The sequence below is a fragment of the Erythrolamprus reginae genome, chromosome Z (assembly GCF_031021105.1).
Source record: "Erythrolamprus reginae isolate rEryReg1 chromosome Z, rEryReg1.hap1, whole genome shotgun sequence".
Classification (NCBI taxonomy): Eukaryota; Metazoa; Chordata; class Lepidosauria; order Squamata; family Dipsadidae; genus Erythrolamprus; species Erythrolamprus reginae.
Window position 1 is genome coordinate 128,205,386 of NC_091963.1, and position 134,206 is coordinate 128,339,591.

Below are 134,206 nucleotides of genomic sequence, written 5' to 3' on the forward strand. Positions count from 1 at the left end.
TAAATTAAATTAAATTAAATTAAATTAAATTAAATTAAATTAAATTAAATTAAATTAAATTAAATTAAATTAAATTAAATTAAATTAAATTAAATTAAATTAAATTAAATTAAATTAAATTAAATTAAATTAAATTAAATTAAATTAAATTAAATTAAATTAAATTAAATTAAATTAAATTAAATTAAATTAAATTAAATTAAATTAAATTAAATTAAATTAAATTGCAAGAGGGATCTTGGAGTCTTGGTGGACAACCAACTAAATATGAGCCAGCAATGTGCAGCGGCAGTCAAAAAAGGCCAATACAATCCTAAATTGCATTAATAAAGGGATACAATCTAGGACTGGGAAGGTACTAATTCCACTCTATAAAGCCTTAATTAGACCACACCTACAGTGCTGCATCCAGTTTTGATCACCACAATACAAAAGAGACATGGAAACTCTAGAGAAAGTGCAGAGGAGAGCAACCAGGATGATAAGGGGACTGGAAACTAAAACATACAAAGAGAGCTTGCCGGAACTGAACATGGCCAATCTGGCAAAGGGAAGGACCAAGGGTGACATGATAACAGTGAGGGGGCTGCCACAAAGAGGAGGGAGTCAGGCTATTTTCAAAGTCACCAGAAAATCAGACAAGGAATAATGGATGAAAACTGGCTAAGAAGAGATTCGACCTGGAAATAAGCAGAAACTTTCTGACAGTGAAAGCAATCAAACAGTGGGACAGTTTGTCTGCAGAGATTGTATACAGTGTTCCCTTGATTTAATTTCCAATGGATTCCAAAGAGAGGCAATCAACAACTTAATCCAAAAATAGACACCCCCCCCAAGAACCAAGACACAGAACAGGACAATGGCATCGCCCTCCTCCCTTACATCAAAGGCACCACGGATAAAATCAGTAAAATTTTCCGCAAACACAACATCAAGACAGCCTTTGGTACAGATAAGAAAATAGTCAACATCCTAAGAAACCCGAAAGACAATATCCAGCTAGAAAACCAGGGAGTTTATCAAATACTGTGTAAAATCTGCCCAGCCACATATATTGGACAAACTAGCAGGAGAGTAAATGCATGTGTTGCAGAACATAAGAATGCATTAAGGAAAAAAGAAAAAACCTCCTCCCTTTTCCAACACTTTAAAACTACAGGACATGAAATTGATTTTGACAGTACCAAATTAATTTCCAAAACAGAACAATACAGCAAAAGAATAATCATGGAAGCCATCGAGATAGAAAAACATCCCCAAAATATGAACAAGCGGGATGATACCTCCCGCTTACCAGACATCTGGAAACCAGCCCTCAAACGTATCCCAGCCATAGAAACCAGACTCAGAACACACATTGAAAAACAATCAAGTAGCCTGCAAACTCCAACTAGTCAGGATATCACACCTAATCTACAACCATTAACTAATCAGCATACCTCAGCTACATCAACAACCCCAGATGTTACCCCACTGACTCACCAGGAAGTTTCTACACAGCAGGCAATTGCTGAGCCATCAAACCACACCCAGCCACCAGTATTTATAGAAGGAAGGCAGCTCAGGTCTCGCAGTGTTCTAGAGAGTACTCGCTCTAGAACAAGGACAGAAACACCAGCCTGAAGATGACGAGTGGGACCTCGTCGAAACGTCGCCAGAAATTTCCAAATCCTACACGGGAAGAAACCCGAATATGCCAAGACCGTCATACCTGTACCCATGAAAATCTACAAAAACATATATATAAATGCCTTCACACTTTAAATATTTTTAAGGTTATCATATGACCCTCATCCCGTTTCCCTTGGTTTCCTTTACCTTCCACTCTCAACTCTATTGACTTCTGTTCATTGTCAGGGCTGTGGATAACAAAGCAAGTGTAAGTACTGCTATCTGCGTCTTGAACACTTGGAAGCAGAAGGCTGGCATTGCCCCGTAGCAAAGCTTCAGGAGACATCTTTGCCCCTGGGCGAGAGACTTTTAAGTCATCTTCAAATGCAGCAATAACTCTTGAACCCACTCGCCATTTCACAGCCAGGCGTTTGGGATCTATGGACCCAGAAGAGTCCTCAAAGTAACAAGGCAGCAGGACATCGGAATTTGGTTTGGCTTGGATTGGGCCTTCGGGGACTGTAACGGTCAAAGCTGCCTCTGAAAAAGCAAGGAAACAGGAAGAATTTCTGTTAGAAAATCACATAAAACATTATGTAGCCTGGTAACTAGTGGTAGGTTAAGTTCAAGATTGATTTACTTACTCACTCACTCACTCACTCACTCACTCACTCACTCACTCATTCTAACTGACTCCTACCCTCAAAACGTCGCTATAGAGCACTGCATACCAAGGCAAGTAGACACAAGAACAGTTTCCCCCCCCTCAACGCCATCACTCTGCTAAACAAATAATTCCCTCGACACTGTCAAACTATTTACTAACTCTGCACTACTATTTCTATTATTTTTTTCTCATCATCCCTATCATCCATTTCCTTCCACTTAGGACTGTATGACTGTAACTTGTTGCTTGCCTTCTTAAGATTTTTATTAATATTGTTTCCTGATTGCTTATTTGACTCCTATGACAATCATTAAGTGTTGTACCTCATGATTTTGACAAATGTATCTTTTCTTTTATGTACACTGAGATCATATGCACCAAAGACAAATTCCTTGTGTGTCCAATCACACTTCGCCAATAAAGAATTCTATTCTATTCTATTCTATTCTATTCTATTCTACTGTACTCTACTGTACTCTACTCTGCTCTATTCCTTATTTACTTACCTTTACTTACTTACTTACTTATTTACTTACTTACTTACTTACTTACTTACTTACTTACTTACTTACTTACTTATCTATTTTTTTTCTATGCCGGCCTTCTCTGCAGACTCAGGGCGACTTATAGCAGAGTAAATACAAAAATACAATGAATAAGAAATCTATACTTAAAAATATAATCTAAAACTGGGTTCATTCACATTCATCCCATATACATTCTAACCATCGGACGGAACTAGGGGTAAAACTCAATGGCCCCAAGCCTGCCAGCAGAGATAGGTTTTTAGAGTCTTGCCAAAGACCAGGAGGGGATGGGCAGTATGAATCTGTGGAGGGAGTTGGTTCCAAAAGGCTGCAGCCATCACAGAGAAGACTGTTCCCCTAGGCCATGGATCCTCAAACTTGGCAACTTTAAGACTTGTGAACTTCAACTCCCAGAATTCTCCAGCCAGTTATCCTGGCTAGAGAATTCTGGGAGTTGAAGTCCACAAGTCTTAAAGTTGCCAAGTTTGAAGACCTCTGCCTTAGGCCCTACCAGGCGCCATTATTTGACAGGACCTGGAGAAGGCCAACTTGGGACCTAACCAGTCCCTGGCTTACATGAGGCAGAAGGCGGTCCCGTAAGTAATCTGGTCCTAAGCCATAAAGGGCTTTTTTGTAAACTTACTTTACTTGGGAGCAGAGATCTTTTCAGTTGGGATCAACTCATGTACTGATCTTTAACTGTAACAAACATTTCACTGACTAACTGAGATCAACCCACCTGAAGAGATCAGAGGTGGAACTATGGCCCTTTTATGGGGCCATGAATTGATATCTATCATGGCCAAATTATGTGAACGGTATGCATGTATGTTGATGGGTTTGTTAAACTGTGGGTTTTAATTTGGGTTTTATACTGCAGTTTTTAATAGTTTGGTAGTTACAGTTTTAGATTTTTATATTTGACTTCTTTCATTGTATTGTATTTATATTTTATGTCATTGTAAACAAACAAACAAACAAATAAATAAATAAATTTGTGGACTTCAACTCCCAGAATTCCTGAGCCACCTCAAGAATTCTGGGAGTTGAAGTCCATAAGCCATAAAGTCCATAAAGAGGCCATATTGAAAGAGATCTTCCCATGAGAAGCTGATTAAGATACTGGGCACCACCCATAGCGTTTCACAACCCAAGTCTCCCACCCTGTTGTTGATTGGTGTCCTTCAGTTTTCTGGTTACTTACGCGTAAATGGCAGATACAGCAACAGGCAGGTGACGCATCCGAAGGAGAGCAACATTTTTAAAAGCCAATGTTAAAGTTTCCTTTTATTCAGGGGCTGAAATCCACCCAAAGTTTTGGTTTTTTCCCCCCAGGTTACTGAAAGAAATATTTGCTTGATTAACTGAGAAACTGAGAGAAAAACGTGCACGCAACTGGGAATAAATTTCAGGTATAAAGGGGTGGGAGGGGGGAAGAAGCAATTAAAAATAAAGCTAATTAAGAAAATTTTGGGATGGATAGTATTTAAGTCTACAGTCTGGAGAGAACTCTGTTCAATCTTTGAGCCTGACCATTGGGTTACTATGCAATTGTTACTAAGGTAGCATTGGTCTACGTTCATGAGAATGTTCGTGAGAATGTATTCAATTCCATTGAGCTATGACTGTGCATTCAAGAATTTCCAAGAAACGCACCTTCTTTCATAGGTGGTGGCTATGTCCCAAAGCGAGAAAATATTGGTCCCAAATACACAATTGGCTACAAGAAAAACAAAACAAAACAAAAATAATAGAGTTCGCCCCAGAGCTCTTACTACTGGGAATATTCAAAAACCAATATAACAAGAACATTAAATATCTGTTCCTACACATTACTACTGCAGCAAGACTCGCATATGCACAGAATCCAAATCATCTATGGAAAGCTTAATAATTGTTTTAAAATTATGACTGTGCTGAAATGGATAAACTTGTTATAGAGCTAAGCGGGCAAAAAGATTCAAATTACAGTATTGTAACACATGGGAAATTTTAATTTAATTTAATTTATTGTATTTATTTATTTACTGTATGTATAGCATGGAATAAGGCTGCATTGGGGGCTCTGGACCAGATTGCGCCTTTGCGGCTTGGAGATCTCCTTGGTTTACTAAGGAACTCCAAGGGATGAAACGCTAGAAGAGACGCCTAGAGCAAGCATGGAGGAACAGTAACACTGAGTCTGACCGAACATGGACTTACCTTGTGGTCATAGAAGCAACAAATTCAGTGTATGTTACCGCCCTTATTGCGTCTGCAGATTCTCGCCCAGTCGCCCTGTTTAGGGTAACCTGCTCTCTCCTGAATAGGGAGGCAACGGTGGTGGGCTGAGGGATTTGTTCAGTTTCTTGCAGATTAAGTAGCTCAGATTCAGAACAATCTGGACTCCAATTGGGCAAGTCAAACCGAGGTGACAGGGTCAGGTCTTAGTTCCATCATATGGGAAGAGTTTGGCCTGAGAAAGTGGACAAGGCCACGGGAGCTGTGAGTTCCTCCACCTGCTTACTGGACCTGTCCCTTCCTGGCTGGTTTTTGCAAGTCGGGAGATGACACGTGGCTGGATCTAGGCATTGATTGAGAGGTCATTCCTGTAGCCTTTGAAGGAGGTGGTTGTGCGACCCCTCCTCAAGAAACCTTCCCTAGATCCATCCAAAGCGAAGAACTATAGGCCAGTCTCTAACCTGCCCTTTTTGGGTAAGGTTATTGAGAAGATGGTGGCAACTCCAGCTCTGACGGTCCTTGGATGAAGCGGATTATCCAGATTCCTTTCAAACTGGTTTCAGAACCGGTCATAGCATGGAAACCGCTTTGGTCACACTGGTGGATGATCTCTGGTAGGCCCGGGATAGGAGACATTCCTCTATCCTGGTGCTCCTCGACCTCTCAGCAGTCTTTGATACCAATGACTATGGTATCCTTCTGTGACGACTGGAGGGATTGGGAGTGGGAGGCACCGTTTTATGGTGGTTCTCCTCCTATCGCTTGGGTCATTCACAGTCAGTGTTAGTGTTAGTGTTAGTGGTTGGGCAGAGGTCTACCCCTCGGCCTCTCTGTGGGGTGTCCTCTCTCCCCTACTATTTAATATCTACATGAAGCCGCCGGGCAAGATCATCCAACAGCATGGGGTGAGGTATCATCAGTACGCTGATGATATCCAGTTATACATCTCCACCCCATGCCGATTCAGTGAAGTGGTGAATGTGATGTGCCAGTGCCTGGAAGCTGTAAGGGTCTGGATGGAGGCCAACAGGCTCAAGCTCAACGCAGACAAGACCAAGTGGCTGTAGGCATTTCCTCCCAAGGACTCCTCGATCTCTCCATCCATTGTTTGGGGTGGGGGGACATTGTCTCCCTCAGATAGGGTCCGCAACTTGAGTGTCCTGGACCCACAGCTGAGTCGTGACTGAAATGAATGAAACTCAGACAAGGAGTACAAGATGGTTCCGTTTATTCAGCTCTCTCTAAGTGACTTCAGCAAGGAACGCATCTGAGCTGTCAGTGTCAGAACAGCCCTTTTTATACGTTTAAGGCTCGCGCCTAAAAGAAACGGCCGTGCGTCTTAGCCAATCAGACGCGGCCAAGGTTTATTCATAGTTTAAACAGTATTTACAAGGTTTTTTCTTTTACAGAGTTTTACATTGGTTATATACAGACTTAACACCCCTCCCTCATTAGTTCAGTCAAACTGTCAATCAGTGAGCCAAGTGACGTAGTCCTCCAATCGATTGGGCCGGCGTGACGTGCGCTCAGACCTGCGCAGATCATTACCGGCTGGTATGTCTATGGTGGAGGTCGGCTCGTCGTTGTCTCCTGTCCGCGGCTGGGCCCAAGTTGGGGCTCTGGCCTGCGGAGACAAGTATGCTGATGGCGCACCGTGCCCAGAAGAGGAGGAAGGCTCGGCGTCGCTGGAGGAAGCATCAGGCCGTGGTAAGTCATTTTGTAATTCCAAAAGTTCGAGTTGCGAATTAAAGTCTGCTTGGGGGGAAGAATTTCCGTTAGCGGCCGGCTCTTCATTTGGTGCTATGCGCCCCCTTAAATGATCGATGTGCCGCCTCCATGTGCGGCCATCTTCCAATTGAACCACATAAGATTTTGGGGCTGTTTGTTGCATTATTTTTCCTTTCAGCCAACTCAACCCCCCGTCAAAATTTCTAGCAAAAACAAGTTGCCCTAGATACATATTTCTTTCAGGTGCTGTACATGTTTCATTATTTACATTTTGAGTACAATAACGAGGGTGCAACCTGTCCAGGGGGGACCTTATTTTTCGACCCATTAGAATCTCTGCTGGGCTTTTGTTTGTGATGGAATTTGGGGTGATATGCTGCATTAGTAAAAATTGATCTAATTTGTGTTGTATTTCCCCTGGGCCTGCCCTGCGCAAGGCTTCTTTGGCCACACGTACATAACGTTCTGCAAGGCCATTAACCCATGGCGAGTAAGGGGATGTGAGTGCGTGTCTGACCCCTAAATTGCTTAAAAAGCACTCAAATTGTCTGGCAGTCAATTGTGGCCCGTTATCTGAAACTAAGATGTCTGGGCACCCATGTGTGGCAAACAAATGGTATAATGCTTTAATGGTGGCGCATGTAGTAATGTTTTGCATAGCAATGATTTCCACCCATCTGGAGAACGCGTCTACCACAATTAAAAAGTTTTGAGTTCCAATAGGCCCTGCGAAGTCAATATGAATGCGGGACCATGGCCCAGTGGGTCTTTCCCATTCCAGAGGTGTTGTTTTCGGGGGATTGGGTCGTGACTCCTGGCAAGGGTCACAGTTTGCTACCCATTGCTCAATGTCCCTATCTAACCCTGGCCACCACAAATAGCCCCTGGCCAAACCTTTCATTCTGACAATGCCTGGGTGGCCTGCATGCAACATACTTAGTACCTTCTGTTTTAAGGTATTGGGAATGACCACCCTGTCACCCCATAACACGCATCCCTTCAAGTAGGATAATTCCAACCTTTTAGATTTGAATTCTGACAACCCAGTTTCCTCAGAGTCTCCCAACCATCCTTTTTGAATACAATTGATTACTTTTAACAATAGTGAATCCTTCTTAGTGTGCTCAGCCACCTCTTTGGCAGTGGTCAGGCAGTTTTCCTCAAGGTCAATTAGTAAAACATCCTCTGTGGGGGTTGGATCTGAGACTAACTCGGGCATGGGGCATCTGCTTAACCCGTCAGCATGGTTTATTGATTTTCCCCCCTTATGTGTTAGATGGTATTGGTATCCTGACAGGAATAGAGCCCATCTTATTAATCTAGGGGACATGAAGGGAGGAGTTGGTTTATTGGCAGCTAGAAGACCAAGCAGGGGTTTGTGATCTGTTATTAGTTCAAAACTCCTCCCACAGAGATAGTAATGGAATTTCTTAACGCTAGAGACTAGGGCCAATGCCTCTTTGTCTAATTGGCTGTAATTTCTCTCTGCCATGGACAATGTTTTAGAAAAGAAGGCGATGGGGGCCTCTGTGTTGTTTGGCAGTATGTGAGCTAATACCCCGCCAACCCCATACGCCGAAGCATCGCACGTGAGCCTTATTGGCAAAGTTGAGCTATATTGAACCACTACGCTTTCAGAGGTCAATAACTGTTTTATTTTATGAAAAGCTTCGCGCTCCATTGTGCCCCAGGTCCAGGGAACTCCCTTCTGCAGCAGTCGGTGTAGCGGTTCTGCTGCCGTTGCCTTCTGTTTCAGGAAGACAGAATAAAAATTAAGGAGGCCCAGAAATGCTTGGAGTTCTGTCTTATTATTTGGCTCGGGTGCTTTGGTTATGGCCTCTAATTTGTCTGCTGTGGGGTGTATTCCCTCACTGTCTATTCTATAGCCCAGAAATTCTATGCTACTGGCTCCCCACACACATTTGTCTGGTTTTACTCTTAACCCCTTAGCTTGCAGTCTAGTCAATACTTCTCTGATGCGCATGTTTAATTCTGCTTGGTTTTTTCCTGATATAAATATATCGTCAAAATATGGGGAGGTTCCTTTTATACCTGCCAATAATCGTTCCATGAAACTTTGGAAAATACCTGGGGCAGTGCTGACCCCGAATTGCAGGCGGGTGCACCTGAAAGCACCCCTATGGGTTACTATGGTCTGGGCCAGGGATGTGGCCTCATCGACCGGAAGCTGTTGGTATGCCTGGGCCAGGTCGATTTTCGAAAATACTCTCCCTTCCCCCAAGGAATGTAGCAATTGTTGGACTACTGGGATCGGGTATGGATGGTGTTGAAGGGCCTTATTGATAGTGGCTTTGTAGTCTGCACAGACTCTTAAGGAGCCATCAGGTTTAACTGGGGTGACTATGGGGGTTTCCCATGGCGCTTGTTCTACAGGGACTAAGATGCCCTGGGCAATCAATTTGTCCAATTGAATGTCTAGTTTAGGCAATAGTGGTAGGGGTACCCTGCGAGGCTTAAGTCTTACTGGGGGTACCTTGGGATCTAGAGAGAAGGAAATAGGGGCGCCATTATAGGTGCCTAAAGTAGGGCTGAAAACCTCAGGAAATTCTTGGATAAAGTTAGGAATATCAGGTTCAGCATTTACATGACAAAGACCCAGTATTTCAATACCCAAAGGAGACATCCATGTTAACCCCAGGAGGGAGTGTTTGGCTCCCTCAACCACAATCAGAGGAAGAAAATATTCACAATTTTTAAATTTTACAGGCACATCTACTTTCCCCAAAACAGGTATGATATTACCTTGAAAATCCCTTATTATTAAAGTTGAGTTAACAAAGTCAGTTTTAAGAAAATTTGGCATATACATTTTGAATTTGTCCCAAGGCATAATAGAATGCTTAGAGCCTGTGTCTAATTCTAGGTTACATGGTTTGTTATTTAAAAGTAGCGAGATGATAATCTTGTTCCCTCCTTTAGCAGTTGCGCAATTTACGTAAGTTTGTGCTTTACCTCGTGTGTAGTCACGGTTAGCGGTAGAGTCGTTTCTGCGATTGAAGCCTCTGGAAAATTTGTTGTCTCGCGGTTGTTGAGCCTGGTTGTTGAAACGTTGTTGGCGGGGTGTAGAGAAGGACTCCTCTGGAAGGGGCGCTCTGCAAGCCTCGGCGATGTGCCCGCGACGATTGCAGCGGCGGCAAATGGCGTCCCTGAAGGGGCAGCGCTGTCGTGGGTGATTTCCTCGGCAACCGGGGCATGGGTTGGAGGGGCGTTGGTATCTGGGTTGTCTGGCTTGCTCGGATGGCAGCAGGAGACAGGTGTCGTCGTCCGTGGCAGCTGGGCTGAGGTCATCTGCGGTTTCGGCGCGGGAAACAGCAACGGAGATTTTGGAGACGGTCTCCTTTTTTTCGTGTTCCTTGAGTTCTTGGGCGGCCGCGTCAGCTACTTCGGCCGTTTGAGCCAGCTTGATGACTGACTGAAGCGTTGGGTCGTCCTCAGTTAGGATTTTGTTTCGGACCGTCGCATTCTTCATCCCAAAAATCAGAGCGTCTGTGAGGCGAGCTTCTGGGCTGTCAAATTTGCACTTTGACAGTACCGTGCGAAGTCTCGTGGCGAATTGATTGATTGTCTCAGACTCACGCTGGGTCATCCTGGAAAATTGATGTCTGTAGACTACGGCAGGCTTCGTTGGTTTGAAGTGGTTCGCCAGTCTTGCTTGGAGGTCGTCCCACGGAACGGATTTAGCTGGAAGCGGGTCGGTGAGCGTTTGGACGAGGTCAAAAATCTCAGTCCCGCAATAGTTCAAGAAGATCGCCCGCTTCCTGTCGTCTTCAGCTTCTCCCATTCCTGCCGCTTCCAGGAAGATTTCAAATTTCGCCATGTAGGCGTCCCAAGACGACTTCTCGGGGTCGAAGTAGTCGGGAGCCCGGCCGATCTGGAGGTGATTCATGCTTGACTCGTGGATTCTTCGTTCTCTCGTCGCCAGTGAAATGAATGAAACTCAGACAAGGAGTACAAGATGGTTCCGTTTATTCAGCTCTCTCTAAGTGACTTCAGCAAGGAACGCATCTGAGCTGTCAGTGTCAGAACAGCCCTTTTTATACGTTTAAGGCTCGCGCCTAAAAGAAACGGCCGTGCGTCTTAGCCAATCAGACGCGGCCAAGGTTTATTCATAGTTTAAACAGTATTTACAAGGTTTTTTCTTTTACAGAGTTTTACATTGGTTATATACAGACTTAACAGTGACCATCATCTTTCATCTGTGGCCAGGGGGACCTTTGCCCAGGTTCGCCTAGTTCACCAGTTGCAGCCCTATTTGGACCAGGAGGCTCTCCGCACAGTCACTCAGACTCTAATCACCTCCTGTCTTGATTATTGCAACGCGCTGTATAGGGGGCTATCCTTGAAAAATGTTCGGAGACTGCAAATAGTCCAGAATGCAGCTGCGAGAGCTGTCATGGGTATCCCTCAATACACCCATATAACACCTATGCTCCGTGAGCTGCATTGAATTCCTATTTGTCTCTGGGCACAATTCAAGGTGTTGGTTATTACCTATAAAGCCCTATATGGCTCAGGGCCAAACTATCTACTGGACCATCTCTTGCCACATACCTCCCAGAGACCAATAAGATCATACAGAGTCAGCTTCCTCCAGGTCCCATCGACTAAGCAATGCAGGTTGGCGGGACCGTGGGGGAGGGCCTCCTCTGTGGCTGCCCCAGCTCTATGGAACCAACTACCTCCTGATGTCCATACTGCTCCCACCCTACTGACGGAGCAAATCGCGGCTCATGGAGTAAGGCCATGAAAACCTAGCTTTGCTGGCAGGCCTGCGGGCCATGAATTGTACACCTTTTATGGCCAAATTCTATGAATAGTGTTTATGCATATGTCTGTCTTTTATATAAATGGGTTTTATTACAGGGTTTAATTTTAGATATTATATTCGACTTCTTCTTATTGCTTGTATCTTTTTGTATTGTATTATATTATTTTGTAAGCCGCCCTGAGTCCTTCAGGATTGGGCAGCATAGAGGTCAAACAAATAAATATAATATATAATATATAATATATAATATATAATATATAATATATAATATATAATATATAATATATAATATATAATATATAATATATAATATATAATATATAATATATAATATATAATATATAATATATAATATATAATATATAATATATAATATATAATATATAATATATAATATATAATATATAATATATAATATATAATATATAATATATAATATATAATAATATATAATATATAATATATAATAATATATAAAATATAATTAATATAATATAATATAATATAATATAATATAATATAATTAATATATAATTATAATTTATAGTTATAATATAATTAACTCAGTTCTACCCAATAAAATACAGTATTGGGTAGAACTGAGTTAATTACTGTATATTAATCCGGCCCTCTAAAACCATCCCAATTTCTCATGCGGCCCTATGGCAAAATTAATTGCCCACCCCTGCCCTAGAACCAAGGATGGACAGTTTATACGAGTGATAGCGAACCTATGGCACGGGTGCCACAGGTGGCATGCGGAGCCATATCTGCTGGCACACGAGCTGTTGCCCTAGCTCAGGTCCAATGTGCATGTGTGTGCCAGCCAGATGATTTTTGGCTCACACAGAGGCTCTGGGGGACATTTTTGGCTTCCTGAGAGCCTCTGGTTGAGGGGGAGCCACAGGGAAGCCTTTGGAGCCTAAGGAGGGCAAAGCATGAGCCTACTGGGCCCACCAGAAGATGGGAAACTGTCCATTTCCAGCCTTCAGGGGGGCAGGGGAAGCTGTTTTCGCCCTTCCCAGGCATTGAATTATCGGTGTGGGCACTCTCGCTTGAGCAATAGCTTGCACGCATGCTCTTTCAGCACCCGATGAAAAAAAGGTTCACCATCACTGGTCCAGGAGGACTCCCAAATTGTGGACCTATTCAGAGGATGACCATTTCCCTCTCCTCCTTGAACCAAGGATGGACAGTCTATACAGTCTTTAGGAGGCATAGTACCCACAACCACTCAGTCTTGTCTGGATTAAGTCTGAGCTTGTTGTCATCCATCCAGACCCTCACAGCTTCCAGGCATCGACACATCACGTCCACTGCTTCACTGTACTGATGTGAAGTGAAGATATACAACTGGGTATCATCAGCATATTACTGATACCTCACCCTAGGGGTGAGCCCAAATGAAACCTTGCTCCCCAGGTTTCTGGCTACTAAATAAACAGATATTTCCCTTCCAAAATGCAGCCTGCCTCCATTCTATTTTCAGTTCGCAGCTTGGAACTGGACCAGATTTTCCTTCTGTCAATTAGATTTGGCGTTTTTATCCACTTCCCAAGAATCTGAAAGGGCATATATTGATGATTCATAGTTTTAAACGTATCCTCACAGGATGAAAACTCTCCCAAGTACTGAACTTTGTCCCAAACTGTACTTTGGCAATTTTGCCAGTGTTGATGTGTTTAAATGGTGCTCCAGATGTTTGGGGATTATTCTGCCAATTGATTGATTTTAATTAATTTTTTCTTTGTAATTGCTAAGGAAAACTGGAACTCTTGTGTTGTACCTATTATTATTTCCACTCTTTTTGCTGTCTTTTGACACAGTTGTTCTGTTTCTATTTGCAAATCTTCGTATTTTTGGATATGCACCACTACTGCTCCTTTTTCAAGCTGTTTCTTTTAACCAGTCTGGGCAATCTTTTTGCAACAACTAACCAGGTGACCACTGTTTCTTCAACTTTTTTATTTTATTTAAATTTTATTTATTTATTTTGTCCAATACACAATGAGGGCTTTAGTGGGTATATATCTATATACACATAGTAAAATACATGATGAAGGTTATAGAGGAGATACTCATAGTAAAATATATCTAAGAAATAATAGAAAAGAAGATATAGTAATAGAACATATCAATGAAAGAATAGAAGAATAGATATAGGAATAGAAGAAAGGAATAGGAGATATAGGAGAGCAATAGAACAGGGGACGGAAGGCACTCTAGTGCACTTGTACTCGCCCCTTACTGACCTCTTAGGAATCTGGATAGGTCAACCGTAGATAATCTAAGGGTAAAGTGTTGGGAGTTTGGGGATGACACTATGGAGTCCGGTAATGAGTTCCACGCTTCGACAACTCGGTTACTGAAGTCATATGTTTTACAGTCAAGTTTGGAGCGGTTAATATTAAGTTTAAATCTGTTGTGTGCTCTTGTGTTGTTGTGGTTGAAGCTGAATTAGTCGCCGACAGGCAGAACGTTGCAGCAAATGATCTTGTGGGCAATACTTAGATCTTGTTTAAGGCGTCTTAGTTCTAAACTTTCTAGGCCCAGGATTGAAAGTCTAGTCTCGTCGGGTCTTCTATTTCGAGTGGAGGAGTGAAGGGCTCTTCTGCTGAAGTATCTTTGGACATTTTCAAGGGTGTTCAGCTTCTTTATCTTTTGTTCAGCTTCTTTATCTTTTATCCAAGCTCCATCTTCGACTTCTTAGTTTTTTCAATTTTCCTGCTCTCAGCCATTGCTGTGTCTTGTTATTTGCTTTGTTTGCTTTTTTTTTTTTTTATGTACTGGTCATATATCACGTACTTTATCTTCCCATGTCTCTTTTTCTGTTCTATATTTAGTCTTTCTTGTAGGCCAGCTTGCTCTCTTCAGTGCTTAGTAACCCTTCCTGGTACATTAGCTTTTGTGCATCTTCTTCACTGCCTTTCAAATATTCTTTCAATGCCCCTTTTTTCATATTCAACATTCTAAAGTACTTGCAACATTCCACATCCACCTATTTTCCTTGGTAAATAGAATCTGATGACACTGTTGCTAAGATGAAGGGCATGATTCAATAGAGTTGGCCTTCTCCGGGTCCCGTCGACCAAACAATGTCGTTAGGCGGGCCCCAGGGGAAGAGCCTTCTCTGTGGCGGCCCCGGCCCTCTGGAACCAACTTCCCCCAGGGATTAGAATGGCCCCCACCTTGTCTTTTGCAAATTACTTAAGACCCACCTTTGTCGCCAGGCATGGGGGAGTTAAGTTATCCTTTCCCCCTAGGCTATTACAAGTTATGCATGGTATGTTTGTGTGTATGTTAGGTTTTTTATAATAAGGGTTTTTTAGTTGTTTTTATTAATTGGATTGTTCATGTTGTTTTACCACTGTTGTTAGCCGCCCCGAATCTGTGGAGAGGGGCGGCATACAAATCCAATTAATAATAATAATAATAATAATAATAATAATAATAATAATAATAACTACTTTTCTAATCATCTTATTCAAGGCTTTTAGTTTTGATTCTACTATTCCAGTTGTGTATCTAATAACTGGAATTGCCCAGATATTAATTGCCTTCATGGCATTTCCTCCATTGAGTTTTGAACTTTGAGATCTTCACATCTTCAATGGGCTTTGTGTCATCCCCTTGAAGGATGCCCGGATATCTGTAGTGATCATCTTAATTCAGACTCTTGATATTGTTTTCATAGGGAATTTTAAATTTTCACTTTCCCCCCCTGTTTGATGGTGGCCATGGCACAATTTCTGTGGTCCAAATTCTATTGCAGTATCTTGGCTGTATATACAGACAGTTCAATCAGAATAGAATTGGAAGGGACCTTGGAGGTCTTCTAGTCCAGCCCTTTGCTCAAGCAGGAGACTCTGGCCTGTATCATTCCAGACAAGTGGCTGTCCAGTCTCTTCTTAAAAACCTCCAGTGATGAAGCACCCACAACTTCTGAAGGCAAGCTGGTTTATTTATTGTTCTCACTGTTAGGAAGTTTCTCCCAGTAATGGGCAGCCAATTTTTTTACTGCCACACTGTGGGTGTGGCTTATTTTGTGGGTATGGCTTAATGGTCATGTGACTGGGTAGGAGTGATCAGGTGGGAGTGGCTTGACCAATCATCATCGTTCAAGTGAACTGTTAAATCCTTGAATTACAACCTTACCAGTGTCGTTTCCTGGGGTGACAATTTGCTTTGTGTTTCTCACGCTCTCCTTCCTGGGTCCCGTCCCCCCACCTCAAGCTGGGTAGCTAGGCGAATGGATGCTGCCAGAAGCATAAATGCTGCCAGCGCCACTTCCACCCATGCCTTCTGCTTGCACCTCAAGCGGGAGGTGGCCACGGAAGGCTGGAGGGGAACCGGGCAGGAGAGAGGGAAGCTCGTCCCAAGTCAGGAAGGAGGAAAGAGGAAAAAAGTAAGAAGCGCAGACGCAGCAGCAGCAGCAGGGAGAAAAAGGAGAAACGAGACGAGCTGAGACCAGTAATCCAGGAACTGACAGCTGTTGAGCAGCTGGAGCTGTGCACACATCTTCATTTCCGCCAGTGGAACTGCGTTCCACCCCTGTCCTGCCTGCTGCCCACCCCTGGTTTCTCCTTAATTCCAGCATGCGCAGAAGCAAAAAAAGGCAAAAATCGCCGGTATCTCACTGGTTGTGCATGTGCACAGCCGACGACCTACCGGAGCTGCACACCCTGGGCATAGCCAACCTACCGGAGCCATGCACCTGAGCGTACCAGATGCTTCCCTCATATATGTATATGTATGTATATGTACTGTATATGTATATGCAGGGGTGGCCTACTAGCCAGAACACCTAATTGGGCTCACCTCCATGATTCTGGAAGTCCTGTGAGTTCGAATGGAGTTATGCTGCTGCGCCCATGCAGGTAGCGCAGGTGCATCCATATTCCAGTGAGGTTTTGTGCTTCTGCGCATGCCAGAACATGGGCCCACCTGTGTCTCTGTATACGATTTTGCTACCTGCATGGGCGCAGGAGCATAACTCCGCTTGAACTCACAGTACCTCCTGAGCTGTGGAGGCAAGCCAAATTAGGTGTTCCGTCTAGTAGCCCACCCCTGTATATGAGTATTTGTATATGTATATGTACCTTCCGAAGAGAGACTGAGGGAACTGGGCATGGATAGCCTAGAGAAAAGGAGGGCCAGAGCGGACATGATAGCAGTCTACAAGTATACGAGGGGAAGTCACAGAGAGGAGGGGATCACTTTATTCTTCAGGGCACCAGCGGGCTGGATGAGGAACAACGGCTGGAAGCTGACCAAGGAGAAATTCAACATGGAGATAAGGAAGAACTTCCTGACAGTCAGAGCGATCAACCAATGGAACAACCTACTACGGACGTTGTGAACTCCAACACTCTGGACATTTTTAAGAGAAGATTGAACTGCCACTTGACTGGTATACTATAGGGTTCCTGCTTGGGCAGAGGGATGAACTCGATGGCCTTCATGGTGCCTTTCAATTCAATCAATCACTCACTCAATCAATCAATCAATCAATATGTATATGATGAGGTATATATGCCTGTGCTTTCATCTTTATGCAAATAAGAGAGAAAGAAGCCCTCCCTGGGTTAAAAAAAGATGGAGAAGAGGAAGAGACATGGTTTCCCCCTCACATCCCCTGTCTTCTTCATGTTCATGTTCTACATATTCTCCACTGGCTTATCTTCCAAACACATGATAGCTTTGCTTGTCATATCTGCTCTCTCATTTCCTGGTGTAATTTACAATCTAACATTCGGCTTCTGAAAGTTTTATGCAGCACAGTCACAATATTTCCCACTGGTTCTCCTACGTGCTCCTTTCTAAGTTACTTGCCAAATTTTTGTCTCGGGACTTCCTTTTCTATTTGCAGTTCCTGGCCTTCTGTGTTTTCCTGAAATCAGACCAAAATTCCTGCATTGGGGCTTCGTTGTTTCAGAGGTTGTAATGTACCGTGCAATTTAGATCAGGGCCCCCCAACCTGTGAGCTGCTGCCTACTACCAGGCCGTGTCCTATTCTCAACTAGGTCATATGAATGTTGGGCCAGTGTGCATGTCTGCAGCCCCACTCCCGCAAGCAGCGAGCACCAGTGCTCACAGCCCCACTTGCGTGAGTGGCAGATGTGCAAGCTCGCTCCTCACACAAATGAAACTTTGTGCGCATACACATGCATGGACCTGCCCCCCCCCAAAAAACCCCATCCCCTCTTCACCCCATCTTCTCTTGTGCCGGGCCGCCAACATTGGTGAATGCTGATTCAGATGACACGAAATGTAAAATGAGACCACTGAGTAATTTTTAAAATTACTTTTTTTTGAGTCTTGTCCTATTTCCCAAAATTTATTTCTGATAGGATTGAAGTTGGAGCAAAATCCAGGATTTATAGAAACATCATACTGCTCAGTGACTTGCAGCCATCCATTTAATGACTGTTCGAAATTACAATGGCATGGAAAAAGGAGCATATGACTGATTTTTGCATTATTATTATTATTATTATTATTATTAATAATAATAATAATAATAATAGTAATGATAATAATAATAATAATAATAATAATAATAATAATAATAATAATAATAAATTTATTGTCATTGTCAAAAACAAGGAATTGTCATTGGCAACGAAAGTCGTGTGACACCCAGAGACCAATCCCACCATACATAAAATCAGAATAGGTAAATTTAAAAATAGAATAAAAAATAGAATAAAAAATAGAATAAATGTCCCACCCACCCCTATGATAATTGCAGCATCTCCAGCATCAAAATTTGAGCACTTGGCAAAAGACCTGTATTTACAATGGTTTTCCCAAGGTCATATGATCACTATTTAAAAATTTGCTCAGCTGGCTTCTGACAAACAAAGTCAGTGGGTGCTTCACTTAATAACTACCGTGATTCATTCAGGAGCCATGGAAAAAAGGTCATCAGATTATGCTTGACTCACTTAATTACCCATCACTTAGCAATAGAAATCCTAATTCCAGGTATAGATTTACGTCAAGGACAAGCTGTATTTTAGCAGTGTTCCAATATCTCAGGGTTTGCCACAAAGAAGAGGGAATCAGGCCATTCTCCAAAGGACCTGAAGGTAGAATATGAATCAATGGGTGGAAACTAAACAAGGAGAGAAGCAACCTAGAACTAAGGAGAAATATTCTGACAATTAGAACAATTAATCAGTGGAACAGCTTGCCTCCAGAAGTTGTGAATGCTCCAACACTGGAAGTTTTTAAGAAGATGTTGGATAACCATTTGTCTGAAGTAGTGTAGGGTCTTCTGCCTAAGCAGGGGGTTGGACTAGAAGACCTCCAAGGTCCCTTCCAACAATTATTGTTGTTGTTGTTGTTGTTATTGTTTTGATAATCTAGAGGCCGGGAGTTGTATCAGGACTATAAACCTCAAATATATCAGAAAATGTGTGGATGTGCAGCAGTATTTTCCTCATTCGAGATCACTGCTCTTTCCATTTAATTTTAATTGTACAAGACTAGAAACAGGTACAGGTAGTCCTTTACTTATGACCACCACATTCAGCCCATTTCTTTTGCTTAACAAGACAACTGTTAAGTGAGTTATGCCCCATTTTACAACCTTTCTTGCTGCCATTGTTAAGTGAATGACTATGATTGTTAAGAGAATTTGGCTTCTCTGTTGACTTTGCTTGTCAGAGGTTCACAAGAAATAATTGTATGATCCCCAGGAACTGCAACCCTCATCAATACATGCCAGTTGCCAAGTGTCCAAATGTTGTTTACATGTCCATAGGGATACTACAATGGTCGCAAATGTGAAAAATTGTCATAGATCACTTTTTTCAGTGCTTCTGTAACAAATTGTAAGTTGAGGACTGCCTTTATGCACCAGCAACAGCTGTTGAAATGTTTTCAAAAAAGATGTCTTCACTCTATCTTATGAAACAGTGAAACAGTTTAAAAATAACATAAACATAGAATTTTTGTTTGTTTGTTTTTATTCATAGTATGATAAAGTTAGATGTGTTATTTACTATATTCTATTTTTTGAATAAGTATTTTATAGATAAAGAAATTTAATTAACATAAGAATATAGAGTTAAATTTAACAAGTATGTAATGTATACGTGTGATATTTCTGTATTGATCTGACCACAGTTAGGTTTTTGGTTTTTGTATTAGTTAGACTTCTATGACAAGCGGAGCAATGGTAGCTCCTTGAGTGTTTAATGTTGTTTGTTTTTTGTTTGTCTTTTTAAAAAAACAATAAAAAATATATTAAAAAGAAAAAAGAAAGGTGACTTCATTTCTGCATAAGTTTACAACTACCTGACCTGGATTCAAATAAAAAATTAAAAGCGAGCTCGTTGAAATCACAAGATGATGAGAAGCAGAAAACAGTCTAATACAAAATATTTTATTTTATGGGATATAGGACCAGATAAAACATATGATAGCAAGAGAAACAAAAACAATAATTTGCTGGGACAAGTTTTCCCAGTTTATTAACAGTGCAATGAAATCCTTTTTATATAGCCAGGAGATAAATAAACCACAGGCCTTTACACTGTACTAAATTATAATGGAATAAGTCAGGGGTGGCTTCCACTTACCTTCCCTACTGGTTCTCATTGCAAGAGAAGTGCATGTTTTGTGCATCCCTTCCCAGAAATGACCCTCTGCGCATGTGCAGAAGCCTTTTTGCATGCCCAGAGGGGTTTTTGGCAATCCGTGGCAACCAAAGGAGTGGTTTGGGAACATGAACTTCCGGTCATTGCTGCCGATTCAGCGAATGGTGGGAAATTTCCACTACCAGTTCTAAAGAAGCGGTCCAAATTGGCAACAATCCACCACTGGAATAAGTTTTATATTGATATATTGTAACACACTATATGGACCTAGACATCATTTATAGTTTAGCATTATTATTATTATTATTATTATTATTATTATTATTATTATTATTATTATTGTAGATCTTCATTAAATTATGGCCGAATAGGATGTCTGAGCCAGACAAATGTGTCCTTTTTTGATAGATGTGCAGAAATAAAATCTATTTATAGAACCCATTTTTTTCCCTACTGGGTTTAACAAAGTTCTTGTTTTTCTTGACATAAGCATGTCTAATGACTGTAGCTTCTTATGCCCTTACCAAAATCCCTCACAGTTTTTGCCCTTTAAAAATTGATTTGATCATGTGTCATCAAGTTGGTTCCACTTAACACCCACATAGACCGATTTTCTGTATCAAGATCTACAGAAGTGATCCAGTCCTTCAAACTTCCATTGATGATCCTATCACCACTTTCAGTCCATCCACCTTACTCCTGGTCATTCCCTTCTTCTGTTTTTTCCCACCTTTCCCAAAATTACACCCATCTTCAAGAGAGTCAGATGTTCACATGGTGTGTCCAAAGAAGAAAAAAGTAGAGTCTGGTCATTTGTGGGTTAAGTGAGTGTTGTGATTCAGCCTGAGGCTCCTCAGGGACCGGCTGGAGCTCTGCCGGATCCATGCCCAGAGGAGGAGGACAGTGAACAGGAGGGGGAGGACCAGGCAGACGGGGGAGAGGAACGTCAGGAAGAGGAGGAGGGAGAGCAGCCTGAGACCCCCGGGGGGGGGGGCTCTCCCCAGCTAGTAGCCTGGATTCATTGGATGAAGACGCACAGGCTATAATAGACATGAGGCAGCGACGAGCAGCTCAAAGACGGGGCCAATTAGAAAGGTATTTCCATCCCTGAATTGGCAACAGCTGGGTTTGGGTGTGGTTCTTCTCAGCAGGGTTGAAAAGGCAGGCCCGCCCTTACAGTCTTGTGGAGAGTTATCAACTGGGAGTCCTGTGACCTTGCTTCGATTCTCGGCGTCTCTGATCTTGGCCTGTGGCCTAGAAGTCTGGAAGACTTGGGGGAGGCGTGGGTTTTATTATCTCCAGCGTTGTTTTTGCCAGCAAGAATCCTGTTTTATTGCCTGGCCTTCGTGAAACCTCTGTGAAGCTTCATAGTGTTCCTGTCTGTAAGAACAGTTTTTGTTACCTGTGTTTGCTTTGAATTATATAAACTGCCTTTGCTTTTTACCAGTGTGTCTGGATACTCTTTTTGGTTGGTGTTGGCGTCTGGGGGGACCCAGACAGAACAGTGAGACTTCTGGACTCATTTATTTATTTTCTTGGCTAGTCCCAGTATTTTCAGGAGGCTTCTTCAACACAAGGATCCCCAAAACATCACTCCTCTTCCTGCCTTGTTTTTTTTTTTAACTCAAACTTTCGCTTTCCTAGAATATCTGGAGGATATTAAGCTTTGCACAATTCTGATCTTTGCAAGTATAAGCACATCACTGCAGTTTAATATCTTTTCCAGTTAAAACAATTAAACAAGTAAAACAATTACCTGTTGAAAGAGCATTTATAATCATATGCTTCTTCCTTAAAATGCTGTTTCAAAAGCATTTTGACTTTGTGGATTTGTGATTGTCATGTGCGCCAATCAACACAGTCTTTAATGAAGAAGGGATATTTTCATACTTATCATAAGAATTAATAAATCACCAAGCAAATTCTTTGTTCCAGAGCTGGGTTCTCTGAGGAATATTATACGTTTGCTAATTGTTAATTCATCAGATCCATAAACTGCTTCTTATTTATTTTTCTTAAAATGTCCAAGTTTGCTTGGAAGTAATTGTGAAACAAAAGAGACATTTTTCAGAGTCTCTCAGCAATTGAAAAATGCAAGTTTCTACCCACCACAACTCCTTCAGAAATCCCTGTGCCATTCTTCACTGCTCCAATGGCTAGACATCAGACACAAGTCTAATCTACCAGGGGTTTCTTCTCTTGTAAAAGAACTGACATCTAACACATTAACCTTTCTCCTTCCTTGGGGCAACAGAGTAGAATTCTGGGTAGAAATATCTTTAATTTGGAGAAGAAAGGAGTTGACCCCAGCTTGTTCTCAGGCTGTGGCAATACTAGTCTGAGCATAGCAGCCCACTTCTAAGATCACCTCCAAAAGGAACAGAAATGTGTTGCCATCTGGACCCAGAGGGAGAATCTGTGGAAGAAATGAAGATTGGGTAAGTAGTGCTGGAGAAAGTAAGAAAACCCATGACCTACATCCTGTAGAAGCAACATTTCATGCATACTATGGGATCTGCAGCAATTTTAACCAGTGGTGGGTTACTCCTGGTTTGGCCCAGTTTTGTGAATTGGTAGAAGTGGCGGCGGGATGCTTCTGGTCATGTGCAGAAGTGTCACATGTGTGCTAACCAGTGGTGGCTGGAGGCTTCACCCACCCACCCCGGATGCTTCTGTGCATGCACAAAAATGTCACGTAGCAATGGGTTTTAGAACCCACTACTGATTTAAAGATAATATAGAACTCTGAATTCATTAAATAGAATGTTTTCTTTAGTTAGCAAAAAAAAAATAACAACAACTAGACCCAAATGATTTATTTCCCCGGTAAAAGATTAATTTCTAACTCTGGGGATGCCACAACAAGTTTGATCAGGCAGCATTCCTATGGGAATGTTTCCAACTCCATAACTTCCTTCTCCTCTCAACTTGCCTCCTCCTTGTGGATCCAAGATCCCGTCTCTCCGTGAATTGAGGCTCGTGGGGCTTTCCATATTTTCATAGGAGTCGGCATCTGCAGTAAGAAACTTGTTACAGATTATCTGAATTCCCAATCCCAGTTTATGACAATAAGATTTCTGGAACTTGGGAGAGTTGGAGATATCCAAATGGTTCAGAGTTAGCCATTCACACCACCACCCATCCTGTCTTTAATACTATGCTGGGCTTTCCAAGTATAATGACTGGTTTAAAATTTGTCGAATTTGGTTCTCGACCCATTTTGATGCAGAATTTGATGCACATTTGTGTGACTGAAGTGATAATGTCACTGGAAAAAATATGTCATGACTGTTTTTCACACTTACAACCATGGCAGCAAACCCTTAGTTGTGCAATCAAAATTTGGATCTTGGCAACTGTCATCAGTGATGTGCTGCCAAAATCTTTACTGCCACTGTGGGCATAGCTTATTTTGTGGGTGTGGTTTGATGGTCATATGACTTGGTAGGAGTGGCTTGCCAACCATGTGACCAGGTGGGAGTGGCTTGACAATCATTTGACCAAGGTGGCTTAAAAGTCATGTGATTGTGTAGGAATGGCTTACCAACCAAGGTAAGTTTTTAAATAGGTGTTTGGACTCTTTTTCAATTGATTAAGTCACATTATTTGAATTGCACAACAAGGACAAATGATAGACAGCATTATTTGTTAAGGAGCACAGTAATATTTTAAGGTTTTCTACTGAACCCACAGGGCTCATATGATAATAGATTAGGCAGGTAGCTCAATTTTCTTTAATTGCTATAAAAGTTCAGTTCTAGATAATAATTAAAATGATTAAAGCATTTATAGGTTAAAAACATACTATTTAATTATTTCCTATTTTAAAAGTAATTAAGGATCATACTAAGGTAATAGAGAAGGAAGAACAATAAAAAAACCTATTAAGTATTCAATAAATAGTGCATAAATATACTACCCCCACTCAGCCCCCCTCCCCGTGGGGGCAGCAGCCCATTACTGATTGGCATGTACTTATGATGGACATTTATGCAATGTCCTGGGGTTATGGGCAGTGTTCCCTCTAATTTTTTGGGGGGGTGGGCGGAAAAGTATAGTGTCTGAGCGGCAGTCCCTTCGGGACTGGGCGGCATAGAAATAATAAATAAATAAACAAATAAATAAACAAACAAATAAAAAACCCACCCTGTTTTGCCTCAGAGAATTTCAAAATAAAATACTGTACTGTGTGTCTATAACAGTGAGCTCATAATAGGGCAACTCTATCAATATCAAAATGCCACTTAAATAGTTGAGCTAGTTTCAAACTAGATTTTGATTTTCTTTCTCTCTTCCTTACTCCCATTCTTTTTCTTTCTCTTTTCCTTCCTCTGTTCCTCTCTCTCTCCTTCCCTCTCACTCTTTCGGCTTCTGGGCAGGTTTGGAAAACTCTGAGTTGATGATGATTTTTAAGTGAGCGATTGCTCACTGCTCAGCTTAGAGGGAACTATGGTTATGGGATCATCTTTTGTGACTTCCTGAGAAGCAGAGTCAATGGGGGAACCAGATTCACTTAATAACCACATTGCTAACAATTGCAATGTTTCATTTAACAACTGTGGCAAGAAAGTTTGTAAAATGGGGCAAAACTCATTCAGCAGCTGTCTTGCTTAGCCACAGAAATTCTGGGCCTCAATAGTGTTTGTAAGTCAAGGATTAGCTGTAAGATAGAAACTACAGTGATACCTCATCAACTTAATTGGTTCCGGGACGAGGTTTGTAAGGTGAAAAGTTTGTAAGACGAAACAATGTTTCTCATAGGAATCAATGGAAAAGCGATTAATGCGTGCAAGCCCAAAACTCACCCCTTTTGCCAGCCAAAGTGCCCGTTTTTGCGCTGCTGGGATTCCCCTGAGGCTCCCCTCCATGGGAAACCCCACCTCCGGACTTCCCTGTTTTTGTGATGCTGCGATTTCGCTGAGACTCCCCTCGCTGGGAAACCCCACCTCCAGACTTCCGTTGCCAGCGAAGCGCCCGTTTTTGTGCTGCTGGGATTCCCCTGCAGCATCGCAAAAACACGGAAGTCCAGAGGTGGTGTTTCCCATGGAGGGGAGCCTCAGGGGAATCCCAGCAGTGCAAAAACGGGTGCTTCGCTGGCAACAGAAGTCTGGAGGCGGGGTATCCCAGTGGCGGCGGCTTGGGTTTGTAAAGTGAAAATAGTTTGGAAGAAGAGGCAAAAAAATCTTAAACCCCAGATTTGTATCTCGAAAAGTTTGCATGACCAGGGGTTTGTAAGACGAGATATCACTGTATTGTGGAACAGAAGTTCTATCAGAGAAAAGAGAATCAGCGATAGCAAGCATAGACTATATAGAACAGGGGTCCCCAAACTTGGCAACTTTAAGACTTGTGGACTTCAACTCCCAGAATTCTCCAGCCAGCTATGCTATCCTGACTGGAGAATTCTGGGAGTTGAAGTCCACATGTCTTAAAGTTGCCAAGTTTGAAGACCTCTGATAAAGCAATTGGAAAAAAAAATCTCTTTGTTCCATATTTGGTGTCTTGGCCAAGTTTCTATGGAAAGGAGCAAGTTAAAAATAAATATGCTTAATCAAGGACAAGATTGTTCCCCCGCCCAAATCTGCTACTATTCCTTTAGTAAGAAAGCCAGAAAAATGACATACACCATGTAATTAATTTGATAAATGTGCTTGTTTGCATTCAAATGTTTTCTGCTCTTTAAGTAAAATATCCTAAGTTCGTAGATCAAAAAACCCGCAATACACACTACAGCAGCTGTTTATTGCATTTGCCAAGCACAAGATTTTTCTCCATCTGCCACACAATTTTAAATGCAAGAGTGTCTTTGGGTCCCGCCCATTTCTTTCCCCTTGTTGGGGTTAGACGGCGAGACCTCCCACATGCAGGTGCATGGCAAAGATCCAGGTGAGGGCGGGGCCCTTCACCTGGATCAGCATGGAGCTACGCCCATAAGTTGCCCCGGAATTTTTTCTGATGTCATTTTCCGCCCCGGAAGCAATTGTTTGACCCTGCAGGTCCTTGTTAGGGTTATAGTTAAATTTATGCTAATTTAATGAATAAATTATGCAAATTTAATTAATAAAAATGACCCATTTTAAATCCAGCTCTTTGTGTCCGTGTCGTTACTCCGTCTCTGCTGCAATACTATGGCTTTGAAAAACATCCCTCCCTTTCTACTGCTTGTCCTTAAAATGCAGAAGAACAGTTCCTGAGTTTTGTTCCAGCGTCTACTGGAAGTAGCTGTAAAGATGAAAAATATCTATTTTATTTATTGGATTTTTATCTTGCCTCTTATTCAAGGGTTCAAGAAGGCAAGCACAGCAAGCACTTCCTCTCCAGAAAAAAAACAAAAGTTGGTGGGATAGGTTGGGTTGAGAGTGAATGATTTGCTTAAAGTCATCTAAGTGATCTTTCACCGCTGGCATCCAACTTGTACCTTGGTTTCCTTGATCCTAGCCTCAACCATTATCACAAATTGGACATTGGCTTGTTTGTTAGCAATCCATTCTCAGATTCTATGAAAGCAGTCCTTGAAGTTTCCTGCTACCAACTTACTTCCTATAGAATCCAGGAGTTTTGATACTCACCTTCTTCGTTGCTTGTGTTGGCATGGAGGTAAAACAGCTTGCTTGCAGTGGGACACAAGGATCCATTCATTTCTTCATAGGATTGAGACCCTGATGAACAAAGCAAGAACTTGTCAAAATAGGGCTATGTTAATTAATTTCAACTCCTACCCTCAAAACGTCGCTACAGAGCACTACACACCAAGACAACTAGACACAAGAACAATTTTTTTTCCGAACGCCATCACTCTACTAAACAAATAATTCCCTCAACACTGTCAGACTTTCTACTAAATCTGCACTTCTATTCTACTAGTTTTTCTCATCATTCCTTTCACCCATTTCCTCCCATGTTGACTATATGACTGTAACTTGTTGCTTATATCCTAAGATTTTTATTAATATTGCTTCTTCATTGCTTATTTGACCCCTATGACAATCATTAAGTGTTGTACCACAAGATTCTTGACAAATGTATATTTTATTTTATGTACGCTGGGAGCATATGCACCAAGACAAATTCCTTGTGTGTCCAATCACACTTGGCCAATAAAAATTCTATTCTATTCTATTCTACTCCTGATATTATTTATCTGGCAAATACTACAAGCCTTTCAGCCATTTCTTCTTCATGTCTTGAAGAGAGGTTTTGCAAGCTTCCTATTTATTTTGTTTTTTAATTATTTATTAAATTTGTATGCCCCCCAACTCCCGAAGGACTCTGTTGAACAGTATCTTGGCCTCTTGGTCCAAGGAGGACATCATTTACTATGTTCTCCAGTGCCCCATATGCAATGGGATTGGGGCCAAATTATTGATGGTAGATCAATTCAAGTGTGTATTCAAAGGCTGGGAACTTTGAATCGTTGAATTATATTCTTGCAAAATGTTTCTAACTCTTAGCCGTTAGTTTGCTGCTGTTTGCTGTCATTTAATCTCAAATATATATATATTTAAAAGTAATAAATCTGGTCTACCTTGTTTTGAGTTGTTTGTAACTCTTTTAATTGCTCTATTTTGATTCGGCTTATTGCATTTTATGCTATGGCATTGTTATGACCTATTTTTAGAGCAATAAACGTATTTATTGATGTTATCAACAATTCTGCATGGCAACCTGATCTGTTTGTTTTCCAGCCTGAGAATGGTATCCAAGCAGCCCAATGATGTCATGGTCGTACAGGGCAACAATCAGCTCTTGGAGGGGATGGGCCAAGCCAGCTGTCGTAGCCATTTGGAGTTGGAAATAGAATGAGATTAGAATAAACCAGAGTACAGGTAGTCCTCGACTTATGACCACAATTGAGCCCCAAATTTCTGTTGCAAAGTGAGACATTTGTTAAATGAATTTTGCTCCATTTTACAACCTTTCCTATCACAGTTGTTAAGTGAATCATTTTGCTTGTTAAGTTACTAACATGGTTGTTAAGTGAATCAGATCTCCCCATTGGCTTCATTGGTTGCAAAGGCAATGACATGACCCTGGGACACTGCAGTCGTCATAAATATGAGTCAGTTGCCAAACACCTGAATTTTGATGACACAGGGATGCTGCAAAGTATGAAAGACGATCCTAAGTCACTTTTTCAGTAACTTTTGGGTAACTTTGAAAAATTATAAATTGAGGACGACCTGTAAAGTGTCCGCTCCCAAGAATTAAGGCAGCCTTGGATAGAGGCAGGATGGATGCAAAGTTTCAAAACATGGAAGGTGAGGGCAATTGAAGTCAACATTTAGAACTGGCTGAAAGTCTCTGTTCCTGTGGCTCAGGAAATGTGGAGACTGTGGTTCACACCTACTCCTTCAATGTTCTGCCAATACATATTCTGCCAATAATGACAAACTTTTTCTTTTATGTACACTGAGAGTATATGCAGCAAGACTGCTTTGTGTGTCCAATCACACTTGGCCAAAAAATTCAATTCTAATTTCTAGGTATCCTGGCCGTTCTGACACTGCTTACCTCCAGTGGCTGCTGAAACAGTCCATAACTCCAGCACAGATGGGTAGGTTCTGCATAGCAGCACTGGGGGTTTCTTCGGAAACAAATGTCTAATCCATCATAGTTATGTTATACAACAAATGTGGCAAACACTTTGCACTGCTTATTCTTTTCTCTTTTAGCACTGAACTGGACTGTAATTGTATTATAGTTAGACCATGTGTAATTGACACACTGGATTTTATCATAGATTTTAGTTGTTATTTATTATTTTATACTATAATTTTTAATTGTACATTTACTGAGGGTTTTTGTTTGTTCTGATCTCTGGTCTATGTCTGTAATAAATTTAATTGATTAATTGATTGACCAATCCTCAGACTTACAACTATTTCAAACTTACAATCATCCTTCCACAAGCAAAGCCAATGGGGAATTTGGCAGAGAAGGTTGTAAGTCATAGTCACGTGATGTCTCACTTAGTGACTATGGCAAAAAAGCCTGTAAAATCAGATGCAGTCACATGATGCCTCACTTAAAACTCACTCAATAAATTTCCTGGTGCCTACTGTGGTCTTAAATTGAGGACTATCTGCATGCGTAATCGATAGTGGGAACAGGTCAAGATTTGAGGACTTCAGGTAAGGTAAATAAAATACATTATGCTCCATTTTCTTTCTGTAAAAGCTTTAAAAATACAAATGCATTTCAAATTATATATGTAGCTGGGTTATTATTATTATTATTATTATTATTATTATTATTATTATTATTATTAATTAGATTTGTATGCCGCCCCTCTCCGAAGACTCGGAGCGGCTGGGTTGGGTTCTAACCTACCTTGCCACTGGTTCACTTCCTTCCACATCACATGGGTGTGCACATGCTTTGTATGCTCACATGCACAGTGCCAAAAATCCAGCTTCTGCACATGTGCAGTACCAAAAACCCAGTGCCTAAAACAAAATGGCGGCGCCTATGGCACCGCTGATAGAGCCAGTTCAGGGGCGTGGCCAGCAGGCCAGGGCTCTCAGTTGGGCAAAAGGGGAAATTCCTACTACCAGTTCTATAGAACCAGTCCAAACCGGGAGCAGCCCACCTCTGATATGTATGGGGTAGTTTTAAAAATAAAAAGATGGTAGACATCATGCTATGCATCAGTCTGGTAGCTAGGAGAACAGACCCAGGAGAAGTTTGAAGATTTTATGGTTCACTAAAGTTCTACTTTTTACTTACCTGTAGAAGGTTCACTGCCTCCATCCTGCCTGTCCTTGTGGATTTCCAGAGCCAGCTGGAAGCGTAAACCTGGAAGCAGAGATGGATACCAGTAGCTAAATGGCATTTTATACTGCGATTACAGAAATATTCATTTAAATCTTAAAAACAGAGGCTTCTTCTCTAGAAATCTTTATTCTGAGCATCCCAACTCATCCACAAACAAAGATTTCCACAAATGAAGTACTATATAAAAAGAATGTCACTTAACTAATTGTGTTTCCCAGAAGTGATATAAATAGACAAGACTTAATACTTAACTAGCAGCCAGTTTCTAATTATATTTTGAGTATTTAATATTGATAAAATCCATTTGGAATCACTGTGACATGGTGATTTCAGCTTGCCAATTATATATATATAAAGTGTTCCCTCGGTTTTTGCGGTGGATGCGTTCCGAGACCGCCCGCAAAAGTCAAATTTCCGCGAAGTAGAGATGCGGAAGTAAATACACTATTTTTGGCTATGAACAGTATCCCAAGCCTTCCCTTAACACTTTAAACCCCTAAATTACCATTTCCCATTCCCTTAGCAACCATTTAGATTATTACTCACCATGTTTATTTATTAAAGTTTATTTAAAAAAATGTTTTTTAAAGGCAGACGAAAGTTTGGTAATGACATATGACATCGTCGGGCGGGAAAAACCGTGGTATAGGGGGGAAAACCGCAAAGTTTTTTTTAATTAATATTTTTTTTTAAACCGTGGTATAGACGTTTCGCGAAGTTCGAACCCGCGAAAATCGAGAGAACACTGTATATATATATCAGAGGTATAACTCATTTTACCAGTCAAAAGAAATCTCAACTTCCAACTGCACTGATTTGATGTTATGAATTTCCTTAACTAGATATGACATAAAAATACAGGTGACTTACAGCCACAATTGAGGCCAAAATTTCTGTTGCTAAGTGAGATATTTGTTAAGTGAATTTTGCCCCATTTTATTATCTTTCTTGCCTCTGTTGTTAAATGAACCAGTGCAGTGGATAAGTTAGAACCTGATTGTTAAGTGAATCTGCTTTTTTATTTTTATTTCCCATTGACTTTGCTTGTCAGAAGATCCCAAAAGGGGATCAGATCTGTTCCATTCCGTTCGATTCCATTCCACCCTACCCTACCCTACCCTATCCACTGCAGTGATTTGCTTAACTTCAGAAAAGATAATGAATTGGGCGTGACTCATTCAGGAAGTGCCTCACTTAGCAATAGAAATTTTGGTCCCTTTGTCATTGTAAATTGAAGATTATGTATAATAGCAATAATAAATATGCCTTCTAGAAATAGGTTGGCTTTCGCTGATGAAGAAAGATGGAGAAATGTCATACATTTGGAGATAACAAATTCTGGACTTGGGTTTTTTATTATTGTTGTTGTTTAATTTCTATTTTATACCTGCTATGAGTCGTGCTGTACCAGAGCTCATAGGACACTCTTCTTCCAAGTTTATATAGTTTTCATTGTCTGTTAAATAAATACAGGAGTAGATCATCACCAGCAGCCCCATGATTTATTAACTTTGTCAGCATCTTACAAAGACAATTTTTGTTATGAGAAATACCCTGAAAGTTCTCATAAGACATCCAAAGCTGCTTAATAGTGAGAGGAGCGGCAGATAAATTCAATAAATAAATAATAACTAAAGCCAGAAGAAGGAAAAGAAGGGAAAATAGTTTTCCTGTAGTAAAATGCAACTGCCACAATGAAGTGATATGAAGATTGTAGGTCCCTGGTCCCATTGTAGGCCCCCATATGAAGGCTCTTGGGCACAAGGTTTTGCCACCAGTACTAGTATAAAAATCAATACAGTCAATATATTTGTTAACTTAAAAATTCTATAGACAACTTTCTTTCAATTACTTTTGTTTCAAATTAGTCTGGATTAGAATAAAGAACACGAATGAGCATGTTAGACCAGGGGGGGAAATATATCCACAATATAATACTTAGAATACTGTACTGTACTTCTAGCTGTCTATGAAGATTCTCATTCTTCCAGGTCATAGTTGTATCAAAAGTGGTTTTTACTTTTGAAATGCCAACCAGACTGATTATTTCTGAGAAAAAACAAAATGTTTTGCTTTCTATCCTGGAAGCTTCATAAGTTGTTTTGGATGGCGTTGGAAACTGGAATTGGTTATTGATAGTTGAGATTAGTTGTGGGGGAATGATAAGTTCTGACAGGTTGGTGGTAATGGGAGAATGGAAAGATTGTGTGTTTTGTCAAAAAATTAGTCGAGTTCTCTTTTCAAAAATAAAAATAACTTTTGATGTACTTCTAACTGTTCTTAACTAACAGAGCATTGCAGTACAGTACACATCACATTATCTCTAGCTAAAACACCTGGATATGTGTAAAGATATGTTTCAACACATGAAGAACACCAGTTTTGGAAACCCAGTTGGCTGGGAATTGAATTCTCCACATCTTAAAATTGACAAGTTTTAGAAACCCTGGTCTATATAGGTGTTATGCTTGTCCATTCAACTTCTATATCAAAACCAGACACTACCTTCAGCAATGGGGTCTGGGTCTTGGGTCAAATTCTCAAGGACCTGCTCGGTTTTGTTGCAGTACCAAGAGTCAGCTATGGGACATAAAAAAACAATAATTAAGAATATTCCACCAATTATTTACTTACTTACTTACTTACTTACTTACTTACTTACTTACTTACTTACTTACTTACTTACTTACTTACTTACTTACTTACTTATTTACTTATTTATTAAATTTGTATGCCGCCCCCTCCGTAGACTCGGGGCGGCTAACAACAATAAAGAAACAACTACTATAGAGTGTGGGGGAAACTGTATAATTGGATAGAAAAAAAATAAGAAACTGAACTAATATTAAAGGGAAAGAAATGAACTAACAAAACAGAATTGTAAGGTATCAATCATTAATTAAATTAATATGCATATACATAGGTATGTATATATGTTTTATGTTGTTCCCTTGTTTGTTTGTATTATAATCAAAATAAAAAAATTATTTAAAAAAGAAACAACATACTGTATAACAAATCTAATATTTAAAATAATTAAAAGACCCTTATTAAAAACCGAACATACACACAAACATACCATGCATAAATAGTATAGGCCTAGGGGGAAAGAATATCTCAATTCCCCCATGCCTGACGGCAGAGGTGGGTTTTAAGGAGCTTACGAAAGGCGAGGAGGGTGGGGGCAATTCTGATCTCTGGGGGGAGCTGGTTCCAGAGGTTCGGGGCCGCCACAGAGGAGGCTCTTCCCCTGGGTCCCGCCAAACAACATTGTTTAGTTGATGGGACCCGGAGAAGGCCAACTCTGTAGGACCTAACTGGTCGCTGGGATTCGTGCGGCAGAAGGCGGTCCCGGAGATATTCTGGTCCGATGCCATGATGGGTTTTTTATCATGGCACCTTCATTTCTCATTCTGTCAAGACCACTCATGTATTTGTCAATACCTGAGTTCCCATTGTGAAGGTCAAACTTCACCTTGTCCTTGTTATTTTCGTAAATGAGCACATCTAGGGTAGAAGAAAGAACAGCTGTCATTTAAAAAAAGAGGAAGTAAAGGATGGCTGTCATTGTTAATCCACATGTTTTGCATACTGTAGGTGAAACATTTCTGGAGAAGAAGGGTGGGTCCTCTTTTTAAAATCTGTGGAGGAACTGTGGAGCACTCTTGTAGCAATGATTTGAAGGACTGGTCTCAACTTCTACCTCACTTAAGCACAAACCTGCTCTGGCAACATGTGTTTTCTGTTGGGTCTGTGATGAGGCCTCCATCTTATTCTGATGTTAAAATATTATTTATTTTTATTTTTATTTTTATTTTTATCTTTTTGTTTATTTATTTATTAGATTTGTATGCCGCCCCTCTCCGCAGACTCGGGGCGGCTCACAACAATAATAAAAAAACAATGTATCACAAATCTAATATTAAAAAGTCTCTTAAAACCCCTTATTTAAAAGAAAGACACACACACAAACATACCATGCATAAATTATATAGGCCAGGGGGAGATGTCTCAATTCCCCCATGCCTGACGGCAGAGGTGGGTTTTAAAAAGTTTACGAAAGGCAAGGAGTAATAATCTAAATGGTTGCTAAGGGAATGGGAAATTGCAATTTAGGGGCTTAAAGTGTTAAGGGAAGGCTTGTGATACTGTTCATAGCCAAAAATAGTGTATTTATTTCCGCATCTCTACTTTGCAGAAATTCAACTTTTGCGGGTGGTCTCGGAATGCATCCCCTGCGAAAATCGAGGGAACACTGTACATACTGGTTGTCAAGCGCACAATTTTGATCGTTTGACTGTGGAGATGCTGCAATAGTCATATGTGTGAGGACCAGTCGTAAGTCACTTTTTTCAGTGCCATTGCAACCTTGAGTGGTCAGTAACAAATGATTGTACATTGAGGATTATCTGTACAAAATTCAGAATCCCCTCTTTCATACATACACAACTGAATGTTTAATATTCTCAAATATTTGTTTTTCAGCTACCCTTAACAATTATAATTCTCTGCCCATAAATCCAATAGGGTTTTATTTCTCATGCAGGCAACATTACTCATTCAATGAACTGCTGAAGAATGAGGGTCCAGAGGAGATCAGTACAAGATGGTCAAACAAACCAAAAAGGACATTTGCACTCTACGGTCATGGCTTGCATCTTAACTTTTTCAAAACTTTCTGCAGTTACCCTCAGATGTCCACCGGTTCACTTCACAAAATGTAAGAAACCAATGAAGTAATATGATGATAACTTACATTACAAAAGAAAAGCTTGTAAGAGAAATTAGTTTACCATTCAAAACTACATCTCCCGGTTTCACTTCTTCTTGAGTGTTTTCATAGTTTTCATCATCTGTGAGCAAAACAAGATTTAAAAGGTTACAAGTAGTCCTTGAGATATGATAGGCCGCTTACATGCAGTTTGAACTGAGGACAAATCCCCTCTGGGGAAAAAACTACATGATGACCCCATTTCAAAGTTATGACCATGGCACCACCCTGTGGTCATTCGCCCTTATGACTGACCACAGGAATGCTGCAACACCTCACTGCATTTCTCCTGAGGGGCACATGAGATGGATTTGGGGGGCACATAACATGGATTTTGTAACTTGCCAAGTAACATTTATTTATTTACTTACTTATTTATTTTATTTATTAATTAGACCTTTATGCCACCCCTCTCTGAGGACTCAGGGCAGCTTACAATATATAATAGAAGAATATATAACATCCTCAATCCAATTAATTAAATTTAAAATCTAAAAAAAAAACCCAAACCATTAAAAAAACCAGTCATCCCCATTCGATCAACTTTTCTCTCAACACATTTATTGGCCCGAGGGCAAGAATCGGGTGGCCCCAAGCCTGGCGGCATAAATGAGTCTTAAGATTCTTGCGGAAGGCGAGGAGGGTGGGGGCAGTAAAAATTTCCGTGGGGAGCTGATTTCAGAGGGCTGGAAGGCTCTTTCCCTAGGTCCCACCAAATGACATTGTCTAGTTGACGGGACCTGGAGAAGGCCGACTCTGTGGGGCCTGAACGGTCACAGGGATTCATGCGGCAGAATGTGGTCATAGATGCTTTGTATTTTAATTTGACTTATTTTCTCTTTTTAAATGATATTTGAGCTCATGACAGACTGGAGTGTAGTAAAACTTTTATCCTATGGTTGTACAGATTGATTAGATAGCTTTTAACATTCCTAAACTGAAAAGATGATTTACAGAAGGATGTCTGGAGATTATCTCCTGATAAGAAAAAGGTTCCTAGTGTTAACTGGGATCTGGTTATCAAACAAACTTTATAATTAATTTACTGTGCGAGGAAGGGTTACTCTTATCCTGTCCAACCAAATTTCCTCTTTCATTTTTCTTTGTTGTGGGAAAGAATGCAAAATGGATCTCCAGCTTCTCCCTTTTCATAGTGAGATCCAGGGGTGGGCAGGAGGTTGAATGGCGCACTGGTGGAAATGGACCTGCGCGCACAGGTCCATCACAGCCGGCCATGCACGTGAGATTCGACTTCTGTGCATGTGCAGAAGCCAAATCTTGCTGCCCCAGCTAGCAGCAACAGCGACTCCCACGGGCCCAGAGACCGCGGCACTCGTCCGGCAAGCATGAGGTGCCTCTACCGCTGCTGAGTCCTGCGACTCGTGGAGGTGGCTGTCAGTGCTAGCTGGGAGCTACCAGCAGGAAAAAATGCTCCAGGGTGGGACTGGAGGGCGGGCGTGGAGGGTGGCAGCCATCTCTTTGAGCTACTTCTCATGCTGGCTCAGCCATGAGATGCATCCAGCGCCTGCCTGCTCAAACCGCCATGCTCCTAGGACGCGCCTGCCACCCCACTTCAGCCAGAGTGGGAGCGGAGTGGCTCCAGCAGCCAGAGCGCCGGGCACGTCTCCTGGCCATCTGTTACATTGGCCACCTCTCCGAACTGTTTCTCACGCTGGCTCAGCCAGGTGATGTGCCTGCCGCCCCGGTGCAGCCACAGTGGGAGCGGGGGTGGGGGCTCCAGAGCATTCCGGCAACAAATGGCTGCCCTTTACTTGTGAGATCCCACTTTATCAGGATACCTTAGTAAACATAGAAACATAGAAGATTGATGGCAGAAAAAGACCTCATGATCCATCTAGTCTGCCCTTATACTATTTTTTGTATTTTATCTTAGGATGGATATATGTTTATCCCAGGCATGTTGAAATTCAGTTACTGTGGATTTACCAACCACGTCTGCTGGAGGTTTGTTCCAAGGATCTACTACTCTTTCAGTCAAATAATATTTTCTCATGTTGCTTTTGATCTTTCCCCCAACTAACTTCAGATTGTGTCCCCTTGTTCTTGTGTTCACTTTCCTATTAAAAACACTTCCCTCCTGAACCTTATTTAACCCTTTGACATATTTAAATGTTTCGATCATGTCCCCCCTTTTCCTTCTGTCCTCCAGACTATACAGATTGAGTTCATTAAGTCTTTCCTGATACGTTTTATGCTTAAGACCTTCCACCATTCTTGTAGCCCATCTTTGGACCCCTTCAATTTTGTCAATATCTTTTTGTAGGTGAGGTCTCTAGAACTGAACACAGTATTATTCCAAATGTGGTCTCACCAGCGCTCTATATAGCGGGATCACAATCTCCCTCTTCCTGCTTGTTATACCTCTAGCTATGCAGCCAAGCATCCTACTTGCTTTTCCTACCACCCAACCACACTGCTCACCCATTTTGATCACTGTTTTTAAGTGATCTTCTGGCTTGATTGTTTATGGGGAAGATAAACCAAGGCAGAATCTAGGACCAGATTCATCCTGCCCTGCCTGGGCCCTTCAGTGCTTGGGCTTTATCCTGACAGGCCCATACGTATTCTATGTTTACCTTTTGACAATTCCTGGATCTCAGCTTGGGGCAGTAAGTCAAGATGGCAGCCGTGGAGCAGATTGATTCATTTGGCTACCTTAATGCAGTCTGCAGCTCTCAGAAGTTTTCTGTAGTTTTCAAAGGCTTTCCACATCACCGTGCAGGCTTTGCAAAGGCAGCAAAATAGAGCAATTTGTCGCTGGGCCGCACAGTAGCGACCCAGAAGCAGCTGCCATTTTGCCCCGCCCACTTTTTTCCCCTCACTTTCACTATTATTTTCCTCTTCCACATTCTACTATGAGGTTAAAGTTGGTTAAGAGCTGTGGTTTTCTTTGTTTTTCTGTTTTTACCTCTAGCTGCATATATTATATATTAACAATGAGATGTTCAGTTTCGCAGAACACTGCCCCAGCAGTGTGCTGCTCCCAGTTCAGACCAGTTCTTAGAACTGGTAGCGCTGGTGATGGAAAGCTCCGCCCACCTGCCTGGGATGTTTTTGCACATGCCCAGATGCGTTGTGCATGCAAATATGTGGCAAAATACTTTATAACCCACTACAGCACTGTACCACTTGAGTAAGGTTTACCAGGTAAATTGATGTCAACCGTAACTACAATTAATAATTTACAGCATGGTAAGATTTCATGGAATTTCCTAATATAAAGTAAATAATGGCTTATTTTTTGAAACATTTGTGCATTTCCCCAAAGAAAAATATATTATGATTCCAACCAATCCAAAATTTCCACACATCCAGCCCTATATATCTCAAGAGGGTAATTTTTCCATCTAAGAGATTAAGCGCTCAGTTGACTGTAGTACATTTGATGGTCACTCTGTGTATAGGGCTTCAGACTTAACCATTGTTCTATATAGTGGTACCTCTACTTAAGAACTTAATTCATTCCATGACCAGGTTCTTAAGTAGAAACTTAATTCATTCCATGACCAGGTTCTTAAGTAGAAACTTAATTCATTCCATGACCAGGTTCTTAAGTAGAAACGTTTTTAAGTAGAAGCAATTTTTCCCATAGGAATCAATGAAAAAGCAAATCAAACCCATTAGGAAAAAAAATAAAAGCTTGGAATTTGGGTGGGAGGAGGAAGAAGAGGAAGAGGAGAGTGATTGCTGAAGAAAGAAGGTAAGGTTAGGGGAATTTTAAAAAAATCCAAAACTTTAAGGCTTAAAAAAAAAAGGACTCTGAGGCGGTGAGGAGGAGCACGCACCTCCAATACACCCATTGCGAGGTTGCCTCCCATAAACTGCCTCCCATACACTGGCTACTGCTACCTGCTTCCTCTTCCTTCCCATGCTGAAGGGCTCCCCTCTCCTCTCACTTGCTCACTTTGTAGCCAGCGCCTTTTCTTCGCTGTGGTGACTCCTCGGCTGCCCAGAGCAAAGGGAGCGTTTCTTTTATCTGGGCGCTGTCAGAGGTTTATTCGCTGTCCAAGCGCCCAGAGAAAGGAAAATGCTTCGTTTGCTCTGCACTGCCAAAGCCTCCTTAAGCGCCACCAAAAAGGCTCCTCTGGCAGCTGGCCGAGATTAAAGGGGGGATGGCAGGAAACTGCCAAATTTCCTGGGAAATTTTTCCAGACTCGGGTTCTTAAGTAGAAAATGGTTCTTAAGTAGAGGCAAAAAAATCTTGAACACCGGGTTCTTATCTAGAAAAGTTCTTAAGTAGAGGCGTTCTTAAGTAGAGGTACCACTGTAAATTCCTTTCCCATCTCATGCTGCCCCTCCCCCACCCCTTGACCCATTTTACCATCTGACTTCAGCTCAGTTTCACTATCAGGACATTCATATTCTTCTTCATCTGATGGAAAGAAAAGGAAGACATGGTTACGTGCAATTCTCAGACTAGCTTTATTCTGATTGAAAAAGAAAATCATCAGAAAAATCATCAGAAAATTGTTTGATTGACATCAGGCAATCCAAATCACGTGAAGTATTAGTACCATTTATAAAGCCTTAGTAAGGCCATACCCAGGGGCGGATTGCTGCTGCCACCACCATTACCAGTGCGCTACGCATGCAGCTTCAGTTGTCTTGTGTGCATGCCTGCGCTATGCTTGCATGTCCCCAACATCTTTTTGCTTCTGTGCATGTGCAGAAGCAAAAACACACCGAAATCTTGTGAGGGGACGCAAGCACATGCAAGAGATTTTGCTGGGGTTTTGTTTCTGTGCACACACGGAAGCAAAAAAAAAATCACTGAAATCTCACACCTCCATGCATCCCCTCGCAAAATTTGGTTCTGCATATGCACACAAAGCTAAAAATACGAAAAAAGGTGGCAGAGCCCATAGGACTAACACCGGAGGGGTTGCACGCAAATTGCACAAACTGGCAGCCGCTATTAGTCAGCTAACATGGTTCTGTTAATAAATCAAGCTCTGATTGAGAGAATTGGACTGGGACTTGGTTTGTTTCTCAGATGCTATTTAGAACGCTGACAAGAGGTTTCGTAGAATTACCTAATATAAGGCATCTCCCAAAAGTAAGACATATGAGACATTTAGTTTGACAGCATTCCCGAACAGAACATATATAACACTACTGTCCATACATTGCATCCCAAAACGATGCATCAATCAGATTTAAAAAACATCCAACACACATCCAACATGCGGCTGCGTGTTTGGATGCGTTTTTGCTGCAGCAGGATTGCACCCTACTCTATACCGTAGTTTTAAATACAGTACAGGGTCTGCTGCGTCTTTTGGATCAGGAATTGACATGTCAGTTCTTGGAACGGATTAGAAAGATGCATACGGTATAAAACACTGCGACCCTGTTCCCTCTAAACTGCATTTTTTCTTCATTGAAAAAAAATAAGCAAAAATTTGGAAGCAAAAATTAATATAAGATGGGAAACAGGGTAGCAGTATTTGAAAGGTTGCCTCAAAGAGGAGGGGGTCAACTTATTTTCCAAAGCCCCAGATGGCAGGACAGTAAACAATGGGTGGAAATTAATCAAGAAAAGAAGCAACCTGGAATTAAGGAGAAACTTCCTGATAGTGAGGACACTTAACCAGTGGAACAGCTTGCCTTCAGAAGTTGTGGGTGCTTCATCACTGGAGGCTTTTAAGAAGAGACTGGTCAGTCACTTGTCTGAAGTGGCATAGGGTCCCCTGCTTGAGACCAGAAGACCTCAAAGGTCCCCTCCAACTCTATTCTGATTGATTGACATAAGGCATGGCTTCTAAGACTTCAAGTCATGTCTCTGTGGATAGTCTCAAGCAACTTGCAAGGGAAGAGGCATGGACATAGCAGGGAGCAAAGGCACAAGTAGGAGAGCTGTCTGGAATATCTGTCAATCACAAATATTTTTATTATTTCTATATTTATGGTAGTATTTGGTTCTCTTCATGGGACATAGGCAAAGTAATTGTTTAACTAAATATTATAGTGGATTATGATTGCTAAAGTTGAAAGTGCTCTTTTTAAGGCACTGGCTTCCTATATTAAGAATGGATTGCATCATGATAATATATGACATGACTGCAATAGGGCTGGAAAGTTCATTGTTAAATGTGCGGTTGGCATTCAATTCTGGGAGTGGAAGTCCACACACCTTAATGTTGCCAAGGTTGAGAAACACAGTTCTATATGATTTTTAAAGACAGTTTATCTGATACTAGGCAGGCAGGCAGCCAGGCATGGAATCTCCTGAAAACTTGTATTTTAAGAATGCTATTTTGGCACAATGATTGGTCACCTATGCAAGATGTTGTAAATCGCTCATAATGAAATAACTCTTTGTCTAATCATGCCAAAAGAGGAAGAGTTAACGTTATTTACTTCCTCATCTGACTTGCTTGTGTCAAAAAGTTGCCTAGTTGATCAGCTTGTTTCATAAATTAAGCTGAAACTGCCCAAGGAGCTACTGATACAATTCTACAGAGGAATTATTGGGTCTGTCATCTGCAACTCTATAACTGTCTGGTTTGGTTCTGCAACCCAACAAGACTGACACAGTCTTCAAAGGATAATCAGAACTGCAGAAAAAAACAATTGCTGCCAACCTGCCTTCCACTGAGGAACTGTATACTGCATGAGTCAAAAAGAGGCCGGTGAAAATATTTACAGACACCTCACATCCTGGACATAAATTGTTTCAAGGTGGAACTATGGCCCTTTTATGGGGCCATGAATTGACATCTATCAATTTACAGACACCTCACATCCTGGACATAAACTGTTTCAACTCCTATCCTCAAAAGGACGCTACAGAGCACTGCACACCAAGACAAATAGACACAAGAACAGTTTTTCCCCAAAATGCCATCACTCTGCTAAACAAATAATTCCCTCAATACTGTCAAGCTATTTACTAAGTCTGCAATACTAGTTTTTTCTCATCATTCCTATCACCCATTTCCTCCCACTTATGACTGTATGATTGTAAGTTGTTGCTTGTATCATTAAGATTTTTATTAATATTGATTGTTTCTTCATTGCTTATTTGACCCCTATGACAATCATTGTGTTGTACTTCATGATTCCTGACAAATCTATATTTTCTTTTATGTACACTGAGAGCACATATACCAAAGACAAATTCCTTGTGTGTCCAATCCTACTTGGCCAATAAAATTCTATTCTGTTCCATTCCATTCCATTCATTCCATTCTATTCTATTCTACTGGTGGCACAAGGCATGAACATATTCTGGTTACTACCACATTAGTTATTGTTGCTAATGATTAAAACTTGTAAAGCTGTAGAACATGAAAGAAGAGATAAAAATGGAGGTGGAGAAGGATCTATCTACAAAATAGCCAGCTTAGTTGGTTTTTCTTAATGGGTCATTATGAGAACAATGTGGTCTGTAAATTTTTTTTTGCCATTAGTCTCTTATAAAACTTCGTCCAGTTCTTGAAGAACCCTATGATTCTGAGGAATACAGTGTCAAACATTCTATGAGAAATTCACACCAATATTTCTGGTGTTTTCAGAGTGTAACAAGTCTTGTTTGTTGTTATGAATGACAAAGGCAGGTGCCCCACGTTGGAAGATGGAGGGCCTCTTTTGTTCAATTTTTAAACAGCTTTACACATTTCCTGTGCTGATTATTACTATTTTTTGCATCCTGCCTTCATTTAAGGAAGCCTTACTAGTCACAGGTGACTGTAATGTTGCTTTACAATAACAGGAAAAGTTATAAATAAATACCTAGGTACATTTAAGACTATCTACAATTGACCTCTTCCCCCTTTCTAAGTGGTCTGTAAGGGGCGTGCATAAGCGCACCACTGTGCCTACCGTCCCTGTCCTATTGTCTTCTTTTGTTACTTTTTATCATTACTTATCTAATGTTTTATTTGTACAAATTACCACCCTATAATTGTTTGACAAAATGAATAAATGAAAATAAATAAATTTAGAACATATTTAAACATCATAATTTACAGTCTTGTTCTTACAACCCTTGTTCATGCAGTTATGAAGCTATCTTGATGGATTGAGCTGTGTTAAAAAACTGCATTAACCTCACCTCTGAAAACATTTACTTTTTCAGAACTCTTGAGATGCAGATTCCCCTTCTGTGCTTTGTAGCGTTGGCTTCACACCCTCAGAAATTAAACCACAATCAAGCCACTAGCAACTCAAAGCCAGATCTTTAAAAGCAATTCATAGGATGTAGATAAAGCGTGATATCTCTCACGAGGCAAAAAGAAAACATCTACTGCAAACTCTGCATTGGTGTCAGGCACTGCCGCTGGCTGGTAAATGCTCAGCTCCACCCAGTGGCCCCAACCAGGTAGGGGTTCCTACTTACCGCCGCTACTAGTGCGGTGTGCGTGCAGCTCCGCATCGCCAGCATGCATGCACACGCGTCCCAGCGAGATATTACTTATGCACATGCACAGAAGCAAAATCTTGTGAGGACACACGCGCGAGAGTAATTTCAGCAATTTTATTTGCTTCTGCGCAAAAAAATGTTTGTTTGTTTGTTTGTTTATTTATTTGATTAATTAATTAATTAATTTGTATGCCGCCCCTCTTCGAAGACTCTGGGCGGCTCACAACAATAAAAACAGTACATGTGCACAAGCAAAATCTTGCTGGGATATGCGCACATGCGCACGCTGGCAACACAGAACTGCAAACCCAGCTCCATTTTTGCTACCAGCGCGCAGTGTGGTGCGTGCTGGGTAGCAACCTGATACTGGCCCGAACCCTATTGCAAATTAAGGGATTACAGGGCCATAAAAAGAAAAAAAGGAAGAGAAGGTGCAATGTTTTATTGGTATCTTACTTGATCATATAATACAGTATTACTGACCCCTCACATCCTGGACACAAACTGTTTCAACTCCTACCCTCAAACCGTCGCTACAGAGCACTGCACACCAAGACAACTAGACACAAGAATAGTTTTTATCCCGAATGCCATCACTCTACTAAACAAATAATTCCCTCAAACTTTTTACTAAGTCTGCACTTCTATTTCTACTAGTTTTTTCTCATCATTCTCATCATCCTTTTCCTCCCACTTAGGACTGTGTAACTAACTTGTTGCTGGTATCCTAAGATTTTTATTAATATTGATGGTTTCTTCATTGCTTATTTGTCCCCTATGACAATCATTAAGTGTTGTACCACATGATTCTTGACAAATGTATCTTTTTATTTTATGTACACTGAGAACATATGCACCAAGACAAATTCCTTGTGTGTCCAATCACACTTGGCCAATAAAGAATTCTATTCTATTCTATGCTATTCTATGCTACGCTACGCTATGCTATGCTATGCTATGCTATATTATTTGCTATTACTGTAACATTTCCCCATTTGTAATCAGTCTTTGCTCTTTATATCATTTGTATTATTGGCACTTCCTGTTAGATAGGTGAGTCTTTGCACTGACAGAACTTAGCAGAGGCGTGGCTTTTTAAGTCAAGAACTTTTATTCTGGCTTTTTATGCACCACTCCAGCTCAGCTTAAATAGAAGAGCGAACAGACTTCCAAAAGCCCCTTTTATAGTGTGGCTGCCAGACAGCCAAATAATCACAATGTTTTAATTTCCCGCTCTAAAGGCCTCTTGCGCTTAGCCAATCAGGCTTCAGCATCAGTTTTCCTGGCCAGTTGTAAGTCAAGGACTTTGTGGTTCTGGTGGGGTTGTAAGTCGAGGACTGAACACTTCCCATGTTACCAATTGCACACACAGTACCTAATTCTATGCCCTGCCTATCTGTACCTACCTTCCATCTTGAGGGTGTTGGGTAATATTTTTCCTTTCTGCAGTAACCTCTGGCCACATTGTGCACCCATATCTGGAGGCATGTTTTCATAGGCATCAACTTGTTCTATGACTAGAGAGAAGAAGCACATTGCATCAAAATATCTCTTCCAAAGGAGAATGTTTCAAAGCCAAATTAAGATACATGGTGCATAATCATTTGAAGATGCAACTTCTTGTACCATTAAGAAAAAAGTATTTTTTCAAAATGCTGCAAGACTTGGTATTTTCATCATATTTTATTAATCCCACCTGCCACTGCAGCAGCTGAAGAATCTAACCAAATATTCATAGAAAATAAATTCTGCTCATGAGAAAAATGTTCTGGTTCTGTCTATGAGAATGTTCCAGAACTTAGACATAAGCAGTGTCCTTATTATATTACCCACACAAAGAAGAGGGGGTCGACTTATGTTCCAAAGCACCTAGGAGCAGGACAAGCATGGAACTCACTACCATACTCTGTATTGTCATCTCCAAACCCCCAAAATTTTACCCTTAGACTGTCCACTGTTGACCTCTCCAGATTCCTAAGAGGTCAGTAAGGGGTGTTCATAAGTGCACCAGAGTGCCTTCTGTCCCCTGTCCTATAGTCTCTTTATGTTTTACTAGCATCGTGTGTATGAATACTATCATTTCTAATGTTTTTCTAATCTTTTATTCATGTATATTAATATGATTATATCTTTACATTCCTACATTATGTACTAGACAAAATAAATAAATAGGTAGGTAGGTAGGTAGGTAGGTAGGTAGGTAGGTAGGTAGATAGATAGATAGATAGATAGATAGATAGATAGATAGATAGATAGATAGATAGATAGATAGATAGATAGATAGATACATAGTAATGGGCGGAAGATCATTAAAGAGAGATCCAACCTACAACTGAGGAGAAATTTCATGATAGTGAGATCGATTAATCAATGGAACAGTTTGCCTCTAGAAGTTGTGGATGCTCCCTTATTGGAGATTTTAAAGAAGAGATTGGACAATCATTTGTCTGGAATGGTATTATGGTCTCCTGCTTGAGCAGAGGATTGGATTAGAACACCTCCAAGGTCCTTTCCGACCCTATTAGTCTATGTCCATGATGGCGAACCCATGGCATACATACCACAGATGACATGTGGAGCCGGCATGAGAGCCATCGCCCTAGCTCAGTTCCAGCATGCATGTGGGCACAGGCCGGCTGATTTTTGATTCACACAGAGGCTCTGGGAGATGTTTTCGGCCTCCAGGGGGCCTCCAAGGGTGGGGGTGGGCATTCATAACCTCCCCAGGCTCCAAGAAACCCTCTGGAGTCTGGAGAGGGTGAAAAATTGGCCTACTTGACCTACTGGAAGTTGGGAAATGAGCTGATTCCAGCCTCCAGTGGTCCTCCGGGGGCAGGGGTGGCCATTTTCGCCCTCCCTAGGCACCAGGAAAGCCTCTGAAGCAAGGGAAGGGTGAAAAACAGGCTTACCAGACTCACCAGAAGTCGGATAATGGGAGAGGGGCTCATGCACGCATGGAGGGGTAGGGCAACATGGGAGCGTAACATGTGCATGCGCAGGGGGGAGGGGTGCGAGGGGGCATTAAATTATGAGTGTGGGCATGCACTTTTGGCACTGAAGGGGAAAACGGTTTGCCATCACTGGTCTATGTCCCCATTTCCTGAAGAATAAATGCTCCTGTTGCAAGGTTGCTTCATTCATGATGTAACTGTTGGTGCAGGGTGCTTTCAAACCCAGCAATAGTCAACTACTGTGTTGTTGTTGTCATTGTTATGTTGCTTTTTTTGTTCACTGAGAGCTTCTGTACTGGAGACAAATTCCACCCTTGGCCAAATAAAATGTTCTGTTCTGTTCTACACTGCCTATGGCGGCAGAAAAGTATACTCGATTAAATAATTTTTGGCTGCACATCCAGTCTCTATTCTAACTCAGCAGGAAGAATATGGTTTCTGTCTGAACATAAAGCAAAGAGAGAGGAAAGAGGCTGGGGAGGGGCACCAACTTTGGGACCAACATTTAGCAGTTGAAAACACACAGGTTGCTGCTGTCATTCTCTGACTGCCTGCAGTGATTGCTTCATGGGATTAGATAACAGGGGAACTCGGGAGAACAGAATAATTCTCCCAGCCCCAGCAATATTGGGTTGCTAGCCAGTACAGACCACACTGTGTACCGGTAGTGAAAATGGAGCTTCGTATTGCCAGCATGCATGCATCCCAGCAAGATTTTGCTCCAGCTGTTTTTTGTTCTCCTCAGGCTTCAGGAAAGCTTCCTGAATCCTGGGAGAGTGAAAAATGGCTCAATGGGTCAACCAGAAGTTTGGAAATGAACTGCCAGTTTGCCCATTGGCCTGTTTTTGCTCTTCCCAAGGTTGAGGAAAGCCTCCTAAAGCCTGGGGACAGTGTAAAAAGGCCCAATCGGCCAACCAGAAGTTTGTTTCCAAACTTTTGGTTGGCCCATTGGCCCATTTTTCACTCTCCTCAGGCTTCAAAATGCTTTCCTGAACCCTGAGGAGAGTGAAAAACAGCCCAATGGTCCTATCAGAAATCTGGAGTTTTCAGTGAAGCCTGTACAAATGCACAGGGGCGGGGGACAACGTGGGGGGTTGTGTGCCTGTGGGGAGGCAGCATGGGGATTGTGCGCATGTGTGAGGGAAGGTCATTGCATTATGCGCACTATTGCACATGGTCAATACACAAGAAAACATCTCACAGGTGTGTGTATCTGTGTGTGTAAACATATTTTTGCTGATAAGTGAAAAGGAAGAATTTCAATAGAAAATCTATTATTATTATTATTATTATTATTATTATTATTATTATTATTATTATTATTAAAGCCAGAATAGAAAAATCAACAGACGATCCAAAGTGCAGACTCTGTAAAGAAACGGATGAAGCAATCAATCACATACTCAGCTGCTGCAAAAAGATTGCACAGACTGACTACAAGCATAGACATGATGCTGTGGCACAGATGATCCCCTGGAACTTGTGCCGGAACTACCATTTACCAGTGGCAAAGAACTGGTGGGATCATAAGCCCGAAAAAGTGGTCAAAAATGAGCAAGCAAAACTACTGTGGGACTTCCAACTTCAGACTGACCGAATTTTGAAGCATAACACACCAGACATCCTGATTGTGGAGAAAAAGAAAGTATGGATCATCGACATCGCAATCCCAGGGGACAGCAGAATTGAGGAGAAGCAGCTAGAGAAATTAGTGAAATACGAAGATCTAAAAATCAAACTGCAACGACTCTGGCATAAGCCAGTAAAAGTGGTCCCAGTGGTACTTGGCACGCTGGGCGCAGTGCCAAAGGATCTCAGCGGACATTTGAAAACCATCGGAATTGACAAAATCTCCATCTGTCAATTTCAAAAGGCTGCTTTACTGGGATCGGCACACATAATTCGCTGCTACATCACGCAGTCCTAGGTGCTTGGGAAGCTCCCGACTAGTGATGAAATACGAAATCCAGCATAGTGATCTCGTTTGCTGTGTTGTATTGACGTAATAATAATAATAATAATAATAATAATAATAATAATAATAATAATAATAAGAAGAAGAAGAAGAAGAAGAAGAAGAAGAAGAATGTATGTACCTAAGTATGTATATGTAAGTATGTTTTTTCCCCTTTTCCCATCCAAGTCAAAAAACTTCTGAAAGCAAGCTGTTCCACTGATTAATTGTCCCCACTGTAACATGTTTCTCCTTCGTTCCATGTTGGTTCTCTCCATATATTGTTTCTTGTCCTGCCTTCTGGTGTTTTGGTAAATAAGTTGACCCCCTCCTCTTTGTGGCTTCTCAAATACTGGAGTACTGCTATCGTGCCGTCACCCCCACCCACTCATCCTGTCCTTTTCTCTTCTCTAGCCAAACTTAAATCCAGCAACGGTTCTTCACATGTTTTAATTTTCAGGTCTTTAATCATTTTGCAACACTAATTCAGAATAATGCTAAATGTATGCGCCAAAGCGTTTTGTGTACCACACAACATAGTTATGTGAAACTAGAACCCCATTTACTACATGTCAATATAGGGGGTGGCATATACGGTATGTCAAATTAAATATATAAATAAATAACTGTTAGGGAGATAATTTTCCTACTGTAGATCATGCTTGGTTGGAGCCAGAGGATCTGCCAATTACTTCCCTTAATTTTTCCTGCATTAAATCTGTAGTGTGCTGTATTCCTAAAGCAACTTTCATTAGTATACTTTTCCACAAATTCCAGTAGCAAAAAATGCACAAAATGCACATTATCATGTTATTTTTTTGTATTTTTTGTTCTGTATTTTTTTATGCTGTTTGTTTTGAATTTATACTTACATCTGTAAATACAATATTTATGTTTGATTTTAATCAATAAATATTATATTTTTTTAAAAAGAAAAAGCACATTAGCATAATCTTGAGGAAGAATTTTATGAATGGAGGAAAGTCCTAATTAACTCACCATCATCATTTCCTGCAGATACCATAATCCTATTGGAGGCTGATCTTTTGTTCCGTCTGGCATAAAAACATCTTCTGGAAATGAGAGACACATAAAATATAAATGACATTAAGATCTGATAAGTTGTTTTTTCAGAGCACAAATGTGAAGGACATCAGATGCTCAACAGGTTGAGCCTCTTTGGGAGGGCAAATTGTGGTTATCACTCATAAGCTTCAAACAGTCCTCTGGAATAATGGTCACCAACTGGTGATCTGTGGATTACTGGCAGTGGTGGGCTTCCAAAATTTTTACTACTACACTGTGGGCATGGCTTATGCAAATTGGGTGCTCTGGGGTGGACCTCCTAATTTTGCTACCGGAACTGCGTTCCTGGCCGTTCCCGTAGGAGCCCATCACTGATTACTGGTGATCCGTGAGAAAATTTTGGTGGTCACCAGAAAAATTATTTGCATTTTTTATATTGCACTAAATCCAGGGTCCTCAAACGATGACCCCTGGGCCAAATACGTGCAGTGAACATTTGTGTTGCTGCAGAAAGTCTCCACCCTTGGGGTGTTTTCGTGGGGGCTGGAGGGAGGGGGAGAAATTCCAATTTGGGCTCTGCCTCAGCCTCCTAGTGCAGGGCTTTGGACGAAGGCTGGAGGAAAGTGCAGCAGATGGCAAAGAGATGGAGGATCTTGTTCCAACGGGACCGCATCATGGCATGGAACTGGTTGAGCATCTCAGCCGCTGAGGCCCAGGGTGCTGGTACCTGGCCTTGCACTACTGCAAGTCTTCCCTCTGCTTGGAAAGCCTATGCTCCTAGTCCTCAATGAGGTGCTTCTGCTGACCTTCCTTCTTGGTCAAATCCAATTTGAATTGAGGCAGCAGTTTTGCCAACTCTTTCTCATGGTGGCCGCTTAGCTCCAACAACTGCTTCCTGTTGGGACCCTAAGGAGCTCTGGCGGGCAGGCAAAGAATGGCTGGGAGAGGAGAGGTGAGTAGAGGCTAGAGAGGCATCCTTTGATGTGAATGGCATTGAGTTGGCCGTGCCCACTAAGTCACATGGCCACCTAACCACGCCCACCTATTTGGTCATTTGGCAGATCATATTAGCGGTCTGCGGGATTTAAAATTATGAATTTAGTGGTCCCTGAGGTCTGAAATGATTGGGGACCTCTGCTCTGGAATACTATATATCATGACAATTATCACTTGGGCCATTAGGGGAGAAGGCCAGAGAAAATATCTGGGATCCTTATTGGGCCCCATATGAAGCAGGGAATTGAGATACATGCAGTATCAACCTTGAAATGTCTGTCCTCTTCTCAGGCTCATTAAAACCATTTAATTCAGAACCTAAAATTATATTACTGTATCAATGTGATTTATAAAATTAAAGAATCTCCATTAATAGTTATAGACTATTTTTTGTAAATGGGCTGTAATCGAAGAAGTACTATTTCTGGCAACTGTTACCTCAGAAAATTGGAGGCAAGCAGCTTTGGGGAAGACTGTGGCAGAGACCCATAGGGTCATTCAGGGTCGAGGATCAGATTTGAACTTGAGTACCATGCTTAGACAGCATAATCTAGACAGCACACTAAAAACCAGGGGCATCACCCTGCCAACAAAAGTGCATATAATCAAGGCCATAGTTTTCCCAGTTGCAATGTATGGCTGTGAAACTGGACTGTCAGAAAGGCTGAGCACCAAAGAATTGAGGCCTTTGAACTATGGTGCTGGAAAAGACTCCTGTTAATTTATTTTATTTATGTATTTATTTTATTTATTCTTTGTCCAATATACAATACATATGGAAGAGAATAGACATTAAGTAATATATATATAACGATAGAAGGTAAAAAGAAGAGAAGTAGATAGGAGGGAGAGAATATATATGATAAATGAGATAAGGAAAGACAATTGGACAGGGGACGAAAGGCACATCAGTGCACTTATATACGCCCCTTACTGGCCTCTTAGGAACCTGGAGAGGTCAATCATGGAGAGTCTAAGGGAAAAGTGTTGGGGGTTGGGAGTTGACACTATTGAGTCCGGTAATGAGTTCCACGCTTCGACAACTCGATTGTTAAAGTCATATTTTTTACAGTCAAGTTTGGAGCGGTTAATATTAAGTTTGAATCTGTTGTGTGCTCTTGTGTTGTTGCGGTTGAAGCTGAAGTAGTCGTTGACCAGAAGGACGTTGCAGCATATGATCTTTTGGGCAATACTTAAATCTTGTTTTAGGCACCGCAGTTCTAAGCTTTCATGACCCAGGATAGATAGTCTATTTTTGTAGGGTATTCTGTTTCGAGTGGAGGAGTGAAGGGCTCTTCTGATGAAATACCTTTGGACGTTTTCGAGAGTGTTGATGTCTGAGATGTGGTATGGGTTCCAGACAGATGAGCTGTATTCGAGAATGGGTCTGGCATAGGTTTTGTAGGCTCTAGTCAGTAGTGTGAGATTGCCAGAGCAGAAGCTACGTAGGATCAGGTTAACAACTCCTTGGACTGCAAGGCGAACAAAGCAGCCAGTTTTGGAGAAGATCAACCCTGACTGATCTCAAGAAGTCCAGACCCTGAAGATGAAACTCAAATACTTTGGCCACCTAATGAGAAGGAAAAACTCACTGGCGAAGAGCCTAATGGTGGGAACGATTGAGGGCAAAAGAAGAAGGGGACGACAGGGAATGAACCGACTGGATAGAGTCACTGAAGCAGTAGGCGTGAGCATAAATGGATAGTAGAGGACAGGAAGGCCTGGAGGAACATTGTCCATGGGGTCGCGATGCGTCAGACACAACTTTACAACTAAAAACAATAACAATCATGCTAAGACCTGGCTTTTCCGACAGGCTGGGGCCATTGATCTTATGGCGGTAACCAGCAAGATCTGACCATGAATGGTATGCAGGGGTTTAACTGTTTGTATTGTAAATTGTTTTAAATCTGTTTTAGAGGTTTTTGTACTATTATTGATGTTTTGTATTTTTGCTGTGAGCTGCTTAGAGTCCCTGGGAAGTTGGGCAGCATAGAAATTGATTGATTGATTGATTGATTGATTGAGTGAGTGAGTGAGTGAGTGAGTGAGTGAGTGAATGAGAGGATGGCATTCCAAGAAAGAGGGGACGAACATGCCAAGGACCGAATTTAATCTAATTTAAATCAATGACCTTAATTTAATTGACACAACAGCATGCCCAAGGAGTTGCTGATACAGTTCTAAAGAGGAATCATTGAGTCTGTCATCTGCACCTCTATAACTGTCTGGTTTGGTTCTGCAACCTAAAAACACAGACACAGACTTCAGAGGATAATCAGAACTGCAGAAAAAACTATTGCTGCCATCCTGCCTTCCATTGAGGACCTGTGTACTGCACGAGTCAAAAAGAGGGCTGTGAAAATATTTACTGACCTTTCAATCCTGGATACAAAACTATTTCAACTCCTACCCTCAAAATGACGCTACAGAGCACTGCACACTAAGACAACTAGACACAAAAACATTTTCCGCCCAAACCCCATCACTCTGCTAAACAAATAATTCCCTTAATAGTGTCAAACTATTTACTAAGTCTGCAACACTATTACTACTCGTTTTTCTCATCATTCCTATCACCCATTCCCTCCCACTTATGACTGTATGATTGTAACTTGTTGCTTGTATCCTTAAGATTTTTATTAAAATTGATTGTTTCTTCATTACTTATTTGACCCCTATGACAATAATTAAGTGTTGTAATTCACGATTCTTGACAAATCTGTATTTTCTTTTATGTACACTGAGAGCATATGCACCAAAGACAAATTCCTTGTGTGTCCAATCACACTTGGCCAATAAAATTATACTATTTTATTCAATTCTATTCTATCTATATCTGGGCACTGTTTAATAATTTCCTTCTTCTGCCAGGCTAAAAAATTTAATCTGCTAAAGACTTTTGACTTTTTTTCCTGCATGCCAAATTTTCAAGAATACTGTACAGCTTAAGCACGTATGCCTTAGTCTAAGTTCAAGTCTATAAAACATCTGGAATTTTACCATTAGAGCTCACTGTCTGCCTCTAAAGTTAATATAAAGCCATTCCTTCATATTTTTTTTCTCTCCTGTTACCCTTTGTCTCTCTTGTACAATTTTCTAAATTAAGAGCACAATTCCCACTATTACATTCTGAATACTTACCTCCCGCTATGACTCATCAACTTCTTTTGTTTCCTGCGAGTTCGGTTGACTGAAACAAGAAAGGTTGACAGAGAACATTTCAAATACAGGCAGTCCTCAACTTCCAACAGATCATTTAGTGTAAGCTTTCGTAAGCTTCTTAAAAACCACCTCTGCTGCCAGGCATGGGGGAACTGAGATACTCTTTCCCCCTAGGCCTTTACAATTTTATGCACGGTATGTCTGTCTGTATGTTTGGTTTTATAATAAGGGTTTTTAACTGTTTTAATATTGGATTGTTATATGCTGTTTTTATTACTGTTGTTAGCCGCCCCGAGTCTACGGAGAGGGGCGGCATACAAATCCAATAAATGAATGAATGAATGAATGAATGAATAAATGAATGAATGAATGAATGAATAAATAAATAAATAAATAAATAGCCTCTCATAATTGTAATGAAAAATGTGATTTATGACTACTTTTCACACTTCTGGCTGTTGCAGTCCCCATGATCACGTGATCACAGTTCTGATGCTTTGCAACTGGTTCATACTTATGATGGTTGCTGTGTCCCAAGGTCATGTGATCACCTTTTGTAACCTGACAGGCAAAGTCAATGGGGAAGCCATTTTCTTTTAACATCCCTGTTAATAACTTAACAACTGCATTGATTCACTTAACAACTGTGGCAAGAAAGGTTGCAAAATGGGCCAAAACTCACTTAACACATGTCTCACTTAACAACGGAAATTTTGGGCTCAATTGTGATTGTACGTCGAGGACTACCTATAAAGAATTTTCTTCCCTGTAGCAATTTTGACTCACTAGTGTGGTGTTTCTCAACCACAGTAACCATAAGATGTGTGCACTTCAACTATAGAATTCCCCAATCAGCAACGTGTTAAAGTTGCTGAGGTTGAAAGACAATTCAGTAATGCCACGGTGGTGAACCTATGGCATGCGTGCCATAAGTGGCAGAGGAGCCATATTGGAGGGCATGTGAGTAGTGATGGGCGAACCCAACAATGTTCGGGTTCGGCAAGTTTGGACGAACTTTATGCAAAATTCGGCCAAGCCCGAACTCGAACCCGAACAGGGAATCCCTCCCACAAAGAGATTCCGGGGATGGAGCTTTGACATCACCGGCAGGTTGCTAAGGACGCCAAGGTGATCACTTCCTGGATTCCATGGAATCCAGGAAGTGATCACCTTGGCATCCTTAGCAACCTGCCAGTGACGTCAAAGCTCCGAACACCAAACACGACCCTGAACTTTGAAAAAAATTCGCGTTCATGTTCGGCAGACTGAACACCACAAAATTCGGTATGGACCCGAATTGTGCGGGTCCGGTTCGTCCATCACTACATGTGAGGCGTTGTCCTATGTCAGTGCACATATGTGTGCTGACCAGCTGATTTTCAGCCATGGGAGGGCCGTTTCACTCCGTAGAGTGTAAAAAACTGCCAATGGGCAAACCAGAAGTTTGGAAAAACAGACTTCTGGTTTGCCTGGTGGACTGTTTTTTGCCCTCCGGAGGCTTTAGGGAAGCTTCCCTGAAGGCTCTGAAGTGTGAAAAACAGCAAACAGGCAAGCAGAAGTCCATTTTTCCAAATTTCCGGTTTACCTCTTTGACTGTTTTTTCACTATCCCGGGCTTTAGTAAGGCCTGTGTGCATGCGCGGGGACAGAGGGATTGTGCACATGTCCACGAGCAAGCATGGGTGTATGCATTTGTGTGGGGAGGGAATGGATGTGGACCCATGCAAGCATGCTAGCACACACCACCTTTTGGCACATGAACTGAAAACCATTTGCCATCACTGATCTAGTGTGTCAAAGAGGGAAAAATTTATCTGAAGGTTTCATATCCCAGGAAAAATAGATAAGCAAAGTCAGTAGGGAATACAGATTCACTGAACAACTATGTTACTAATTTAACAATTGCATTGATTCCCATAACAACTGTGGAAAGAAAAGTCATAAAATGGGTCAAAACTCAACTAACAAAGGTCTCACATAGAAACAGAACATTTGGACTCAATTGTCTACCTGTATTAATTTATTAGATTTAACTTATCGGACATAGCAGAATAAATTATAGGAAATATTTAACCATTCATTTCATTTATTAAGCTTCTGAATGTAAAGATACATACCTTGCCGGAACTTTACAAAGCAAAAAACAGAGCCAAGGCAAATAATCATGTATCCCATTGCTACAGACCAAATCATCCAATGCCAAACAACTTTGACTGGGATGGAGGGGAAAGAAGAAAAAGATGTGATTAGGCCTTATTAAAACTCAATTCAATGATATTATTATTATTATTATTATTATTATTGTTGTTGTTGTTGTTGTTGTTGTTATTATTATTATTATTATTATTATTATTATTATTATTATTATGTCAACACAACACAGCAAATGAGATCACTATGCTGGATTTCATATTTCATCACTGGTCGGGCGCTTCCCAAGCACTTAGGACTGCGTGATGTAGCGGCGAATTATGTTTGCCGATCCCAGTAAAGCGGTCTTTTGCAATTGACAGATGGAGATTTTGACAATTCCGATGGTTTTCAAATGTCCACTGAGATCCTTTGGTACTGCGCCCAGCGTGCCAAGTACCACTGGGACCACTTTCACTGGCTTATGCCAGAGTCGTTGCAGCTCGATTTTTAGATCTTCGTATTTCACTAATTTCTCTAGCTGCTTCTCTTCAATTCTGCTGTCTCCTGGGATTGCGATGTCGATGATCCATACTTTCTTTTTCTCCATGATCACAATGTCTGGTGTGTTATGCTTCAGAATTCGGTCAGTCTGAAGTCGGAAGTCCCACAGTAGTTTTGCTTGCATTATTATTATTATTATTATTATTATTATTATTATTATTATTATTATTATTATTTAGATTTGCATGCCGCCCTTCTCCAAAGACTTTTATTACAAAAGCAAGAAGCAGGTTTTAGATAATGCACAGTAGATAAATCAATAATGCTATTAATGATTAAATAAAAACTGCAACCAATAAATACAAGTATATACGCTTGACAATAAATCTGTTTGCATTCCTTCTATTTGAAAGAAGAAAAGATATGTCTTCTAAGAAAGTGCCTGTTATGCCATTTCTTGTATTAAACATAGCGATACTTTTAAAAAATCAAATACTGGTGGAATCCATTGGCCATAAATTTTTTAAAGCATGTTTTCACTTTGCACGGTATAAATAAACATTAGGCACTGAGCATTTCAGATTTTAATTTTTTAAATAAAGTCTCCTGTTTTGGGGGCTGGATGTTAGGCTTATAGGCTGTTACCACTCTTTTAGCACCTGATGAATTTTTAGATGCTAATGAAAAATCCGAGCACAAAATACCAATTTCAGCTTCAGTGTCATTCATAGCTTGTTACCTGCCTGCATGACAAGGCAACAAATGTAAAGGAATAGTTCTAGGTTGAGGACTAACTGTTTTGTGTTTTTTTGGGCAGATTTTAAACCTCTGTGATACGTAGCTCTTACTTAGAACTCCTTATAACGATATATTTACATAATTTAAAATTGGCTTGTCAAAAAATTATTGTTTTATCTAGATTTCTAATATGCTGTAAGCCGCCCTGAGTCTCAGGAGAAGAGCAGCATATCAATCAATCAATCAATCAATCAATCAATCAATCAAATAAATAAATAGTGTATGATATAATATTGAATGAATCAATGAATGAATCAATGAATAAATCAATGAATGTATCAATGAATAAAATGTATATACGGTGTTAATTAAATAATGTAAGTTACTGTATAGAGAGCAGTGTTTCTCAAGCTTGACAACTTTAAGATGTGTGGACTTCAATTCCCAGAATTCCCCAGGTTGACAAACACTGGTTTATAGTGTAAGGAAAATGGCTTGATAGAAATTTGCATTTTAAAGTCCTAACATTTGGAAGCTTGCTCAGGCAGATATCTTCCTAATTCACATGAGTATAACAATCAAGGGGGTGGGAGAAATAAAATGAGACTTGCAAGATTCTCAGTAAAAGTAATATTAGGCTTCCTATAGAGTTATTTTCCCACTCTAGTCTTTAGACTGCCACTTGGAAAACTATTTTAGCATATAGATCCTATAATCCTTTCTTTAGATGTAGATCAACAGTTTTCAATTAGTGGACATATGGCCTTCTGAAGACTTCAGGATACTTCAAAAGTCCCAGTAGTGAAAAATATGTACCTGAGAGCAAGAACATCTGCTGAATGGCCCCAAAAATGCAAAGTATATTATATTGCATATACAGTATTCAGTGATGGACTCCTACAGGTACACAGAACCAGTAAAAAAAATTGATTTTTTTTCTTTTTTTTCCCCTTCTGGGCTCTGGGTATGTTCTTCCTATCACAGTAAATGAGGCTGAATGTGTATAATTTTAGAAGAGCTGTGTGTGTATGTGTGTGTATATGTGTACATACACATACAGTTTATATAGTAGATAATGTATATTTTTGTGTGCCTTTGTGTAATATGTGTGTACACATATGGCATATATACATAGAATTAAATAGTATATTTTGGATGTTCAGTAATAGTAAATAGATAGGGAAATTGTACCTCTTTGAAGTGAGGAGAGGCCAGGCACCCTAACCCTTGACATGAGTGATATCAAGTTGGTCAACTTTAAGACAGTCATATGACCTTTAATCCACCCTAGTCACATGGCCAGTAAGCTACACGCACAAAATAAGCCACTCCCACAGTGCGGTAGTAAAAAAAATTGTAGCCCTTCACTGCACATGTATTATTGATGTCAATAAATACAGCAGTTACTGTCCTGCGTTTGTATCCAGTAATGCGACAATGATGAGGAGAGGGTGGTAGTACCATAGGAGAAAAATGAGGTTGGAAGGGGGCCATTAGATTTTTTTAAAAGATTGAGAAACTCAGATCTATATTATAGTTTCTAGAGACTGGTTTATAATTTTTTCAAAAACAACATCCGAAATAATTCCTTTGGATTTTATAAACCTGATGGCATTTTTAAGTTTATACTAACTTATATCCAAACACATCTTTCCCTCCCAAACACATCTTTCCCTCCTACTTAGAGCCGCACCTGTTTTTGCTATCACCTCTAGCTGAAAATAGCGTGTCTGGTTTTTCCATTGGCAAGAATAGTTCCCAGCATCTTCAAAGGTTACTCTTGGGAAGATCAAAGAAACAAGACTAGCATTCATATTCAGTGAGTAGCGCACGGAACGTCGTATTGTCATATTAATCAGGACTATATTTTGATCTGATGAATCATGCTGAATCCAGAGCAGTGTTCCCTCTGTCCAATTTCTATGCATTGGGGCATCACAAGAAAAATATTCAGGATCCATTTCTAAATGAGGCAGGTCTTTCTGGAGTGCTACGGAAAAGAAAAGGACAATTTTACATTAATTCCAGTTATGAAACCTGAAGGCATTTTAAATTCTAGAGGCACTTTGGCTACACTTCCGATAGCTCAGAAATTTAAAGAGTAATGATTCTGTTTAGAAGAAGCTTTAATTTTCCATTAAAAAAAAGCAACTGAAATTAAAATACTTGTAAGGTTCATTCCATGGCACCGGACCAGATTATCTCAGGGACCGCCTTCTGCTGCACGAATCCTAGTTAGGTCCCACAGAGTGGGTCTTCTCCGGGTCCCGTCAACTAAACAATGCCGCTTGGCGGGACCCAGGGAAAGAGCCTTCTCTGTGGCGGCCCCGGCCCTCTGGAACCAACTCCCCCCAGAGATTAGAATTGCCCCCACCCTCCTTGTCTTTCGTAAGCTCCTTAAAACCCACCTCTGCCACCAGGCATGGGGGAATTGAGATACCATTTCCCCCTGGGCTTTTACAATTTCATGTGTGGTATGTCTGTATGTATGTTTGGTTTTTTATATTAATGGGGTTTTTAAATCATTTTTAGTATTTATTGGATTATTATTGTACATTGTTTTATTACTGTTGTTAGCCGCCCCGAGTCTCCGGAGAGGGGTGGCATACAAATCCAATGAATGAATGAATAAATAAATAAATGGATGGATGAACGAATGAATGAATGATATTTTTATGTGTCCTATGTCATCTTCATGTAATAGACAGACTTTTCAACCTTTAGGAATATTTTATTTTGGTAACAAAAATGTGATCACATTCAGGCCCCCCCCAAAAAAATCAATTTAAAATTATCAACCTCTATTGAATTTGATTATACAGATGTTTGCAATCTGAGCTATAGCAGTTTATTTCTCCACTTAAATAATGCCAATTCCATTCACAGATGCTATTTATTATTTATTTTATTATTATTATTCATTAGATTTGTATGCCGCCCCTCTCTGCAGACTCGGGGCGGCATACAAATCTAATAAATAATAATAATAAACTAAATAATAAATAGCATCTGTGAGTGGAATTGGCATTTGCTATTCAATTATTTCCCATTGCTTATCACTCTTTAGTAATTAAAGGAATTATCTTCCATCTTCAAACCTTTCATTCCAGAGGTGAGTTGCTCCTGGTTCGGACCCGTTCTATAGAAATGGTAGTGGGAATTCATCCCCCTCACTCTCTGAACTGGGAGTGATCACTGCCTGGCCACTCTCCCAAACTGGCTCTCACGGCGGCGCCATTTTGTTTTTGGGTTTTGTGCATGCAATATGTCCTACCTGTTAATGACTACTTCATCTTCAAGCACAATACACAAGCATATAATAGATACAAACTTAAGGTAAACCGCTCCAAACTCAACTGCAGAATATATGACTTCAGCAACAGAGTGGTCAATGCCCGGAATGTACTACCTGACTCTGTGGTTTTACCAAATTTTTACCTTTTGACTGTCTACTGTTAATCTCATCCCATTCTTAAGAGGCCTGAAAGAGGCGCACTAACGTGCCTACCGTCCCTTTCCTAATGTCCCCATGTATTGGTAACCATGTCATGCATTGATCGCTATGTTAATGCATTCATGCATTCACAATGTTTTTGCTTTATCCGTAATCTCATATATGCTTGACAAATAAAAATAAATAATAAAAATAAGCAATTAAACAATATTAGTTGGGGGGGGGGGGAGAGACAACAACTTACCTAGATATATGGATTACAAACTTAAATCTTACCAAACACGAATTCATGTAAATCCCCTCACACTATTTCCAATCCCATACAAATTTATACTTCTTCCCAATTCATTTTAGTCATCGCCTTGCCCGTGTGGTAATAGAAAGATTATCCATCTTGTTCCCCAACGAAAAATGGAAATCAGCTCTAATTCGGCCTTATGTGGGGTGAAATCATCTAGGGCTAGAGAAGCAGGAAGGAGTGAAAACACTGGTGCGTTTGGAGTCCTTGCAGAGGAATCCTTGGAGACTCCACCATCACCCCATCTTGGAATTCCTGAAGACTTCATCTGGCTGTTCTCTTGTAATTAGCTAGGGGATTATAAAGAAGCAACTCTGATCAACTCACTGTGTGGTTCTGCTTCCTTGTGGCTGACATAAGGGAAAGAGCTGTTTGCATCTGAAAAATTGCCAGTACGATCTTCATAGTTTTCTTTCTCATAGGCTTTCATTTTCTCTTGGATGTTATCAGAGTCATCTCCACCTGAAAAAAATAGCTCCAGATAAACCATCCAAAGTCATTGGAAATGGGTGGCATATATATTTGATGAATGATTATTATGCTTCATCGCACAATTACTAATATGTAATTCAATTGGAGTTGGCATTTTTAGCCGTCTATTGAGTCCTTACCAAAGACCTGGGATAGGCAGATGTTATTATTATTTACTTGGGCCACTTTATTTTCAGTACAGAAAATCTTTTACCAGCCAAACATCTTTCTCTTCTATCCCTCTAATTATGTTTCCTTAAGTGGTCCCCTATGCATGTGTTGGACTGTTATGTTCACCTTATCCTATAATCATTTATTTATTTTATTTATTTATTAGATTGGTATGCCGCCCCTCTCCGAAGACTCGGGGCGGCTAACAACAATAAAAAAGACAATGTAAACAAATCTAATATTAAAAATAATCTAAAAAACACCAATTTAAAGAACCAATCATACATACAAGCAGACCATGTAGAAATTCTAAAAGCCTAGGGGGAAGGGAAAATTTCAATTCCCCCATGCCTGACGACAGAGGTGGGTTTTAAGGAGCTTGCGAAAGGCAAGGAGAGTGGGGTCAACTCTGATATCTGGGGGGAGCTGGTTCCAGAGGGTTGGGGCCGCCACAGAGAAGGCTCTTCTCCTGGGTCCCCCCAAATGACATTGTTTAGTCCAGTGATTTTCAACCTTTTTTGAGCCGCGGCACATTTTTTACATTTACGAAACCCTGGGGCACATTGAGCGGGGGGGGGGGGCTAAAAAAAGTTTGGACAAAAAAATTCTCTCTCTCTTCCTCCCCTTCACTCTATTTTTTTCTCCCTCCCTTTCTCTTCCTTCCTTCCTTTCTCTTCCTTCCTTCCTCTTTTTTGCTCTCTTTCTCTCTCCCTCCCTCCCTCCCTCTATGTCTTTCTCTCTCTCTCCTTCCCTCCCTCTCTTTCTCTCTCTCTTGTTTTCTTTCCCTCTTTCTCTCTCTCTTTCTTTCTCTTGTTCTCTCTCTCTTGTTCTCTCTCTCTTATTCTCTTTCTCTCTCTCTCTCTCTTTCTTGCTTTCTCTCTCTCTTGCTTTCTTTCTCTCTGAGCTTCGCGGCACACCTGACCATGTCTCGCGGCACACTAGTGTGCCACGGCACACTGGTTGAAAAACACTGGTTTAGTCGACGGGACCCAGAGAAGGCCAACTCTGTGGGACCTAACCGGTCGCTGGGATTCGTGCAGCAGAAGGCTGCATCCATTCATCCACAATCAAAAGATTTTATTTTAGCCTTACAGATTGAAAGGCAAAGTATTATGGGATATAGTCTTAATTTGTGCACGACATTGTCAATAACAGCAATACCATCTGAGCCAGTGATGGCGAACCTTTATTTCCTCGAGTGTCGACAGAACGTGTATGCGCGCTATCGCACATGTGTGAGTGCCCACACCTGTAGATTATTATCAATTATTGCAATGATATGCACACATATATTGCGAATAAAGCATTTCATTATTCTGAATTATTTAAAGCATCATAATTATTATATATCTAAGGAAAATGTTACATGCTTGTCTGGCTAACATCAGAGGTCAAACCAACCAATATTGGATTAAAGAAGCTATGTGCTGGACAGAGACAACTCACCCCTCTTGATTAAGTTTAAGGAAATAATTGTCTAAGTTTATGTTGACTTTAGGTAGTTGATGTCCTTCTGTTTGTCTGGTTAATTAAGATGCTCTCCTGTTTATTTAGCTATCTTTGTATTCTGACAGTATGTCACATATTAACTATTTATGTTGTAACTAGGTTAAGTTAAGAATTAATGTTTTATATTTGTACACACAAGAAACTGATTATAAAAGAATAAACTTGCAAGTCCAGACTCATGACACACAGCATGATCCCAGAGAGAGGGAGAACTTGCTTCTCAACATGAGACAGCTCTGCTCAGCCCAGAGAGATATTTCCAACATGGGCAAAGCATTCTAGAAACCATGTGTCTTTTGTCTGTGATTTCCACATTTCTACACACACCCATAATTCAATGCCTAGGGAGGGTGGAAACAGCTTCCCATGCCTCTCAGAGACCATCTGGAGGCCGGAAACAGCCTGTTTCCCAACTTGGGCCAAGTAGGATCATATTTCTCCCTCCTCAGGCTCCAAAGGCTTCCCTGGAGCCAGGGGAGGGTAAAAACGGCTTTCCCCATCCCTCCGGAGGCTCTCTGGAAGCCAAAATTGCCCTCCCAGAGCCTCTGAGAAAGCCAAAAATCAACTGGCTGGCACACCCAGTGGAGCTAATCTAGGGCAACGGCTCATGTGCCAGCAGATATGGTTCCGCGTGCCACCTCTGGCACCTGTGCCATAGGTTTGCCATCACTCATCTAAGCAATTATCATAATAATTCTTCTTCCATTTGTTTATTATTAAATATACCTTTCTTCCAGGAGATTCCATACAGATATTCAAGTTTTCCCTATTAAAATCGGCTCTGGGAGATTGGGTTGGATTGGGAAAGAGACGGCTTAATTGGTCCCAAGACTGTTTAGCTAGATTCTTCTTCTTGGATTTATCCCAAATGGGGTCCTGACTGATTTAGACTATAATCCTAGTCATCCCCCAGCCAGCAGGGTCAATGTGACTAGGGATGGTGGAAGTTCAAAGTGAGGGGTGGTGGGAGCTAGGGAGAACATTAAATTCTGTAACTACTTTTCATAAATTACAATACTTACTGGTTCTATTTGGAAGCAGATGGTGGGTTCCTGACTGGCCATTCCAATTACAAGTAAACCAAGTGGTATTTTGCACAACAGTTCTGTAGATTGACAAGCCCCACATAGCATTAAGTCTTGCCTCTGGATGGTGGTACCCCACATTTACATACAGCAATTCATTCCTTTTTGGACCAAGCCAGACCAGATATAAGTCACTTGAAGTCAGATTGGGATCCAGATTGCAGGACAAAGAAACTTTCTGGGATTCTGGAATGTGAGATATAATTATTAAAACTTCCTTTTCTTTCTAGGAGCAACTTTTTTTCCTGATTAGTGTTTATTTCTTCATCACAATGAAGTGTTCAACAAGTCAAATAAAAATAACAATTCTTTCAAAACAAAATAAATTAATAATAACACTTAAACCCTAATTGTTAATATCAATTCAAAAAGGAAAAATTTTAGTTAAGTTTCTCAAAAAGAATTCAGTTCTATATTTAAAATGTAGCCATTTAAAAAAAAAATAAACAAGCTAGAATAAGGTTCAAATGACAAATGGAGCAATTTGCATAGCTTTTAAAAATTAATAATATCTAAACTAATGCTGGGTTTGTTTTTTTATTCCAAATTTGATAGTACCTGATGGTTTCCAAAAACTGAATTTTAGATCTTCAATTTTTTTCTGAAAATGGCCTAAAATAATACAGAATATTATCTATATACTGCATTTAAAAAAACAGATCTACAACCTAAAATACATGACATAGCAGGAAAAAAGATAATGGGGGTGATAAGAAATGCAAACAAATCTAGATTTTTAAAAATCTCAACCTTTTGTACTTGCAAGCCTCAGATATTTGGTTTGGCAAAGGAAAAAAAGGACACACATTGTTTTACTTCTACACTGTTGACTTTCTCAAAATATACCTACCTGTTAGTCTGAAATCTGTTACCAACTAAGTTTCCAGTTTTCAACCATCTACAAGACCCACCTGTGACCTGGATCACTTGCAAAGTTTCTTTGGGTGTTTCGGTGGCCGCTGTCCATTGGTAATGGTAGGAGAGCCATAAGAGAACCAAGTAGCACAGAACGGGGGCCATAATTGCCTTCTTCCTGCTAGCTAAAAGAAGGCTCAAGCAAACCTAAAGGAACAGCCACACCAGCAACAGTTTTAGCAAAAGAGACTGCTCTGAAGCGTGAATTCTTCATTAAACTCCCCTGAGAGCTGAATGGTCGCCCCAAGGGAGAAGAGAAAAAGTAGAAAAATAATTCCACCAAGCTCACGGTAATTGAGAGTGTAAACTTTAGCGCCTAATGTCTATGCAAAGTTTACTTCTGTATTTAACATCTTTTGTACATTCAAACAAGCCACGGTGGCCTCTTTAGGAATTAAGGGTCTGAGTTCCCAGGCCTGTACATTTCGTCTCTTGGGGGTTTTTTTCCCCCTTCCTTGAGGGAAATGTTGATCTTAAATAAACTTTGAAAAAATTGGGGCACTGCAGTTTCAGTTGGGTTCTCTAAAGCAGGCAGAGGTCAAAACGAAACAGAAATCTTTATTAAGGTTGTTCACATTAGAGTACTGTATTTGATGAGATAATCAGTAATGAACTCAATCTGTATAGCCTGGAGGACAGAAGGGAAAAAATATTATTTTACTGAAAGAGTAGTAGATACTTGGAACAAACATCTAGCAGACGTGGTTGGTAACTCCACAGTAATTGAATTTAAACATGCAAGTGCACTAGAGTGCCTTCCGTCCCCTGTCCTATTGCTCTCCTATATATCCTAAACCTTTCTTCTATTCCTATATCTCTTCTTCTATTCTTTCATAGATATATTTTACTATGAGTATCTCCTCTATAACCTTCATCATGTATTTTACTATGTGTGTGTATATATAGTTATATATATATATATATATATATATATATATATATATATATATATATATACATACACATATACATATATATATATATATATATATATTTGTTTTCATAGATTTTCACGGGTATATGTATGTAGATTGTTCTGAGTTCGGGTTTTGCCCCGTGTAATATTTTGAGTGTCTATGCGACGTTTCGGTGAAATCACATTCACCATCATCAGGCTGAAGTTATAAGCTTCGTGCTGCTGTAAATATAGAATTTATATCTATATTTACAGCAGCATGAAGCTTATAACTTCAGCCTGATGATGGTGAATGTGATTTCACGGAAATGTCGCATAGACACTCAAAATATTACACGAACTCAGAACAATCTACATATATATATATATATATATATATATATATATATATATATATATATATATATTTGTTTTCGTAAATTTTCACGGGTATATGTATGTAGATTGTTCTGAGTTCGGGTTTTGCCCTGTGTAATATTTTGCATGTTTATGCGACGTTTCGGTGAAATCACATCCACCATCATCAGGCTGAAGTTTCCAAGCTTCGTGCTGTTGTAAAATGGACAGCACGAAGCTTGGAAACTTCAGCCTGATGATCACCTCTATCACCTGTCATAGCCAACCTCTATATGGAATATTTCGAAAATAATGCTTTAGAGCAAGCCAAATACAAACCCAAACTTTGGCTGAGATATGTTGATGATACCTTTGTAATTTGGCCACATGGTAAAGAAAAACTAGACAATTTCCTCACTCATCTCAACAGCCTACACCCCAAAATACAGTTTACTATGGAAACAGAAATCAATGATCAACTTCCCTTTCTAGATGTACTGGTCTATAAAAAACCCAATGGCAGCCTAGGACATACTATCTACCAAAAGAAAACCCATACCAACCGTTATCTAAATGCACACTCACACCACCACCCCGCACAAATCACCTCAGTGGCCAAAACTCTCATCACCAGAACCAAACGCTTAGCTGACCATGAGCACTTAAAAACTGAATTGAACAAACTCAAAGATGTACTAATTTCTAATGGATTCAAAGAGAAAACAATAACAAACCTAATCAATAAAGAGACACCCCCCAAAAAACAAGATCAAGAACAGGACAATGGCACCACCATCCTTCCTTACATCAAAGGCACCACGGATAAAATTAGTAAAATTCTACAAAAACATAACATCAAAACCTCATTTTGCACTAACCAAAAAATATCTAATATCCTAAGGAGCCCCAAAGATAAAATCCAATTAGAATACCAAGGTATCTATGAAATCCCTTGCAAAACATGTGCAGCCACATACATTGGACAAACTAACCGAAGAGTGAGCCAGCGCATGGCAGAACATATGAATGCAGTCAAGAAACAGGAGAAGACCTCCTCCCTTGTCCAGCACATTAAAAGAACAGGGCACGAAATTGACTTTGAAAAAACTAAATTACTCCACAAAACAGAGAATTTATATAAAAGAATCTCTCTAGAAGCTATTGAAATTGAAAAAAGATCTTTTTGTTTAAATAAACGGGATGATACCTCACGTCTGCCAGAGATTTGGAAACCAGCCTTAAACAAAATAAAAACTTCATTATAATCAATATGTCAATCCTTTAATTATTATGATTTTAGAATTTTATATTTGGAAATCAGACTTAAACAAAACACTTCATAATCTTCATACCATTCCTTCTATAACCATGATTACACCAACCAATCAGATCACGGAAGCATAGTCACCCAATCTATTTGCTACATTCAAAGCAAATCTCCACCCCCACACTACATGCTAAGAAGGAATGTCAGTTGCTAATATTCATTTGCAAAAACACAGAGATTGGAACTCCAGCCTGATGATGGTAAATGTGATTTTACCGAAACGTCGCATAGACATGCAAAACATTACACAGGGCAAAACCCGAACTCAGAACAATCTACATATATATATATATATATATATATATATATATATATATATATATATATATATATATATATATATATAGATTGTTCTGAGTTCGGGTTTTGCCCTGTGTAATGTTTTGCATGTCTATGCGACGTTTCGGTGAAATCACATTCAGAACTCAGAACAATCTACATACATATACCCGTGAAAATTTACGAAAACATATATATATATATATATATATATATATATATATATATATATATATATATATATATGTATTTACAACAACACAAAGATTGGAACTCCAGCCTGAAGATGGTGAATGTGATTTCACCGAAACGTCGCATAGACATGCAAAACATTACACAGGGCAAAACCCGAACTCAGAACAATCTACATACATATACCCGTGAAAATTTACGAAAACATATATATATATATATATATATATATATATATATATATATATATATATATACCTGTATATATACACTCACTAAAATTCTCATTGTGTATTGGACAAAATAAATAATATATTCATCCTAAAATAAAATACAGGAAATAGTATAAGGGCAGACTAGATGGACCATGAGGTCTTTTTCTGCCATCAATCTTCTATGTTTCTATGTTTCTATAATTATTAATTATAGTATATAATTTAAAACAGCATTTTTACTCCGAATGTTTGTCCTTTCAAACTGTCCATCCATAAAATATTAGTTTCTGTCTTTATAATCATGATAGTCATTGCAGCGATAGGAATTTTAGGGACATTCTAGGACAGTGATGGCGAACATTTTTTTCCTCGGATGCCCAAAGAGTGTGTGTGTGTGCTATTGTGCATGCACGAGTGCCCATAACCATAATTCAATGCCTGGGAAGGGTGAAAACAGCTTCCCTCGCCCCCACAGATGCCCTCTGGAGGCCAGAAATGCCCTGTTTCCCAACTTCTGATGGGCCCAGGAGGCTCATGTTTCACCCTCCCCAGACTCCAAAGTTTTCCCTGGAGCTGGAGCAGGGTAAAAACACCTCCCTTATCCCCCCCGGAGGCTCTCTGGAAGCCAAAACACCTCCCAGAGCCTCTGTGTGAGCCAAAAATCAGCTGGCTGGCACACACATGCATGTTGGAGCTGAGCTAGGGCAATAGCCTGCATGCCAGCAGATAGATAGATTTGTTTGTTTGTTTGTTTGTTTGTTTGTTTGTTTGTTTGTTTGTTTCATTGATTGATTTGTATGCCGCCCCTCTCCGTAGACTCGGGGCGGCTAACAACAGTAATAAAAAACATCATATAAATCCAATACTAAAACAACTAAAAAACCCTTATTGTAAAACCAAACATCCCTACAAAAAAACATAGCATGCATAAATTGTAAAGGCCTAAGGGGAAAGAATATCTCAGTTCCCCCATGCCTGATGGCAGAGGTGGGTTTTAAGGAGCTTACGAAAGGCAAGGAGGGTGGGGGCAATTCTAATCTTGGGGAGGAGTTGGTTCCAGAGGGCCAGGGCCGCCATAGACATGGGGTGGAGATGTAAAGCTGGGTATCATCAGCGTACTGATGATACCTCACCCCATGCCCTTGGATGATCTCACCCAGCGGTTTCATGTAGATATTAAATAGCAGGGGGGAGATGACCGACCCCTGAGGCACCCCACAAGGGAGAGACCTCGGGGTCGACCTCTGACCCCCCACTAACACCGACTGCGACCGACCGGAGAGGTAGGAGGAGAACCACTGAAGAACAGTGCCTCCCACTCCCACCCCTCCAGCCGGCGCAGAAGGATACCATGGTCGATGGTATCGAAAGCCGCTGAGAGGTCAAGAAGCACCAGGACAGAGGATAAACCCCTGTTCCGGGCCCACCAGAGATCATCCATCAACGCAACCAAAGCAGTTTCCATGCTGTAACTGGGCCTGAAACCCGATTGCTGGGGACCTAGATAATCGGCTTCTTCCAAGGACCGCTGGAGCTGGAGCACCACCACCTTCTCAACAACCCCCCCCCATAAAGGGAGGGTTGGAGACTGGACGATAGTTATTAAGTACGGCTGGCAGGGCCGCCGATAGACGGGTATTACTGGGAGTGGTGTCATGGGCCCGGGCCAATGGGGGGCCCGGCGCCCGCCAAAAACTCCCCAACCCCGATTGAGACAAACTCTGCCACTGCGGAGCTTCTCCGACCGCGGCCCACACCAAGACAACAAAAGAGCCAGGGCTTACACGACCGGTGAGGGGGGGGGACTCCCTTCCGAAGCTCCCAGGGGATCCCCTTCCCTCCCACAGCCGGGAGGGGAACGAAGAAGGGGGAAGCGAAGAGAGAAGGCTGGCAGGCGCCAGTTTTTGTATGGCCCGAACGAGTCGCCTCTCTCTCTCTCTCTCCGTCTCTCCCCGCCCGGCCGCAGACAAAGGAGCCGCTCGGTGCCATCCTGCAAGGCGCAGGGAAGGTGGAAAGGGTGGGAGGTGGTCAGATCTCTCCCCCCGGGGCAGGGGAGGGAAAGTGGGGGCGAGGCAAGAGAGAGGGGGGAGGCCGGAAGGAGGGGAGAAAGCGGGGAGGCTTGGCCGCCGGGTAGCTGAAAAGGAAGAAGCCGGTTTTGGAGCTGCCCCCTTAAAACGCGAAGCGCGGAGCCGGTGCGGGCACCATGGCTCCGTCTTGCAGGAGGTGGCTCGCCAACGAGGGAAGCAAGCATCTGCTCGCGACGGCCAGCAATGCTGCTGATAGCAACCACCCGATTGCTGGGAAGGCGTCTCAAAAGCCTCCTCAGAGGGTTTAAAGCAGGGGCTGGAAGATTGCCCCCCCCCCGCGCATTTTGAAAGGGAGAATCCAGCAGTCAAAAGAGATGAGAGCTGATCATTGTGAGTGCTGAGACAGAGTTGTAAAACTTTGGAGAGATCGGTGAGGGTTTGGTAGAGGGAGGACGAAGCTTCGGAGAGGGAGGATGAAAAGGCAGGAGGTTGTTCAAGCAGCTGCAGGGATTCACTTAATGACTGTGGCAAGAAAGGTGGTAAAGTGAGGCAGAACTCAGTTAATAACCGTCTTACTCAGGAGATAGAAACATTGGCCTCATTGGTTCATTTACTGATGGTTCAAAGTCGCAACGGCCCTGAATAAAGTGACATGGCCCTTTTTAACACTTAGCACCTTCGCAGCAGCCCGATGATCGGAGGATCAAAACTTTGCTGCCGTTTCATTTTTATGACCGTTGCTGTGTGTCCTGAGGTCACGTGACCCCCTTGTCTTTAGACAAGCAGAAGTCAGCAGGAAAGCTGGATTCGTTCACTCAGCACCTGCATTGATTTGCTTACCATCTCTGACAAATAAGGTTGTAAAATTGGGCATAACTCACCTGTCTTCCTTAGCAATGGAAATTCTAATCCCAATTATGATCATAAATTGACAATTACCTCTATAGGGTCATAGCACCACTATATGTCCTAACACCTGCAGAAAGGAAAACTGCACATTTATTTTATTTATTTATTTTGTCCAATACACAATAAGAGTTTTAGTGGGTGTGTATATATATAGATTTATCTACCACGTCTGCTGGAAGTTTGTTCCAAGGATCTACTACTCTTTCAGTAAAATAATATTTTCTCATGTTGCTTTTGATCTTTCCCCCAACTAACTTCAGATTGTGTCCCCTTGTTCTTGTGTTCACTTTCCTATTAAAAACACTTCCCTCCTGGACCTTATTTAACCCTTTAACATGTTTAAATTTTTCGATCATGTCCCCCCTTTTCCTTCTGTCCTCCAGACTATACAGATTGAGTTCATTAAGTCTTTCCTGATACGTTTTATGCTTAAGACCTTCCACCATTCTTGTAGCCTGTCTTTGGATCCGTTCAATTTTGTCAATATCTTTTTGTAGGTGAGGTCTCCAGAACTGAACACAGTATTCCAAATGTGGTCTCACCAGCACTCTATATAGCGGGATCATAATCTCCCTCTTCCTGCTTGTTATACATCTAGCTATGCAGCCAAGCATCTTACTTGCTTTCCCTACCACCTGACTGCACTGTTCACCCATTTTGAGACTGTCAGAAATCACTACCCCTAAATCCTTCTCTTCTGAAGTTTTTGCTAACACAGAACTGCCAATACAATACTCAGATTGAGGATTCCTTTTCCCCAAGTGCATTAGTATTTTACATTTGGAAACATTAAACTGCAATTTCCATTGCTTTGACCATTTATCTAGTAAAGCTAAATCATTCACCATATTACAAATGCCTCCAGGAATATCAACATCTCACTAAAATAATGCAAATGACCTATCATATTTTTCGGAGTATAAGACGCACCTAGATTTTAGAGGTAGAAAATAAAGAAACAATAATTCTGAACCAAATGGTGTAGTAATATATTATTTAATAAAATACCAGTGTAGCAGAATACCTTTTACAACCATGTACACTTTTTACAAACTCCAAACGTGGACTTCAACTCACAGAATTCCTTCTCCAGTCGTGCTAGCTCAGGAATGGGAGTTGAAGTCCACAATTCTTAAACTTGCCAAGTTTGAATACCCTTGCATCTCTAACTCCTAACCCAGGGGTCTTCACACTTGACAGCTTTAAGACTAATGGATTTCAGCTCCCAGAATTCCTCCTCCAGTCATGCTAGATGGGGTAATTAGAAGACAAAAACACACCTGTTTTTGCAAAAAAGAGACTGTTTTTTGCCCATTTTTTTGTAAAAATGGGGTGGGCAAAAATTTTGGGAAGCCTGCAGGGAACTCCTAAGTGCTGGGGGGTGACAAAAATGCCCCCGTTTTTGCAAAAACAGCCCACAAAAATTGGGGTATTTTTGGCTTTTCCCAGTCCCCAGGAGGTCTCTGTAGGTTTCCCAGGCCCTTTGCCCACCTGATTTTTGCAAAAACATGGGAGAAAAATTGTCCTTTTTTTTTTTTTTTTTGCAAAAACTGGGACATTTTTGCCATTCCCCAACACCCATGAGCTCTGTGCAGGTTTCCTAGACCTTCTGTCCATCCCATTTTTGTAAACAAAACAGGCAAATTTTTCACAAAAATGGGATGCTGGGGCAAAGATGGGTATATTTGGTGTATAAGATGCACCAAAATTTTCACCCTCTTTTGGGGGAGGAGGACATGTGTCTTATACTCTGAAAAATACCGTGAATCCTTCAATTCCCCACCATCCAGTCAAAACTGAAGAAACGTCTTGGATGAGAAGTGAAACATCTTCGAAGAAAAATCAGAAAGTCCAGTTGCCTCTTGAAAGAGCACCTTTGGATATGCAGATGTTGATAGGTGTTTCAGCCACTGGCCAAATAGCTTCCAGCACCCCAACTTGTAAAACATTTTTTTCTGGTCATTTCGCATTCACATTGCAACCAAAGACTCATGTCAGACTGCCTTATTTCAGCTAACAGGCAATAATGGCTGTTTCTGGCCCAGGAAATTCAGTGCATTTTTTGCAGGCATGCTGCTAATGTTAATCAGTCATCTCGTGGTGATGGTTTGGGGAGGGGCTGCTGCGGTTTTCAAAAATGTTTTGCAGCTGGGGCCAATGATGGATGTGTGGGCAGAGCTCTAACAGCCAGCAACAGATGCTTAAATTAACCACTATATAGGACATTTTAGCCCAAGATTTAGCTGAGCTGCAAAATAGGCAGCAATATCAGGGTTTTGCCAACCTGGAAAACTAACAATCTTTTGCATACATAGGTATTGTTTCTAACCATCTTTCTTTCTTTCTTTCTTTCTTTCTTTCTTTCTTTCTTTCTTTCTTTCTTTCTTTCTTTCTTTCTTTCATATTTCTATGCCGCCCAATTCCCGAGAGACTCAAGGCAGATCACGACAAAAATAATTGTGGATCAATATAAAAGCATTTCAGTTTAAAATAATTGCAGTCACCCAAATGTGCTTTGTGATGTCACACACAAGCACCACCATTTTATATTGTGTGAGATAGGTGGCAAACAAATTTAATACGGTATACTGTAAACAAACCAACAAACCAACAATCCAATATATTATGTCAGAATATATTTGTATTGCAAGTTACTTTTACACACACACACACACACATGGATCACAGGTGGGCCATGGTTTTCTTCGCTGCTGGTTTGCTCCTTGATGCGCCGTACATGTGTGCATGTGCATTGCTAAAAAAACAGCTTATGTGCATGTGTAGAAGCAAATGTAGAAGCAAGGTCTTCTAGTCCAACCCACTGCTCAAGCAGGAGATCCTTGTACCATTTCAGACAATTGATTTTCCAGTCTCTTCTTAAAAGCTTCTAGTGATGGAGCACCCACAACTTCTGAAGGCAAACTATGCCAACGATTAATTGTTCTGCAGGAAATTTCCCCTTAAGAACATAAGAACATAAAAAGAGCCATGCTGAATCAGGCCAAAGCCCATTGAATCCAGCATTCTGTGTCACACAGTGGCCCACCCTCCCTTTCCCCTGACTCCCAACAAATGGTACTTAGGTGAATCCTGCCTGCCTCAACCAACATAGAGGCGGCACATGGACATCCGTTTCAATAACCACCGATACACTTGGCATCCATGAATCTATCTAATCCTACCTTGAAGCTATCAAGGCTGACAGCTGTCATGACCTCTTCTGCAAGTGAATTCCATAAACCAAGGACCCTCTGGGTGAAGAAATATTTCCCTTTATTTGTCCTCACTTTCTCACCTATGAGCTTTAGGGAGTGCCCCCTTCTCCTAGTATTGTGTGATAGAGAAAATAATTTTTCTCTATCCACCTTTTCATGCATGACTTTATACACCTCGATCAAGTCACGCCTTAAACGCCGTCTTTCAAGGCTGAAGAGACCAAGGCGTTGCAACCTGATTTCATAAGGGAGATGCTCCATTTCCTTATTTCTAGGTAGATTCTCTCTTGATTCGTTTCCATCCATTCCTTTTTGTTCTGCCTTCAAGTGCTTTGGAGAACAGATTGACCCCCTTTTTTTATATATAAAAGTCTCTTTGTCGTGGTTCCAAGTAATGCTCCTAATCAATTCAAGATTCTGAGGCCTTGGCTCCCTCAAAAATCCTGTTTATTGGGTACATCAAAACAGCATGATGTCAGGTCCCATAGAACCCTACCAGTGTTGTACATGCTCCTGATCCGTTGGAGGATGATGAAGATATTGAGGACTCGGATTCAGATAGTGTTTATGAAGTAGTGGGGAGCCTGGGGTTACAGGTAGTAGACCAGGTGGGAGGCCAGCCACAGGATGGGGCTATGAGTTCAGGATCTAGTGAGGGAGAATCAGACGCTCGCTGGGTTAACCCTAAATTCAGAAGAATTCAGAAATGTAGAGAGCAAAGGTCTGGAAGATGATATTAAGGAGAGGGATGGGTTAAATATTGTAGTGAGGTAATTGGCACGTCAGGGAGAAGAAGGGTGGAGTTTCAACGTTGCTGAAAAGAAATATAGATGTGTTTTCGCCACGGTAAAGTAAGCCAAAGTATTTTGTATTGTATTTAGTCAGTGCTGCTGTGTTTTTTAAAGCTATGTAGTTAGGAATTAAATCTTGTCTAAGTGAAGCAGGAAAAGGAATGTGAGAAATGCGGCTAAGAGAGAGATAAGGGACCGAGTGATGTCTGGAATGTGTTGAAATACAGGAGAGCAGAGAAATAAACAGAGTTGCTTTATTCATGAAATGATGCATTTAATGAGAGTTATTTGTAATTACTAAACTTCTACCAGAAACCAGAACAACCAGGACACCCCATATTCTTGTGGGGAGGGCCTAGATGTATTTCTTGCTTTATTACTATTTTCTTCCTGTAGTATGTCTCTATTGAATTTTGATATACCTTCTTGAGAATGTAATAGGGGAAGGAATGGTTAGAACGCCATCTGTTTGTCTCCAGCAAGCTACATCTGGGAACAAATTCTTATCACCTTTTCAGCTTGTGCTTCTGAAACCAAGTCCGTACCTGCGGATTGGCTTGCCCTGCTCCGGACTGAGGGGAGGTGTTGGATCTGAATAATTGCAGAACATGTGGTTGCCTGATTCTTCTTTATTAGTAGTGTTGGGCAAACCGAACTTGCATAGTTCAGGTCCGTGCAGAACTTTGCGGTGTTTGGAATACTGAACCCGAACCTGTGTTCAGGTTCGGCATTCGCTCAAACACCACGGTGGGCGGGAGATGGAGGTGGGGAGGGCTCTGACTCAGCAAAGCTGAGTGAGGAATTCTGGGAGTTGAAGTCCACAAAGTCTTAAATTGGCCAAGGTTGGCTGGCTGAGGAACTGTGGGAGTTGACCCTCAGAGTGGAAAAAGCTCCTATGGTAGAAATGGGTGGGTGGATGCGGGGGAGAAATAGTGTTAAAAGCAGGAAGTGACCTAAATTGTTCTTTTTAATAAATGGATTTGTACTGTGCTTTGCTGTTGTGAGCCGCTCCGAGTCTTCGGAGAGGGGCAGCAATCAAATCAAATCAAATCAAATCAAATCAAATCATCCTGCTGCGTGCACCGGGGCGGGTATTTTGGGCTTGGAGGTGGCGCGGCTCTCCCCCCTGTTGCACCCATTGCCCAGGGCAGCCCGCAGCCGCCTGTCTCCTTTTATTTCTTACGGAAAAGGTCCGGCTGTGGCGTCTGAGTCTTTTCCGTAAGAAATAAAAGGAGACAGGCGGCCATGGGCTGCTTTGGCGGAAGATGGGAGGGCGGGGCCAGAAGTGTTGGGGTTGGGGTTCAGGTTTGGGTTCGGCGAACTTACCCAAACTCCGCCGCCAAGTTCGTCCAAACCCTCCGAACCCGAACTTTGTTGGGTTCACCCAACACTATTTATTAGGAATCGGGCCGTGCAACAAAGTAACAAGTAATAAGTCTAGTTGAAGTTTGTGGCAAAAGACAAGGCGTGCAGCTCAGCTCTCCCTTTTTAAAGGGCTTTCTTACTGTAGGCGCAGCTTTGACAGCTGTTTCAATTTTCCCACCCGCGGCTCTGCCAATCCGTGGCCAGGGCATGTAGATGAGCTAGTTCAAACATATATTTACATAACCTATTGACATATTCCTATTGACATGGATACATAACAGGAGGGGTATCTATCTCTTATGTATGAGAGTCCTCAGATCCTGCCATCTTTGTCTTGCTATCACTTTCTCCAGTTAAGGGCAGGGATGGGCTACTGCCCAGATTGGGGGGGGGAGGAACGCAGTAGGGTAGTGAAAATGGAGCTCAATCCCAGAACACCAAATTTGCACTGAAAGATGTTGAAAGAAAATGCAGGCCGTCCTGCATAAGCTACACCCACAGTGTGGTAGTAAAAATTTTGGTAGCCCTTCACTGGTTAAGAGCTACCAAAATTTTTACTACCATACTGTGGGTGTGGTTTATTTTGTGGGTCTGGCCTGATGGTCATGTGACTGGGTAGGAGTGGCTTGCCGGCCATGTGACCAGGTGGGAGTGGCTAGATAACCGTGTGATTTGACCAAGGATTTTCCAAGAACCTCAAAACAATACCCATATCAATGGACTCAAAACAAGCAGGTCATTGAATTCACCCACATCCTAGAAATGAACTGCCATAGAAAAGTGAAATGACAGAAACCTCTCACTTAGAATTTTGAAAGCACATTTTGAGCATTGTCAGAAAGGTGCCTTCATGATTAAAATAGCCACTCACAAAATAATCACTTACTCAAAGGCAACAATCAAAGTGAACCTCCCAAAATGCTCCATTCCACATAACAGTCTTGCAGATTACCAAACAAAATCAATGTTTCTGCCAAAACATTAGGTTTCAAGCATTATTCATTTTATTTTCTAGAGCGGGGTCCCCAAACTTGGCAACTTTAAGACTTGTGCATTTCAACTCCCAGAATTCTCCAGCCAGTTAGGAAGACATCTGATCTGTTCTGTCTGGGTCACTCCGGAAGCCAATACCAACCCAAAAAGAGAAGCCAAACACACCGGTAAAAGGCAAAGGCAGTTTATAAAATTCAAGAAAAACACAGGTAACAGAAAATGTCCTTACAAACAGGAAAATGCTGTATCTTCAGATATATCCACGAAGGCAAAAGTCCATGCAGCAATACAGGATTCTTGCTGCCAAGCCGAGGCTTTAGATAGCAGACCTACACCTCCCACGGGTCTTCCAAACTGCTGGGCCACAAGCCAGGAACAGAGATGCCGAGAACAAAGCAGGACACCGTAACTCCAATTGATAACACTCCACATGGCTTCAAGGGCTTGCCTGCCTTTTAAACCCTGCTGATGAGGACCACACCCAAACCCAGCTATTTCTAATTCAATGGTGATAATATTTCTTTAACTGCTCCTTTCTTTGCTCTGAACGTCTCTGTCGCATGTCAATGACAGCTTGTGCATCATCCCCTAATGATTCCAAGCTACTGGCTGGGGAGAGCCCCCCCCCCCCCGGGGCTCTCATGCTGTTCATCCTCATCCCATTTCTGGCTGTCCCCTCCCCCGTCTGACTGCTCAGTCCCCTCCTCTTCGCTGTCATCCTCCTCCGGGCATGGAGCCAGCAGAGACACAGCTGGTCCCTGAGCAGCCTCAGGCTGAACCACAACATGATCTAGAGAATATTATAGCCATTTGGAAAGGAGGGGGAGGGAGATTGCATAGAATGAATTCCAGATCTTATCTCCTTATACTTTTGTTTGTAGCACTTACAAACCTTGACACTTTTGTTTGTAGCCGAATCGCCAGCTTTGGGGTTTTTTAAACACTTTCAGGAAGAACGTAGAGGTTGCCCAAAGAGAATGCACCACATTTTTTTTCAACATCTTTTGGTGCAAATTGGGTGCTCTGGGGTGGAGCTCATTTTCACTACCCTACTGCATCTCCCCAGTCCAGGCAGCACCCCCCCCCTGACTTTCTCTCAATAAAAGTTTCGTTTTGAAATAATGCCTGTTTCAAGAGTTCTGTTTTCTTGAGGAGATAGGAGAGGCAAGACCTTACACAAACACATGGTCAGATGTGAAAGCAACACTGAATAATTCCCGCATTTTTGGTATAATTAAAGAATAGATACCATCGCCTCTTGTGTCACAGGTTATGTTAGCCAAACAAGTCGATGATTAACTTCTCAGCACTACCTCCTGCTATTACTAGGGCACGTTGATCTGACCTTGGTTCTCAGGAGCCTTATTGTTGTTATATCTGGCACATTGGAAGAAAACAGTCTACATTTCATAAGCCCAGCTCCATCCCATAAATATGGCAACTGATAAACGAAACAAGAAAATATATGCTTTAGCTAGAATCATTTTGGGAGTTGACACTCTTTTGCGGCGAAGACAGAATGACACACGGACAAGAGCTGTGGGTTATATGGGTCACTTTATTAATTTGATTAAATAACACAAAACACCTGCAGAGATGAAGCCAAAGGGGCGGAAATTCCCTTTCAATAACATTTCTTTGCAACTAATGGGCAAACTAATGGGAAAGTTCGTTGCAGGGCAAGGGGATTGTCCCCACCGTTCTCTTGCCCCTTTGCTACGCCAGCTTTGCCATGTGGGAAGGCTCAGCCCCAGTCTCTGGCCAGCAAGCCTCAAAGGCATCCCCACTCCATTACTCAGGCGTAATCTGCCCGGAGGTCTTGGCGAGGGGTAGCCTATCACCATCCAAATGGTGCCCAAAAGGAGATCACACAGTTGCTGCTAATGCCCCTTTTCTGCCCCTACTTGCCAAAGTGACCAAATTACAAAAGCCAATTATAAACAGAAGTAAACTAAAGAAAAGCACCCCCCCCCCTAACCATTACCATCCTTTTTCCGCAATGTGGAGTAGACAAAAAAACAGTCTTGCCATAATGATGCCAAACCACAACAAATCCCTACTCGGACCCATGGGCAACCACTTTAATCACACTGAAAAGAGGGAGGGTCTTCAACTCCTGGCCAATGGGAAAAGGAAGGATCAGTGAGTGGGGAGGGCTTAAAAACCCCTCGCTGGGCCCACCTCTCCCAGCAGCCCCTTGGGCGCACGTTCGCGCCAGGCATTGTGGGCAATCTTGCGAGCACTCACAAGACCGCCCACCTCAGAAGAAAGCTGTTGGGTTTCACCACTCTACTGCATGCTTGCACTGTCTTATAAACACATCTCTATGGTCAGGCAGCAATTAACTGACCAGCGTGTCACCTTTTGATGACCAAAAGGGGCAGGTACTCTACAGACTATATAAACTTCTGCAAAGTAGATGCTCCTCCCTTCTGATCCTCTTTTGGCCCTGATGACCCTTCTTTCCACCTCCTTCTACCTCCTGTGTTCTCCATTATCCTCAGCTGAGGACACATGTGAGATCAATCCGAAGGCATCCTCACACATGGAAGCATATAGAAGTTATTAATATGTACTGGAATATAAGCATTTATGCCTGCATTCTGTAGATACATACATCAACAGAATTGTAAGTAAAGATTGCAGTTTATTTCATCTTTATGAAGGAGTGATCATTCATTGCTAATAAATGGGATTCTAAGCCACACAATTAATTTCTTGTCATGCTGAATCCATTGCAAATTAAGCAGGCTGAACTCTGCTAATATTAATAATATTAATAGTAATTAAAATACCCAACAAAAGCCGCCCGAACATTGAGGCCTCTGTGTTGCCTTCTCCTCACCGCAAAAGCTGTCGGAGGTGAGTTCTGCTGGCAGGCAATAGTATTTAGAACAGTACTATCATGTCACTCCTAATCCTTCTTTTCATTAAACTACACATACCAAATTCCTGCAAACATTCTTTGTGTGTTTTTGTTTTTAATCACTTTTGTTGCTCTTCTCTGAACTCTTTCCAGAGTCGTGACATTTTTTATATATCATGTTGAGCAAAACTGGACAGAATATTCCAAGTGTGATCTTATCAACAGTTGTTCCAGTCTTGTGCTTTTCAGATGAATTACAGTCTGTGCTCAAGGATTACTTTGTCGATTTTGCAACTGCGTTGTCTAGACTGCAGTTACCCACCATAAGTATTCTGCATTATGGAACTGCTATTATTCCATCTATGATTCCATTTGGCCTGCTCTCAAAGGAGGCATATACAGCATGTCTTCTTATTTGTACTTGAGAAGCCTCTCACTAGGACTTCCTGTTTTTGGAAGTCTTTCTTGAGTGATAATGCTAAGAATCTTTTTTATCTGGAAATACCCATTTTGCTGCTGGCAGAGCAGATTTGTTTCTGCCCATATAGTGTGATTTGCATTTTCTAACTGAATATTATAGTTTCAATCTGTCTCATAAAAAATAAACAATTAACAGCTTTTTCTTTCTTTCTTTTTTGCATGGGAGAGCCAATTTGGCAATGGCACCAGCTCCAGAGAAATCTCTTTGCCTGGTCTATTTAGGAAGAGGAATGATAAAGTGGCAAATTCTTTTCTTGCTTTTTCCCAGATGTTTGATCAGCTATTGGGTGGCGGTTAAAGGTTACATTACTTTCAAAATAAGAGTCAAACAAACCATAGTGAAAACAAGCACTTTCATGACAACTATGGTTACAAATGTTAAGATAATACCTTTGTAGGTGAAGAAAACATTGAATGTCTGCGTCCTGTGCAATCAAAAATGCAGAATTTTACAGAGGGGGAAATATACACTGCTTATTGTACTATAGTGGGCTAATTTACATAATATACTTTGTTATGATGTAGTTTGCTTGGGTTTTGTTTATGATTTATGGCTTAGGGTTGCTATTTTATTATTATTATTATTATTATTATTATTATTATTATTATTATTATTATTATTATTTATTAGATTTTACAGACAATTTTCCCTGGCTACCGTCTAGTTCAGAATTTTTCAACTAATTCCTTATATTTGGATTTTAGCTTCTAAAATTTTCCGGCCAGCATGGAACTTTGACAATGACTGTGTTTAACTAGAGAGTTTATGAAATTGAGATATTTGGAGGGTTCTTGTGGATGTGTATATGCATGCCACGCAAGCCCAATCAATTCTGATGTATCCCATGGGTCATGTTAAATAAATTGTTTTGTTCACTTAAAATGTCATCCCAGCCAGTTCAGATTAGTAGTTCCACATACAGGTAGTCCCTAGACTTATAATCATTTGTCATAAGTGATTTATGAATTATTTTTACACTAATGAGCCTTGCAGCATCCTTAGTCATGTGATCAAAATTACAAACACCAACTGATTCATATTTATGATGTGTGCAGGGTCCCATTCTCATGTGATCCCTTTTTGCAACCTTATTGCGAGCAATGTCGATGGGGAGGCCAAATTCACTTAACGATCATGTTTATTAACTTAACAGCTTCAGTGATTCACTTAGCAACTGTAACAAGAGTCAGCCTCCTCTGGGTCCTGTCAGCCAAACAATGCTGGCTAGTGAGGCCACAGGGAGGCCTTCTCTGTGGTGGCTCCGGCACTCTGGAACTATCTTCCCCCAGAGATTCTTAAACCCCTCCCCCACTCTTCTGGCCTTCCGAAAGGTCCTAAAAACCTGGCTTTGCTGTTAGGCCTGGGAAGGCCATTGAGCACTGACATCTTGCTCCAGCCTAATTGATTGATGGATGTTTTTTTTTTATCATGGAGTTTTAACTTTTGTTTCTTTTTTGTTATATTGCATTATATTTTTCATTGTTGTTCACCACCCTAAGTCTGCGAGGAGATGGGCAGCATATAAATGTAGACAGACAGACAGACAGAAAGACAGACAGATAGATAGATATCATAAAATGAGGCAAAACTGTCTTGCTAAGCAATAGAAGTTTTGGGTTCAATTGCGGTAATAAGTTGAGAACTACCTGTAGACTGTATTAGAACAGTTTTCAGTCCATTCCCCGATGACCCACAACAATAAAAGAAAAGCCAGAAATCTTTAATACAGTTAAGAGTTTATTCTTTAATATCAATAAATAAGCAGCTAGGAGAATCGTTTCATTTCCTCTAAGTTGAGGAGTTTCATTTGTTTGTTTTTCCTAACAAAATGTTTCCTTCTTTTTTTATGTGTGCATTAAAAAATCCAGTCCTGGGCTAGGAGGTGGTGGGGTCTATTCATGAGAAGAGAGAGGGGAGGAGGGAGGGAGGGAGGGGGGAAACGAACGTAGTGTGGTCACTAATGCGGAAAGCACTTGGGACGGTATTTGTGTGCATGTGTGCGCGCGTGAGCTTGCGTGTGCAAAGGCAAGGACGGGCAGGTGGCTCAAAATGTACAGAAGCCGAGTCGCTGGTGAGGTCTATGGGTTGGGTAGAGAAGCAGCTGGCAGGGAATGTGGCAGGGCATGCCAGCACTGTGGCCCACACTAGCAGTCCAACTAGCAGAGGGGGTCAAAGGGGGAGAGAGACACTATTAAATAACAGAGGGGCAGAAGAAGCAGAGGCGGGGCCGAAGACAAAACAGTGGGGTTTGGGAAATGGGCTGATCTTGACGGTTGGGGGGGAACGACGGGGTTATTTCCATGACGACTCAAGTGTTCACTTCTTTCCTTCTACATTGTCTGTAAAAAGGGAGGAAGAAAGTAAAGAATAAAAAGCAAAGAATGAAGATATGAAGACATCACCCCCTCCTCACATATACTGCAAGCAAGACAACTAACCTAGAAGTACTTCCTGCAAAAAATTGGTCTGTGGTTGGAATGCTAGAGGCCTAAATGGGGTTCTCCTCACTTTTCCAATAGCAAGTGGCATTCTGGCAAATTATTAATTATACTAGCTATTATTGTTTCTGATGCTTTCCCCTCTATCTCTACAAGTCTTTGTGCCTTCAGCTGGTTATCAGACATATAATCTCATAATCTAGTAGCCATATGTGTTTTCTTCATCTGTTGGGGAAAGCCACTCCCTTCTAGTTGGAGAAGGCATGCCAAATTCCATGGGTTCATTCTCCACTATTTTGAGTTCTCTTCCTCTTCCAACCATCACAATAAACCCTAGCAAGAATGTGCACTCCTCTATATTTGTTGAGGGTAGTTTTTAAAGTGCACTTTATGAATTCCTTCCTTAGAGCACTTTCTTTCCTGCCCAATCTTTTTGAGAAATGTTTATGACTTGTGTATATTTTTAATTCTCATTTTCTATACAATTTAAAAATGGCCCATGGTGTACTTAACACCTTCTATTTCTGATTATTATTACCATCATGGAATCTAGTGAATTGTTTAAATAAATACATTGAAATATTATCAATATCCACTAAGTTGGAGAAAACTGGCCCACGTGTTGCCTTAACACCGGAGAGACTAATTAAAAGGAAATCCATAATGCTGTGCCCAATGTTATGCTTAGAAAATGAGACAAACTATAAAATATATTTCTCCTAGAGATGAAGACTTCTCCTGACATGAATTATGGTAATTTCCAGATATTAATAAAAATAAAGCTTTTGAGGATTTTTCATAGTTTAAATTGGGTGCTGTTATCACGTGGAACAATATTTTTGTACATTGTTTCAGAAGTGGTGTTGATTTAAATTTTGCTAATTATTTATATAATATTCTGGTATATTATTATGGATTATGCTGGGTATTGCTGAGATCTTCTGATCGGAGAGGTATGTGATGGATGGATGCATGGGTGGATATGGAGATAGAGACAGAAAGAGAAATGGAGAGATGGAAATGGAGAAAGAGAGAGAGAGAGAGATGGATAGATATGGATAGAAATGGATATAGAGGTAGGTAGGTAGGTAGGTAGGTAGGTAGGTAGATAGATAGATAGATAGATAGATAGATAGATATTGATAGATAGCTAAATAGATATCGATAGACGATAGATAGAAATGGATAGATAGATAGATAGATAGATAGATAGATAGATAGATAGATAGATAGATTATTACATTATAATTTAGCCCCAAATAACTTTACTGATTAAGACCTAATTTTACACACTGAGTGGAACTTGCAATCTATGAAAAATGAGGTGCCTGGGAGCCCTAGAAAAATCAACGGATGATCACTGCCCTGGTTTCATACATGCTAACCCCAGCACAGAAAAGCTCACCCAACCCAACTCATTTTCTCTACAGCTTTGCCCAAGCATCCTCACCCACCTCTCAGTAGAATCTGACAACACCAAAAGCAGCAGGCCCACAGAAGGTGCGCATCACCCCCTATGCTGTCCAGCAAATGTATGGCCAAACAATGACTTAAATCAGACATTTGCCTAAGCATGACACAAGAGCAATAAAGGCACAGTTAGGCACAGTCAAGAAGGCTGTGGAAAGCAGAAAAGTCACCTCTGTAAACAGTGGTCAGTCTGAGACTATTTTCTCATTGAGCCCAACATAGTGAAATCAGAAGCATCTTTGAAAGGGCACCAAAGGCTAAGAATGGCCAGGAAAGGTACAATATAAGAAAAGGTATGACTAATCAAAGTACAATTTAGAATGTGTAAAATGGTTTGCATTGAAAGTTACCGCATCTTTTTCTTTTAAAGGATCTTATGAATGATTCAGTGGTTTCAAAACTGAACCCTAAACCACCCTATGATTCTTTAGAAATTTCTAAGATGTTCCTCAAAGGATGGGTTCAATAAACTTGGGCAAGTTTTTCTAAGCAATAATTTGTTTCCCTTACTTAGCTTCCTCTGCAACATAGGAACTGCAGAAGTCATAAGAGGCGGTGATGGCCATTTATCTAAGGGACGGTTTTCATTTTGTTAAAAAAATGCTCCTTTTTATCCTATTATGTTGGTATAGAAAGTAGGAGAAATAATTTTGACAGAAACATGCAAAATCCATTACTAGGGCAAAAAAGGGTAGAGCATATTTTATGTTTACAAATGACATAATATTGAAAATCAGGCCCTTTCTAATCATCTGTCTTTCCTATAACAACTGTAGAGAGTACGAGAAATGTCTTTGACAGAAATACACAAGATCCATCACCAGGGTGATTCTGTTATTATAGCCAAACTTAATAAAAGTATCCCCCCCCCCTTTCTGTGGAGCAGACTTCTGGATCGAGTCTACCTCCCAAATCTGATTGTCTTGTACTGTACTTTATTTTCTTACAGTTCAGTGAATTAAAGAAGGGTCTGTCTAACCCGCTTCTGAATATGCCTTTTGTGAACATAAAATATGATTTACCTAGGGGTGAAATCCAGCAGGTTCTGACAGGTTCTGGAGAACCGGTAGCAGAAATTTTGAGTAGTTTGGAGAACTAGCAAATATCACCTCTGGCTAGACCCAGAGTGGGGTGGGAATGGAGAATTTGCAATATCCTTCCACAAGGAGTACGGAGGGAATTGAGATTTTGCAGTATCCTTCTCCTATCACGCCCACCTAACCACACCCACCAAGCCACGCCTACAGAACAGGTAGTAAAAAAAATGGATTTCACCTCTGGTTTCACCCTGTTTTCCCTAATAATAAATCTTGCTTAGCTCTGTCAAAATAATTTCCCCTACTTTCTATACCAACATTACAGATACACTGTTTTGGCAATCTTAAATATTTAAATATTTTTAAATAGTAATTTAGATTTGTTGTAAATTGTTTTCACTTTGTTGTGAGCCGCCCCGAGTCTGCGGAGAGGGGCAGCATACAAATCTAAATACTGTAATAAATAAATAAATAAATCTTCTAAGAAAAGTTTGGTATTGTAATTTTGCTTATTTGTGTACCTTGGCATATAAACCAAGGTACCATTCCCAGCATTTCAATGAATTGAAATAGAAAGCAATCAGCAAAACAGATTAGCGTATTATTGTACCTTTCCTTCTCCTTCTCGCATCATCACTATTCAATATTATATATTTTTCATGTGATGAAGCATAAGGCGAAGGAAGAGAAGGATACACTTTTTGATTAGTCCTATATTCACTTTATCTATGTCTACTGTAAGGTATAGTCATTAAGGCTAGCTAGATCAACCTATTCTGTGGATTAGACATGGTTTTATATTCTCGGAAATATTTGAAGCTTTCTAAGTAGATATACAAAGATTCCTTGGCAGACATGTTAGTCCCACCACCTTAAAAATGCTCAATTTGAACCCTTTGGCAATTCAGCTTGCTCTGTGGGCATGGAATTTCTTGGAATAATTCTCTTTCAGGGAAGGATTTTCTGTCTCTTCCTAAGAAGCATTTTTTCTCCCCCTATGTAGCTGGATACTGGACAATGTCATTTGCAGCAAACAGACTGTCCAAGCAAAAAGAAAAAAGAAAAGAAAGAAACATTCTTCCCAGCTTCGCACAGATATTGCCTATTTTTCTGCATAGATCAACAGACAGATATAAAGGAATTGCCAGAGAACAAACAAGGCATGCAGTTGAGGGTTGTACAGTTAAGATACCTGGGAGACAGGATACAGAAGAATAGAGGGGGAAGGAGTTTATGCTACAGGATGGAAAGGATAAAAGAAGCCAGAGTTAACAGAGATTAGGAAGGAAGTTCACAAGAAAAGGAGAATATTATTAGTCTGGATAGAATGAATAAGTAAAATGAATGAATGAATGATTAGCAACCCATAAAGGAGGGGAAACTCTCTAAAATAAGCAAACAACTATTTATTCTCTCTTTTGTTATACTTTATTACACAGAACTCCCAGAGGTGCTTTTTCAAAAGGCAACTGGACTTTATTTTTCCTTGAAGATATTTTGCTTCTCATCCAAAAAGCTTCTTCAGTTCAGAACTGACGTTGCCTTTGAAAAAGCACTTTGGGGACAACCATGACCAGATGGATAATTGAGAATCTCCAATAGAAACTCAGACAGTTTCCATCTACTTTTGTGCTTTTTTTGGTGCAACAGATCTATTTTATCTTCAGAGCTAAAAAAAATGAAACCAAGGTTACGGGGCCAACTCTATCATTTTATAAAAGAGGCTCTGCCATCGCCTTTATCAGAATTGTACATTCCTTGGAACTGGTATCAGATGCGTCTAGATATGCTCCATGGAGTTCACCAGGAAGGAACCCTAGTGACCAAGGATCAAATCCTATTGTCAGTATCCCAATAGACAGGCTGAAGCCATTGTTTGAGTTAGAGACTTTGGCCTGCCACCTATATTTAAAGTTATAGATGGGAATTCTAGGCTAACCGAGGAAATACCAGAGGAAGGCAAGAAATAATTATGAAGAGGAAGATCAGAAGGGAAGGGGCACCCTATTTCTCTCCAACTTGATGGTTTTGTTTTCATGGATTCCCTCTGGGAAATCCACTTCCAGTAAGAAGGAAAAGGCAAAGGACTGGGAAGATAAGGTATGTTAGGGAGGCTTACGCTCCAGATAGTTCCGGGCAACGAATTTGAGACATTCATCCAGAAAGATGACAGGTAAGGATATCTTCAACACCACAAGCCAGTGATGCAAGTCCAAGTGTGTCAGTTTGAAGATCATCTGGAAAGCACAAGTAACAACAATGCAGACATCAACAGAGAAATGTTTATTTTCTTCTACTTTTCTACTACTTAGTACTTTAGTACTAAAATAATGTAAATGCACAGGGTACATTAGATATAATTGATTGAATCCTGATTAAAAATGTAATAAATGGCACTTGTTTTTGCCAGCAAGCAAGAGTTAAAAATCCTTTGATGAAGGAATTCTGGAATGAATTGGAGAACGCCTGAAGCATCTCTTTTCAAGCCATTAAAGTAGCTGTTTCTTCTAGATTGACTCTGCTGCTTTCAGAAGCTACTCTTAGATCAGGGGTCCCTGAATTTGGCAACTTTAAGACTTGTGGACTTCAACTCTCAGAATCCCACAGCTGTCCACAAGTCTTAAAGTTGCCAAGTTTGAAGACCTCTCTTTTAGAAATTTCTATGTGAGTGTACATGCATGCATAGCTGCTTCACCTGTTATTTTTCCCAGCAAGCAGAGGTGGCAGTGCATATGCACACATGAAGAAGGAGCCAGAATCAGTTTCTGAAACAGCTGAAGAAGCCTGGAAAAGATTTCTCCAGCTAGAAGTACAATAGATCAGCTGTTTGAATTATTTGGGGGAAAGGGACATACTGCCATGCATTCTGAAGTATTTTTTCTTTTTCTTGATTTCTGTAAAATTCAGCAAAAAGTGGGAGTGCAGTCCTCTAGCCATTTGGACTATGCCATGCCTCGGATTTGAAGGCAAAAAAGGTTCACCAGCAGGAATGAACCCAGCTGCTATTCCCTAAAACAGCTGGGCGTGTTGGTCATGTTTTAAGTGCCACTATGATCCTGGAAATGATACAGTTGTTTTAAAGGGCTGAAGAAAAGTTGCTTTATTTGTGCCTCTTCAGACTCCATGGCCCGCTTTATACTTTTGAATTCTAAAGTAAAATCCCCCAGCCCTCATTGATCAAAAATATGGTCACTATTACTTACAGGCAGGGGATCAACGTAAAGGATGACAAAATGCAGAGACATGGAGAGGCAGATAGATCCCAGAAGCCAGAAGTTAACCCAGGGAGGCATCCGTACCAAGGACTGGTTCTCTGATAGGCTATATAGCAGAAAGTAATGGGAAATTAAATCAAAGTTAGGATTTCCACTCTGTTTTTGAAACGAGAGCTTCCAGTCTTAAATAATCATTCAGTGCAAATATATAGCGACTAGTCCTCCAAAAAAAATCAAAATATATGTGAATTGAGCAACTTTCCTTTGAGCAAAGGGCTCATTAGATCAGTGTTTCCCAACCTTGGCAACTTGAAGATATCTGGACTTCAACTCCCAGAATTCCCCAGCCAGCGAATGCTGGCTGGGGAATTCTGGGAGTTGAAGTCCAAATATCTTCAAGCTGCCAAGGTTGGGAAACACTGCATTAGATAGATATCTCAGTTCTGCTTGGAAGGTCCCACCCCTGGTGCATTTGAGAATTACGACAAAGTGAGTACACAGTATTGGAATTTGGATGCAAAATTCAATTAATCTCAGACTTCGTTTTAAATCAACGCCTTTAAGATAGGAACATAAAAACTTAAGATTTTAAAACGTATGATCAGAATGGGAGAGCCAGTGATTGTAAGCACTTGTTCTTTGCCCTCCCTTCTGAACACTAAAACATAAATTAATTATGCAAATAAGTAGATGTTTTAAATTAATGATACTTGTCTTTAGAGTTTGGCAATAGTTCTGCTGCCATAACTAGGAAACACTGTTTTTGTGCTAATTAATCTTGGCATGCTTCAGCAAGCTGCCCTTCTTTTATTGTGAAGACCAGAAAGGGACAACTTGCCATAGCCAACTCAGTGTGGGATAACTCACTGTAGGATAATTTAACAATTTTATTTAATTATTTAATATATATATACATATATTTCATTTTTGTCATTGACATTTCATTCTGTCCCTCCTTTTGCATCCTTTCTTTAATGATTCTATTCCACTATTTCTTTAATATTAGTGTAACCCTTGTCCTGAGGTGAGTTGGCTCCGTTGAGTGAGTTGGCCATGGCAGGTTACCTACAGTGAGTTGGCCGTGCTGAGTTGATATGGGCCAATTGTCACAGACCTTGTGAAGACACGTCCACAATAAATGAGATGTAGCTGACTTACAATGCTATTCTTCAGATATTCCTTGGTTCCCTATAATGCTATAAAAATTATTCTCTGGTGTTTTGCATGAAATGTAAGTTAACTCCAAATATGAGTTTTTGCACATTACTAAAAAGATGAATTAAAGCTGAATCTCTAATATTCTCTTTTTTTGTTGTTGTTGTTGGCATGGACTATGAATAAGCTTCACAGAGAACCTTAATTTGTCCTTCTTCATCATCCTGCACAATTTGGAAAGCTGGAGAAAGCATAAGATTTGCACAAGGTGAAAACAAATGCATGGAGAAATACTAGTGAAGATGTGCAAGGCAGTCCCGCATGAATGAAGCCATGGCCTTCATCATCCCCCATTTTACCTGTTGAGTGCATTGCACATCTCAATGGTGACCAAGACGGACAAAGCCATGGTCATGGGGACAGAGGACTCAAAGATCTCACAGTCAAAGCCTTCAAAGTGAGGGTGGTCTTCTGTACATTGCATGAAATGGGACTAGGAGAAGAAGAAAAGAGTGGGGGGAAGCGAGATTAAGATTGAACAGGGCATTTCTGAATTTAAAAATCCTTCATTCCTCATATGATACTTGTCTCCCACAACTTAGAGTGCGCAAAACTCACCAATTGATGGTAAGTCACTCCGGGTCCATCCTCAGCATAGATGAACCACCAGGCAGCAGCCCCAACAGTGGCTGCTCCGACGTATACTGTAGGCAAAACAAAAAGGGAAAATTATCGTGAGCAAAGAAAAAGCCAGTGACAACAGAAAAGAATATCTTGTCAAGGATGATTGCTGAGAAACTAGAATTAAAGAGCTGCTTTGGTTTCTTCCTTGCGCCATGATGGCACAGTGGTTAGAATGCAGTAGTGCAGGCTAATTCAACTCACTTCCAGGAGTTCGATCCTCACTGACTCAGCCTTCCCTCCTTCCAAGATTGGTGAAATGAGGACCCAGATTGCTGGAGTCAATATGCTGACTCTATAAACTACTTAGAGAGTTCTGTAAAACCCCTTGGATACAAATCCAAGTGCTATTGCTATTATTTATCTAGTGAATGCATATTTTGCCCTAGCCCAGGTGTAGGTAAAGTTGGCTTTTCTATGACTTGTGGACTTCAGCTCCCAGAATCCCTGAGCCAATCATGCTAGCTGCCCTAGCCTAATGGCTCTGTTTGCAAACATGTAATAATAAGTATGAGCAACATGCAACTGACTGAAGAATAAAGATGCAGAAGATTTGTGCTTGCCTAGGATGATACAGATTGCTGAGCTGAGATTATTGTTAGGTCGTATAAGACAAGACAGACTTAGTACAGACTTGAATTCACAGTTAAAATATAGGGCCAAAATATATGATATAGGCCTAAAGCTAGACCAAGACATCAGCTATGGGAGGAGAGCACCTACTTCCAATGGCCATGTAGCGGAAGAAGAGCCAACCGCTAATCAGGGGCTCCTTGGGGCTGCGTGGTGGCCTGTTCATGATGTCCAAATCAGGGGGGTTAAAACCCAAGGCAGTGGCTGGAAGCCCATCTGTCACCAAGTTCACCCACAGCAGTTGTACAGGGATCAAGGCTTCAGGGAGACCAAGGGCAGCAGTAAGGAAGATACTGGGATGGGGAGATGCAGGAAAAAAAAGACACACATGAGATCAAAGCATCTCTGGAAGATAGGGACATGTGATATCAGAAGGAACAGATCTTTCCACCATAGTTACTCAGTATTGATTTGTCCCTCCTCAAAACCATTTTCCAGTCAACATGGTTTAGCTTTGAAGCTGATCAGATGATAGCGTGCGAAGCCCCTTACCAGACGACCTCACCCACGTTAGAGGAGATGAGGTAGCGAATGAATTGTTTCATGTTGTTGTAGATGGCCCGGCCTTCCTCCACCGCAGCCACAATAGTAGAGAAGTTATCATCTGCCAACACCATTTCAGAGGCAGTCTTGGCAACTGCAGTGCCAGAGCCCATGGCGATTCCGATTTCGGCTTTCTTCAGAGCCGGGGCATCATTGACACCATCACCGGTCTATCAGGAGACAGAAAGAGAGAGGAAGGAGATAGAGAGTTAACTGAGATAGAAAGAAAGAAATATTGGAAAACCTCCAGGTTCCAAAACTCAACAATCCTCTTGGATGAGGGGTAAATTATTATTAATTATTATGATTGAATCACTAGGTGGTCCTCCATTTCAAAAAAGAACAGAAAAGAGGACATTAAAAAGATCTTAAGTGAGATGGGAAGCTACCCTGTTCCTAGAAGAATGAAATATCTTAAAAAGGCAGGATAAAATATTTCCCCTATAAGATAAATAAAAATCTTAAGGGAGACAGAAACTGAGAGCCCCAGCTCCCTCCTCTCAGCAGATACTTTGTGCCCAAGAAAGACTGGACCAGCCTATCTACAAAACAAAAGATATTCAGCAGATATATTCTCATTTTGCCCAGAAACATAAATATATGCCTCTAGTACCTAGGATCAGTCCCCTGGTTGTGAGACGAGAGCTCCACCTCTAGCCCACCACACCACTCCTTCCCTGCCCACTTCTATTCCCATCTACTCACCATGGCAGTAATCTCATCGAAGCTCTGCAGGAACTCCACAATCTTTGACTTGTGCGTGGGCTCAACCCGTGCAAAGCAGCAAGCTCTTTTGCAGGCTTCCCGTTGCTCACCAGAGGGCAAGTCATCAAATTCCCGGCCAGTGTAGGCCCTACTGGTCACGTCTTCATTTTCATGGAAGATTCCAATGCGGCGACAGATGGCAATAGCGGTACCTTTGTTGTCACCAGTAATCATGATGACACGGATACCAGCTTCACGGCACAGTTCAATGGATCCTGAGACTTCTTTGCGGGGAGGATCCAACATTCCTACGCAGCCCACAAAGGTCAAGTCATTCTGTGAAGGTCAGAAAAAAAGATTACAAGCCGGCCTGTGGAATCTACTAGCCCAGACATCCTTTCACTAGATAACCTCCATCTGGTCTTTATAGCAGGTTTAAACCATGTCAAAGACGGGAATGTTTGCAATTAAGATAAAAAAAGGTACAAGATGAAATCTCTGATCATCTTTTCAAAGAGTTACAAAAACATGGATTTTTGTAACCAAGTGGTGACACATAACAACTTTGTTATTTATGGTACTGACTTTTTTTAATGTTGTCATTTGTAAGCTATTGAGTTGCCTCAAATGTGGAGAAATTTTTAAAATAATGAATAAATAAAACTTTCATTGAATAGATCTATTATAATATGGTTGCTTGAGGGGAGAATTGGATTAAAATTTCCTCAAAGTTTGTGATGATAGGGAGCTTCTCCCAGACTAACCTAAGTTACAGCTCACTTGTGCATACAGGAGGGGGAAGAGTTTTATGTGCTAACTCAAGTTTCTTGGTCAAGAAATAAAAAAAGTAAATAGGGAAGAATTAATAAGAGATAAAGAAGGAATATTTTAAAAGTTCGAAGTACAAACGCTGGGTTCTACTTTATTCTTCATAGAATGTTTTGAAACAAAATGTCAATGCTAATTTTTATATTGGTGCCTTATATCACCTAGCATGACTTCAAAAACAGGATATATGGTTCAGTGGCTTGCATGAACTAGGCAATGGTGATTTATTCAGTAAACTATGTTTAAATACACCCATGGTTTAATATACAGTTGCTTCAGCACATTGCTTATATATCCAACATATGGAGTAGCCTATTGTCCTTCAGTATTATCAAGAAAGCAGAGGTTGAGATGAAGGAATTGCTCTTGTGTGAGTAAATATAAAGCAATTGCCTTCCATTTTTGCCACCAGGACTTTGGTGTAACTTTAAAGATCAGGGATACAAGTCATTCCCACACTCCATAATCAAGCTAAAGTAAATCAAAATGGTTTTTTTCCACCTGCAAAGCATGCATTTCTCTTTATGCACACTTGCACATGAGAAACATTTGATGATAATCCATGCTATATTATCTTAACATGTGTTTACTGAACTTTACATTTGATACTGCCCTGAAAATACTGTTTAATTCAGTTTCATCATTTCTTTCATGAGAGATGTCTCCCCTTGGAAGGTGACCTAGGAGTTTTGGCTATCTTTCGAAAACTTTCAGGTCAGCTTCCAGGGGAGGAATCTCTTTGTAAGAAAACAAGAAAATAAATTAAACAGCATTTTGGGGCAGTATAAAATATAAAGCCCAGTGGCTATATTTTAAGACAATAAAGTAATTTAGGCTAAAATGCATATATAATCTTCAAGGTAAACAGTATTCAGAATATCGTAAAAATGTTGCATCCTACCTTGGTGACTTTACGAATTGTGGACTTCCTTTCCGGGAATTGAAATCCACAAGTCTTAAAGTTGCCAAGGTTGGATACCCCAGTCCTATAGCTTTCATTAATAATCTACTGCTGGTGGTTAGCCTTACTTTACCTCATACTCAATAAATTTGGTGGCATCTTCTAAGATCATATCTTCTCTCTTTGGTGGGGTGTCACGAGTGGCCAATGCCAAGCAACGGAGAGTATCCCGTCCTGTGCCCCATTCCTTGATGACTCCCAATATATGGTCCCTAACATTGGCAGTGAGGGGAACTCGTGTGGTGCCCACACGGACATAGTTGCAACGATCAATCACACCCTCGGGAGCACCCTATGAAGATACAACAAGCATTGTCACTTGTGGAAAAAGTAGATAGAACAGAAAGCAATGTGACTACCATATTTTTCAGAGTATAAAATGCACCTTTTTCTCCCAAAAAGAGGCTAAAAATTTGGTTGTGTCTTATACTCTGAATGTAGCTTTTTTCTAAGCTTTTTTTTTTCAGCCCGAATTAGCTGCTAACAATTTTCCCAGCTCTTACCTTGCAGCAGTGCAGGGCTACCAAAATTTTTACTACCACACTGTGGGTGTGGCTTATGCAGGATGCTCTGCATTTTCTTTCAACGTCTTTCAGTGCAAATTGGGTGCTCTGGGGTAGAGCTCCATTTTCGCTACCCCAATCCCTCCCCTCTCCCCTGTCCAAGCAGTAGCCTTGGAAAGATGCCTTGCAGGACCTTTCATTGTTTCTCTCTGCAAAGTCCTAAGTCTTTGCAGACTTTTTTAACATTGCTCTAACTTGCTTCGATAATAATAATGATAATGATAATGATAATGATAATTATATTGATAATGATAATGATAATGATAATGATAATAACAACTTTGAAACGCCATTAAACTGATTGTTGTTAAGTCAAAGGTTACCTTTGGAAAAGTCAACTAGAAAAAAATTAATTGGAATAGAGACAGAGAGTGAATTCCTATTTCCCCTTGTGGGTCACTGACACAGGCCACAGAGAAGAGTACTACCAACCTTGATAAACATTTTGTTACCAACAGCAGCCCTGGAAGCTTTGGCTGGAGAACAATAAACAGACATAGACTTCCTGTCGCGAGAGAACTCCAGGGTGAATTCCTTCTTCATGAGTTGCTTGATTACCTGAGCAAATGCAAAGCAGAGAGAGAAAACGAGAGTTAAACCTTACTTGGCTTCACAAAGAATGAGATGAATCCAAACAATTGAATGAGATGAATCCAAACAATTGATCCTCCAAATATACTTTCCGATATTAGCCAAAGGCGGAGGCAGAGGTGGGTTCAGGCTGGTTTGCCTGAACCAGTAGTGTCCTGCTGGTGATGACACACTGACATCACAGATCAGTGTCGCCATCTTTTTTAAAAAAAATGTTTGAATTTTGTTTAAATTTTGTTTAGATATTTTTTTGTTCTGAGCATGCACAAAAGCTGAGTTTCCAACACCGTGCATGCGGTCACCATCTTGTTTACAGCTTTTTTTTCAAAATTATTTTGTTTTTTTGCTTCTGTGCAAGTGTTTGGGTGCTTGACACATGTATAACCATGAGGCACAGCTATGTGGCATGGGAGGAAGCAAAGCGGCAGCAAGGTAATTTAGAACCAACCCTGCTCAGAGGGCAGGGCCATCTCTGGAAAGTATGTAATGTGAGAATAATCATCTTTTTTGAGCTTCAGAAGAGACTCAAATTCACCTGGAGAAGGCCATCAGAAGATAGCTCTTAAGACTGCAAGAAAACAAATAAATGTTTCAGTACCACAACAAGCAAAACAGACTATTTAATTGATTATCAGCTTCCAGATGATGCTACGTACATTTATAGCGGCTAAAATAACAAAAGGCCAGTGGTATTAATTAAGCCACCAATAATTTGGAATAATTTGGAATTGTAAAGCACCCAAAATTATTGGTTGAGGTGGATGGCTGTAGAGAATTAATTAATTAATTAATTCATCCACTACAAGGCAGAATTGGCAAATTGCAAAAAAGTGGGGGAGAAATGATACTTGGATGAGTTATATCTCCAGAGAATAAACTCCCTTTTTTGCCCCACAACAAGCTCCTAACACAAACACATTTCTACTGTTGCGTGCTTCACTGAATAGTGCCTCTGCATTCCAAACCTGTTCCACAGTAGACTGTGGGAGGATCTTGAGAACCTCAATATAGACAATGAACATTGTGGCATGAAAACACATTGCATGAAATTTACAGTAGAGGTGGACATGACACCACTCAGGGACCAAGCACTGAGGACTTTATATGGTGGAATCTGGCATTACGTTACAGGAGGAAGGAGTGAACACAATTGAATCATTGGTATGAAAAAAGAAATTGGAGAAGTAATCCTCCCTAAATCTTTACTGTATTTATCTGAGAGTAATACAGAGTGTGTTTTAATCTGGCAAGGTTCTCTCTATGCACAAACAACAAAGAAACTACTTTGAGAAGTTAATCATGGCAGTCTTGGTTCCCTGTGGCTGGCACTCTTATGGAAGTCAGTTCCTGGAAGAAACATATACTTACTGAGTTGCAGGCATTGGCACGGTCCACTTTGCTGAGATTTCGTACATCTGTGTTGAAGACATTCATCTTTTCAACCAAGCAGGTAAGGGCAGTTTCAGTGGCCTCACCAACCTTCTCATATACACCTTTTGACTGGGAAAGGGAAGAATCAGAGATATAATTTAGGTGTACCAAACTGTGATCATGAAAGGTTGAAGAAAACAGGGTTGGGGAGAGACAGTATTCAGACTCACAATAATCTATTACTGTCACTATATAATAAAAGAAATTAGTATTCAAAATTTCGGTTTTCTAGCCTGGTCTACCTCAAAGGACTGATTCTTATCATTCTTAAGGCTGTTCTGAAGGCTTATAACTAGTCTGTGATATTGTTGCTGTTGTTTGTGTCTTCAAATTAGTCTTTACTCGAGGCAACTACTGTATATGGATTATTGGATTATTGTTATATACTGTTTTATTACTGTTGTTAGCCGCCCCGAGTCTGCGGAGAGGGGCGACATACAAATCCAATAAATAAATAAATAAAATAAATAAGTCCAGGCAGTTATTTGGGAACTTTTTCAGAAGTGATTTCCAGTTGACTTTTTCCTAAGTCAAAGCCTGGCTCCAAGTAACCTTTGTGGCTTTGTATCTAAGGTAGGACTATAATTCCTGGTTTCTACACAACTACCTTTAAGCAATTCACCAAACTAGGTCTCTGTGTTAATTGCCTAAAATAATGACCACTGGTACATTTGGCATGATTTTATCAGCCCTTTGAAAAAAGAAAGCCGTAGTAATGAATTTTGTAAGTCCGTTGCCTTTGACATCTGACACATCTCCAGAAATGCAAAAAAGAAGAAGGAAGTTTGGACTTCCTTTTATTCCAGGCATCTCTACATTTAAGGTTTAACTGTCATTTTCTTAGCTCCAATGAACCTGCCAACTCTAATTTGGAGAAGGAAATTGGAGAATTTTGTCTAGTACCTACTACATACAATTCCTCTGGATGCCAGGTCAAAATTTGTACATTGCCTTTTAGGAGTTTTTAGACTCTAAATAATTTTTTGTTTTAATTTCACCTTTTTTATTTCTGGTTTTATTAGTTTAATGAAGAATTACTCGGTTTTATTTTGCAGGTTTTGGTGAAAGGGACCAAATATATTACTTAATAACATTTGGTGAGAAGTGGCTGATGAAGCCAGAAAAGAACTCACCTCATTGAAATCCAGCGAAGAATCATTGCAAAGAGCACAAATCGTAGCCAATTCAACGAGACCATCGTATTGTCCAGTTTTCACTTGTTTGTCATTCTTAAATCTGCAAATGCAAAAAAAAACCAAATTTAAATGTATTTGTTTTATTTATATAGCCCATTATATGGCCACCCATCTCACACAAAAAAAATGATTTTGGCAGCATACAACAAAGAGACATACCGTAACTGCTGGTGGAAAATCCATTTTAGTTAGGCAGTGCAATAGTACTACAGAAACCATGTTTCAAGTATTACAAAGCCCATCCTGTGTGGCTCTCACCACCCACATCACTGTATTTTGCACCAACTGAAGCTTCTGGATACTCTTCAAGGGAAGCCCCATGTAGAGTGCATTATAATACTCCAAATGGAAGGTGACTATGGCATGAGTGACAGTGAGCAGAGCCCTCCTCCCAAATCCAGGAACAGGCTCAACTGGCACATAATAGAAACCCTAGCCATGAATGCCACCTACTTTTTAATCAGGACACCAGATTATGCACAGGGTCTATCTGGGATAGTGCACCCTATCTAGATAGCATAGTTCTGGAACTGACAGGACCCTAAAGTCAAAACCACTCAGTCTTGCCAGAATTCAGCTGAACCTGAGGCTTCCCACTCCTATAGCTTCCGGGCAACGAGATAGGATGCCCACGGCATTGCTTAATTCAGCAGTGGCCAAAATATGTAATTGGAATGAGCATAGATTGTTTCTGTGAATGATGGGAGAAGCAAAACAACTAAGGAATGAGAGCACCTGGAATTTCTGAAAGAGTAAATACCATATAAAGGCAGAATATGATTTATTTAGTTTTGATCTAGTATTTTGTGTGAAACTAACCATTATAATTTCAAACCACAATAACCTATAAATTATGTGTTGGTAAGTCCAATCATTTCAACCTAAGAATATCATTCTTGAAACAAAACATTATTTAGCATAATGTAGAAACCAAAGTACAGTATTGGCTTTGGCTATCAGGTTTAAAATTTGAGTCGATTGAGAAAGGCGGCATAGAAGTCGAATGAATGAATGAATGAATGAATGAATGAATGAATGAATGAATGAATAAATAAATAAATAAATAAATAGGCTTTGTTTAGAATTCATATTTATACTTACACTTCTCCTTCGGGGGCATAGGTGGACCCAGTGATACTGAATTCATTCAAGGCACAATAATCTCCCTCTATTTTGTCCACAACAAACATCTAGAGAAAGAGACGAAGGAAGGAAGGAGGGAAGGGAAGGGAAGGGGGAAGGAAGGAGGGAGGGGATGAAGCAGATTTCAATAAGAATGAAAATGAGATGGCCAAAAGAGATTCTAGATGAGAAAAATGCTGGCATCCGTCCTCAGCTCACCTTGCAAACCGACATTTGGTTGGTAGTCAAGGTGCCAGTTTTGTCGGAACAGATGACGGAGGTGCAGCCCAAGGTCTCCACTGAGGGCAGGCTTCTGACAATGGCGTTTTTCTTGGCCATACGGCGTGTCCCCAGAGCTAGACAGGTCGTGATGACAGCGGGAAGGCCTGAGGAGGAAGAAAAAGAAGGAGCAAAAAGATAAGCTTGGGGAAATTCATGTCATGTTCAAGCAAATTCACTCAGATGACTCTTTTTGGCCCTTACTACCAAGGGTGGGTTCTAACTAATCTCCCTGTTGGTTCGCTTCCTCCTGTGCCATATGCCCATGCTTCATGGATGCACACACACAAAGTGCACATGCAAATGTGCAGTGGCAAAAAATCCCAAAAATAAATTTAAAAAAAGATGGTGGTCCCCACAGACTGGCACTGACAGAACCAGTTCCGTGATGTCATTGTGACATCAACAGTGGTTCATTACTGGTTTGGGCGAACCGGTCCAATCCCAAAGTAGCCCATCTTGTTTACTATCCACAATTATACTTCTTTTTCAGAGAAACTTACATTATTAGATTCCAGTTTGTGACAAAGAATGCTAAGGCTTTAATGGGAAATATAACTGTGTGTCATCGTAGCCCAATAGTATATGAAATACTTCAGATCTGAACAGTCCTTAAAATTTCAGAGTGAGAACATTGTTGTAAAAGGAGTGGGGAAAGGGTATTACATGTAATTCTGTTCTCTGTGTTGAAAGGCCAAGAGGTACAACATTACTGTAGTCAGATCATCAGAAAACCTAGCTTTGACTGGGATTTTAAGAAACACCCTCCTCTCCATCAGTCTCCCAAAATGGCTGCCAGGGTAGTTAGAACAAACCGAAGTACCAGAAAGCAAATCTGCAAAATAATTGTAACTCCTTTCACCTCTAGGATGCTCTTTGCTACCTTGCTTCATTTGGTCCCTGACTTGTGACCACTAGCAAGCCCAAAATTTTTGTTGCTAAGGTAAAATTTGTAAAACAGTGTTTATAGCTTAGCATTAGAGTACAGGAGGATTTTTTTTCAACAAGCCAACATGCAACAATGACAGTTTGCACAAAGTGTCACAGATAACTTAAGACTTTGCAAGAGTATGGGTTAATATCTAAAGGGCTGGACTCTAACTCCTTCATATGCTTTCCAGAGTTCAGTGCACTCTATGTCCAGTGCAGAAGAAAATGAAAGCACAAAAATATGATGGCAGCAAAGGCTATTTTAAAAAAGAAAGAAATTTGCTGCCATTCATTAAGCCCGTACAGGTAATTGTGGAAACCTGGAATGGCCTCAACTGACCTTCTGGGATGGCAGCCACAGCGAGGGCAACAGCAATCTTGAAGTAGTAGATGGCGCCGCGGATCCAGGAGCCACCATGTATGGGGTCGTTGAAATGCCCAATGTTGATGAGCCAGACAGCCACACAGATGAGGGAGATGACTTTGGACAGCTGCTCACCAAACTCATCCAGTTTCTGCTGTAATGGCGTCTTTTCTTGCTCTGTGGCCGCCATTTCATCGCGGATCTTACCAATTTCAGTGCTCACACCAGTGGCGATGACGATACCAACAGCTTTGCCGGCACCAATATTGGTACCCTGGAGTGAATTTGAAGATGAAACAGAATAAACAAGACAGATTAAATTCCACAAAGGAAAGTGGCATTCAATATAAAGAAGGTGGACAAAACTAAGTTATTTTAGATAAAGAAGGCTATAAATATGGCTATGTACAATCTTGCACATAGCAAGATTGTACATAGAGAAAAATCCAAGGTCTCCAGACCTTATGGCATTAAAGAACATGTATGTGCTACATCTATAGCAGTGTTTCTCAACCGGTGTGCCGCGGCACACTGGTGTGCCGCGAGACATGGTCAGGTGTGCCGCGAAGAAAGCAGCTCAGCTTCTGGTCTCGAAACTTTTTGCGAAGAGCAAAAAGTTGTGAGAACGGAAGCTGAGCTTCCTTCTTAGCGCCTTCCAAGTTTTCCGGCAACTGCAGTGCCCCGCCCGGCTGGAGCTTCCCTGGCGGCTGCAGCAGGTGAGCTTTGGGGCCTGGTGGGAGGGTAGTGGCAGCGGAAGGGCGGCACGCAGTGGAAGGGTGATGGCGGCGGCAGCCGCAGCCGCAGCAGGTAGTAGCCGTGGGGCAGCGGCAGAGTGGTCAGCTGTGAGGCGGCGGCGGCTGGACATGCTAGAATTGCGTGGCTGGCACTTGCCTGCCGCTGCCGGTGCCTCCGTTCCGGAGCTCCGCCTCACAGCTGACGACCTTGCTGCCGCCCCACGGCTACTACCCACTGCGGCTGCTGAGAGAAAGAGAGAGGGAGAGAGGGGGGAGAGAAAGAGATAGTAAGAGAGGGAGAGGGAGAAAGAGAGAGGGAAAGAGGGGGGAGAGAAAGAGATAGCAAGAGAGGGAGAGAGAGAGGGAGAGGGGGGAGAAAGAGAGAGAAAGAGATAGCAAGAGAGGGAGAGAGAGGGAGAGAGGGGAGAGAGGGAGAGAGAAAGAGATAGCAGGAGAGGGAGAGAGAGAAAGAGATAGCAGGAGAGGGAGAGAGAGAAAGAGATAGCAGGAGAGGGAGAGAGAGAAAGAGAGGGAGAGAGGGGGAGAGAAAGAGAGAGAAAGAGATAGCAGGAGAGGGAGAGAGAGAAAGAGAGGGAGAGAGGGGGGAGAGAAAGAGAGAGAAAGAGATAGCAAGAGAGGGAAAGAGAGAAAGAGAGGGAGAGAGGGGGGAGAGAAAGAGAGAGAAAGAGATAGCAGGAGAGGGAGAGAGAGAAAGAGAGAGGGAGAAAGAGGGGGAAGGAGGGTGAGGGAAAGACATAGAGGGAGGGAAGGAGGGAGAGAGAAGGAGGGCAAAAAAGAGAGGAAGAAAGGGAGAAACAAAGAGATGGAGAGAGGGGGAAAGAAAGAGGAAGGAAGGGAGAGAGAGAAAGAGGGAGAGAGAGAGAAATAGAGCGAAAGGGAGGAAGAGAGAGATTTTTTTTGTCCAAACTTTTTTTTAGCCCCTCCCCTCCCCCTGCTCAATGTTCCCCAGGATTTTCTAAATGTGAATAATGTGTCGCGGCTCAAAAAAGGTTGGGAAACACTGATCTATAGCATGTTGATTCTCTATATGCAAATAATAATAATAATACGGTGATGATGATGATGATGATGATGATGATGATGATGATGATGATGGCTGGAACTATTGTTAAGGGCAAGGGTCCCCAACCCCTGGTCTGTGGATCTGCACCAGGCCAGGTATGCCAGAAACCAGAAGTTGCCAGAAGTTTTGGAAATTATTGAAATTACTTCTGTTAGGCATCACATCAGCCACAAAATTCCCATTCCCTCACCCCTTCCAAGAACCATGTGCACATCTTCTAGGGTGAAGTTTTAGCATACTTCTATATTCTTAATGAAGAAACAATATTGCAAATAACAGCATATTTCTTTAAAATGTGTGAATTTAGCTCTTGAAAAAGATAAAAGGAAAAAAAGATAAAAGGGGGGGGGGGAAGGAAAAACCTCTGCAGGTTCAGGTACAGCAGAGATTATTGAGTCATTGGAGGGCCTGAAGGACAGATCATCTTGGATAAAATCTTTCTATGTGGTTACTCAGAGGTCAGTACTGACTGATGGCATATAGTCAACAATTTAATCCCCTTATACTTGCCATGCCCTTCCTAGTTGTATCTGACTTGCAATCATATTCAAAGTTTTGGCTATACCATATCACACTTTCTGACAGTCATATATTATTAATAGGTAGCATAAAATTATGGAATTTACAAGCGTATCATTTTCTCCCAATCTCCCCAGTTACCTATAGGTGAAATAAAAGTGCAATGATCAGTCAATTTGCACTGTTGCTTGAGGGAGCGGTCGAAAGCAATGATGTCACCTTATTGCCCCAAAAGTGCTTTTTCAAAAGGCAACCGGACTTCTTCATTTCCCCCCTCCCCCCCCTGAAGATGCTTTGCTTCTCGTTCAAGAAATTTATTCCGCTCGGAGATGAATAAGCTTCTTAGATGAGAAGCAAAATGTTTTCAGGGGGGGGGAAAACAGAGTCCAGTTGCCTTTTGAAAAAGCACTTTTGGGGCAACCAGTGATGGCTGAGTATCTCCACAGGCATTAAACTGTTCCTTCATCCCACTGTTTAACCAAATAAAGACAATTGGAATATGGTGTTTAATGTCCAGTTAGTATCCCTACCATGTACTATTTGTATCAGGGACAAAAAGAATGCATCAGGAGAATTTACATCTTCAGCCCTATCAATAATACTCACAGAAAACAGCATGTTCTTCTTGTCCTGATTTACAGCCCGGGGATCTGGGACAGGTTCGGTATGTTTGATCACAGAGACAGATTCACCTGGGTGGAGATATAAAGGGTCAGACCACTTGCTTCGTACAGAACAGGATCGGGATGGTCTGAATGCAAGCATTTAGATATTGTATAGATCTGTGTTTCTCAGTCTTGGGCGCTTTAAGTTGTATGGACTTCAATTCCAGAATTTGAATTCTGGGATTTGAAGTCTACATATCTTTAATTAGCCTAAGTTGAACAACACCAGCATAGACATACCCCAATCTGCCTATATCAATGATTTCCCAAGGCTTAATTTCCCAACCATAGATTTATTATCTATAGAGTCTATGATCTCTATATGGACCTATCCTTCCCGTTTACAAAGTGGTTTAAAATATAGGTTCTCCTCCAGGTCTTTGCTGAGTGGCTGAGATTTAAAAATATCGTCTCTGTTATTATTCCCTCTTTCTCTCATTCGTTTTACTTTCCTCCCCATTATCTTAAGGGCAGAATTACTGTTACTGTGTTTATATGACTTCCTTACCTGTCAGAATAGACTGGTCCACACGCAGAGTGGTGGATTTGATGGAAATGATGCGGATATCAGCTGGAACTTTATCACCAACTGGGGAACAAAAAAAGAATAACCTCCAGTTTTAGCTATAGAACAGTCACGATTATTTGTTGTAAAAATAATAATAAAGCAACTGCTATTGACTATGAGCTAAGCCAGTGAGGGTGAACCTATGGCATGGGTGCCACAGGTGGCACGTGGAGCCATATCTGTCGGCACACGAGCCATTGCCCTAGCTCAGTTCCAATGTGCATGTGTGCACCAAACAGCTGATTTTGCACGGAGGCTTGCACAGAGGCTCTGGGAGGGCATTTTCGACTTCCAGAGGGCCTCCAGGGAGATGGGGGAGGGCATTTTTGCCTTCCCTAGGCTCCAGGAAATCCTCTGTAGCCTGGGGAGGGTGAAAAATTGGCTTACGGGGCCCACCAGAAGTTTGGAAACGGGCTGTTTTTGGCCTCCAGAGAGCCTTGGGGTGGTGGGTAGAAGAGGAAATTTTAGCCCTTCCCAGGCATTGAATTATGGGTGTGGGCATTTGCGCAGGCACAATAGCGTATGCACATGCACTTTTGGCACTCAAGGGGAAAAAGGTTCGCCATCACTGAGCTAAGCCATGGCTAAGCAAACCACATTTTCTGAATTTATACAATTTTCTGGGCTAGCATAATTTAAGTGGATTAAATAAAAATCTAATGGTGGCATAAACACAACATACTAAACTTGTGTTAATTTTAACCTTAGGTTGCTCCTTCAGATTTAGCCTCTTGTTAAAAACTCAATCCATTTAGTTAATTTATAAATAGGTATACTATGTAAACTCAGAAAACAGGTTAATTCCTTAACCAGGTTTTGTATATACTGTAGTATATATCCAATCATTGGGTCACAAAGCAACCCTATTGAGTTTGCACAACAAATTGATTTCAGCCTATTTGTGTATTGCGGCGCAGGCGGAGTAACAGTCGGACACAAGGTATGGGTATAATGGGGTCACTTTTATTCAACCAAACTCAAATTAACTTATTTAACCAATTAGCACCACGTGACCTGCAGGGGTGCATAAATCAAATGGGGGCGGAGTTAACTTCAAACAAACTCAACAGAGCAACTCTCGGGCGAAAGCTCCTTGCCTGGGTGCAGGGTCATGGTAAAATTACACCTGCCCCCTGCACCATTACCACGCCCCCCATGGCGTGTGGGATGGCTCGCTACTGGTCTCTGTTAATCCCCAGCCAGCGAGCCACAGGAGCGACCCCCTCCCCGAACCCAAGCCGGTCGAGCCCTGTAATCCGAGAAGGAGATCGCCCCTCACCTCACTAGAGGTGCCCCTAAAGGAGATCACACAGTTGCTGCTTACGCCCATTTCCGCCCCCTATTGGCCTCCCCCCCCCGTGACCTTGAGGGGGGGGCACTAGTTGGTGAGTCCACCCCCTAACCGCACTCCCACGCACAGAGTGGAGTAGGCGAAAAAACAATCACAGCTCGGCCAATTTGCTGTGACTGCAAAAAATTCCTACTCGGCCCCCTAAGGGCGACCAATCATATGCACCCTGTAACAGAGGGAGGGTGGGCGGGTGTCCCACGACGATCTGGGCGAGAGGAACTGCGCCACGAGGCAGCCCCTTTTATAGGGCTGCCTCCCTCTCGCCCAGCCAATCGGTGCCCAGCGCACCCAAAACTTCGTCACTGTGGCCCCCTGATGACGTGGGGGCCGCAGGCTCCACCCCCACAATGGCGGCCTCCTTCCCCCGCTGACGCCGCAACAACCGCCAGCCGGTGAGTCGGCTTCGGGTATTATGTGGACCCCTCCACAACCATCACCCTCGCCTGGACTAACAGATGTCCAGTAGATGCTTCAGTCATGCCACTCACTTCATGATGTCATTTTACAAATGCCATAATTTGTGTCAGTCATATTATCATGAAAATGGTCTATAGCAGGGGTGTCAATCTCACAATGATACATCCTCATCCTCATCATGTGACATATCACAATTTTTTCCCCTTAACTAAAATGGGAGTAGGTGTGGCCAGTGCATGATGCATCTGACACACAGGCCGCGAGTTTGACACCCCTGGCCTATAGTTTCCAAAGTGTGACAATTGTAGGGTAACATCATTAAGCATGTGATGTAAGTTGCTCAACCTACAGGTGTTTGCAAGATAACTTCCTTCTCTCAGAACTAGATAAGGAAGTTGTACAAGGTTTCCTTCCACTGTGAACCAAGGTATTGACAGCTCTTCCCGTAGGCAAAACAAAGAGTTTGTCTCAGGTCATAATGTATTCAGTTCCTTTCTGTCAAAGAAGGAGGTTTATTCCAGGCTACATGTCTACTTTAGTAGGCAACTGTCCTCAGATGAAATTCAATTTCCAATCCAGATGGTTTCTAAGGCATGCAAGCTACCTTATCTTCTGCTTCAGACAGCAGAATGTCTTGGGTCAGAAAGGTTAGAGATCCATTGACCCAAGTTCTATATTAAGGAATGAAAAGTGATGGTGTCCACTGGAGGGCAGTAAAAGACAGTGACAAATCACTGGACAGGAGGCCAGCGAACAACTTTGTTAACCCGGATCATCACAATGTGTTTTTTTAGTGTTTCTCAAACTCTTCAGCTTTAAAATATGCAGACTCAGCTCCCCGAATTTCCCAATCAGCAATTCTATGAATTAAAGTCCACATATCTTAAAATTGTTAAGGTTGAGAAACATTAGTCTAAAGACAAAGAACCTTATTTGTACAGAACTGAAGGTAGTTTGAATGACAAAAATTTCTCACTGGGCTCAAATTCTGAAGCAGGAACTTCAGTGGATGAAATGTCCCATATATATTAAATCTCTCTCCTACACCACTACAATTCAAAAATAAATATACTATATTTATATATAGTACAGTACTACTGTATACCACTATATATACCACTACTACTTATGGCAGAAACAACATGCAACCAATTGAAGCAACTGAAATTAGAAGAGTACAAATGTTCATTTGCATTTGTGTAAATCTCTTCCATCTAGCACTTAAATATAGTTTTTGAGGTTAAATTCCTGTGGTGATAAAATTCCTCAATTGAGGAAAAATGAAATTTCTCCTTGCTCAATCAGAAATTATTCTGGGATTCTCCAGTTCCCTTGACCCCATTCCCCTTCAAGATGTTCCCTGGTTTTCTTTTTTTTTTAATGAAGTCATTCACCCACAATTAGTTCAGGTGGGCTTCCTCTGCCTCTCACCTTTACTATTCTCCTCAGAGAATCTCTCCCAGCAAAGCCATTTAACAATTACAAGCCTATGCCATACTAAAGCCATTTATGAACTCGGCTCAATTACCTGTTCATACCTACTGTATTTATTAAACTAATAAATATTGCTCAGAAAGAAATGCAGAGGAAAAACTTCAAAAACAAGAAGTTGATGATAATCAAGAGTATGCTTTGGACATGTCAGGATTGAAGAATGTAAGATGCAGATGGGGTGGAGGTGTTTGGGGGGTATTTTGCCCTGCTTCTAAGGTAGCCAGAGGCAGTATCCCAATGTGGGTTTCTCCTTTGCCTGTCCCCCTTTCATCTAACAAGGCACAGTAACCCTAGATGTCCCCATGCACCCCGGCTCGCTTTTCCACCAGCGCATTAAGTGTCTTTCTCTCTCTCTCTCTCTCTCTCTCTCTCTCTCTCTCTCTCTCTCTCTCTCTCTCTCCCTCCTTGCCTGTCTCATCACATTCCCGAGGCACCACCAGCTGCCTGCCAGTGTCCATACAAGGTGAAGCTGGTTGCTGGGCACTACCCATTGCTCCATTGCCTTCTCTTCTTCAAGGAGATGGAGAGGTCATGGCTTCCCTAGGCAGGGAAGGGAACTCAATACCAGGCCAGTCTAGGAGAAAGGTGGCAACAACTATGTTCCTATATCCCCCCAAGTGATGCTAAAGTTGCTTGGCCAGTAAAATTTAAAAGAAAAGGAAAGAAATAAAGAAAGTAAACTATTCAGAGTTATCAATGAGTTCCAGAGACTCCTCAGAATTACCTCTTTGTTAAATTATTTCCTGCAGACATTCAAGGACTTTGACTTAACACACTCTCTTTGCCTCTATGGTAATACATATATATTATTTACCAATATTGAATTGCCTCCTAATGTATACGTTATGATGCCCAGTTAGCAGAGGCCAAATGCACATGGGTTTGACTATAAATCCAGTAAGTTTAAGAAGAAATTTTAGGGAAATGAATCCACTCCTTATGCAATTTTCGTAAGACACAAGAACATTGTGTCCTTCCTTGGCATTCGGTCACTGAGGCACATGAAAGAAGGTGATAAAATCATGAATGACAGTTGGGCCAGACAAGAGGTATTCAGTGTCCAAATTAAGAACGGGGCATCTATGTATAGAAAGTTACCCCTTTAGAGTAATTAGCATTAGAAATCAAAATAGGGAAATTTTGTCACCTTCAAACCCTGCTTGTGAGATTCCTTGGGATAGCTGGGTGGTAGCTGCTAGAGCTAGGGCATAGACAAGGTGAATCTGACAATGCCACCAAATCTTCTGACAATGAGATTTATTGATCAAAATATATATTAGGATTTTTTTAATAAGCACATTTTTAAGGATGTGGGAATCAACATTTTAAAAAGCATGACCAAGGAACTGGGCTTTCAGGATTAGAAAAAGATTGAGATGTGGAAAGATTGAGAGCTTCTAGTCCTGCATTCTCTGTTAGAAGGAAACATTTATCTCAAAGTTTTTGGAAACTGACTTCAATGACAAAATGTTTTGCACATCCACATGGATACATGCATTATTTTATTGATATTTGAGCTGGAGATTTAATTTCCTGTTGGATTCTTAATTCTGCAGCCAAATTGATGTGAGATAGGATGGAGAGACAGAGGTCCTATTTTAAAGGGAATGATCCAAATAAAAGGGCTATACAGTAGTCCCTCTCCTATCGCTGGTGTTACGTTCCAGACCTGGCCGCGAGAGGTGAAATCCGCGATGGGGAATTTATCGACTGATAGTACTTATTTAAGTATTTATATTGTAATTGTTTGGTAAGTTTTCATTGTTTTAAGTGCTTATAAACCCTTCCCACACAGTATTTATTTTAGATACAGTATTTAAATACAGTATTTACAATTTTAGATTTTTTTTTTTTTCAACCTGCCGATCGAGTTCGGCGGGCTGTTTAAATCTGCCAATCGACTTCCTCAGAAACCCGCGATGAAGTGAAGCCGCAGTAGGTGAAGCGCGGTATAGCGAGGGACTACTGTAGTTTCTAAAATGAGAGGAGAAGGGCTTGTTGTGGCCTATCAATTGTTAGCAACCAGCCTATTGCATTTTCAGTTGAAACGATAAGACGTCTTGCGTTCAACTTAAATTAACAAATCCTTTCAAAATTTACACTTAAATCTATAGACTCAAAAGAGCAATTTTCCATTCACACATTGTCCAATTTGCTACACATAAGTGAATTTTATGTAAATCTGCCGTCTTTTTGGGGGGGGGGGAGTGCAGTGTTTCTCTTTTCTAGGCACCCAGAAGTAGTAACCACTCTCTTTAGTGGTCTCCTCATCTCCTTAGTGTGAATGTGTGACAAAAGGGAAAGCAAGAAAGAGGTTCTCCATCACATGGATGGATGGATGGATGGATGGGTGGATGGGTGGGTGGGTGGGTGGGTGTCCTTTATATTTCGGAAACACTTGTGCAACTGGCCCCAAGAGTAAATGATCTCCGAATTAAATTAATTTAGAAAGAAGGAGGGAATGAACTGGCTGTTGGCCCAGCTATGAGGGCAGCTGTTGTCCAGTAAGTGCAGCTGAAGGGGATTCCTTAGGGCTCTACTTTCACTGCTCCCCCTCCAGCCCTCACTCTCCATGGGGACTGTCTGTTCCCAAAACATCCCTCTCGCCTCTATTCCAGGGTCAAAACAGGGCAAGCCCAAGAAGTAAACAAGCTCCATGATGGAGGGGCCTTGTTCAGATTCTGCTGAAGCAAGCATCTGCACAACTTCCTATGGATTTGAGGCTGAAGAAAAAACACTATATAATCCAAACAAAAATATCTACTCTTCTCCTGACTTGTGGGGAATGGCTGCCCCAGTGTGACCCAATAGGGTACCCCCTGGAGTGGCAGGGAAAATGAGGAGAAGGAGGTCCCACATCTGGATTGAGATTCTCGGCCTTGCACAAAATGGAGCCTGGCAAGAGCAGACTTCTAAGTACAGTATATAGGCAGTCAGGAGAAGAAAACACTGGCTTTAAATGAGGTTTGCAGCAATATATTGTCACAGAGTGGGAGGGGAAACCCAGAATGGGTAGTCATTAATACAATTTCTAACAGGAAGTATTTACAGTAGAAATAGACATTGTCAGAATGTTTCTACTTCACATACTGGAAATTCAAAACAAGGCCAGTTCCTTCCTTTAATTCATTCATGGTTGATTAATTTGACAAATTCTGAAATTTCCCTGAGAGAATTATATCTCAATTTAACCTTTTCTCCTGTAATAGAAGCATTCTTGCCTTCACTGAGGGCATTTCCCTGGGGCTAAGTTAAACTGCTCCTTACCATCCTTAACAGCAAAAGTAAACCAGCACAAAATTGCTGCTCAATACTGCCAAGCCTCCATCTGCCTAAACTGTCTGTTTCAAGTCTCTGTGGTCACTGAAGTTCGTTACAAAAGTTATGGATAACAAAGCTGGATTTGACTTACCTAGAGGCTAACTTTCAACGGCATTAGAATAAGAGTTTGCTATTTCAATGACAGTATAACTAACCATTACTTAAGCCAGTGTTTCCCAACCTTGGCAACTTGAAGATATTTGGACTTCAACTCCCAGAATTCTCAAGCCAGCATTCGCTGGCTGGGGAATTCTAGGAGTTGAAGTCCAAATATCTTCAAGTTGCCAAGGTTGGGAAACACTGACTTAAGCCTATCTTCTTTGTGCATTGGGGACAAAATGGTGGCCATATCATCAGGTAACAGCAAATAAAAGACATAATCAGGATGCTTTGTGTCCTAGTTAGGTATAAATGGAAATGACGTTTATTTCTTTTATCACACGGAGAATAATGTCTTCTTTGCCACATATTGCAACCATAATTCCCCTGCTTATCTAAGAATGGGCTGATCCCTGCTCAATGTTAAATATCTTTGCAACTCAATTTAATAAAATAATGCTTCCTTATCACTATTCAGTCTTTGGTCCAAACCTGTTCAAGTTGAGGCAACCTGTGTAATCAATATAATACAGAAATGCTATGTGAATGTTGACAATAGCTTCAGCTTAACAAACTGAAGCATTTTTGAATCACTGCTCTTTAAAGAGGGGCATAGCTGCAGATGATTGTTACTAGAGAATCATACTATCCTTATCCTTACTCCCAACCCCAAAACCTTTAACCTCTACAATTGACCTCTCCCCCTTTCTAAGAAGTTTGTAAGGGGCGTGCATAAGCGCACCATCGTGCCTACTGTCCCTGTCCTAATGTTCTATTGTCTTCTATCATTACTTTTTATCATTACCTATCTATGTTTATTTGTACATTCTATAATTGTTTGACAAATAAATAAATAAATAAATAAATAAAATCTGGAGAATATATATCCTCTAGAAAAGAAAGCAGTAGAGAATACTGGTCTATCCCTTCGACTTGACCCTACTTGACCCAGGTTTGCGGAGAGGGGCGGCATATAAATCCAATAAATCTAATCTAATCTAATCTATCAAGGAGTAGGTATTGGGGTGAGAGGAGAATACTATCTTCTAAAGCAGTAGCTCCAGAAATATCTAAGCATTTTGAATGTCACTGCTAGTGGTATCTGTCATCTTCAGTCGCCTCGTTTCTAGTAGCTTAAGTTGGGAGCTTGAGCTTCTTAGGGATTTAAAGATTATGGAAGAGAACTTGTGGTATCTAAACTGACTCTGGTACTCACTCTATGTTTAGTCTCCTTCACCCTGGGGAATCCCCATGACCTTTAATGCTTCTCCCCTCCTGCCCCCTCCCCCGGGCACTTACCTGCTACCTCTGCAATGTCCCCAGGGACTATGTCTCTGGCCTTTATTCTCTGTACCGCCTTCCTGTCAGATCGATAGACTTTGCCCATTTCAGGTTCATACTCCTTTAGGGCCTCAATGGCATTCTCAGCATTTCGTTCCTGCAAGGAGAAGGCCCCCACTCAGAGTTAAAATGCCCTCTTGCTTCCAATTACCGCTAGGGCCTCTTCAGCGGAGGGAAATGGCATTCCTTTTCCCCCGGTGCAAGAAAACCTTAAGCCTTGATATTTTGACACCCTGAAATTTGCTGAAAGCACTTTCATGCTCTCAGAGATTTACTAGGTTAGAGTACAAAATCTCCTCATGGTATCAAATAATATTCATAAGGTACATCTGAAGAATATATATATATATTAAGTCACATTGTAGTGCATCTAGAGCATCACGGACGTACCTTCACCTACTAAAGAGGACTTCGCACCTTACATTAAATCACAATATGCTTTGCTTGGCTTGGCTCTGGTTTGATGTGGCTTGTGACATTATGCTTTAAAGTTGGCAACTTTAAGATGTCCTTGTGAGCTGAAGTCCACCATCTCTTAAAGTTGCCAAGTTTGAAAAAACTACTGCTTTAAAGCATGGTTGGCTTGCTTATTTATTGTGCTTATCAACCACCTTTCATTCATTCATGACTCCAAAGAGGCATGTACAGGACTCGCTTCTAAATTTCCCCACAGAATAACCTCCTGGGATGGGTTGGTTAATAGGGACCTTCTGTAGTTGACTGGAAGACTAGATTCTCCTGATGCCTGTGCAACACCTGAATTAACCCCTAGGGATCTGGCTCTGAAGGGGCAAAGGGGATTTGAGGTTTATTATATTTTTTACCCATTAGTCACTTGCAATGGCAGAAGTGCCTTTCCCTGGACCCGCGGTTTCCTGGGTTTTTCCTATGCAATTCCAGAAAAAGAGGCGTTTTATTTAAAGGCAGCTGACAGATACATGTTGCATTCACACATGCTTCAAATCACCTTTTCCGTTGAAGTCTGGATTACCTCACGCATCCACCAAACCACAATGCAACAAAACATGGTTAGTTTGTTTACCTGCCATACTCCAACAATGGCGTTGGCAATCAGGATCAATAGGATGACAAATGGTTCCACAAATGCGGTGACAGTCTCTTCACCCTCTTCAAACCATGCCAGTACCTGTAAAGGGGAAAAAAAACCCACAGATAGTTGTAGAGGGGAGGAGAGATATGGTGCTTTTTCATTTTCCAGTCAGGAATCCTAAATCCCAGCCCCACCTCTCTTTTCTCCTTCTGAAATCCCATTTACTTTTTAATTCTCCTTGAACATGCCATCTGAAAACAGCTGAAGCCAGTCTGCATTTTGCATTGGCACAAAAATGAAGCGCATCTGTCAATCTCCCTGAAACCTGATAGCACCAGCAAAAAGAGCTCTGTCCTGTTGCTCTGTGTGTGCGTGTATGTGTGTCCGTGTGCGTGCGTGTGCTCATGCACAAACACATGGGTGCTGCACAGTTCTGCAGGCAGGGGCAAGTGTGTAACTGTATGCACAGCTTGACATGTAAAAGGAAGGTATGTGTTGCACACAATTGCAAGGAAGCATCTGTACAAGGTTTCACACTTCCCCCTGCTGGTGAGAGTTGTGTCTGATGGGGTTTCTATTATAGGAACAGCGTGGCACAAATATATACAGTACCTCATGCTGTTTGATATACTTGGTGGGATGCATAATTGTAAGAAGGATATATAGTTGATTAACAGTACAAATGTGCTTTGTAATGCTTGGTTGTTATCTCCAAAGTTTTTTCTTTTTGTTTGCAAGTCCAAATTCAGCACTTAAAATTCAAAACAAGACTGCCTCTTACTGTCTTCACTGCTGCCCTAAAAATTAGAAACGCTATGAATGTTTCCAGACTAGTTTCTATTTAATGAAGCTTCAGGAGTGAAAAAGCCTGACAGACAGTGGAAAAGAGGTAACACTAAAGACACGTTCTTTCATCAACTGCAGAAGAAATAAGTGTAGGTGCATGCCAAAGAGAAAATGTATCTTGTTTAGGGGCAGCCCAGAAGCGTGTTTGCAATTGTCTTCTAATATAGAATAATTCAAGCAAACTACAGAAGCCATGGTGGAGACAGGACTATTTCCAATGTGCTCTTAATTTTATTTATATTGCCTGTACTGTTTTTCAATGATAATAACAATCCCTAAGCAGATTGTCCTTTCCTATGTTCAGAGGGCCGATAATACTTGTGTTGAGGATGGATTTTAAAGCAGGACTTCATCAGGCAGGAACCATAGTGAAAACAAACTTTATTTTATAAACAGAAATAAGTTCATTGTGCCAGCTGCGCTTTATCAAGCAGCTTCTAACGAAAACATGGCTGCAAGCACACAAGAAGGTTAGATTAGAATGTGCTCGCTCACATAAGCAAGCGGATATATATATAGGAAACAGAGAAAGATAAGGATTGTGGGAGTGATGTAAGAGGGGGTGTGATCAGAGAAAATAAAGAAACACAGCAACACTTTAACTAAGGAAAGTCTCTGTTGGCTGGCAATCTCAGCGTGACAACTTGTATCCTACAGAGCTCCATAGGAGAAAGAAAATAAGGAAATGGAAGGAACAATTTTGTTGACTGGCTTCTTTTTGGTCAAGGGAAGGCCAATATTCCTGGGCTGTCTGAAGATGAAATGTTGAACCACAGCTACATGAGAACCAGTCTGTAAATTATGACCTTTTCTGAGACCTCCTGTTGCCGAGCTGGGCCATGTGCTCTTGAAAGATCTAGTATCACAATCTGAGGAGGTTGCATCTCAAGTGTCAAGAAACTGGGCAGAAGCACAACAGGCTCTGGGTGCTGAAATAAGGAAAATCTCAACTTCTTGTGCTTGGGTTTGCTATATTTTAGGAATGGCAGGGAGTTTATGGATTCTATGAACCCGAGAGCATTTATGCCTATTTAGGAATGTACAGGTCAGGTATATTCTTTTTCTAGACTGAGTCAATGTATTCATTATAGTAGAAGTACACTTATAATTTAAACTCTGAGATAGCCAAATTGAGTTTTTCGATCAGAAAAAGCACAATATCTATATGTATTGCTACCTGGAAATCGCTATGGACTCTTGGCACAAAGAAAGAAAAATGAGCTTATGATTGTGGTTTTGATGATTAAAGTGAATCGATTATAGAAAGAAGGTCACATTGTAATCATAGAGTAATATGTAAATTTATAATTTACTTATAACTGCTATAAAGGAGCCACTTCGTTGCATGTTCTTTCTTTCTTTTCTCTTTCTTCCCTTTTTTGTATTTTTAGGGTTTAAAAAAAAATCTTTCTTTTTCCCCACCTTTAAAAATGTTTATGTTAATGGGTAATAGTTTTTGGTTTACATTAGTTTTAATCTCCTTTTTAAAACTTTTTAAAATAAAATTGTGTATTTAAAAAAGGAGGTGGAAACAATGCACATTCAGAAGACAAACTGCCCATATTGTTTTCTGAGATTTTGCTCAGAAAGAAATGGTTTTGTGAAATATTTGAAAATGGCCAAATAAAATATGGTGCTTGCTTTTAAGTATGAAGGTGCCAAAATAGATTGATGTGCAGATAAGTTAGCTCATTTTGCTTTCTGAGTTGTTACACAAAAGGAAGTCAAATTTTAGTTTTCATAAAAAGAGTGTCCTGATTGAATTAAACATCTACAAGCACCCCAAATGTTTAAAAATAATTGATGAGGAAAAACACATTGAAGATGCTCAGATGCAAAATTTTCATTTACATGTATTACCTACTTTGCTAATGAAAATAATTCCATCTCTGTGTCCTGACTCAAATTAAGGCTTCATTAGTCCCTGCCCTTGAGGTGAAAGGGGATTATGAAATATGGCATTGCAGTTATTTCTGAAGACTAAACCTCTGGTCCTGTGACCAACCTAGCTGGATCCTACAAAATTATCCTGATATCCATGTATATTTCCATAATTTGAGAGTTATTTCTTCCCACCCACCCAATTCACCCATTTGTTGACACTGATTACCAATAGAAGGTAATATCTATAGCTCAAAGTTGAACTATAGAGGTTTTAAAGTGCTTTTTAAGCTTGGTGGTTTGCTTGTAGACATTTTATTATCTAATGAGGAAACATCCTCAGTTAGAGTGAGTGTGGGGTTTGTTCCATTTATATGGAATAGCTTGCCCATACCAGTTATAAACAGGGAGCAAACCTCACATTCACTCTCATTGATGATGTTGCCTTGTTGAGTAATTAAATGTCTACAAGCAAACCGCCAAGCTCAAAGAGCATTAAGAACTTCACTCATTATTAAACCATCTAAAATCAGTCCAATAACTGCTACTCTGTTGTTTCCATTCCAATGTAGTGGAGGTTGGTGTGTCCCTAACACAGGGTGCAATCGCCAGAGAGCGTGTTTGCATTAATCACTTGCCCACAGAACAGCTTCTTTCCCATTCTAGCCCCCAAATGGTTGCCTTTCCTCTTGACCCCTATGTGGATTCCCCAAGTTTTCTCAGATACTAGGCCAGTGTCACTTACGAAAGAGATGCAGGCTGCGAGCAGGAGAATTCGCACAAGCAAGTCTTCAAATTGTTCCACCACCAGCTCCCATATAGTTTTGCCTGATGAGCAAGAAATGTATGAAAGGCACAAAAGACACAGAGACTGCAGAGATGGGGTGGGGGAAATCAGCCTCCCCAACCCCCAGTCAAGAAAGCAGTGGGTTGCAAAGAAAAGGATAGTGGGCTACACATATCTATGATAGATTTTTCAACAATTCCAGCCATTATACTTGGGTTCTTTTATGCAAGCTATGTGTTAAGAGAAACTCCATAGCAACTATTAACTTGGAGAAGTGGCAATGTATAGAACCATTTTTCCCTGTCTTTTCCCAATTGATCTGTCTCCCAAAAAGAGATATTTGTTTCATCCATAAATATTGGAGATTTTTTAACCTCCCAGTTAGCAAGCAGCCTCCATTACTTGGCCAACAACATTTCAAAGAACTAAGTTATCTTTTATCCCAGCTATGCCTCTTAGAAGCTTGGAATTAGTTCTAAGGGCCAAGAAAGGGGAAATGGGTGTGGGGTGATACTTGACAGATCAGAACATGGATCTGAATTGAACAACACATAATTTGGTAGAGACCGAATTTAGCATCTGATTGATCAAAGAAAGAGCTCTAGGCCTATAGATCATGATGAAATGCGGTGGAAATTATTGGGACAAACCACATGGCAATTGACAGGTTAAGCTGAGATCTTATTTCTAAATAGAAAATTTGAGGCCTCATCTGTACACCCAGTAGCCACTGAAGGGAGTGTCATTGTGTATAGGAGTCAAATGGGCCATACTAATTCAAGGTCGAGGGATTTTTCCTTCCTAACACTTATGCACAATCTTTTTTAGGACTCACCTTCTTCAGCTGGGAGTTCTGGGGTTCGCATACAACATATTGAGAGAGGAAAAGAAAGGAAAAAGAGAGAAAGAAAAGCCGGTTAGGATTATTGCTAGCATGACTGTTGCTGATTGGCAATAGAGCAGAGGTATAGGTGAAACTATTTTGGGTTTACATGGAAGTTGGTTCTTCCCATGTAGTTTAAGGTTAATTTTCAATGTCATAATTTGACAGTTAGAATGAAAGAGTTAGATAATCATGCTTAAGTTTATTGAGGAATTATGAGTTGAATATGGACACCCCTGCAGAAATGAGTAAACTTTTTAATAACTTCAATTTATAAACCACGGGCCTAAATGATTGCAAAATTGATTTGAGCATAGGAAATTCTTGGAGGTAGGGCTTTCACAAGGAGACAGGAAGGAACAGACTGGGGTCATTTACAGCAGTTACAAACTCATGTGTGTCCCACAAAATAGCACAATCAAACATTTCAAACCCCCTCTGATCAAAACTTTGTTATAATCCCATTGAGGAATCCGGAATTTTTGACCTTACCCCATGTATTTGAAGAACATTATAAAATTAGGAAATCAGACTGTCCTCTCAATCATCCACATCTTTGGCAGCCTGATGTGCTCACTCTCCACAAAACAAGCTTCTCCAGATCCACCCATTCACACAGCATCACAACCAACCAACAATTGCATTTTGTTCCTCAAAGACATCTCAAATCTACTCAGCATCTAACTAGTTCGCTTCACTGGCCGTGTAATATCAGTTCTTCTCTTTTGTTTCAACCTCCCGGCTGCTCCTACAAGTTGCCCATCAGCAATTTTGATATCTCATTCATACCAAAGGGAATTTACTGAGTTATTCTTAGCAAAGCAGCAGCAGCTGCCCTATCTCCAGCATGACTATCTCCCCACCCCACCCCACCACAACTTTGCAAACAGTCCATTTTCCCTCTTGGGCTTTGCTTCTACCTTCGTTCTTATTCCCTGTCCAACTTTAGACTCTGCTAGAACATCTCTTATCACCTCCATCCTACTTTTCAATAATTATGTGACCATCTTTTTTTAATAATAGCTGATTATACTTCCTTCACCTCTACTTATTGCTTCTGTCCTTCCTCACATTTTAGAATCCATGCCCATCATTGTGTATCACTGGATGGATTGCTTTCTTTGCCTCTCCTATCTATGTTGCCCTGCACATCCTTTCATCTCTCTGGCTCTCCATTTCCCCTGTCTTCGTGCATCCTGGCCCCTGGCCAAGTGGGTACCAAAAGGGCTATTATTTTAGAAAGCACTCACCGTTGGGTCCATATTTTTCCATACTCCTCTTCACCTGATCAGGAGAGAGGCCTGTATGCTCACTTACTCCAAAGTAAGCCAGGCATTCTTCTCCTGTTTTGGCATGGGCGTTTTCCATTTTTGCCCTACCGCACCTGTCCCTTTGTTGTGTTTAAAGCTGCTTCCCACTTCTTCCGGCTTGGCCTGCTTCTGCTGTTCCCTTTCCGTATGTTTAATGGAGTGTCACTTGTGCCCCCGTGGAGTTCCTCCTCTTTCTCAGCAGACCATGGTCCTTTGGAGCACTGTATCCAACGATGGAGGGAAAGCCCGGTGATGACCCGTCCTTGCACAGAAGCCTTCGCCAAACTTTGAGGCTGGCACACGTCCTTATGAGGCAGCCTGGGGACCAGATCCTTGGACATTCTCTGTGGGCCCTCATTGGGTGGCCGGTGCTGACATCACTTCATCCACCAACTCGCTTATGGCCTTCTGCGGACAGAAAGTATTTTTGCTGACTTGAAGGGAGAAGCCAGGAGGATGGTTGGCTTAGGATGGGGGGAGGAGGAGAGAGGAGGCTGAGTGTCCACAGGCCCATGTGTCACTCAAATGCTTGCCTGTTCCTTTCAAGAGATCTCACCCTAGCCTCCCCCTCCTGCCTCCTACAGATTTAGGGTTTATTTCTGTCACTTGTCGTTTGTAATGAAGATACACAGAGAAGTGGGCTGCCCTCATTCCCATATATGCAACTAAATCAGTCTTTTTGCCTTGTCTCTCTCATTTGCATTGACTTTAAATATTATTTAATAATCCTCACTTGTGCATTTACATATGTGTCATAGGTGTAGAATTTTAGAATTTCCTCCCTCTTTTTTTCACTGTTAAATTTTTCTTTGTTGGACCTATCATCCTTCTCTCCCACTTGGCAATCTCTGACAGCAACCAAACAGATGACCAAAAGAGATTCACAAGCTGAAGAGGTCCTGTCACTTGTCTTTGATATCTGCTACTAGCTCTAAGCGTGATTTTTGCACTTCTAGCTATCATGGTTTATGGCCACAATTTCATGACCAATTGTTGCTTTTACAAGCTTTTTAATGTACATTCTATTGCAATTTCCTGCAGCAACCAACTCTTTGGTGTTATTTTTTTATTTATTGTACAAAAGTTTAATATACTTATTTTACTTTAAAAACAAACATGGATTGTATTTATTTGGTTGTGTAGAATTATTACTATCATTATTATTATTATTATTATTATTATTATTATTATTATTATTATTATTATTATTATTTAGATTTGTATGCCGTCCTTCTCTGAAGACTTAGGGTGGCTAGATAGATAGATAGATAGATAGATAGATAGATAGATGATAGATAGATAGATAGATAGATAGATAGATAGATAGATGAAGCAAGACATCCAATAAACTCAAATTATGTGTTCCATTACCTCAAATACAGATGTGTGCATGTAAGTATGTAGTACTTCAACACTATACATTTTCTTCATAACCATAAATGTTGTTATTGCTTTTACTAACTGCAGTCACAAGTAAAATCAGATTTAAAGTAGGCCCACTAAAATTAAAATACAAAGACCAATTTATACTAATGTAAATCTCATAAATGTTGATCCAACCTGGTATTTTTTGTATGTTCCACACACAGTGTGCAAGGTTACTAACTAATGAATTAGATACTAATTTATAAATACAATTGCATTCAGAAAGTATTCAGACTTCCTTCACTTTTATCAATTTTGTTTTGCTACACTCATTGAAAATCATTTTGTTTCTCATTAATCTATACTCAGTAGCCCATAATGACGCAGTGAAGAGAATTTTAGAAATGTCTGTAAATTTCTTTTTCAAAAACCACCCTGAAATATCACATAGAGATAACTTTGGTACTTTGATGAAGCACCTTTGGCAGCATTTACAGTCTTGATAGGTTTTGGGTATGACATGACAAGCTTTGCACACCTGGATTGGGAGATTTATAGACATTTCTGCCATTCTTCCTTGCAAATCCTCTCAAGCTCAGTGAGATTGAATAGCGACCAGGGTTGGACAACTGCCTGGATTGGGGGGAACGCAGTGGGGTAGTGAAAATGGAGCTCCACCCCAGAGCGCCCAATTTGCACTGAAAGATGTTGAAAGAAAATGCAGTGCATCCTGCATAAGCGACGCCCACAGTGTGGTAGTAAAAATTTGGGTAGCCCTTCACTGATGGGATAAGTTAGAACCCATCCCTGGTTGTATTGGTGATTGTCTTTATGGAACTCTTCTCCATCTCAACACAGGATCTCTGGAGCTCAGTCAATGTGAGCATCAAGTTCTTAGACACCTCTCTTACTAAGGTCCTTCTTCCCCGATTTCTCAGTTTGACCAGGAGACCAGCTCTTGGAAGACTCTTGGATGTGCCAAATTACTTCCATTTGAGAATTATGGAGGCCACTGTGCTCTCAGTGCAATAGAAATTTTATTCTAGCTTTCCCCAGATCCCTGCCTTGCAATAATCCTGACTCTGAGCTTGACAGGCAGTTCCTTTGACCTCATGGTTTTTGCTCTGCTACAGTATGCATTTTCAGCTGTGAGGCCCTCTATAGAGAAGAATGTGCCTTTCCAGATCATGTCCACTCTATTTATCAGATCAACTGCAATCAAGGTGTAGAAACATGTTAGCAATGATCAAGAGAAATAGAGGGCACCAGACCTAAATTTCAAGTGTTGTTGCAAAGGGTCTAAATACTTTTGCCTTCAGGGTTTGTTTGTTTGTTTTTAATAAATTTATAGACATTTCTAAACTTCTGTTTTCACTTTGTCATTATGGGATATTGGGTGTAGATTAATGAGGGGGGGGAGTTAATTTCAACAACAATGAAATCAGGCTGCAGTATAATAAAATCAACAAAAGTGAAGGTGGTCTGAATACTTTTTGTTCAGTATTTTATTCGATAATTTTATTAAGGATTGTATTAAATAGATAAAATGGATATAAAAAGAAAAAAATATATAGAAGGTACTGAATTTTCATCCTCCCCCCCAAAAAAACCAGAGAAAAAATCTGTCACCCACAAATATATTCAACATTAACATCTTATCGCTGTCTTTTAAAATAAAAACCCAATTAGATTTTCATTCCATACTTCCCAGGTCCTTGCATATAACAAAATTGTCATCTTTAGCTGTGTTTATAAGAAATTGTCTGAATTGACTGCAATAATATTTGAATAGTTACAGAATCTCAAGTGAGACATTAAACATAGTAAACAAATAAATGTAATGACTAAAATTAATGCATTTGGAGTTCTTTTGACTTTTTCCAGGGATTTTTCTAAATATGCATGTCTCTTCTCACTAGGAAAGAAGGACAACACTTAGTTTCTCTAGAAAATATTTGGATACCATTGGACAACTGCCTTCCAAAAAACATGCAAACTCCATTATTTGAAATACAAAGGTTATGAGAAGATATTTGAAGTGAAATGTCATAGTTTATAATGAGTTTGAGATTGAGGATAGAAGATCAATTGTATGTACTACTTTGCAGAGAGTGGTCCTCAATCTTATCTCCCCTTTTATCTGAAATTTTCTATTTCAAATCTAAAAGTATTGGAGAAGGAAATTGCTCTGACTTCCTCATATTGAGACAATACCATCCAAAGTACGATTCAAGCTGGAGGAATGGTTGTTAAAGATGACAGAATTTGCAGAGGGCAACATTGATTTTTTTTCTCCCTCTGAGTAGAGAAAACACAACTACATCTGTTAATGACAGGAAAATCTTTAGGGACTTCTGGATGAAAACAGGGAAAAAAATGAACCTGTGATTTATGGATTAGAAAAGGTAGAATATGGGAAAAAGAGAGCCATGATATAATGACAGAGATGATAAAATAATGTCAAGATTCAAAGTAATTTTTTGCTGTTGCAACCATTAGCGCTTCTCAGTATGCCAACAGACAGCAGGGGGGGTGTAATGTAGGCTTCAGACCTCAAGAAGACATGCATGAGAGCTAAGGACACTTCAGCTGGTGTTTACCAAAGCCAAAGACCTTTCTCATAACAATGAATGAGACAATTGGATAATGTGACCTACACTAATGGGGGAGGGAGAATCCTATACTTTGATTAATGGAATTATTAGCTAGATCTGTCAGTGCCAAAATGATGTACTCAATAAAGTTTTGTATTAAGAGATTGGATCATCTCGATTGTGCCTGCTTTGGTTGGATTCATCAGTCAGAACATTGACGATCAATCTATTTATAACTGCTATAAAGAAAAATAGGATCTGCTGCTTTATAGCTGTTTTCTTTTATTTATTCACTTATCACTTCTTCTTCCTTTCCTTTTCTTTAAAAAAATATGTACTGCAACCAGGTTCCCAACTGTCTTTCTTGGGGCAGACATAATACTTTTACTCTGTAAAAAAAAGTTATGCAAGAAAATTAATTTTTTAAAAGTGCAACTCAAGCTCTACAATGCTCAATTTATTCAATAATATGTCTTCACACCTTCCAGTTGGTAGGCATCTGGTTTTAATAAGGGTAGAGGGGACGATTGTCACAGGATTAATAATGGCAGGAGATTCTGTCACAGCCTTTGAAAGACTCTGTTTCAAGATAAGGAACCGGAAGAAGAAGGGAAAGCAAAGGACTTGAAGTGCCTTTCAACAGCTCACGCCTGGATAGGCGAGTGAGTCCTTCCAGGGATTCTTATTCTTCTCAGTAGGATTAAACATGGCATTGTTCCTTTACTTATTTATTTTTTAAAGAAAATATAATCTTTATTGAAGATAAATAGGGAGGGAATACATAAAATAAAAGGACTGTGCAGATATGAATACAAAGGTATATAAATTTTGAATACTGTATACAGTACAGTTATAAATCGGAATATACACACATATAAAAAGAAGAAAAAGCTAAAGAAAAAGGAATGGAAGAAAAGAAAAAAGAGGGTGAAAGAAGATGAGAAATAAAGAAAGAGATGAAAGAAAAGAAGAAATAAGTTCATATCTATAAATTTATTAAGTTTCATAGATGGTGTCAACTTATCTGTTGACTCGATTACTCTAAAGCTTTTAAGATCTTTACTATCAGTATAGATACAAATTTTGAGTTTCTAAACATTAATTATTTATAAATCTGCCTATAAATGATCACATGCAAATTTGATGCAGGCATGTATCCCAGTTTGTCCCATAAAGGGGCATTTCTCTTACTAGCAGCCAAGCCAAAATTGGGGTTAAATGCCTCAGAAAATATGAGCAAATGGTAAGGAATCCATTTTTCCACAGTCTTAACCTAGGGTAATGGAATATAGGGGAAGGTTAACCCCTCTTTTTCCTCCTTCCCCTTCTTTAATAATATACACAACAACAATTTTCAGTTCTTTAGCCAATGTTCTTCTTCATTCATACTTAAACTTCATTCCAAAAACATGGGATGTGGTCAGTATAGTATAGGTGCCAATCCAAGCACTATGTCCTTTTTGTAACTGACAGAGGGATTTTTTTGTCAATGCGCAGATTTTCAAAGTGTTACTCAAAGCTTTTTGGTATGGCACCCAATATGCTGATAATCATTGGGACTACCACTTCAATTTATTATTATTATTATTACTATTATTATTATTATTATTATTATCATCAGTAGTAGTAGTAGTAGTAGTGAGTGTTATATACAGCCATATGTAGCACAGATTTGCATAGCCACCTCTGATTGGCTAATCTAGCAGCAGGAAAAATAAACTGCTGACAGTGGCTGGCTTGGTTGCTGGCAAGCTCTTAAAAGTGGCTTCCCTGCAGCTAGCCAGCAGTTCGCATTGTAATCCAGCTAGTATTAATAAAGGTGCTGAACTGCTCCTACATCCCATTTCTTCTTTCCTGCACAATCTAAGAATAGTAGGTAATACATTAATAATTATTAATTGTAATCATATGTGTTACAGTTTATTGCACAATCAACCAGACGTTTAGATTGGATTTGGCATTTTTATCGATAGGGAGCATAGGTAGATTGTGTTTACTGATATGAAATTTATCGTCACAGGATGTAAGTTGTTCTAGATGAAGCTTTAATTGACTGGTGGTGATTTTGGCAATGCTGTTGATGGTCAAAAGGCATTACAAATGTTTTGGTTGCACCCAAGGCACCTCACCTAGAAAAAGTGACCTCACCTACAAAAAGATATTGACAAAATTGAACAGGTCCAAAGACTGGCTACAAGAATGGTGGAAGGTCTTAAGCATAAAACATATCAGGAAAGACTTAATGAACTCAATCTGTATAGTCTGGAGGACAGAAGGAAAAGTGGGGACATGATCGAAACATTAAAATATGTCAAAGGGTTAAATAAGGTCCAGGAGGGAAGTGTTTTTAATAGGAAAGTGAACACAAGAACAAGGGCACAAAATCTGAAGATAGTTGGAAGAAAGATCAAAAGCAACATGAGAAAATACTGAAAAGTAGTAGATCCTTGGAACAAACCTCCAACAGACGTGGTAGATAAATCCACAGTAACTGAATTTAAGCATGCCTGGGATAAACATACAGTATATCCATCCTAAGATAAAATACAGAAAATAGTATAAGGGCAGACTAGATGGACCATGAGGTCTTTTTCTGCCGTCAGACTTCTATGTTTCTATGTTTCTATTACTATTGGTATTATTATATTTTTTAAAAAAGAGTCCCTACATTTGATATTTATAAAGAAGTCACATGTTTTTGCCAAGATATCAACCCAAGAGTGATAAATAGAACTCCCTCCACTCATCAAGTGAAGAGGTGTTGAATGTGTGTGGGTTGAATATCTAAGGGCTTGATGGCGGAGGAGGAGGAGAGGAAGAACAAGAAAGAATCTTCCATTCATAAAGGCTTTCCAATCTGGCAAGTAGTGGGGAGAATTAGAGCCATTGAAACCATAACAAACCTGTCAGGTGGGGTGATATCTTCCCTTCAAATATTTCCCTTCAAATTTGATAAGGTTTCTGCATGATAGAGAACTGTGGAAATCATCTTCAGAGATAGCCCTGAAAGTCAAGAGTGGGAAGCACTAAATGGATTGCACCTTATCAAAAGGAAGATAGGCAATTATCAAGCCAAACCCAGAAATTTTAAAAATTCATTAATATAGCCTCAGAGAGGGGGGGGTGAGCTAAAAAAGCCAAGCATGGCATACAGAAAAAAAAAGATGGATTTTAATCACATGGTTCTGGCTGACATTTTTGACTCCTTGGTGAACAACCCTAAAAATAACTTTTGTTTGTTTGTTTGTTTGTTTGTTTGCTTGCTTGCTTGCTTGCTTGCTTGCTTGCTTGCTTGCTTGCTTGCTTGCTTGCTTGCTTGCTTGCTTGCTTGCTTGCTTGCTTGCTTGCTTGCTTGCTTGCTTGCTTGCTTGCTTGCTTGCTTGCTTGCTTGCTTGATTGATTGATTGATTGATTGTTTGATTGTTTGTTTGATTGTTTGGTTTGATGGTTTGATGGTTTGTTTGCTTGCTTGCTTGCTTGATTGATTGATTGATTTGATTTGATTTTATATGCTGCCCCTTCTGCCTAGACTCAGGGCGGATTACAACACGTTAGCAATAGCACTTTTTAACAGAGCCAGCATATTGCCCCCACAATCCGGGTCCTCATTTTACCCACCTGGGAAGGATGGAAGGCTGAGTCAACCTTGAGCCAGGAATGAGATTTGAACCGCTGACCTGCAGATCTAGCAGTCAGCTTTAGTGGCCTGCAGTACAGCACCCTACCCACTGCGCCACCTCGGCTCATTTAGATTTCGCTTTTATAAAACTAACTGCTCAAGTTTATATAAAATCCTAAATCTAACTGCTCAAGCCAAATTCCACCTTTTTGTACTCAGTACCCTTCAAGGAAGCATCCAACACAACAAGGACTACTATAGTAAGTGACACTTGACAGTTTTATTTATTTTTATTTTTTATTTTATTTATTTATTTTGTCCAATACACAATGAGGGATTTAGTGTGTATGTGTGTGTGTGTGTGTGTGTGTGTGTGTGTGTGACATGTTTTTTTGCTGAATTTGAAAATTAAGGGAGACTAGGATATATCTAGTTTGGCCTTATTTTGGCCTCATCAGCTAGCCATACCCACTGGGACTTGAACCTGCAACCTTTGCCTTGTAAGGCAGAGAATTATCCTCTAGGCTACAGTATCCAATCCCTTCAGCTATATATACCCATAGTAAAATACATGATGAAGGTTATAGAGGAGATACTGATAGTAAAATATATCTAAGAAAGAATAGAAAAGAAGATATAGTAATAGAATATATCAATGAAAGAATAGAAGACGAGATATAGAAATAGAAGAAAGGTATAGGAGATATAGGTGAGCAATAGGACAGGGGACAGAAGGGAAGTTCAATTTTAAACAATGAACTGGCTTCACTTCATCTGCATTTATACTTCTTAGCCATCCTACCTTCTGCTAGTGAATTGAAATTGCTCTTCATAGCAAAGGGCAAATTTAGGGGCAATTTTTAAAAACCTGAAAAAGTTTTAATTATATTTCCCCAGCATTAAATCATGTGTAAATATGAAGAATTGTAAACTCTTTAGACTTCCCACAGTTGTCCTATACTTAACAGTAACTAGATGGCCCTCTCTACCCCTTGTACCAACATGTCCCTGATGAAATTTATTTTTAATGTCAAGTCCACAAGATGCCATCTTCTTCTCATCCCCAACTCTTCCCCAAGGGATCTCAAAATCAACCTTAGCTGCTCCAGTGTTAGCTTTCCCACTTAAGCAGTCCAGCCTTAGCAGTTTTGCCACAGGCACAACTTGATGCAATTTGCCTGGCACCTAGTTGTGTGCCCCCCTGGATGCCCCGTTTCAAAGCCCTTCTGTTTTTCCTCCTCTACTCAAGAAGATCAATCCCTGGTTTAAAGACCTGGATCAACCTGAGCTGCTGCCACTCACTATGGGTACAGTCAGCGATAGGGTTTGGTCGCCAAGCTATAAAAAAGATGTTGAGAGTCTAGTGCAGAGAAGAGCAACAAAGAATCAAGGAGACTAGAAGCTAAAACCAGGGGTGGGTTAATTTATTATTTATTTATTTTATTTTATTGGTTTGTCAAACATGTACAAGATAGCAGGTATTGGTATAAACATAAACAAAAGCAAAGTAGGTACAGGTAAATTAGGACAGTAGGATAGGGACGGTAGATGCATTGGTGTGCTTATTCACGCCCCTTACAGACCTCTTAGGAATGGTTTTAGGTCAATTGTAGATAGTCCAAGGTTAAAGTTTTGAGGGTTTGGGGAAGAAACCACAGAGAAACCACAGAAGAAACAAGTTACCTTCTCCACCGGTTCACATTGCGATGTTTTGCCTGCGCAGACGCACTCCACTCACCCATGCAATTTCACTTCTGCGCATGCTCAGGAGCTGGAGTTGGCCCAAAACATAGCTGAGGAGCTGATCATCTGTGTTTTAGAGAAAGAAATAAAGGTCAGTATTAATTCCGGAGCAGGCAGGAGGGTTGTTCAAGCAGCGAAAGAGGAGAAGCTATCCAAACAGAGGAAAATTTGCAAAAAAAAAAAAAAATTAAGATGGCGGCACCTAAGGCCTGGCATTGACCGAATTGGATCCATGATATCACCAGCGGATTGCTACCAGTTCAAGAGATCTGGTCCGAAAGGGAGGAACCCACCCCTGGCTAAAACATACAAAAATGGTTACAGGAAGTGCGTATGTCTACTTTAATGAAAATAAGGACCAGAGGAGACACGATAGCAGTGTTCCAGTATCTCAGGGGTTGCCACAAAGAAGGTTGCTGTTGAATCCTATGTAAATAGTTGGTTCCCGGAGAAACGCTGTCTGAGCTGGAAACAGGAAGTCGCGCCTGATTGGCTCAGACGCGGGCTGCTCTCTTTTGGCGGGAGCCGCAAATGTATAAAAGAGCGGCTTCTCTCCAGGTTAAGGCAGACGTGTTCCCGCTGATTGTCACTTCCCTTTTAAGAGCTGAATAAAGGAACCGTCTTTAATTAAGCCTTGTCTCTGGACTTTTCACTGGCGACGCCATGACCTATTCTCCAAAGCACCTGAGGGAAGAACAAGAAGCAATGGGTGGAAGTTGAACAAGGAGAGAAGCAATTGTCTGGAGGCTGTTGGGGCCTGGATGGGTGTCAACAGACTCAAGCTCAACCCTGATAAGACGGAGTGGCTGTGGGTTTTGCCTCCCAAGGACAATTCCATCTGTCCGTCCATCACCCTGGGGGGGAATTATTGACCCCCTCAGAGAGGGTCCGCAACTTGGGCGTCCTCCTTGATCCACAGCTCACATTAGAGAACCATCTTTCAGCTGTAGCAAGGGGGGTGTTTGCCCAGGTTCGCCTGGTGCACCAGTTGCGTCCCTATTTGGACCGGGACTCACTGCTCACAGTCACTCATGCCCTCATCACCTCGAGGCTCAACTACTGTAACGCTCTCTACATCGGGCTACCTTTGCTTTGAAGAGTGTTCGGAAACTTCAGATCGTGCAGAATGTAGCTGCGAGAGCAATCATGGGCTTTCCTAAATATGCCCATGTTACTCCAACACTCCACAGTCTGCATTGGTTGCCAATCAGTTTCCGGTCACAATTCAAAGTGTTGGTCATCACCTATAAAGCCCTTCATGGCACCGGACCAGGGTATCTACGAGACCGCCTTCTGCCGCACGAATCCCAGCGACCGGTTAGGTCCCACAGGGTTGGTCTCCTCCAGGTCCCGTCAACTAAACAATGTCGTTTGGTGGGACCCGGGGAAGAGCCTTCTCTGTGGCGGCTCCGACCCTCTGGAATCAGCTCCCTCCAGAGATTAGAACTGCCCCCACCCTCCTTGCCTTTTGTAAACTCCTTAAAACCCACCTCTGCCGTTAAGCATGAGGGAACTGAAACATCTCCCCCTGCCTATGTAGTTTTTTGTGTATTATATGACTGTATGTATGTTTTTATATACAGTGGAACCCCGACATACGAGCTGCTCTACTTACGAGCAACTCGAGATAAGAGCTGGGAGGGGAGAGATATTTTTGTTCTACTTACAAGCCCAAATTCGAGATACAAGCGCCAAGGAGCTGTCTCCTGAAGCCGAACGCTAACTTCCGCGTTCGGCTTCAGAAGACAGCTGCGAAGCGGCGCGCGTGTTTTAAAAGGTTTTAGCCGGCCTGGGGGGCTCGGGGGTGCTTGCAGCCAGCCTGGGGGGCTTGCCAGCACCCCCCCCCCCCGAGCCCCCCAGGCCGGCTGCAACCTTTTAAAACACGCGCACGGCTTCGCAGCTGTCTCCTGAAGCTGAACGCGGAAGTTAGCTCTTTTTCTTTCTCTCTTTTACCTTCCCTTCCTCTATTTCTTCTTTTCTTTCTCCTTCCCACCTTCTTCCCTCCCTCCCTCCCTTCACTCATTCCTCTCTTACTCTCCCCTTTCATAAGTTTCCTTGCTTCCTTCCTCTGTTCCTGTCCCTTCCCTCTTTCCTTCCTTCCTTCCCACCCTCCGTCCATTCATTTATCCCATTCCTCTCTTGATCGCTTAAAGCCGGTCCCTGGTGCAAAAAGGGTTGGGGACCTCTGTCCTACAGGATTGGGTGGCAGAGAAGTTGAACATATGTAAATTTAAAAGTTTAAGAAAGTTTACAAGTTAAGTGAAAGAAACTTCATTATTCATTTATATGTACATGTACATTTCTTCATTAAAAACTTGTCTTTCTGCATAATTTAGACTAACTTTGTGAGTTTTTTGAGGGCTGGAACCAATTAAAATTATTTACATTAATTCCTATGGGGAAAAGTCGTTCGAGATAAGAGCTGCTCGACTTAAGAGCCCAGGTCAGGAACGAATTAAACTCGTATCTCGAGGTACCACTGTATTGGGGTTTGTTGTTGTTTAGACTTTTGAAATGTATTATTGTTATTTTAGAGTCTAACTATTAGATTTGTCCTTATATATTGTTTTTATCATTGCTGTAAGCCGCCCCGAGTCTACGGAGAGGGGTGGCATACAAATGTAAATAATACTACTACTACTACTACTACTACTACTACTACTACTACTAATAATAATAATAATAATAATAATAATAATAATAATAATAATAATTTAGAACTAAGGAGAAAATTCCTGACATAACAATTATCTGTGGAACGGCCTGCCTCCAGAAGTTGTGAAAGCTCCAACACTGGAACTTTTTAAGAAGATGTTGGATAACCATTTGTCTGAGGTGGTGTAGGGTTTCCTGCCTAGGCAGGCGGTTGAACTAGAAGACCTCCAAGGTCCCTTCTAATTTTGTTATACTTTTATTCTGTTCTGTTGTAGCATAATAGAGAATCAGGGTTTTATCAGCTCTTCCCACATCTGTCAGCTGATGTTCAGGTTGTTTATGAACATGGATTTGAGGCTCTCATAGAACAGCATTGCTAATCTTTTGTTTGGCACGAAAGTTTTATGTGGGTGCATTCTCAGAAAGCCCAGTGATCAGCTCGTATTTCAACTAACCCCAGTACAAAACATGCCCTGGCCACATTTGTTTCTTCTGATGTGTCGTTATGATGCAGCCTTCCTCACATCTCCAACCCAGAGATGAGGCAAGCTGTATTCATCTTTAAGCTAGTGTTAAAGAAATATATTCATCCCTTAGTCCAACTGTTCAATGCCATTCCCAAGGTGGGCAAAATGTGAGGTGGGAAGATTGAATAACTAAATATCAGGGGCTGCTTGGGCCTCTCTGAGCTTTGTTGCTTTCTTGCAGTCATTTCACAATCAATCAATCAGTCAGTCAGTCTGTCTGTCTGTCTGTCTGTCTGTCCGTCCGTCCGTCCGTCCATCCATCCATCCATCCATCCATCCATTTATTTATTGGATTTATATGCCACCTACTCCAAGGACTCGGGGCAGCTCACAACATATAAAAAAAGAACAATAAAATACAATATGCTAAATCCAATTAAGTAAAATTAAATAAACTACTCGAACATTGTTAACTATATTAAAAACCAATCATACCCATTCAAACAGCAACCATAGATAACATTCATCAGCTAGAATCTAAACTAAGGTAAAGATTTCAACCCTAAGCTACAAATATCCTCCCTTATTGGTAGCTAATTATTGCTCTATGGAAAAGATCCCTGAAAGTTTTTTTAAAAGCAGCAAAAAAAAAGTTATTTAGTTATTTAACATATGGCAAAAGGAAAAAAGTAATTTGGAACAACAGTCTTGTCAGCCTGCCAAGATATGTAGGCATAGGTTTCCAATTCATAAAGTAGAATAGAATAGAATAGAATAGAATAGAATTTTTATTGGCCAAGTGTGATTGGACACACAAGGAATTTGTCTTGGTGCATATGCTCTCAACGTACATAAAATAAAATATACATTTGTCAAGAATCATGTGATACAACACTTAATGATTGTCATAGGGGTCAAATAAGCAATGAAGAAGCAATATTAATAAAAATCTTAGGATATACGCAACAAGTTACAGTCATACAGTCAACATGGGAGGAAATGGGTGATAGGAATGATGAGAAAAACTAGTAGAATAGAAGTGCAGATTTAGTAGAAAGTCTGACAGTTTTGAGGGAATTATTTGTTTAGTAGAGTGATGGCGTTCGGGAAAAAACTGTTCTTGTGTCTAGTTGTCTTGGTGTGCAGTACTCTGTAGCGACGTTTTGAGGGTAGGAGTTGAAACAATTTGTGTCCAGGATGCGAGGGGTCAGTAAATATTTTACCCGCCCTCTTTTTGACTCGTGCAGTATACAGGTCCTCAATGGAAGGCAGATTGGCAGCAATTGTTTTTTCTGCAATTCTGATTATCCTCTGAAGTCTGTGTCGGTCCTGTTGGGTTGCAGCACCAAACCAGACAGTTATAGAGGTGCAGATGACAGACTCAATGATTCCTCTGTAGAACTGAATCAGCAGCTCCTTGGGCAGTTTGAGCTTCCTGAGCTGGCGCAGAAAGAACATTCTTTGTTGTGCTTTTTTGATGATGTTTTTGATGTTAGGTGACCATTTTAGGTCTTGAGATATGATAGAACCTAGAAATTTGAAGGTCTCTACTGTTGATACTGTGTTGTCTAGTATTGTGAGAGGTGGAAGGGTGGAAGGGTTTCTCTTAAAGTCTACCACCATTTCTACAGTTTTGAGTGTGTTCAGTTCTAGATTGTTCTGGTCACACCACAAGGATAGTTGTTCAACTTCCCGTCTGTATGCGGATTCATCATTGTCTCGAATGAGTCCGATCACTGTTGTATCATCTGCAAACTTCAGTAGTTTAACAGATGGATCGTACGCCCAGATATACAAGCACACACCTATATTCCAATGTGTATTTACATGGGAAATGATACAAATGTAGGCCCAGCATTTTTGCTATTTGCTAAGACAACTTCACCCCAAAAGACATGCAACTGCTTCCTTTCCCCTCCATTCAGAACCAGTACTATGACCACTGATGGCCAACCACTATCCGAATATACTTCTATATTTTTGAACATTTAAACTGAACCTCCCCAGTACTAATGGTTGCATGATTGCTTATGATGAACCAGGCATTTCAGCAGTGAAGGGCTACCAAAAATTTTACTACCACACTGTGCGCATTTATTTATTTATTTATTTATTTATTTATTTTATTTATTAGATTTGTATGCCGCCCCTCTCTGTAGACTCACAACAACAATAAAACAATTCATGACAAATCTAATAATTTAAAAACATTTTTAAAAAACCATTATTAAAGCTGACATACACACAAACATACCATACATAAATTGTATAGGCCCGGGGGAGATGTCTCAATTCCCCCATGCCTGACGGCAGAGGTGGGTTTTAAGGAGTTTACGAAAGGCAAGGAGGGTGGGGGCAGTTCTAATCTCAGGGGGGAGCTGGTTCCAGAGGGTCGGAGCCGCCACAGAGAAGACTCTTCCCCTGGGACCCGCCAAACAACATTGTTTAGTCAACGGGACCCGGAGAAGGCCAACTCTGTGGGACCTAATCTGTCACTGCGATTCATGCGGCAGAAGGCGGTCCCGGAGATATTCTGGTCTGATGCCATGAAGGGCTTTATAGGTCATAACCAACACTTTGAATTGTGACCGGAAATTGATTGGCAACCAATGCAGACTGTGGAGTATTGGTGTAACGTGGGTATACCTTGGGAAGCCCATGACTGCCCTCGCAGCTGCATTCTGCACGATCTGAAGTTTCCAAACATTCTTCAAAGGTAGCCCCATGTAGAAAGCATTACAGTAGTCAAATCTCGAGGTGATGAGGGCATGAGTGACTGTGAGCAATGAGTCCCGGTCCAGACAGGGCCGCAACTGGTGCACCAGGCGAACCTTGGCAAACGTCCCCCTCGCCACAGCTAAAAGACGGTTCTCTAATGTGAGCTGTGGATCGAGGAGGATGCCCAAGTTGCAG

General features: G+C 40.9%; 2 protein-coding genes across 3 annotated transcripts; both read right to left on the reverse strand.

Annotated features, from left to right (window-relative positions):
• Nucleotides 1–21,830: 21,830 nt before the first annotated feature.
• Nucleotides 21,831–64,722, reverse strand: LOC139175878 (B-lymphocyte antigen CD19-like). Of its 2 annotated transcripts, none has more exons than XM_070767241.1 (17): nt 64,442–64,722; nt 63,468–63,716; nt 60,622–60,756; nt 58,236–58,532; nt 55,288–55,383; nt 53,151–53,199; nt 48,984–49,057; nt 44,486–44,596; nt 39,036–39,086; nt 34,716–34,775; nt 33,367–33,429; nt 32,428–32,502; nt 31,310–31,378; nt 29,875–29,943; nt 26,718–26,807; nt 23,081–23,161; nt 21,831–22,564 (listed from the first exon to the last, which is right to left on the reverse strand). In XM_070767241.1, exons 1-17 carry the CDS (start codon nt 64,548–64,550, stop codon nt 22,482–22,484), a joined length of 1,761 nt encoding a protein of 586 aa, XP_070623342.1. In that variant the 5' UTR covers nt 64,551–64,722; the 3' UTR covers nt 21,831–22,481. The 2 variants fall into 2 exon arrangements, with proteins under 2 accessions (XP_070623342.1, XP_070623344.1); XM_070767243.1 differs by having other exon boundaries at nt 64,381–64,476.
• A 17,890-nt stretch (nt 64,723–82,612) lies between these two features.
• On the reverse strand, nt 82,613–118,908 carry LOC139175877 (sarcoplasmic/endoplasmic reticulum calcium ATPase 1). The gene is made up of 22 exons (XM_070767240.1): nt 118,791–118,908; nt 117,493–117,510; nt 116,616–116,698; nt 113,135–113,239; nt 112,051–112,189; nt 104,010–104,090; nt 103,443–103,528; nt 100,476–100,773; nt 99,146–99,312; nt 98,906–98,994; nt 97,742–97,844; nt 96,546–96,677; nt 95,019–95,144; nt 94,097–94,315; nt 92,235–92,570; nt 91,479–91,699; nt 91,077–91,279; nt 90,291–90,376; nt 90,032–90,165; nt 88,506–88,623; nt 87,422–87,539; nt 82,613–82,696 (listed from the first exon to the last, which is right to left on the reverse strand). The coding sequence occupies exons 1-22, from the start codon at nt 118,906–118,908 to the stop codon at nt 82,674–82,676; spliced, it is 3,003 nt and encodes a 1,000-aa protein (XP_070623341.1). The 3' UTR covers nt 82,613–82,673.
• Between the last annotated feature and the right edge of the window lie 15,298 nt (nt 118,909–134,206).

What these genes read in the sequence shown, in the direction of transcription:
- LOC139175877 (XM_070767240.1), bottom strand. Translation starts at nt 118,908, where the DNA reads ATGGAAAACGCCCATGCCAAAACAGGAGAAGAATGCCTGGCTTACTTT. An exon ending in TCGCAGCCTGCATCTCTTTC is followed by an intron (nt 113,240 to 116,615) that starts GTAAGTGACACT and finishes TCCCCTTTACAG; the next exon opens with GTACTGGCATGGTTTGAAGA. An exon ending in CCATTGTTGGAGTATGGCAG is followed by an intron (nt 112,190 to 113,134) that starts GTAAACAAACTA and finishes TTCTCCTTGCAG; the next exon opens with GAACGAAATGCTGAGAATGC.
- LOC139175878 (XM_070767241.1), bottom strand. Translation starts at nt 64,550, where the DNA reads ATGGCCCCCGTTCTGTGCTACTTGGTTCTCTTATGGCTCTCCTACCAT. An exon ending in AACTGAGCTGAAGTCAGATG is followed by an intron (nt 34,776 to 39,035) that starts GTAAAATGGGTC and finishes TTTTGCTCACAG; the next exon opens with ATGATGAAAACTATGAAAAC. An exon ending in AGGCAGTGAACCTTCTACAG is followed by an intron (nt 26,808 to 29,874) that starts GTAAGTAAAAAG and finishes TTTGTTCATCAG; the next exon opens with GGTCTCAATCCTATGAAGAA.